The sequence below is a fragment of the Centrocercus urophasianus genome, unplaced genomic scaffold (genome assembly GCF_019232065.1).
Source record: "Centrocercus urophasianus isolate 14NV4802_14NV808 unplaced genomic scaffold, USGS_Curo_1.0 seq_10, whole genome shotgun sequence".
NCBI lineage: Eukaryota > Metazoa > Chordata > Aves > Galliformes > Phasianidae > Centrocercus > Centrocercus urophasianus.
Window position 1 is genome coordinate 58488044 of NW_024884142.1, and position 144179 is coordinate 58632222.

Here is a 144179-nt window from a genome sequence, read left to right on the forward strand (position 1 = left end):
GAGGTACTACTGGGTGCACAAGGTAAGTCAAATGACTGACTGTTTTTTCTGCACATTTCCTTCTTTCTGCTTTTCCTGGGGACAAATCTCATGTGACCCCTTCTCTTACTCTGTCTTTTGCCTGTGTTTTTCCTCTCACTTTTTTCTGTTAGCAGACAGCATAGCATTCCAAGCATTAGCAGTGTTATGCTACTGCTTGATGTCTCAGCCTAGCAACAGCTCCTGGTGCTGATACCACTGTTTCTGTCTTTCAGTGATGTTAGAAGAGAAAGAAAAAAAAAAAAACAAACTTACTTTGGCCAAGCCTGTTAACCTATGACTAATTGCTCTACTTTGAGCTGTCCGCAAGCAACTGGTTTGTATCAGATGCCCCGAGGAATAATCTGGGGAAGACTGCAGTTCCAGATAAATTCCATATATATATTTTGAGATACACATGCACAAGAATCACAGAATCAGGCTGGAGACTCTCCAGAGCTGAATTTTCCTCCATAGTCACTTGATGAACAGTGTGCAGCTCTAATTGCTTTTTGTGTTTGTGGTGTCCCAGGAGATCATCCCAAATCCTCCAGTCAGACCCCCAGTCCCACAGAGCTAAATGCAAATTCCACAATGGCAGGACCATCTGTCAGCTCTTCCCAGAATCATGGCTCATTTGCTCACATCTCCCAGCTTCTCCAACAAGGAAAGCATGATTTTACAGAGAAAGGTGGCCTTCTCCTGAAACTGGAGCAGTTAGAAGATGTCAGTGTGAAAGCTAGAAGGAAGTATTTCCCCTCCCCATGGGTCTTCTGTGGCTGGGAGAGGGAGCACTAAGAGAAGGAGAGGAGTGGTGAGGGCAAAGCCCATTCCCATGGCACCAGGCTATGCAGCCTGCAGCCTGTGTGCTGTAATGGAAGACAGGCTCAATGTCCCAAAGAATGACTGGATCCAGCCCTTCTCCTACCTTCCCAAAAAACACATCCAAATTGCTCTTAGAAACAGTTTAATTTTCATTATTTTCCCTCTTGCAGCATAAAAAAAAACAAAAAACAAAACAAAAAAAAAAAACAAAAAAACAACCAGAGAGCCCTTGGCCTTTGAGCAGCAGTGGAAGAAAACCTCATGATGGACTGACACTGTGTGTGTATATACGTGTACATTATACGCAGACTGGGCCAACAGTTGGATAATGTATTTTTAAGTGCTACTGCTTCCAAGCACATCTTGGCACACCTCAGATATTTATCTTTCATTTGCTAACTGAACGGAAAACTGGTTTGTCTTGAAAATCTGTTTTCTAGACACTGTAAATTGTGGCTCACAAAAACATGCTGTTCCCAAGGATGCAACTTTGTTTTCGTTTCACACTGTGTGGATGTTCTGTGGATGTGAATAGCCTACAAACAACCCCCCTCACCTTCCTTAAGAGCACTGCAGCAACTTGTTGGATGTGCCAGGAATAAGCATGTGCCAGAAACCAAACTTGAAAAGGACAAGGATCAGCACTGCAGACAGCAGAACTCAAGCACTCATAAGCAACCATAGCTCTTGTCATGTTGATTTTTAACCTTGTTTTCCAACTAGCCAATATAACGCATTAAGATTGTTGTACCCACTGGGAAAGCTACTCTTCCATTGTGATTTCTCCTTTGTTGTCCTGTCACCTAGAGGAAAACCCTGTCGTATTAATATCTCCTTTCAGATTCCAATCCTTCCTTAAAATATTCACTTGTAATAATGTGAAAAAGAGCTGCCACAGTTCCTGCTTTTCCCACCTTTCTTCCCAGTACATGTGCATAGCTCCCTTCTGAGACCTGTGGAGTAAGATCACCTCACTGATGTTTACTGTTTGCTGATGAGCCAGGGAACACCACATCAGTAACATCTGCTGGGGCTGCATCCATTGCAGTGTGCAGAAAAGAGAAGTTGTTGACAGTGAGCAACATGAGACTTAAAGCTATGGGGTATTGCCTGGGAAGCATTCTCGGTCCTTGGAGAAACTTTAAAATTTCAATGTGTGTTTTTATTCACTTTAACAAAATAAAAAGAAAAAATACTGAAAGGTTTTGTGTAGCAGGGCATTTCAAATTGTTTTGTTTAAAATAGCTGAAACATAAAGTTTATTTAATAGCATGACAGTTTATACCAAGTGATGAACATGGAATGTAAGACATTAAAACCTCTTGAAATAAAACACGATGATGTTTTTTAAAACCTTCTTGTTGATATTTTGGTGGAAATCAGTGTATTTACTAAAATACTTAAGTATACTTAAGGCATTTTACTAACTGAATACCACTGTCTTGTAAAAATTCTCCAATTTTATTTAACCTAGAGCCATATCTCATCCCGCTATTTAGCCATTCACCAGAAGGTGGGGCTTAATGTCTTGTATAAGATATGTCTTGTATAATATAATAGTTTTTACTAAATCCTTTGGATTTGAGGGCTTGAAATCTGTCTTCTCTCCGCCGGTTTTGCAGAGGAAATCCTTATGGATGATCATTTCACTGGACCATTAAACCTCAGACTCAGGAGTGTTAAATAGCTTGTCTAATCCCAGAACGATCTAATAAAGCAAAAATATTATCACCTAAGATATATTGAAGTCTAGAACATTTGTACCAACAGCACAAACAATTGTGTCACAGGAGATGCTACCAATTTTTTTCAAGTTTACTGGGAAATTAATGAATGGAAAGAGAGGAGTTTTGCCTCATGTTTGTGCCCCAGTGTTAGCAGGCTCTGGGCACACTGTGGATCTGTGGGTCACAAAGCAGCTGGCCTGATCCCCACATGGCCAACTGTGATGTTTGTGTGAATCTTGGTATCACACGAACTCTCCAGAAAGCCCTGTCTGATGCTCACTGCTGACTAGCAATGGGAAGAGCTCCTGTACCACGGTGTTAAATCATCAACTTCAATCACACTGCAGCAGTGGAAAGTCCATTGGATGGCATGGATCCAGATCCCACCGTGCCTCAGGAATAAGTGTCTCAGATATTGAATGTGAATCAGTTCTCTGTGGGGCTGTCAGGAGGATGGGTGAGTGTATCTACAGTGACCCGTGTTACTAGGATGCTGCACAGCAGCAGTCTGTGCAAGAAGGAGCTTTCTCAGTGCTTTCTCCTTAGATGCACAGTGCTGCTTGAATCTATTCAAGTTCATGTTAGATCATGCTTAGGTAGGTAACTGGAAGTTGGCAATCTTTAGCTAGTTGCTTTATATATGTGCTTTGGAATAAGTCTTCATCCTGATCAGTACTTGACTAAAGCCAGAGCATATCCCTCAGCTTCCTCAGTGGTAGTTTGGGTGGAAGGAAGGCTTTCCTCTTTGAATGATGCAGAGGTTGAGTCAAAATAGCGTTTGTTCATCACTCTCTTTACAAACCAGAAAGATGCAATTTGGATTCAGATATTTTTGGGGCAAGTTCATTTAGACAATCTTCCTGGAGGACATGGGTGAGATGAGGCACTGATTCTTTCCCTGTCTGCATATTAACAACAAAATACTTTCAACTGAAATTGGGTGACCAGAGTAACTACTCTGCTGGAACTTACATCACAGCCATAGAAAAGTCTGGTTTGAATCACACACTAATTTTACTAGGCTAGTGTCTGATTTTTGGCAATGGCCAAAGACAGAACCTAGACAACATGGTTTAGTAGGAGCTATTGGGAATAGGTGAACGGTTGGACTGGGTGATCTTTTAGGTCTTTTCCAACCTTGGTGATTCTATGATTCTATGATTCTAAGAGGACAGAAAATAAAGCCAGTATAGAGTGATTGTTTCCTACACTACTCATCTGAGCAGCAGTGATCTCCAGCTAAGGGATTCGCCAAACAAGATGTGACATCTTTATATCTGATTGACCTCTTAGAGATTTTTAGCACCTCAGGTGGCAGTTTTCTTGGTTCCTCTTTGTCCCATGTCTGAATTCCCACCACTTCAATTTAGAAACACTGTGAAAAATGTTTGGCTCTAATGAACACACTGGAAATCAACTTAGCATTAAATACAACAGATTCCTTTTGTTAACCTCTTAGGTACTGGCTAAATTGATTAGTAAAGATCTAGTTCTTCCAGTTTTCATCATTCATCAACCATTCACTTAAGCAGTAAAAAGCCAGAAATTCAATATATTGAATCAGAATCAATGCTTCAGTGTCCTCTTCTGAAAAAGAAGAGCAATCATTTTCTGTACTTCCAAACATTCCATCATTCCAAAAGCTCTTGTCTACAACAGCCTTATCTCCATTACAACTAGTGTGTAGTTGTTTAAATGTGAGATCCCATTGGATATTTAAAACACTGCAGTTTTTCAGCAATCGATAAACTCCTAGCAGTACTGGCATTGAGCTGAAGTTAACCACAACTGAGAGTGAGGTTAACACATCAAACTAACTTGCTCAGGAAGTTCTTGAGACAAATCTGAAATGCAGTGTTCCTGTCTGGCAGCAGAGGACAAATTAAGCATTTTTCTTTGCTTTTAAAATGCATTTAATTGCCAGCATTCTCATGGGGGAAATGGGTTTATGAGAAGAATTTCCATCAAAAGTATCTTTGTACCTATTTCCCTAGAAAAGAGTTGATTGTCCTTTATTTTCATAACTTCTGTGCCAAACATCCCAAGTATGAGGAAATATTGAGTTTTGCATCCCTATTGCAACAGCAGTTTCCCTTCAGGCAATCTCTTCTACCAGAAAATTCATGTCAATTGCCTTTGCAGTGCTGTTTAGATGGAGCATTGCCACCCAGTTCTGATGCTGCCAGTGCCATACTGAGAGTGAGGCTGTGTTCTTCTGGCTGTTGTACAGCAGGAGAAATGAGATGAACCCTGCCAAGAGGTGCCTACAGGAGAAAAGAGAAAGACATACAATAGCTGGGCACCAGAAACTGCTAAGAATCAACCATGATGTGGTCTTTTTATTTTTAAACTTGGATGCATGCAGAAGTAATTTAGATTACCTGGAAATATAAATGTTACGTGGATTACTTAAATCCTGTCTCCATCCATCTGCATAGGTGTTCTCCATCAAGGTGAGAATGACTCAGCTGTTGTTATCAAGACAGTTTCACTTCACTGACCATAGTACAACTCTTTCCCAAGCTGGTGCTGCAGGTGGGAAGTCATTCTGCTTAGACAGGGTGTGAAATCAGGGAGCTGAGTCCCTTCTTTAAGAGATGAGACAGGAAACAGCCCTTCATGGCAAATTTTCACATGCGGAAGTTTTATATGGTAGAAAGCAAGGAAATGCCAAAGGCTGAGGGATGACAGACGCTAAAAATGGTCATCTAGGAGAGAGTCTGAAAGGTGAAAAGAGGAGCTAGTAGGTGCTGGGAAGCAAAAGGGTAGAAATGAAGAGAAAATGATTTAGAGTAGCATTCTGAAGGGAGTATGCACAAGAGCAATCAAAACTGGGAAAGAGAAGGGCTGTGAAATGATGTGAGTTAAGGAAGATTTTAGAGAGACTGCAGAAGGTGAAGAAAATTGAGACATAGAAGCAGTTTCATCCAGCAGTAGAAGCACTCCTTTCATGTAAAGGAGTGAGGGGAATTAGTGGAATCATTTACTGACTTGCCAGACACAGGAGACAGTGCTAAAGTGGATGCCATCATCACAGCCAAGCAGACCAATAGCAAAGTAGTCCATGGCAAAAGCAAGATCTGTTTCAGGGAGTCTGAAACATGCAGATGCTGGGCAAATCAAAGGAAAAGGGCAAAGATGATAGGTAATCAAATGGACATCAGTGAGGAGGTGAGAGTTAGAGAGTTAGGAGGTAATGAGGTAAAGGAAAGTCAAAGCTTGAGAGAGAACATCAAAAGGTTATCAGGGGACAGCAGTGCCAGGATGGGGCCGGAAGAAGCATTGGATGAGTGGTGATTATGGGAAAAGAGTGAGGAAGAGCAGGTAAGCTCTGGAATCAGTTATAATGAGAAGAAAAGTCCAGCAGCTTCTGTCTCCCTGGGGCAGAGGACTGGACCTGGTTGCTGAGAAAGATGTAAGAGGGAAAAGGAAGAAGTAGAAGGAAGCAGTGATATAGTATAATGTGAGAAGGAGGGATGAAAACTGAAAAGTGAGAAAATTTGACTGGGCAAAGGGAGAATGAGATATGACAAAACCACAGTGCTGGAGAAGAAAAGGGCAGGGGTACAGCAGGAGAAGAGCTTCTGAAACTGCAGTGTCATCACTGACTTCTGTGGCCAGGCTGAACTTCAACTCCCTTCACAGTACCTGGATACCAATAGTTTGTAGTCCACACTCCCAGGCCAGGTATCTTAATAAAAGTACCTAATCCCTGAGGCAGAGAAAGAATTTAATCCGTACAAAGCTGGAAGATAAAGCACCCTGAATAAGATAAATGCTGCGGAAGAGTTTTGCCAGGGTGGCCTTGTGCCCTGTTTCCAAATCAGCCCTTAAATCATGTGGAGATATTGCTTGTTGGGAATATCTTTCTCCAAAGACAGTAACAGCAGGGCTATCTCCTCTGAGCTCAGGGAACTTCACGTGCCAGCCAAGCATCCCTCTTCTTTCTGTGCCATGGGCAGAGCTGAAGCCTGTAGCAGGGCTCTCCAGCCCCACCCTGCAGCTCCAGCTGTGCCTGTGGGGTGTGCTGCCCTCCCAGCTGTGGATCCGGCGGTGACACCACCTTTTGGCCAAGGAAAACTTAATCAGTGCTGAGCTCTAACAGCTGAATGCCAGCAGTGCTTGCTGCCTAGCACTTTAGCAGAAACATCCAGCTATTGCAGGGTGGTAGCCAGGGCTGGGGGTGGGGATCTGGCCTTCCTCATGGCCCTGGTGACAGAGAAACCATTCATGAAGAAATTGGGCACAACTTGTCAATGTTTGGGGGGTTGGCTTATGCAATAGCAGCATTGTTTCCAGTCTCTAGGCTGACACAGAGATTTAGGCAATGGAGCTCCTTATTGTTTGCCCAGGGGGACTCTTTCTGAAGAATAAAGGAAAGCACAAGCATCTTAGTGCTGCAGAAGATTTGCCTGAATTGTGTGAAGAACCAGGGGCACTGTGGCTGAGTCCCATGCACAAACTGCGTGGAAGTGAATAGCCCTGGTCAGGATCCCCCTTTAAAACTAGTGATACTCAGCCTGTGCTGTGCATAGGTTAATAGGTCTGAATCATACTTTTTCCTTATGGTTACCATGTAACATGATTTGAAGCTCCTCTGGAAATGTTGAATTGAAAATATATACAACATCAGGATTTTTTTTTTATCTTTTTTTTTTTTTTTAATGGAAGGGGAGGGAAGAGAATATTATAGTTTTGAGAAGGGCTCTTAACTTAGAAAAAAGTTTTCCTGTCTATGTAATTAATGAGAAGTTGTGTCCGGTATTGTTGTAAAAAATAGGGGTTTTGTACTCCAGAGTTTCCAGGAAAATGAGTTTTTTAGAGGGTGCCTATCAAGAGTGGGCTTGTCACTTGCTTCCTAGTGGGGTGGAGGGGGACAGTTAGGGAAAATGAGCATGGACAAATTGCTAAATTAACAGAATTTACATGGGTCATGTAGACATTTATGGGCATTGGGAGATAAGTCCTCTGAGACTTTCAGTTTCACAAAGCATCCCTAATCTTCACAAAATCCCTACAAATATGGAGCCTGAAGAGATGGAGAGAACAATCCCCATGAGATCCAAGCCTGGAGAAAGCCCATTCCTCACAAGAGTGGAGCTCCTTGTCTCTGGGCTGGCTCCCTCTGAGTTGCTGGCCCTGAAAAGAGTGGTGAATATGGGCAGCTCCTTCTGTGTCCTCAGTGCTTCCAATTTCTGGCAGAATGCATAGCTCCTTCTATAGGACTTAGGGGAAGCTCCCTTGGAGCTGTGATGGAAACCAATTTATTTTGGCAAAGTGGCTAAAGTTGGGGTTTTGTGTAGAGCCCTAAACTCTGTCCCTCCTTGAGACTGTTCTTCAGAGTGTTGTCTCAATGTCACCACCAGCTTCATTGTGGAGATACGAAAGACAGTCAAGAACCACAGCCTTGAAACTTGGTGGGCCTCTCCAGTTAAGTGATCTTCTGTTGCTGAGGGTTCAGTGCAGAAGTACAAGGCATCTTTCCCCATTTTAGCAGCAGCTACCATTGTGTTTAATTTGGAAGAACATAGAGTAAGAGTGGCCAAGGTGACACATTTTTTGTTAGACTGCTGCTTGCCAAGACAGTGCTTACTGGACTCAATGCTTTGTGCTGACTGTGAGTTTCAGCAGTTGAAATAACCTTAAACCCAGTTAGTCAAGTTTGACTCTCTCATGATGCCTGTCATTGGATTTCAAGTCAGTCAGTTTTTCTCCTGATAGTCCCCAAGGTGTGAACATTCCTCTCCAGGCATCACTCAGGCATAGGTCCTATACCTCTGATTACTGTATGCTCCAGGCAGGCAACAGCAACACTTGGGTATGATAAACTTTAGGGTTTGCTGCATTTACCCACCTAATTTTTGACTGAGCTGTCAATCCCAGAGCTAGACTTGGGTTTTGTGAAACCTTGCTAGAGCAAAGGAATCGTGTTCTTGAGGCTTTAAGCATAAATTTTGTGAACACTTTCAGAAACAGATCTTGTGTATTTTACTGCTGACTGTAGTGCTGAAAGGTGTCTGGTGAAGTAGTAAAGATTATAACTCTATATGGTTGAATTATATCAACACAATCTTGTAAAGAAAATCACCAACAGATGAGGAATGGGGAACCATGTCATCACATTATGCTCACTGTCATGACAAATCACATTTTAGAATAATACAGTGCTATCTCTATATCAATAAACATTCAAAGGTAATCATTCATTTATTCTAGGAGCAGAAGCTGTTTAATAAAGGGGAGCAGCATGCTCTCACTGTGTTGGATGAGTCTCTGTGCAGATGAAGCACTGGGAGGAGAAGGAGAAGAATTGGGATTTGGGGGCAGCTGCAGCAGTAACTGAGACACACCTCCTTAGGTGGATTGATAAAAAAGAGAAAAAGAACCAAATGAAAGAAGCTTAGAATAAACAAACTGATGTAATGAACTTCAGGAAATACACTGAAGGCAGAGTTGTTATTTTAGAACTGTGACTGGAGTTTGGGTTGGGCCTATGGCAGTAACTAATTTTTCAGTGTCTTTGTCAATACAGTGAATTGGAATGTGTTCAGATCAGCTACAGAGAATACTTTTTGGATCTTTCTTCCCTGGAAGAAAAAGCCAAAAAAGACTGAAAGGAGATGCTGCAGGAAAGTGCTTCAGGAAGGCAAGAGGAGAGTCAGGGTAGGGCTGTGAGCCATGGGAAGGAGGAACATCCAATGGAGCACAATGTCAGCAGTGCCAGGCATTTGGGTCCTGCATCAAAACGTCAGGGTTTCTGTGATCAGGACAGCATGGAGAAGACGTAGTTGCAGACGCGAACAACTCAAAAAGCAAGAAATGCCAGCTCCACTGCTGTCTGAAAAACCATGAGCACTGTGTGTCCACATGCAGACATTGTTTGACACAACCGCCTCTTCTTTCATCTCTGCTTAAATGAATCTATGAGATGGGAACAGGAACCTAGACTACATTGACATTCCACCAAACAACTCACTTTAACATTTTACTTTTCAGAGGCCTGTGCCTCTACCACCTGTGTGTACACTGATGCTGAAGGAGGACAATCTGCAAGGAAGGGGGTGCTTACCAGGTGCTCATAGGAGTGTTAAGTGGCTAGAAGGCAATACCTGGCTCTCTTTCATCCTGTTTCTCTCCTCTGCAGCTGCTAGCCTCCAACAGGACAGTGCTCTTCAACTCAAAAGCATTAAGTGATTGACATCAGTTTTCTTCTTGAAGTGAGATAGGTGCTAAGGCTTAATAAGTACAGGTAATTCTTGCACTTCTCTCAGGTTTCAAGCAATTTTCTTAATGCTGTGATGAAAACCATTAGAATAACTGCTCAGAAAGTCCTTTAATATAGCAGTCATATTTTCAGGTGTGTAAGTAAAGGAAACGTTACTGTAGTTCATGAAAGCTGCTGTGTTCTCACTTGCATCCAGAATGAGACTGCAGCTTGTGTGGAAGCCAGCTCTCAGACAATTGCCAGGTGCCCATCCTACAGCCCACACTGCCACATCCAAAACCACACCAATGCTGGGGCTGAAACCTGCTTGGTTCTGTCCAAGTCCATGCTCTGGATTGCACAGGATATAAACTGTCCAGAACCCTTGAGGTTTCCAGTAAATATCTGGGCAATTTTGCTCATTAAAGTTTTTCTTTAATGTGCCTCTATCTGTCTTCTGCTTCTAAACCTGCCTTTGTGATCCCGTGGGATTACCACTCTTACCCAAAGATGCTGCAGATATCTTTCTTTTGCACTGCTGACAAAAATTCTGGAAATCAGCAGTGAAGAAATTTGTCTGCCAAATGCACAAAGCTGTTTCATTACCTCATAATTAGCGGAGCGCAAAAGGGGATCAAAGGAGATGAGACAAGAAGCTCTGCTAGAAGCTAAGCTCTGCCAGCAAAGGATCTGCTCCAGTGAGTTTTTCAGAAATTCAAAAAGCAGGCTCCCAGTGCTGCATCTTCGCTGCTCTGGGGCTTTCATTGATAATTTGCCTGGCTGCGCATAGCTTGGAAGAAAAATGTTTGCATAAAGAAGAGAGGAAGAATCAGCAGTTCCAAATATCCCTTGTCTTGGTTTGGGCTATATGTTAATCCCAGAACTTACACAGATGTCAGTTGGGCTAATGGATAATTACAGCAAACACCTTTACTGCAGAAAAACAAATTCCACATTACCATAGGAACAAATCCCTACTCATCAAAACGTGTCACCCCGCTTGATTCGTAAGTTATTCACCATCTCAGTGCAATTCTGCCTTTTCAATGAAAGACCTCACTGATGTGCTGCACATGCAGGTGGGCTGGGAGGGCACTTCCATCGGGACAGATGGCCGCGCTGCTGCCCTCTACCTGTGCTGGATGCACTTGCATTGGGCAGGCGGTGAAGAAAGACGAAAGAGAAATGCGAAGCCTTTCAGTGGGTATGTGGGTGCTTGAGGAAGTGCTGAGTCTGTATGCCTGCCTTGCCAGCTACCGAGCATCACATTTGCTCTTGAGGGCAAGTATCTGCCCGTCCATCCCACCCATATCCCTAGATCTGTGGAGCCGTGGCATTCATAATGAGTCCTCTGCTAGGGGAAATAAGGAAAAAAGAAACCTGTCCAAAAGGAAAATGGAAGTGAGGGGTGTGGGTATCACAGTCCTTGTCTGCTAAGCACAAACCAAACAAAAGCAAACCAAACGTCCAGCTCTGTGCACCAATCCAACAGGTGCAACTCCCAGATGACTGCCTCGTCCAACACCTTCACAAACAAACATTTTTGCTGCAAGTCTCAAGCAGGATTTGGTCTTTTCCAATCCTGAGATCCCGGACACTGGGATCTGGATGGGAGGTGGTACTTGTGCCCTACCTCCAGCTGCCAGAACCCTGTCATCTGGAGGCTCCTTTCCTCCTTGGTAGGCAGCTTTGCTTCTAAAAGTCTCTTCTGTGATGTAGCAGTGAGGTTCTGGAGGAAATACTCCAGGAGTATTGAAAGGAGTTTTTCTGAAGACCCCCCACAGCCAAGGGCTGGGATCAGGTCCCTTGGCTGGTCAGTACTGCTGTGCCCATCTAACACACAGTCTGGGACTCCAGCTCACTTTTCAGCTACAGCTCCCACTTAACCGTGGCCACATCAGGGCACAGGAGTCACTTTGCTGGGAAGCAAACTGGTACAGTTCTTTGGGGGGATGCCCCCAAACTGAGCAAGGACGAGTGGGCACCACCCCCAGTATAGCAGTGCAGTGTCCCCAGGGCATACAGCTCGCAGCGTTCTGCCATAAAACCACAAGCTGTTCTCTGTACTTAATTTCTGGCACCTGAGGCTTGAGAGGAACCGAGCACTGCTGTCGGCAGCATAGATCGCGCCGCGGCGTTCCCGTGAGCAAAGGCTGCGAGCAGCTCGGCACCGAGCAGCAAGCAGAGCGGGGCCCTGGAGTAGTACCCCAAACAGCAGAGGTGCGGGTGCGGTTTGGCAGCGTGGCCCCCGCAGCTGCCTCCAAGCCCATCCTGCACACGCTGCAGTAGCACTCAGGGCGGGTGTCTGCACAGGGCAGGTGCGAAGCAGGGCGTTTGGTTTGCTTTGCTTTGCTTTCTGCTTAGCAGGCAAGGACTGTGATATCCGCACCCCTCTCAACCATTTTCGTTTTGGTTGTTTTTGTTTTTTTTTCTTTTCTTCCTTAGTTCCCCCTAGCAGATGAGCTATTAATGATTGCTACGGCACTACGGATCTCGTCTGGGTGCAGGCGGGAGGGATGAGCACCAACCTGCGGATGGGAGAAGGAGGTGTCGGACAGCCCGCACGCCCCGGGGCGGGACGGGACGGACCGAGAGCCAGGGCTAGGGCCGGCGGGGGGCGGAGGGCAGAAGCCCGCCTCCGCGGGGCCGCCCCGCTGCAGTGTCCCGGCAGCCCGGGAGGAGGAGACGGCGGGGCGCGCAGGAAGGAGCGGGGCAACCCCGCGGAGACGGACGCCGGGCGGGCGGCAGCTCCGCGCCCCGCCGCTCCCCGGCCCCATGGCGGCGCCCCCCGCAGCCCCGCCGCAGCCCCGGGCCGCGCTGCTGCCGATGCTGCTGCTGCTCGCCGCGCTGCTCCCCGCCGCCGCAGGTAGGCAGCACCCAGGCACGGGCGAGTCAACACCCCGCGTGCGGCCGCACCTGTCGCCGTCCCGCGTCTCTGTCGCTCCTCAGCCCGGGCGCTTTCTCGCAGTCCCGTAACTGCGCGAGGGGCTGCAGGTGGGCAGCCCCGCGCCGAACGTCCCTCCGGGAGGAGAGGCGAAAGGAACGCGATGCGTTCCCTCGGCCCCGCGGGTCGCACCCTGGCATCCTCGGGCAGTGAGCGTGGCTGGGAGCGCTGCCGCGACCCGGTGTGTGACTGATGGCGCTCCGGAGGTGCGCGCTGCGGATCCCCTCCAGTCTTCCCTCGGGGGTGCGCACAGCGCTGCGGCTCTGCCGGCACCGTCGGCCCCGCGGAGCCGCTTCAGCCCCTCATCCCGTTCCCGAGACTCCTGAACGTGAGGAGAAGGGAATGGGGCGGGGAGTTGGTGTGCTTGGGGCATGGGCAATGTCTGTGAGCAGTGTCACAGCCCGGGAGGGGAGACAGCCAGATGCCGAACGCTGCCTTCTGCTCGTCCGACTGCAACGTATGAAGTGGTTCTGGGGGAGGTTGAAGCCTGTGAGAGTAAATCCATCCCTGTTCCCCTTCCCTCGCTTTGGTGTTCCCCTGCTGGGAACCGGTCCCAAATTCACTCCGTGTTTGGGAGCCGTTGCCTTGAACTGTGCCCGGAGGGCGGGGAGGCTGCCCGAGCTCCGCGAGGGGGGACCGTGGCAAAGGGAGGGAAGGAGCCCTGCATTTTTGTCTGGAAAGAAAGAAAAGGCTTTCTCATCTGGCCTTGCACTGGCGCCGCAGACGAATTCGGGCAGCCCCTTGGGCCAAGGAGGCGACAGAGAGGGGCGTCGCGGCAGAGCCGGGCTGCGGGAGATGTGGCTGTGCGCTGCCCAGAGAGACCCTCGCTGCCCGCTGCCAAATCCCGCATGTGGAAAGGTGCCGAGCTCTTACTGACAGGAAGATGGAAAACTGTCCTCCTGTGGGAACAACCCCTTCTTGGTTGCTCTCATACAAAGAACGCTGAAGCACCTTTCGTGGTAGACGGCGAGAGAAAATTGGGAGGAACGTTACGAAGCTGAGTTCAGACGGAGAGCCTTATTGACAGCAGAAGCTGCTCTCGTGCTCCCTCCTTGTCCAGACTGTGTGACATACACACAGAGAGCTGTGAGGTCTCAAAGGGAACTTTCCACTTCATTTGACTGCATGCAGTGTATCCTCTCAGCTATTGAGGATGATGCTGTAATGGTCTTAACTGTGTAGCTCTGTACTAGCCTCTGGGTGTGCAGAAGTGTGAAAGCCCTGGTGCTGCTCAAGTGTGTAATTCCAGCGCTGCAGGCAGCACAAAGACCATGGCTGTCTTGATATGTGGTTAAGGAGATACTTGTAGAAGCTGGGCTACAGAGGAGTAGATCATGGCACAGAAAAAGGACATGATGTACACTGTGCCTGCAGGAGGAACGGGATCTTGTCTGTATGATCCGGTGTACTGAGTGTGCACTCATATAGACAACTCCCCCTCATGTACGTGCAGTGCCTGACATTGGCATTTCTCATTCAGGGCACTGAAGTGGTAAACGTGGCTTCTGAGCTCCTGCTGCCTGCAGGTGCTCTGCTGTCTTCAGAACACTGAAGCAGAGCAGTATTCTTACCAGGCTCCATTCCTGGTGTTTTGGGGCTGTGGCTTTTCTGGCTGACAGCTGGTCCCAGTGTCACCCAGCTCTCACTATCACTGGAGATAGGAGTGTGGCTGAGATGTCATGAGGATATGCTGCTACCAGGTGCAGTGTCCCTTAAGTTGGCACTGGTGCACTTCCCTCCCTGAAAGTCCCACTCATCTCTTCTGCTTTCGGTGCTATGAAGCAGCAACTGTTTTGCTGATGTTACACCACAAAGTGCTTTTACTCCCCTGAGGAGGAGTGTGGCTCACATCTTCAGAGCTGGAAAGGAGCAGTGGGGCTCCTGAAGCAACAGGAGGTGGCCTGGGAGGTTGTCTGCTGTACATGACCAGCGTGAAGCCGCTGATCTCAGGTTTACATTTTTGTCTATGTGTTTGCTATACTTTCTCCGTGCTGTTGGCTCAGAAAGCCTGCAGCTTGTGTTGAGTGTTCGCAGGCTGCAGTGCCAAGATAAGCATTGCCAAGATCAAGACAGTGGCTTAGAAAGCCCAGGATTTAAAATTGAGAAGGGCTGAGATGTTTTGTTTTTCTGTCTGTTCTCTGGGTCTCAGGGACACACGTTCCTAAGCTTTTCTCCACGCCCTTGAATATTTGGGATCTAGAGAGTTGGCAGCTTAGCCTGCATCTCCACAGCCTGCCTCTGCACTAAAGGGGCACTTACAGCAGCAAGGGATTTTGCACTGGCTTGGTGTCTGTCTGAATTCCATGAAGCTCTGATCCCTGCCCTGATTTATTTCCAACTGCAGCACTTGCTGGTCGCACCCTCTCATAGGATAGTAGCACTCAGGTGCTCTGGAGACTAACAGGCACCTGGGGAGTATCAGATTTCGTGGGTAAACTTCAGAGAAGCCTATAATAAATAGGACCGTGTGCCTGAGCACTCAGCTGTTATCAAGGACAACATCAAAGGTGTTTTCATGGTGACTCTTTCGTTTTGTGGTGTTGGCAGCCTGGGGAGTGGGAAGGTTGTGGTGACTGCCACCATATCCCCAGCGGGACCTTTGATATCATCTGAGTATCCTCTACCCCTCCATGCTGTGGGTCCTTTTCTCTCTGGTACTCACATCTCTGTGGACCTCTCCTCCCACATCCCTCTCTCCCATGGCGGGCAGCTGCTGGCTCTCTGATTCATGCAGCTCAGCCAGCTTCAATTCCTCTTCACCAGCTTCCAGGGTGTGCTCTCAGGGGTGTAACACAGGGCCCTCTCTCTGCTGCTCCTCCAAGCTTCTGCAAAATTTGCACATTTTATACAGCCCAGGATGGTGCTATGGCTTGTTACAGGGATAACAATTGTGTCAGTGGCAAGGGTTCTCCAGTGCTTGTGTAGTGGCAACAGGACATAAACAGCTACCACAAATGAAGGGAAATGATCTATAAAAGCCAGAGCCTTTAGGATACCTGTAGGCCCTGGATTTCCTGGTTCTCCAAGTCCTTGTGGTAAAGGAGCCTGTGCAATTGCATTGCCTCTGCAATCGGTTTGTGTATGTAGCTCTGCTTCAGTGCAGGGCTTGCGTTTGGCAGAGTTGGTTTATACTGGGAACAGGCAGCAGCCCTGAATAGTGGAGAAAGCTAAGAAAGATGAAGGAATGACCCTAGTCATGTAGAAATTATATACCTTAAGTAAAGAGCTTGTGCTAAACTAATGGATTATTATTGATTACCGCAGAGGAAATACTGAAATGGCGCTATAAGGAAGTTAATCCAAGCTTCTCCTTGCTGTGGAAGGAAACCTAACATGTGCATCCAAATTACATATGAACCTCTTAGAATGGGGTCTGGAGAAGTGAGCATTTTACATCACCCCAATTCAATGAGTAACTCGATCATCAAATCAGCTCTTCATTAAACAGAACAAATTACCCTTTGCGGACTATGGAGTGTGTTCCTACTACATCATTCCAGCATAGCTATTTCACTGTTACTCATCAAGTCTTTTTGGGCATCTCGCATCAGTCTCTGTTCCAGCAAATCTTTCCGACTGCTGTATTCTTTTGGCGTTATACTGATTATTTTTCCAGTGAAGAAGTCAGTCATTCTTAATATATATGTCTGCTGTAAAGTAAGAGGCAACTCTTCAAATGGATATTTGTCGTCATGTTTACTGTATAGTTGGCTGCAATATTTTTTGGCTGAAATTCTTGTTTGGAAGAAAGTATGGAATTGCTGGAGCTGGAATGTTGGTTTTCCCATTCGTTTGTCCCAAAAAAAAAAAAAAAAAAAAAAAAAAACCACCCAAAAAGGACAAAAAAACCACAACCAAATAAGACAAAAGTAAGAGAAACTGAATAGTCAACATAATTTACCTGGGTGTTCTGTAAGGGCATGCTCCATCCCTCTATTCAGGCAGATGGAGGGCCAGATTTGGATGCTGCTATTCCTGCTGGATAGTGTCTTGCTTTATGTGGCAGCTCTACTGAAATACATCACAGCACCAGTATCATGCCCTGCATGAACAACTTAGCTGCGTTTTCGCATAGTCTGAATGTCTTTCCCTTTCATCACCTTTTGAAGCCGCACTGAGTTTGGTGACATAATTGTGTGGGGATTTTAGTGCTGGATCCTTTGCAGATGGCCCCTCAGCTCAAGAACAGAAGGGCTGCAGCAGCTTGAAGCCAGCTTTGCAGAGGGCACTCAGCATTTGCAGAAGTAGGTGCTCTGGGTTATGTGTTTGCTGTGCTGTGATCAGTGTCAGACAAGCTCTGTATCAGCTTCTCTCAGAACTGTGCCATCAACTTACTGTTACTGGTCTCCCAAAGTGAATGTATTATAAACAATTAAAGAGCAAATGGAAGTGATAGAAAGGCTCCATCTGGCTCAGATGGACTGGGGCTTTAATGTGATTTTGGGTTGTATATGTTTTTTATAAATGCATTTGCTAAATGTCTGAGATCTTATCGCAGGGGCAGAAGGCTGGAGATCAGCAGACTTGGTTGTATTTATGTCAGAGTCATCCAAACTTTCAGGGTGATAGCTCATATTTCCTTAGCTCCACTTTATCTGTTCTAAAGACCCAGTGCCTGAGTGATGCCCAGCTTCACCCTCTGTTCTCTTCCACTTGGAACTCTCCCTGGAGGACAACAGTGCAGGGACTGAGGTTCCCCTCTGTGTGTTAGGAAGCAGATGGTGATTTTTGTCCCTAATGTAGACTCCCTCTGTTTGATGCTATGATTTACTCAGTGCTTGCACACCTGCTTATCTGCTGAAGTGGTGGTCCTAGGCACAGGTGAAAGACAAGAATCTGGTTGCAAGTTTGTATCCAGAGAGTGGTGGTCAACTGCTCAGTGTCTGGATGGAGATGAGTGATGAGTGGTGTCCCCCCGGGATCAGACCTAGGACCAGTGTTACTAAACATCTTTATAATGACATCAACATTGGGATTGAGTGCACCCTCATCACATTTGCAGATGACACCAAGCTATGTAGTGTGGTCAACACAGTGATGCTATCCAGAGGGATCTAGACAAGCTTGAGGTGTGAGGCCAGGTGAAACTCACAAAGTTCAACAAAGCCAAGTGCAAGGTCTTGCACCTGGGTCATGGCAACCCCCACTACCAATACAAGCTGGGGGATGAAAGGATTGAGCACAGGACTTGGTGAAAGGATGGGAAGCTGGACATGAGACAGCAATGTGCCCTTGCAGCCTGAAAAGCCAGCCATACCCTGGGCTGCATCAAAAGAAATGTGGCCGGCAGGTCAAGGGAGCTGATCCTGCTCCTCTGCTCTGTGTTGGTGAGGCCTCATTCCAGAGGTGTCCAGATGTGGAGTCCTCAGAACAGGAGACATGGACCTGTTGGTGCACATCCAGAGGAGGGCCACAGAAATTATCCAAGGTTTGGAACATCTCCCCTACGAGGACAGGCTGAGAGAGCTGGGGCTGTCCAGCCTGGAAAAGAGAAGGCTCTGGGAGGGCCCCTAATTTGTTTGGTTTGTGAGTGAGATGGTTTACTGTTGATCTAGGTACTGGTGGTATTGTAGGGTCTTAAAGATCTCTGTGACGCTAGAGCCCTCTCCTTAGTTACAGAGTGAATACAGTGCCCTCTCCTCAGTAGCAGTGTACCAGAGGAGAGAGGAAGAGCTGCCCTTGCTATGTGTGGTGTGAGGACCTGAATATCTTCACCTCTGTGGTGGGTCCACCAAGGAGGTCCTGAATGGCATCCCCCCTTCAAGAAATGGGTCAGTTCCCCCAGAAAAGAACAGAAAATAAAATGCAACAGAAAAAGTAGGCTCTTCTCTGGCTGCACAGCTACAGCAGTGAAAACCTAGAAAGTGTGAACAATCTTAGGAAGCCAAATATTCTCATTAGCTGTGCAAAGCAATGTAGTGTTTTGTTTGCAGTGCGGTGTTGCCCATGGCAGAGCTCTAGGCTCCTGCTGTTTGCTCCTCCTGGCTGCCATCACTTGAGGCAGCACTGGGATATGCCACGTCAGGAATGCAGTGGGCATGGCGTGCATCTCAGTGACAGCCTTTCCAGACCAGCATCTGAGTGGCTGTGCTGATGGTGTAAGGTAGATGGGAATGAATGTGAAACCTTGGAGGAGTGTAAATAAATTTTTAAATCGCCACTATAGCAAAGCTAAAGGAGAAATGGCTTTGTATTTCTCACATCCCTCCCTGGGATGACAAGGGGGCTGTCCCACACTGTGCTGGCACAGGAAGGCTGCCCTGGACATGGCAGTGTCTGCACAGCCATGCACTGAGAGAGCTTCTAGGAGAGTATGTACTCTATGCTCTCCATTGGACTGAAGGAAGCAACACCCATATTTGTGTCAGGGCAAGAGGGAGTGAAAGAGAAAAAAGTTTTTTTTCCAGGATCAGCAGTGGGATGGGAGCATACTGATAGTGGATAATACAAGGAGAAGGTTGCATGCAGAGAAACTGGATGAATGAGTCCTGCTAACTGGCTTGGTTGGCTGTGATGGGAAGAGGTTTTGGGGTAGCTTTGTTTAGGATTCTTGTTGGTCTATGATCAGAAAGGATAGGAGGGAAGCAGAAAAGCAGTTCCTAAATTAGGGTGTGTGATAGATACGGGTATTCTGAGCAAATGCATGTGGAGAGCAAAGAGTGTTGATGTCTCAGTACAGTAGGAGATTTTTGTGGATCTTAAGAGTGCACTTGTTTTGAGAGCTGGCATCATGGAGAAATGGCCTTATTGGGAGCACTGCAGGGCACTTGTCTGTTTGGGCTCAGCTGACTTGCCTAAAGGAGAGGGGAGATCTCTTGAGCATACATTTTAAGACAAAGAAGGAAAAAGGATGATTTTTGAACAAAAAAAAAGTTTGGCATTGGTACTAATATTTGCATTCTGATAGCTTTTGTAGTGCTGTCTCTTTTTTTTTCTCATCGGGACTCAGGATTGTCATTTCCCGGAGATGCTCTGTGATCAGGTGGGTTTAGACTCTTTTGGGGTGTTTGTCCCCCACTGCAAAGATATCCTGGGTGTGAGAATGGCTCTGAGCTGGGCTTCCATCAGGACTTTTTGGTAAGAAGGGTGAGAATCTTTTTATTTTTTGATTCAGGCAGGCAACACAACTGCATACAAGCATCTTCATAGACAGTCATACACAAACCATGGGCACATTTCTGAGCATCCAGAAGTAAGGATGTCAGAGCAGTGAAGAGTGCTGGAGTGAGAATTCAGACATTCAGTTCCTGTTGAAGGACCTCCTGATGCTGTCCTGGTGATGACAAGCATCAGAGTAGCTGCTAAGTAGCATCATGTTTCTGAAAGACAGGATGCCTGAAGATAGTGGTGGGTCATGTTAGCACATTGCCACCATTCAACCTGTTGCTGTCCTTGGAGAGAAAGAAGACTTCTTCCTAAGGCCAGTGTCTTGCAGAACATGCTGCTAATAATTGCAATAAGGGTGGCAGAAACAGACTGTAATCAAAATCTAAGAGCTCCCATGAAATTAGCCAAAGGGTTTACAAGATTTTTAGCACTGATAAAGGACCTGTTTGGTTCTTAGTGGGCCTCCAGAATTTATATCTTAAGCTGTTTGTTCTGTATTGATATTTTTAGGTTTTATTTTCTTACTTTTAAAATGTTTATTACTTCTACAAGCATTCCCTGTAAAAATGGAGGGGGCAAATATTAAAACTGAACGGTCTGCATGAGCCTTTAAGTATTTTGGGCTGTGAGAACTGTGTTTTCAAGGAGCTTTGCTTCTTTAACAAAACGTTTGTGCTTCTGAATGGTAGCAAATGGCAAACCCAGATGACAGTCGCAAATTGCTTAAGCTGTGTGTAGAGCAGTGCAAACTTTGTTGCCTTGCCAGTAGGATGCAGCCTTGGTTAGAGGGACCCAAGGTAGGGTTTGCTGTCCCAGCAGAGCTGCTTCCTCAGTGTTGAGCATACAGAACTTCACAATCCAGGCTGCCGGTAACTATGTTGAACAGCATCTTGTGTATCATGCAGGTATAGTCAAAGCCCTGTGATGGTGGATTTTCCTGACATAGAATTTTGGGGCTGGTTTTCAGCAGGAGCTCATTTTGTTTTCTAGCTTGACACTGGGGTAAGAGCAGCTATTAATTACCATTTTATTTTTTCTGAGTTTTCTGACCACAGTTGTTCCTTTCCCTCTTCCTTACTCCTTTTGTTCGTTTTTCTTTCCCAGAATCATGGCTTGGATTGTCCTGCCTTAGGGTGATTTTATTTAACCAGCAATTACTGAAGTACTCCTTGAAGACCACAGCATAAGTTCACAAACAGAAACAGGGAGCAAAGAGCAGATTCTACTACATTTACTCATGCATATTATTGTTACTCTGTTAGTAGATTTCCTGAAGCTAATACTGGTACATGCGACAGGACACAGTCTTACTATCACTGAGTAGATATAATCTGAAACCAGATATAAAAAAGACAATTAATGGTGCAGAGCTCTATGATTAATTATCTTCTGGAATATTTAAAACTCCCTGTGTCTTTGGAAAGTCTAAAACCCCCATGGGAAGGCTGCTGTAGTATCCTAAAAGCCAACTTCTGCCCTACTTCCCTTCCAAGCAGCGTGGCCAGTGACTGTTTTGCTGAGGACAATGGCAGGAAATTGTGCTGTAGGCAAGATCTTGCTGGACGTTGTTACAGAGCCACAGCATTTCTGTGCTTAGGATGCAGTGATGCTGTCACAGCTCCATGTCCTGGAAATAGAAAACAGCTGATGCTGGCTGGCAGACCTGTTGGTGGTGATTACTGCCATGAATGGAGAGGACTTTCTTCACTATAAAAGCAAATACAAAAGAAGATTTTTATGAAGGGTACTTATGTCAAGAAAAAAAAAAAAAGTATCTTCTGTCCTGTACCTCTACTTTCTTCTTTGTAGCATCAGTAACTCCTCTCCTTCCACTCCTTCTGCCAAATCTTCCACATTGGCTGCAATAGGGGTGCAATAATAACAGCAGGCCACTCTGCAGACTGATAAAGTAGCAGTCTACAAATGGCTTTGTAGGACTCTGTATATAGAGTTGTAGATATTTCTAGGCTAAGCCAGGGGAGTTGTCAATGGATTCTCTTTCTCAAACTTGCAGAGATGTGTGTCTTTTCACTACATTCAGCTGCTCTTCAAGGGTTTTAATTGGGTAAAATCCCTGCTGAGTCACCCCAGCTAATAGTTGGCAGACCACAGTATGTAAAGTGATGTGACTGCAGGGGGCTGTGGCCATTTGCCATGACAGTATGTGCTCGGATGTTATAGGACTGGATATAGAGAAATGTGGAGTACAACCCTGGGCTTTGCACGAAGACATTACTTTGGATCTCACTGATGGTGTTTTCTTTCTGAAAATGAAATGAAATAGGAAGGTTGTTTATCACTGAGGAAAGTCTGTGCTTATCTGTTTCTTCTCTGAGTCCAACCTAGTGTAGAGTTCAGAAAGACAATGGTAAAATTATTCTGCATTTTTTCCAGTATTTATGAGTTTCAAATTTTTGGAGACTTGGACTATGTGCAGTCAGTTTCCTGCTTCAGGGTACAAACCTGTGCATGTATTTTTTGAAAGGGCTTTTGCAATAAATAATGTGTAATAAAGTTATTTAGAAGAATCAGAGCTGGTATTAATTCAAGATGTGAATTGTGAGCAGTTGTATATTACAGGTCATTAAATAATGCTTTAATGCTTTTTGTTTGTATTTCTTTTGTGAATGGGAAGAAGCAAGTTTAATTGTGTTATTTTAGGATGTACTTTTTCCAATCTTTTTGAAGAAAATTAATCTCTAAAAGCTTCTAATGAAAGAGCAGAGATTAGTGCAGAGGCAGTGTTTTGTTCTTAGCAAGCCTGTGCTTTGGAAAACTCAAACTTTTCTGATTTATGAAAGGTTTGTAATGTGGAGAGTATGTGGAGAGTTTTAACTTATTTTCCTTCAGTGCATGATGAAGCTTGAATTCCTACTTTCTGACTTTGCGAGCTTGAGGAATTTTTGGCAATTTCTAGTGGAAAGTTAAACGTACATTTCAGCTAGAGATGGAATGGAAAAACTTTACATAAACATGTGAATCTCTGGTAGATTAAAAAATCTATGCTACTTTACAGGGTAAGGGAGCAGGTTTAGCATGTATTGTGGTGGGTTTAGGGAGAGGAGTAAATCAGCCCTTCTATATATGCAAGTTCTCCAGAGCTTATAGGGAGGGAAATTTTGGTGAAGTCTGTGATTTACATAAAGAAATGAGACAAAACCAGAGCCACACCATCCAAGTTGACAAGACTTTGGGTCCAAAACTAGTCTTTGCTTCAGAAGTGTCTCACTGATCGTTTTTTTTTTGGGGGGTGGGGTGGGATCAATATTATGGTGTAGGTACCTGAAGAACAGTTGAAGCTATGAGTTTTTGGCTAGTTACAGCTTAGTTAGCACTTAGTATTGTTTCCACAAGTGACTAGGGTAATTCATTTAGTGGGCATTAAGCTACCTAAGATGAACTCTTTCTTCAAAGGTTTTGGATAATGATATAAAGAGGTGAATGTGGAAGAGAGGTGTTGATTCCCACTTAACATGGAATCCCAAACCAGTGCAAGAGGAGCAACATTCGTCTCCTGCTTTGTGGATCTGCCATAAAACATCCCAGCAGCCAAGAGCTGAACAAAGTTTGGAAGGAAATTAAGTGTTTGAATGGGTGTATTTCATTGAATGAAACTAAGCGTAGAAAATGAGTAATGTGAACTAATGGTATAAAACCTTGAGCTTTATGAGTGTGAGTAACCACTACTTGGTGGGGATGGAGTGAAAGCTGGTGTAGGCTGGTGTACCACCTGCTGTGAGTTTCCATAAGCCTTGTCCATATTTCCCATCAAGATAATTATGTGCAATGTTTCCTTCAGCCTTTGAAGGAGCAGGAGCATGTTCTTTACTCCACTGCCTCTGTAATGTGCCAGTGATTTTAATGAAATGGCACTGATGTGAAAACAGAGCAATGGAATGGAGATTTAAGTTCATGAGAAATGATCCAGGTGTGCAGCACAAAGATGCTTCTATGGTTTAGCTGGCCTCTTAATGAGCAGTGCAATTTTCATGGGTGTGTTTTACTGCTTGGAGGTCGATGGCCATGGCTGCAGGCAGCAGGATGGGGGTTTGACTCATGAAAGTACATGCTCAAGCTCTGTCCCCTGCCAACCTACTTCAAAGCTAACTGTGGGGATGTGGCATGGAGAGGGAATGCATGACAGCCTAGAAACAATAACCTCTCTCTTTTGTTACCTGGCCTGCAGGTATTTTTGGAGGTCTACTCCAGAGAACGAGGCTGACTCACCTGCAGACAGGGATAAAGACTTGTGGACAGGCTGTGATGAAATGATGCCCAGATGAAGGTCCAGACTGGGCAGAACAGCATCGTGCAGGCATCAGTGCTGGAGAGAGCATCTATGTAGTTGTAGGATTGTTAGCTCTATGGCAGTATTTGCTTTCTTGGCAGAGTTTTTGAGGTTTCTGATGGGTGTAGCCACAGAGTGGATAACGGCTCTATGTCTCGGGCTGCATGGAGGAGAAAAGACTCTGGGAGGACCTTATAGCAGCCTTCCATTACCCGAAGGGGGCCTATGGGAAAGCTCAAGAGGGACTTTTTATACAAGCAAGTAGTGACAGAACAAGGAGAAATGGCCTTAAACAGCAAGAGGGTAGATTTGGACTAGATATGAGGAAGAAATTCTTTACTGTGAAGGCAGTGAGACACTGGAATAGGTTGCCCAGAGAGGTTTTGGATGCTCCCACCCTGGAGACCTTCAAGGCCAGGCTGGATGGGGCTTTGAGCAACCTGGTCTAGTGGGAGGTGTCCCTGCAATTGCAGGGGGATTGGAACTAGATCATCTTAAAAATCCCTTCCAACCCAAACCATTCTGTGATTCTATGGAGTACTCATTAAGAACAACCCTGCAAAGAAGAACTTAGAGGTCTTGATGGATGAAAAGCTGGACGTGAGCCAGTAGTGTGCTATTGCAGCCTGGAAGGAAGGCCATCAGTATCCTGGTTATTATCAACAGAGAGGTGGCTAGCAGGGAGAGGAAGGTGATTGTCCCTCTCTACTCTGCCTTTTTGAGGCCCCATCTGGAGCACTGTGTCCTTACCTGCAGCCCAAGTATAGGAGAGATGCGGAGCTGTTGGAGTGGGTCCAGAGGAGGTTCACAGAGATAATCAAAGGGCTGGAGTACCTCTCCTATGAAGAAAAGTTGAGGGCATTGGGCTTGTTTAACTTGGATAAGAGAAGGCTTCGGGGACACCTCATAGGCAGCCTTCCAGTAGTTCAAGGGAGCCTTCAAGCAGGAGGGGAGCCAATTTTCTTTACGCAGTCTGATAGTGATAGAACAAAGGAGAATGGCTTTAAGCTAATGAGGGAAGATTTAGGTTAGATGTTAGGAGAAAATTCTTTACTCAGAGGGTGGTGAGGTGCTGGAACAGGTTGCCCAGAGAAGATGTGGATGCCCCATCTCTGGAGGCATTAAGGGCCAGATTGCATGGGTCCCTGGGCAGCCTGATCCAGTGAGTGGCAGCCCCACCTATGGCAGGGGGTTGGAACTAGAAGATCTTTAAGGTCCTTTCCAAATTAAGCCTTTCTATGATACTTCATTTTAGACTATTTAGATATTGAAGTTAACGTACTCTCAGGTTTGAGTAACAGGGGAATATGATTATGAAAACCACCATGGATAAGATGTGTAAATAATGTGCAGACAAGAGTCATACCCACAGTGTCAAATGACACAAGCTTTGAAGGAGCTCTTTTTGTTCCAGACAATGTCCTACAATGGCATGAGGAGCTTGATGTGGATTTATGTTCTGATTTCCTCCAGGACATCTCCTGTCTGTCAATGAATTTCTGACTAGAGCTAGGAAACGGCTTGTGAGAAGAGAATCTAGAGGAAAACAAACTCTATTGTCTTTATTCTTTGCTTCTGACATGTTTCTGGTGCTGTCAGATTAAATTCAGACCTCACCACTTAGGGCACCTTTGGGCTCTAATTTATCGCAGAAACAGAGCTTGTAAGTTGATATTTGTGCTCTTTCTGTAGTTGGATGCACACTGTAGCCTAGAAGTGTGAATTTCTTGCCCATCTGGTTGGATTTGAGAGTCATCAGAGCCCCCAGCTGAAGCAGCCAGGAGTCTTGAGGAGCAGTACAGGGTCAGCACTGGGAAACCTCAGGTGCATGGCAGATGAGAAGCACCAAATTCCTTCCTTTGGAAGGATGGGCAACTGAAAGGATGTGCTTGGGAGAATAAGATGAAATTGAGGCTTTATCAGGTCCATTGCCAACTTTTCTTTTAATCAGTGAGTTCCACTTTTTGCAAACCTGATTTCCTGTGACAGGTGTGATAAAGGAGAGGTTTCCTCCCTGAGGTCAGGGAATATCAAGTCAGACTTGGAGTACCACAGAGTTCAGAAACTCTTTACCTGCTTCTCTTTTAAAGCCTAAAAAAGGTTAAGCAAAGTCAGTAAATAAAGATTAAAAGGATACTTGCATATACAATTGAAAGTTGCTTGGCTACTAGAGATTTGAAATTTAATTGCTATCAAAAACTTGTTGGTCGTAAGCCTAATTCTGTTGATGGTAACACCTAATAGATTTGTGCTCTTTGATGGTTCACCACACTCGCAAACAGTTGATGCTGAATTTGTGGCTTTGTCCTCTGTGGGGAGAAGGAATTCTTACCTTCTTAGTCATTCTGATAGTGCTTCTGGCTGATATGGTTGAACCATATCTAAGAGAATGATATACTAGAAATAAAGATTACTTTTGCCAAGTGAAGAACTTCAAATGTAAGCAAGCTAATAATATTACAACCATGAAGCATGCATTGAAGAGAATCCATACTCAAACTTAGAAAGGTTCTAGCATGGAAAACAGAATAACACTAATGTGCATTAAACAGCAGGTGGAGGAGATGTATCTGGACAAAGAAATGATTTGAGTGGTGGATTTAAAAGCCACTTTCCGGTACTGCTTTTGAAGTTGGTTTTGAAGCTGGTTTTAAAAACACTTCTGAAATGGTTTTGCCAAATGTTCAGCTTTTTCCATTTCTTGTCTGTTAGGGAGTTGAGAATAATTAAAGTTTTTATGACATACATTATTCTCTAAACATTGCTCCATTTTCTTTTTACCATTGAAGATTTTACTGTAGATGAGTTACAGTTCTACATATCATATCTAATTTTATAGTCTGTGCTGCACCCATCTCCATCTCATGATCAGCACCTGGAAGTTTTCAGTAGGCCTGGTATTGGAAATGGTTTCATGTTTTATAATCCCAGACATGGCTGCTGAGTCAAGCAGGTTGCCATAGTTCTCCAGGAACTGAAACAGTGGCTTGATGTAAACCATATGCTCTGGAGCCCAGGCAGCCCGCTTTGTGTGGGTTGCAGCAGGGAGCCCTGGGGCCTGAGCCGTGCAGCCAAGAGAGGCCAGGACTCTCCTGCTCAGCTTTGCTGGACTGTTGGAGTGAGTTTTTTTTTTTTATCTGCACCATGAATGGGAAGTAGCAATGCTTTGCTGCCTCCTCTTCTCCCTCCAGAGTGGGAGTAGCTTACAAAATAAACTGTGTGCTACCAAGGTCTCAGCTTGAAGAGGGCTGAAGAGCTTTGGATGAAGTCTTGAATGAAAGAATTCAAAGAGTGATACTTTTAAGTGCTTGTCAGACTGCCAGCTGCCATGTTTTTACTCCATTGCCTTGGTTGTTTCTGAGATGTTGTCAGTGCCTTTTGTAACTGTTATTCTTCAGGTAATCAGAGCTGAGCTTTAATCCATCCCTGCATTCCTTTGCTTGGTATAACATTGGTCTTGTCTTGGGATCTTTGTAGACAATCTCTTCCCAAAGGGTACACTCCAGATGGCAACTGAAGCTTCTCCATCTTCTGTGTTGACAGTTCAAGCCATCTGGTTAGAACTACGTATTTATCTGTGGATCTTGTTATCTGTAGATAATAGGGAATCAAACAATTGAGAAGGAAACATGTTTTCGCATCCGTTAAAAAAAAACAAAAACAAGAACAAAAAAACCCACAACCTCCCTGAATATATTGCATTGACTTAAAAAAATAAAATAAAATCTAATAGAGTGTTGTACTGAATAGGGAACTATTGATAATTCCTCAGAAAATACTGATGTTCAATAGGAAGTGCCCCTTGTGGAGGTTTTGCAAGTGTTCCTTATGGGAATTCCAACTGCAATTTGGCCCTTTATTTTCAGAGACAGCACTTAGTGCCTCAGTCCCCAGCCACTGTGATGTTTTTTGTTTCTTCTAGTTCTGAGGTCGTGTTTTAGATCTCTTAATGTCTTTATGTTTCTTTGGTGGACCTGTATCCTTCTTAAAACATAGTGACTGGCTGTAGAACACAGTTCTTACAGCAGCAAGGCTTCATTGCACTGCAGGTTAGAATAATCTTCAACCAATACAGCCAGTGTTACACTGATTTTTATTTATTTTATGGTTTTGTGTTGTTAATTTGGTCAGTATGGGAGCAGTGACAATGCTGCTGCTTTGCATGGCATTCTTCATTTCATGTTTACTTCTTTGTGATGTCTTTTTTAATCTTCCAGTGTATATTATAAATTTTGTCAGTGCATATAGATATATCTGCAATTTATATCCACGTATATATAACCACAGGGAAATGTTACACTTGCAAACACACACTTATTGAATGTCTTTATTATTATATGTGTACCTCATTTTTCATGAATGTTGGTGTTGAAAGCTTTGAATTCAGGAAACTCCAAGTTAAAGCTGCAGTCTTATCTGCACAGCGGTGCTGAAGTCTTTCCCAGAGGAGCTGAGAGTGTTGAGTCTTCATCCTATATCAGAACAGCTTAGCACTACTCTCACGGAGAACTTGTGGAAGTCTGCTTATGTGGTTAGTTCAGTAAAAAGTCAACTCAGAATAAATGTTAATAATACAATTTATGGACTTGGCTCTTTTTCACAGTGTGGAGCAGCATTTGGAATTGTTTTTGCTGGTGGATGCTACCATAGTAAAAGTATGTACATCTGTCATTTTGGATTCCTTGGAAAAAGCAGGAATGATTCTGTCATCTGTGTGGATGTCATGGTCACACAGAGTTGTGCCACTCACAAATCTTCTGCCTTTTCTTCCAAACTTACTCATTGATAGAAAGCCAAGAAGAGAATGTCTCTCTGTAGTGCATCTTTTTGATAAGAGAGATGTGAAGCTTGCAGAGCTGGACACGAATTGTGACTTTGAACACGATTGCTCACATAAGTGAATGGATCTAATGGTAAGGATGTGGAAAGGGGATCCAAAATGGAAAGTATTTTGAAATAAACTTGCAGCCCCTTTTCTTTCCTTCTTCAATGGTAGATGTGCTTCTCATTCTCTTAAACCCCTCTGCTCTGAATGCAATGTGGGGTGTGTATGCACATATTCCCCTTTCCTCCCAAACCTTCCCTCTGCTCTTCCAGCCCTCACTCCTGGGGCTGCTAAGGAAGTGGCCATGCGTGGTGGGCACCTGCAGACCATGGCAGGGCTGTGGTGTGATTTTGCAACCCCTACAAGGTTTTGGGGTTTTACCAGAGGAAGTTGGCCTTGGTGATTTGGTCACTGGAGATGCCTCAACTGAAGCCTTCAGTAACTTGCTCTCTGCTGTTCTTAAGTTGTAATTTGTCTGTTAAACACATAGAAGTATGTTGTTGCGTTTGCAAATTGCAAAGTCCTACTTTACTTGGCATTCAGAGGGCTCTTCTGAGAGTGCCCTGGAAACTTCTGTTAATGCTGTCAATTTAAGGAATGTCTCCTGGGTGCTAGGTAACTCTTCTATGGATGTATAATAAATAGCTCTGTGTAAATCAAACATTACCGTTGGATACTGGTCCTCTGTCCAAAACTCCTTGCTGGAGCCTGGTGAATTATGGCACACTTTCTATTGTGCTTTGCAGGAACTAAAGTGTTCCAGTTCCTGCTTTCCATGGCCAAGCCCAAGTGTGTGGATACGTGTTGAATGAATTTTCTTTGTGAAACAAAGGATTTGTGTGTCACTTGCCTCTGCTACTTTAACTGTTTGGCTTATTTCCAGGAGGAGATCTGATGCCGAGCATATGAATTAGCAGCATTAAATAAGCCAATCAGTCCATGCAGGGTCAAGGTTGATGATGCCTACTTCCCAGTAAGCCTGAGGCTGGATTTGGGCTCCCATTTCAATCCTATTTTCTCTAATTGGATAATTCCACTTGAGGTGAAGTACCTCAATGCTAGGAAGAGCCTTGTTAGAGTTAGTGCCACACTGTGTGATGTGGCTGAGCTAAAGTAAGTCAAGGACAAGGTCTTGTGCAGTTGGAGCAGGCAGTGCATCTCGATTCAGAGGGCCACATCAGCACTGCAAGAGTTGGCTCACCAACTGCAGGAAATATCTTTGAGGAGTGAACTCCGCTCAGGATGGCCCCAGTCCAGCCCTCGATGAAGCTAGTGGAATTGCTCCCATTTTCTCAATGAACCTTGGATCAAGCTAGCAGCTCAAGAAAAAAAAAAAAAAAAAAAAAAAAAAGAAGAAAAAAAGGAAAAATCCATTAGTATTCTGCCAAAGTGACACGGTGCATTAATTTTTGGGTAGAAAACAAATGTCTTCCTGTATTATTTTGTCTGTTCTTTTCTGCTGATGTGGCTTTGGGATAGCTGTGTGAAGATAAGTAACACTGAGAGCATGTGAAAGCAGGGAACAAAGCAGCCGCCCCTGCACGGATTGCTGGATGAGGAAGGTAGTAGTGCTTTCTATGCTGCCTCTCAGTGATGGTAAAATGTGTCTTTTCTTTTGCTGCTGGATAGAAAGCCTTGAGCTACACAAAGAATTGCAGAACTTTAGATGCTTGGCTCTGCTACTGAAGTTTTGCTCTCTCCTTTTTCAGATTCATACTCTATTTCAAATTGGATGGAAAAATTAAATGATGTATCCAAATTGTCCCAACCCTTAAAACCCATGCATTAAGTGGTTTACCTGCTGGAGGACTATGGAGAGCCATGAGGAAAACAACACCCATTGCGGGCATGAAATGATAGGAGATCATGTTGCAAAGCATTTTTCAAAACAATAAGCTCTTTTCCTGGCAGAGGTCTGGCTGTGATACAGGCCTTGGTGCATGAACACACTTTGGCTTTCCTGGTGCCTTCTGTGGCTGCATTTGCCACACATTACAGACTTAAGTGTCACCAAATGTACATTTCTCAGCAGTTGCATTTAAGGGAGATTGATATAATAAGCTATAGAGTGTTGATGTTTTATGAAGAGTCTTGCCTCACAAATGGAATTCATTTTAGAGCTGCCAACTAAAGAATCAAAATATAGTGCCTCTCTTTTCTGTTTGTTTTCTGTCAATTTTTTTTTTAATACAAGTACAACTGATACATTTATGTCTTCTCACAATGGCAGGACTTGAATACTTAAGAGCGCATGGTATCCAACAACATTATATCCTAAAGAATTATCTCAGAGATGTAGTAACCATAGCTGGTTTCTAGCATTGGTGATGGGTCTTGGGAGGGAAGCTGTAGGGCATTGATAAACTGAATTGCTGAGCTCTGAAACTGGATAGCTCTTTCAATTTGGCAGTGGTGCAGTGTTATTATCTCAGAGGACAATTGATTGTGCTCAGGGAGCAGTTAAGGACTTCTTAAGAAAAGGATCCACTCTTTCAGGAGGGTGAATGAACTGGGATGTTTGGCACATTTTATTTAGTCTTCCTTGTTTTATTTTTTATTTTTTGGTAAAGGAGCACTGGTCTCAAATCCGGAGTACAGAATCGATCAGCCTTATCTGAAAACCTAACATATTAAATATCTTTCTATCTATAAGAAATTCCACCAGCTTACTGTTACAGTGCAGACATGATGATTTTTAGCAGAGCTGTCCATGTCAGGATTTCCTTTCCACCTGGCATTTTTGGTCTTTGCTAATACGTGCGTTTGATCACTTTCTGATGAGCTTGTTATCTCCAAGCAATGTCTCTTTTCAATCTGTTAGTTTGCTAGTTTGTGTCACTGTGCTTAGTCTCACAAACTTCTGCCTGGAATGAAGAGATTGGTAGATGTTTATAGACTGTATGAATGTTGTCTACCATCTCTGCCAAATACGTGTTCTCTCTGCAGCAGAACACATTTTATAGGTCCAGTTTTCCAGGGCTGAAAGTAATGACATATGGGGAGAAAATGCAGAAAAGTTCTTGCTGACTGCGAAAGGCAAAAGCAAACATTTTGCACTTAGATTTGTGGTGGTAAATTAACAGCGCCCAATTTTTTTAATTTTTTTATTTTTTGATTTTTTTGGTGGATTCAGATTTCAGCTACTTTTTACATTTATATTCTAATTGGTTTGAATTGCTTGGGATATTTTTCCCCCACAGTTACAGATTGATTACTAGGGGTCAGTACTTTCCTTTTCATCTGGAGCTAATCTGTTTTTCCATTGCTCGATAATTGATGAGGCCTTCTGAAGAATCTGTGTGATTTGGCAAGTGCAAGCTGCCTCCTTGTGTGGTTGTTTAGAGGATGTTTTATCCTCAGCTTAGACCTCAAACTCTGGGCTTACATCATTTCTAAAACGTTCTCCCACAGTCCTGACACACACAGAAACTTTGGCAAAAGTAGCAAATGCTTCAACTATGATAAGTCAGTACCAGCACTTTAATCAGCCCTGCATTTTTGGGTCCAAGATACAATATACAAATTCCTGCAGCTGTAGCTAATATTTCTACGCTGAAGACAACACAGGGGACTCACTCGTTCTTATTTTCTTGAATGTAGAAAAGGACTTGATTTTGTTTTAATTGCAGATAGAACTTTAGATGAGGTCTTAAGATGGTTAGTAGTTTATCTTTGTAGTTTGCTCAGAATGGAGGTCCACAAAACTGTTAAGTCGGTTTTCAGGCAATAAACCTGGTCGTATTTGCAGGCACAAGTACTGGGGAGATGGACAAGTGTAAGTTTTCAGTTCAGTCAATTGCTTGGTAGTCGATCCCAAAAATTATTAGAAAATAATGGTCAGGAGTGAATGCATTTGCAGTGTTAGTCTTTTCATTGCTATGCTTTTGGAACCTCATCAAGAGTTTGCTGAAATCCAGTTGAATTCCTGGTGTGCCAGAGTAGGTATAAACTGGGGAACAATAACTGCAGGCTTGTGTGCTTTTATAAATGTCAGATCTACTGTGTCTCATAGGAGAAGTCACAGGCACTGTCATAGCTGTCATGTCTGTCATGTATGTCAACATAGTTGTTCAGTTTTCACATTGATCTGAAGTATGTATCTTGTATTTGGACCTTTTGGAGTTATCTTTCACTGAGAATTCAAGCAACTTGCCTACATTTAGACCACTGCAAAAGACAAGGAGAGATGCCTGGCTGGATCAGCCTATAGGCAATCCAAGGAAGTGGTAGAAATGCCCCCACTCTCAGAGATCCTAAAATTGACTGCTCTCACTGTCCATTTTAGGAACTCCATTTTAAAAAGCCCATTTATCTGGAAATGACTCACCAGGCCTGGATGGAGCTGTAGTATTAATGTTGGGAGTGAGCAACAGTGCAAAGCATCCATCCATCCATCCTATGGGGGTATGTTATGCCAGGTAGCGAGCAAGAAATGTGAGTTTCTGGGTGTCTGGATCTCCTGTTGGTAAATGTACTACTTTCTGTATCACTGGAAATGAAAACTCCCAGTTGTAATCCAATGCATCTTTCCTCCCATTTGCAGAAAGAAGTTTAATTTACTGATCTCTTTACCATTTGTTGTTGTACTTGCATAACTGTTGGATTTTTGTGCTTAAGTGAACCAATTCTTATTGTCACATTAACCTGTTCAGAAGAAACTAGAGAATTTGTACAAAGTCTGGTTGAAGGTAGATGAAGCCCAGCATCACCCCAATGGATCCATTTTATAGTCGTCCATCTCTAATTTCCATCCATGCTTCTCTCTTGTCCTATTCTCAATTTCAGCACTGTTTCTTCTCAGTTTATACCAAATTTCCATTTGTATTCATATTTCCATGTTGTCTTTAGTATTACTATAATATCTAATATTGTTGCTATCAAGCAGTTACTTCCCTGGGTCTTCATCATTTCAGCCTCTCCTCTTCAAACCCCATTTCTTGCACCTGTTCTTGTCTCTCTTAGTCTATGACTGAAAACAATGCCTTATTTTTTTTTCCCAAGAGATTTTGCTTTCTTTTGTTTTCCTTAGCTCAGCAAATAAACAAACTGCATGCTCTCATAAATCCAAGTCCTGACATGTCCACGTGCACATCCAGCACCTGAATCCTAGAGACAGAAGAAGGTCATGGGATTTGACCTTTGTAGTGCTTTGACCTTTCTTTTTTCATGAACTGTGAGCTGTTTAAGACTCTTGTTCCTGAGGAGTTCAGGCTCCCCACAGGAATCACTGCTTTGGGAACTGAATTACTTTGAATGATGCTCCAGATTTATTTCTTCCTCCTACCTGATGTTTAATTGCTTGTTTTTTAAGACAAATGAGCCTGGCCAGCAGGACCAGGCTATGCTCCGTAGGGCTAAGTTAGCTTTGCTTGTTCCTCAGCCACTGCAGTCTCTGCATTACTGTTCCCATGGAAATCCATGCTTCTTGCTGGGGCCAATGTGAGAGGAGAGACCAGAGCAGGAGAGTGCACAGATACAGGGGATGTGACAGCAGAAAGCAGTGACTTGCTGTCTATGGGGACTCACTGAGTGGGAAATGTCCTGACTGGTGGAGAGTGGAGAGTCCAGCTTTGCGGTGCCTTTGGGACAGCAAGTTTGCAGGTGCTCATATAAGATGAAGCAGTCTTTTTCTGTGTCCAAGGTCAGAGCCATCAGCCATATTCTGGATGAGGTTGATGGCTCCCGGGCCATGGGCTGCAGCAGCATGGACAAGTTTCATTCTGCTGCTCTTTGTTCTTAATGAGAAAGAACTTCCTTGCCTAGCTGGACACGTGCTTCACATAAAAATAGTGTTTTTGGTGGTTCCACGTTTACCATCAGAACTATCTAAACTGTTCTTTGATAGCTCTGTCCTGGATGCTTTCCTGTTGGTCAAACTATAATGAGAGAAGAATAATAGGAGTGAAGCTAACTAGAAAAATAGAAGCAATGGGCAATAAATGTTGTGCTACAATGAGGAAAATAACTGAACCCTTAGGAAGCACTGGTTTTAAAACCTCAGCTGATCTCCTTCACTCAGCATCAGTGCCGGTAAAATTCTCTTTGCTTAAAGCCACATTTGTTTTAAATTGAATTCTTGCCATATGGCTTTCTGGCTAGGCTAGTTTATTTTGAATCCTTTGTCACTTACAGTTCTCTGTTTTAATTCCAGTTGGAAGCCATGGCTTTTGACTGGTGAAGCAGAGCTGATGCACTGCAGTGTTGCTTCCTGCTCTCCACACCAGCAGGCTCTCAGTTCTCAGCAGTGTACAGGACTGCTGAGAAGAAGCCTGGGCTTTTATTACTGCCTTCTGGCCAGAGCTGGACAGCCACAATGGTTGTCCAATGGGGCCCAGCTCATGGAATCATAGAATGACTTAGGTTGGAAGGGACCTTAAAGATCATTATGCTCCAACTGCCTGCCATGGACAGGGCTGTGACCTACCAGATCAGGCTGTCCAGGGTCCCATCCAGCCTGGGCTTGAATACCTCCAAGGATGGGGCTCAGGAGGGATGCTGAGATGTGAAGAGGTTATGGCTGCCAGCTGCACGTGGGCTGCTAGTAGAAGCTGTGAGAGTGGGGCTTGCCTGGTCTGGCCAAGAGGAAGGTGGAGGATATCCCACAGCAGCCAGCCACTGCTTGAACCAGGACTACAAGAAAGCTGCTGTTTGGTGCTATTAGGCTGTGTGAGCAGCCACAAGTTGCAGTTCGAGTGGGACATTTGGGAAAACTTTCCCTCTAGGCAGCTGATGCAGCTCAGGAGTGGGCCCAAAGGGAGACTGTGAACTCTGTCCATGGGGTTTTGAAGACTGAGCTGGCCTTGCTCATTGTTGAAGGTGGTCTGGCTCCTGTCAGACAGGCCACCTCTAGGGCTTCCTTCCAACTTGGATTTTGCTGTCTTTTGTTTCTCCACGGTGATGCTGTGATTGAAGATCTCTGCCTGCATGATCCATGACTGGTGAGCTTACGAAATCTGTGCCCAACAACTGCTCAGGAGAGCAAGAAGAATAAACTCTGTGGGACCAGGTGTTTAACAGCATGTGTGGCTGAACATTCCTTGAAAAGTGACTGGGTAGCCTCATGAAAGCAGTTATCTTTATTGTACTGATTTAATTGGCTGATTAATCTGGGTTTATAGCTGCTTCATTTTGTTGGACTGGTGAGAAGCGGCTACCAGGGAGGCACAGTTAAGACTGTGTGTTTAAAATGATGATCTTGTCTTTCTGTAGGTGAAATAAAAGTTTCAGCAAAGTTTACTGTGCTGAGTTGCTGCCCAGTTTTTCAGTGCAATGGCATAGATCTCTGGGAGTGTGCTGTTCTCTGCATGTGTTGTATACCTGTTTAGCACTGAAATCTTGCATTTCTCAGAGATTTCAAAGACAGCTCTGCAAACAGCTTTGGGAGTAACTGTGGTCCTTTCCGAAGAATAAATTAATAGAATAAAAGTTTATTGGTAGATTGTGAGAAGTTGAAACGTTGTCAGCAGATCAGGACCCAGTGAAAAGCTTGGTTATAGATGTGTCACTGAGCAGGAACATCGCAAAGAATCTGCTTTTAGTGTATGTGGGGACATGGGGGCATTGATACACAATTCAGGTAACATAACTGGAAATAAGTAGGAGCTCCCAAGCTGGTGCAGGAAAGAGAATTTCATTGCTGCTCTGGCAGGGGGTACTTCAGTGCACTGATGTCTGCCCAGCTCTCTTCAACTGGCTGCTGGTACAGTCCCAGGCTCTCCTTCTGACATTTCTGTAGTTACAGTAGCTGGCTTAGCCTATGGGTGAGAGGGTTTTAGTACAAGCAAACTAGCTGTTTGAGGAATCCTTGCCTTATAGCTTCTTAAAAGAGCACTGCTAACTTGCCAAATGGTTTGCATGAAGTACCTGTTACAGTACAGAATGCTCAAGTGTCATGTAGTGGGAGTTTGTGAAGTCAAGTGGAGGCATTTGTAGAACAGACCTGTTAAATGCAAGGCTGTCAGTGAGCAGAACCATTAGGGAAGGATTTAGGAGAAGAGAACCTGCTTTTAATGTAGATTGCTTTCTAAAAGTTTAAAAATAGTGAAATTGCTCTGTGCTTCATTTTACACTGACCTTTAGCACTTGCCAGAAAAATAATGTTCTTGTGTGCCTGAACTATGGAAAGGGGATTTATAAAAAATGGGGAAAGATTAAACAGGAAAGCTGCAAGACAATCCTGGTTTCTGGCAGCAGTTCTTGTACTACAGTGTGTTTTCACTTTGGGTGTGCTGTACCACTCTGTCTGAAGTGCCTGAGAAAAGACATTGTGGAGTATTGTCTATCCTGCTAGGAAAGCTTCTTTCTGCGTTTGGGTTTTAGAGCAAAACTAAAAAACTATAAAATTATATTCTTTGTTCTGATGTTATTTAATATGTGTGGCTTCCAACAGATGTATATGGGCTGCTATATATGTCATATGCTTTATAATAACTGTGGTGATGTTTGTGTGTGTTTGCTTACTTTCTGAAGAGAAGGACATGCCAAGCAGACCCCTGAGAGCTCGTGCCCAGTCTCCAGATGGCAGGTTTTCTTTTCGGTGGAGGCCACCTTATGGAGCAGGCTTCAGGGGTCCACGCAGCAGATCGCAGATCCGTGGGTATGGAGAGAGCAGCCGAAGGATGAGCTACGCTCCGCTGCCACAAGAACGGCAAAACCAGGAAGCAAGAAAACTTGGTAAGCCAGATTTTTATGATACCATCTGGGGGAGAACTGCTGCCAGACTGCCCTTGGCAGTGACCCCATCAATTCGTTCTGTCTTTGGTTTCTCTTGCTGTATCCGACAAGGCTTTTCTCCTGGCAAAAAGCAATCTTTTGTAATTGCCTGTTGCTGCTACGTGGCTGTAGATGATGTTATTGTAGCCATCAGAATTATTTCCTCTTATAAATGAAAATGTTTGCTGTGTGTTTGGTGTTACATGAAAATGTGATTACCAAGCTGGAAAGCATAGTAAAACATATTAAAAAGAGGCCATGTGTAAGCTACCTGTGTGAATAGGAGAGGAAGGGCAGAGAAGAAGAGGCATAGCTCAGAGTCTCCTCACATGGTGGGGGGGCACCTCTCAAATCCACTGTTTCTTCTTCTCTTCTTAAAAATTGTCCCTGCATTATTTCAGACCAGTGGATAAAAAACACTCACATGTTACCATGTTACCCTCATATGCCCATGTTCTCAGTAATTTCTTAGGGAGGTTCTGGCCACTATCGTTGTATGTGTCAGATTGGCCTCGGCTGTGCTTCCTGTCCTGTCCTGCCATACTGTGATGATTTGCATTCCTTCATTAGATCTCATGCTCTTGACCTAAAGGACTTCCAGCTAGCTGTAACAATGGCGTTTGCAGCAATCTTGTTTCTCTATAGGCAGAGCATCTCTTTTTGGGTTGTGTCATTCTCCTCTTACCCGTCTTTGTCCTGTAAGCTCTCTACCTTGAGTGGGCTCAAGGTCTGCATTCATGGCTCTCACTTTAACCTTCTTCTTGGAAGTTTTAGCTGCTCTTTACTGCTTGGATGCATTTGCTTAAGGTTAAAATTCTTAGTCTTTCCTGTATATTGGAAGCCTGTCCCACAGACAGTTTGGTCTTGGATTACAAGACTGGTGATGGTTCAGAAATCACACATGACTGCCAGAATTCCTGGCGTTGTAATCTAAATATCTATTTCCTCTTTTATTTTGTTGGCTTAGTACAAAAAGAACATATTTATCTTGGTTTATCCAAGGAGAGAGAACTTCTAGGTCACCTTTATCAGTTATTCCAGGGTTTCACAGCCTTTCCTAGCTGAGATCTCTGAATTATTCTCATCCCTTCTCTTCGCTTTTCATCTTTCTGCCAAGACCAGCTCTGGAAAGAGACTCACTGTAGCTGGAAGTTCTTCCACATCTGTGCAAATGTTGTGTTGGCAATCCAGTTCTCTTCTGGTCTGAGTTTCTCTGTAGTGCTTGGCTGCTGTGTTTGCCGCTCCTGCTTCTGTTTCTTACGCTTTCATCCTTACTCTAAGTTTCTTCAGGCTGAGGTTGTCTCTAGGTGTTATGTATTGTGGGTTTATGTTTTATCTTTTTTTTTTGGTTGTGATTTTAGAGGGAATTTGGTATCATAGTGCATATTGATGAGAAATTCTATGTAACGTGGTTTTAATCATCTTCTTTTCATTCTTTTATATTACAGTTTTTTCAAGATGGAGAACAAATGTTTTTTAAATAATCAAATTCTCAGGAGAGGAACTCAAGGCTAGAGCATAGAAATCTTGTAATGTGTTTTTTTCATGTTAATAATTTGCTTTCCTGCTTCTAGTACCAACTTTATTGTTCTTACCATATGCATTCTGAAACTTATGAAATAAATTATATGAATCCAAATAAATTACGTATCCTTTCGTATCTTAAAAAAGAATAAAATGGATTTTTGCCTGTAAAGTGTTTGTTGTTTTTTTTTACAATTACAAGTTTACAGAAAAATCTGTTTTTCCCTCCCATGTACAGCCTCTGAATCAGTTCATGTGGTTTCTTTGCCATCACGGAGTACCCAAGGACGCAGTCAACCTGTCTATAGGTCATCTTTAACTAAAAGGAAAGTCATAGGTATGTTTCTTTCACATCAACTGTCAATTCCTGGAGACTTTTGAATTGTGACAGCTTTGTGTTTCTTGACTGCAAATGCTAGAGATAGGTTTCTCTATGTGGGTTAAAGTGCTTGGTGGTTGTCTTTGCTTCTGTGTCTCAAGCAGTATTAATAAAAAAACAGAATCTCATAATATGGTTGAGTTTTTGCTTTTTTTCTTCTTTATTTTTTAATCTCCTCTGCTGTAGCTATTGGCAAACATTATGAACTGCAATAACCCCATGAGAAGGCTTGATTAAATGGAAGCCAGCACCTCCACAACTAGATGCCTTCTTGTCACACCTCTGCCCTGTTTTCTGCAGGGTTGATTTCCAGTCAGCCCAGACAGCAAAGTCATAGGAAAGTGTTCACTTTCCTTTGGAGGGAAAGTGTTACATATACTGTAGATGGGATCAAAAAGGATGAGTGAATTTCTGAGTCATCTCCTTGCCTATGCCACCTTCTTGCTCCCTCGCATTATGATTAGAACTGTGTAGTGTGGATGGATTTGTTTCAAGTATTTTGATGGTGATAGAAAATGCCTTTGTCAGAACTGGGAGCTATGTCTTATTAAAATCCCATCTTCTCTATGGAGGTGTTGCCATCCACTACTCATGCTTACTTTCACTTTTCACATGCTCCCATTGCAAGCAACCACTTTCAGGACAAAGGCAGAGATTTCCACTTCTGTGGCTTGTTTATGAGACACTGCTATCATGAGAGGTAATGAAAAATGTGTGTTCTTTGTGGATAGGTCCTCTAATTCACTTTTCAGTAGTAGATAAGAACTCTTTACCAGTGTGCAGGAGAGTTTGTTTACAATGGAAAATCTTGTATTATCTACATTAATAGCCCATTTGAAAGAAGTGTGCTTTGCAGCTGCTTGCTTGAGCAAAATATTAAAGGACTACAGAATATATGAGTACTCAAGTCCTGTAAGCAAATGCATGTGCTTTTCCACTACTACTGTCTTTGCTATGCATCCATGCTGTCTGCCTATTATAGCATGAACTACTAGGGTTTTTGTTTTGTTTTGTTTTGTTTTTTAAATGGGATCTCCACTATTCTTATTATTGATGTGCCATTTTATTTTCTCATTTCAGAGGAGGAAGAGGTGGAGGTGGTGCAGGACATAACTGTTCGAGTGATGTCCTCTCAGTCTGTGCTCGTTGCTTGGACGGACCAACAGTATGAAAAGCAGAAGGTTGCAGCAAATAGGTAGTTAGCCCATGTGTCTTTGTCTGAATAGACACTGGAGGTGAAATGCTGACAGTGCAGTAATGATTAGTTCTGCATTTATTTAATAACAGTTGGTAACGTGAGCAGTTTCACTTAGGGCACAGGAATGTGCACGTCTCTGTGACAGTGGCTGGTAGGAGGTGCTTCACCATCTGGAGGTAAAAGTAAGCAGAGAAACCACAGTGGGATGGGGACTAGGCAGCAACATGGGGCTGGGACCTCGGGGGCTGTTGCTTTCACTCTGCTAATGTGCTTTGTGTTTGAACTTTTGTTTCCTTGTGTGTCTAATCCCAGACAGTACAATGTTCGTTATCGAGAAAAGGGAGAATCAGCAAGGTGGGATTACAAGCAGGTGTCCAACCGGCGGGCGCTGGTGGAGAACTTGGCACCAGACACCATGTATGAGTTTGCTGTCCAAATCTTGGAGGGAGAAAAGGAAGGCAAATGGAGTGTGTCTGTCTTCCAGCGAACCCCAGAGGCGGGTATGTATGGAGAAGAACTAGTGCTGCTGCAGTGAGAGAGGGTTGGGAGAGGTGATTTGGGTATATTAGAAGAACAGCACTGCAGCTTGGACTTGCCTCTTCCTTTGGATGCATCAGCCTGACAGAGATGTAATAGGGGCATGCATGGACCTGAGCTCTGTATGTACTTTGTGTTTGTCTTTGAAATGACCATATAGCCATTTCTGCCACGAGGAGAAGCAAAAAGCAAGTGCCACGTAGCTCATGCTTTCTTAATTGCCTTTTCTATTGTTTGTCTGTTTCACAGCTCCTACAAGTGCACCTGAAAATTTAGATGTTTGGCCCTTGAAGGGTAAACCAACTTCTGTAGCAGCATCCTGGGATGCTCTCCCAGAGAGTGAAGGAAAAGTCAAAGGTAAGTCATCATTCTCAGTCTGTAACTCTGAATTGGATCTGGTCTTCTCAAAAGCAGATTGCCACTACGCAGCAAGCTGAAACTGCTGACTCTGCTGGGACTTCTTTAGATGTTAGTGGCTCACACCCAAGCAAGATTTCCTTGTTTCCAGCCCAGATTTTCTACTGCACTGCTGGGAAGTCATCACCTTGTTCCGAGGATATCACAGAGCTTCCTGAGATGTCACACATGCATACTTACCTCTTCTTCATCATTAAGCAGGTTGAAATGGAGCTCAGGAAGGGTTTTTCCCAAAGGATTTGTAATTGGATTGTTAGGCAAAACAAACAAACAAAAAACCTAAGGAAGTGTTGAGTGGCTGCCAAGAATGTGAGTGAGTTTGTACTGTGTTTTATTTGTAGATTACTGTGGAAGGAAAGCCTCTGCTTATAAAGCAAGCACAAATAGAGATTTCAACAGATTTCACACATAAGGCTTGTGCAGTGTAGCAGTGTCATACGTGGGTGGAAAGCTCATTTGTCAGTGAGTGGCCATTAACTTGCATGGGATGTTTAAAAAAAAAAAAAAGCTTTCTTGGATTTTTTTTCCCCTTTTTCCCTCCAAAAAGAAATAGGCAGGATTTTTGGATTCTCTCATTCCCACTGATTGATGGGATTGTGTTCTCCAGTTACACAGGTTTCTGGAAGTGCCTTATCAGAGCTGTAGCATCTCAGGATTTAAAAAGTCCCAGTCCTGGAGGGAAGTGTGCTATGTCCCTGTAAAAGATTTGCTGTATGCGTTCTTCATTCTTCCAGGCAATGCTGGAATTCTTTCCTCTTTGAACTCAGGAGTTTTGCCAATTACTTCAATAGAACTGCAATTCTGACTAAGAATTATTATTTTAAAAATATGGTCATGCAGGGACATTATCTGAAATTTAAAATCTGCTTGTAATTTTGAGCAGTCTATAACCCTTCTTTCATATTTGGCTGCTGATCTTTAGACAGTTCATCTAGATGAACTGTTTTAAAGATACCTGTGGACTGAACACTTATATGCACTTAGTGTATCATTACATTTTGCTTGGCTATGAAGTGTTACATGAAGTGTTACACTATGAAGTGTTATTTAAACTAAATAAACAGCATACATAATATATACACTGGCTAAGTGAAATCACTGAATTAGCACTTCTTAGTCATGTTGATAGCATGTGATAATCCGGGATTTTTGTCTTTCTGTCCTTTTGTTTTGCAGTCTTTCCCTTTTATGTGTTTATACCACATATTAAAGAACTGCCCTCTGGTAGCCATTTGAAAGCTACCAGAGTAACACCAGTTTTTTGTAATTAAAACATCTCCTCTGCATTCTAAAACAAACAAAATCTAATTCAAAGTTCATAATACCTTCTAATACCATGTGGTGTTTGTTTTGTCTAAGCAGCAAATGCGTTTCCATATTCATGACTTTTTTTTTTGTTTTGATGACATGTACTTGGATTATTTCTTAATGCACTGAATACAATCTCATTTTTAGAAAAAAAAATGATTTCCATGTTCTTAGTAGTGTTAGAGTTTTAGAGTTTTTCACTCATTCATTTGGAATTTATTCTCAGAATCCTGTTTCGGCCTCTTATAGAGGCTTCAAAAAACAAGGAAATCTACATGTGGCTAAGCTCCTCTTCATGCCCACAGTTATCCCTTCCTACAGACAACTAGCAGGGTGCATGTGTACCACTGTAATCCTAATTTGAAAGACGAGAACAAGACAAATTTCTTAAATCGTCTCAGTCATTAGATCATTGAAATGATTTGTTTTTATCTTTCTATAAAGATGAACAAATATTTATTTAACTTACCGATCTGTAGATATATCATTTCTTTGTACTCCAGCTGTTGACTCGACGTGCATTGCTAGTGTATTAATTTTAGTAATGCACGTTCTAATTCATCCTACCCATACAGTCTGTCCGCTGGAAACAGGACTGTTTTCAGTTTCCTCCTTCCAACCGTCTGCCAAATCATTTCAGAATACATTCTTTCATACGCCCCTGCTCTCAAGCCTTTTGGAGCAAAGTCCATCACCTACTCTGGAGCTACAACATCAGCCATAATAGATGGTCTGCAGGCTGGGGAGCGCTATATTTTCAAAATTCGTGCAGCAAACAGGAGGGGACCCGGTCCTCAGTCTAAAGCCTTCAGTGTCGCCATCCCAGCAGGTAAGCAGCAAGCCAGTCACTAATTGCTTAGTCTGTCTATTCTTGCCTAGGTTCCAGTTACATTCATTCTCTGACTTTTCTGAGCTTCTCCTGTGCTTCCTCTATCTAACCTGGGGGATTTTACTTCTTCAACACTGTTTCTGCTAGCTCTTTTCATCATTATATTGTCCAACAGATGTTTCTAGGTAAGCAGATAAGCTTATAGTAGATAAGCATATAAATAAGCATTCATTGCTCTACCACATGTAATATTATGAACATTGTAATACTTTAAATAAAGGCACATCATACTTTATTTCCTGGTATGCTGCATGAATATATGTGCTTTTGTTACGCAAAGGCCAAATAAAACCATACTTGGTTCTTCGGTTGCACTATTCTTGACAACTCCTGCTCTTTAAAGTCAGCTAAATTGGCCTACTTTCATACAACTCTGTGTTTGCCTCCTTACCAAAGAGGTGCTGTTGTGGGATTTTGCTGAATCCTAAATTAAAAATGTGTCCTTTCTCAGACAGAACAGTGCAGCATGCTGTCATAAACGTGACTAAGTTCTGCTAAAGATCTGGTTCTGCTGACCGAATGTTGCAAGCCCCACTTTTCGATATTTGATTTTAATTGCTTGAAGTTTTACTCAAGTTACCAAAAAATCCACATAAGTGGATTAGCACAGAAATAAATACTGTCTCATGTTCTCCTAAGTAGTCTTGTTCTTGCTACCTGACTGGTTTCTCTTGTATTTTGTTCTGCTATTGTTATGAATAAACACTTTTTTTTTTCAGCTCCTAATGAGGATTCAGTTGCTCAGCAACAAAGAAAGATTCAAGACAATTCAGGGGTTAAAAAACCTGTGAATGCTGGTTCATCTTCTTCTCAAAGTTCCTCTGTTTCTTCACAAGTGCAGATGTCACTTTCCTCTAAGCAGTCATCTGTTCATTCACCTGGTGTTGGTGATAAAAACAGTCTTCTTTCTGAATATAAGAATAAAGTCTTGACTCGAGGAGGTGTTCCAAGTAAATCTCAGTTACCCTCCAGAAGGACAGGAGAGCTGGAACTTGATCTCCAGTCTACTGAAGTGACAGAGGATCATAATTCATCTGAAGAAGCTCCAGTGACACTGCCAAAAGCCCAGGATCACAGGAGGACTGTTAGACCCCTGTCTTCTAGTCGGACAATCCACCCTGTTCTTGCCTCAGGGAGGACCCCTGTTCGAACCCACACACCAGAGGCATCACGGCAGACTAGCGCAGAGAAACGTGAGCCATCAGCATTGTCACCATCCTCAGCACAACGCTCTTCTGCCTTATCTGTTCCTACGTACTCAGATAACGAAACAAAGCAACTGAGGCAAAGTAATACTAATGTGCCTTCTCCTAAAGCCTCTTCCCATTCTCTGCCAGCTAAAAATAACGATCTCTCTGGCAATGTGGAAGAAAAGCCAAATCCCTTGCTGGTGAAAGTGCCTTCTAAAACTTCAGAGCCTGGACTCAGGGGTTTGCCATCAAATCGGCAGTCTGTTGTAACTCATGAGGTGGACCCAAGCCATCCAAGTGTATCTTTGCCTAAAAAGACATTCTCTTCTCATCTTCCATTACAAAAGACCCAGAAGACCTCCCGTTCGGAACCTGTGCAGAAGGTACAAACCAGTCCTTCCTTACTGCATTCCAGGGGCAGGCGGCTACCATCTCCTGTCTCATCCCAGAGTAATGAGGAATTGCAGGAAGATAATGATGAGGATGTAACAGAAGACAGTGACAGAGCCAGCAGTCGCTCTGTGTTTCCTAAGGAAGTGTCCACTTCTAGGGGATTACCTACATCTTTCTCTCAGGGAAGCTCAAGTTTGTCTCTATCAAAGCAACAGCAGCCAGGTTCTCAGGTACCTTCCCACAAATCAAAACTTAATCAGCCAGACTCTAGTTCTGCCAGCGATAAAGCAAAAGACAACCAGTATAATTCAAAGTTATCATCCTCTTCTTCAAGACAAACTCGTCCCTCATTATCTAGTCAATCAAGGGCTGCTACAAGAATAGTGTCCCATACAGAGAAAAAATATGACCTGTTACCATCTAAACTGTCCCAAACTGAACTTCCTCGAAAAGTTCCTTCCTTTTCCTCTTCTAAATCTCGTCAGTCCGTTTCTGATGAAGAGGATGATTATAACAGTGAGTATGATCAGAATGAGATGGAAGAGAAACCTACATCTTTGGCGGCAAAGTGGTCCCCTTCTCTTTCTAGAGGTAATAAAAACACATATGACACTGCTAGCAATAAGAGGAAATCTATGGACACTCTTCTACCTCACAAACTAGGATCCGAAGAGGAAGAGAAGGAAGAAACTCCAACATTAAAAATATCTTCTCCTGAATCTCCAGGCAGCTCTGCTATGGCGTCACGAATTATTCATTCCTCTAACAAACATACCCCTTCTAAACCAAGCTTCATCTGGCCACGTTATTCTCAATCTACCACGACACACACTGTTCCTCCAACTGTTTCCTCTTCCACTTTGTCCCCTCGCCAGCGACTACTGAACTCCAGGCTACGGAGCCCTTCCCAGCGGCAGTTTGTTAGACCTCCTTATAGGCAAGGTATCTTGTCTTTGTTCTACTAATGTTACTGAATTGAGGTTTTCATAAGTTCAGCAATCCTTGAAAAGTTCTCTGTCAGAATGCAAACTCAGTTGTTTAGTACAACATTCTACTTTTTTATTTAGGATGTTCTCAGGGAGCCCAGTTTTTGAGGACACTGTCTAATCCATGTGTGCCCTAGGCCTTTGGTCCCAAAGTCTGGTCTGCTCAGGCTCCCATCATCCATAGTGATTTCTGGGTCTTCAGTTTTGTGTAAGGATAGATTAGGAAAGTTGTTCTGTTTAATAAGATTTCTTCTCTCAACACACACCCCAAATGTTTACAAAGTTCAAAAGTGTCTTGATGGCCATGTTTCCACCTCTGCTGCAATGCATGGCAGCCCAAATGGGCAGCTGAATAGAGTTTTGTATGGCTTCTCAGATCCAGCAATGATGTTACACATTGGTTCAGTTGCTTACTTTTTGAATATTGATTACAGATTTTGAGAGGTATCATGAGAAAGTCCTGAATATCTGCATCTGTTAAACAAAGCTGAGGGTTGCTAGTGGGAGTCATCTTAGAACCTTCACCAGTAAAACATTTACACAAGATTTGCATTTAACAGTATATTCTTAAGAGGTTTTGTATTCCTTTGCATTTTAAACTGCATTTTAAACTATGTTATAAACTACCATGCTTTGTAGTATGCACAATTTTCTTCCAAACCACTGTTATTTCCTTCTCTTATTTCAGGTTACAGTGGCCGACCTAACCTTACAACAAAGAATGGAAATGGAAAAATATTAACTGGTAATAATGGAAAACCAAGTGGACAGAGAGTAATCAATGGCCCACAAGGAACAAAGTGGGTAGGGTGACCTCTGCAAATTCGAGATGCTTTGGCCTTTTGTTTTACTTACTTTTTCTTTGAGAATAGAGGAGAAACAGTGCCCCTAGTCAAAGAAGCTGTAAAATTAGGTGGTTTAATGATGTAATTCCACTTTTTTGTTTAAATCTAAATACTCCATTTCATTATTCAAACATTTCAAACATTTGATTTAAAACTTTGAATGCTTAACTGCATCAGTACTCCCATTAACTTAGCAAAACTTTTTTGTCATGGTCAGTGGAACTTATGCTCCCCAGTGACTCAGGAAGCTGCTGCACAGTGTGAATGGAAATTGTCCAGAGCAGTTCCCATGAAAGATGAGCTCTGTGATGATGCTACTTCCAGATGCATCTCCAGAGAGAGGCTCTTGAACAAGACTGTCAACATGAGAAGTTGCTCCATAAATGGCATGTTGCTCTAAAACCAAATATGTCACAGTAGGTTTTATGGGGTGACAGGCCTCAAAATGATACTTTTGAGTGTTTTGTGTTTCAGTCTAATTTCTAGTGATCTCACACACTATTAATAGCAAGTCCTACTAGGTGCCTAAATACTTGACTTTTAAAATCCTTTCCAGTCAGTTTATGACCAACCACTGTAGTGAAGAAAATAATGTTTCATGCATGCTTGTTCAAACACTGGGTAGGGTAAAGCTCTGACCAGCTTCAGTGATGTCAGTAGAGCTGCTCATAGAATAGAACACCACATGATACAAGTAAAAGAAGGGGCATAAAACCAATTATTCTATGGCCATTTCAGTCTTCTTTATTGCAATAGAGGAGCACAGAAAAGTGCATCAGGTAACTCACGTTCAAGGAAGGCGTTTTGAAAAGCCAGTCCAAGATTCTTCAGATAGACTTCAGAAAGCGGGCTAGAAAGGTCCTAGGGAAGCTGTGGGGCATCTGTCCCTGCTGCAGGAGAGGGAGACATTGCTGCAAGTAGAACGTTCTAAACATCTTGTAAAGCAAGAGGACCTGTGTCGTCATCTGTCATCATCTGGGGCCTCAAGGCCTCCAGAGTCTGCCTGACCTCTGCAAATCTCATGATTTACTGTTCCTCCTGCTACAGTCTTTTCTGCAACACCAAATTCAAGCTTTTCTTGCCAACTTGAAAGTGCTGCTCTTGTCCTCTTCCCAGTTCTCGTCAGCTAGCAGCTTTTGTACTTTTGTGCTCTATGCCACAGCATGTAATAACCCAGGTTAAAACAGCACACAATTCAGCTGTTTTGGGTTGAAATAGCAATGAAGACTGGATTTTAATTGAAGTAACCTCTTAAATTCAGTCCAGGCTCTCAGACAGATTTGTTTTATGAGACAGAGGCTTTTCTTCAGTCTCCTACCTCAATTAAAATCTTAGTAACTTTGTTTTTACTGCTACTTCAATCTAAATTAACTAGTTTAATATTTTTCTTTTTTTGATTAGCAGATGTACTTTTAAATACTGTCTTTAAAAGGACTTGGTGTCATACTCAAATAAGCGTTACATGAATCCACCTTAGGAGTAGTGCAGCCCAAAAAACTCAGTGCAGCAAGTCAAGGGAGTAGCTCCTGTACATGCCCACATTATAGAGGCCAATATGAATATGGTTTTTATGCAACATTGAAGCCTTGCTCCTGGGGATTTGCCTTCTTCAGCAGTAATTTATCAGTGATTCCTATACTCACTTTTAAAAGTCTGTCTGGAGGTGTTGTACCTATTTTTCATCACACTTACCATCAGAATTTCCCCAGGATTTCTTTTTACATTCTCTCACACTAGCTAAATTTGAGTCCATCTATTGCTTTTAGATTGTAGATCTTGACCGAGGACTAGTGTTAAATGTTGAAGGAAAGTACCTCCAAGATTCCCAAGGCAATCCACTTCGAGTGAAATTAGGAGGGGACGGACGTACAATTGTTGGTAAGTTGCTTCCATTTTACAGAAAAAAATCTGAAGTTTTTTTGCACATGGTACAAATCTTTGAGCTGTTTGGTGCTCCAAGCATTCTTAGGTCCTGCACAAGCCATTTAGGATTACTATACTTCAGGTCACCATCAGACAGTCACAGAATCACAGAATGGCCAGGGTTGGAAGGGACCTCAAGGATCATGAATCTCCTACCCCCCTGCCACATGCAGGGCCACCAACCTCCCCATTTAATAATAGACCAGGCTACCCAGGGTCCCATCCAATCTGGCCTTGAACACCTCCAGTGACGGCGCATCCACAGCCTCTCTGGGCAGCCTGTTCTGGCACCTCACCACTCTCTCTGTAAAAAACTTCCCCCTGACATCCAACATAAATTTCCCCTCCCTCAACTTAAAACCATTTCCCCTTGTCCTGCAGTTATCAACCCTTTCAAAGAGTTGACTCCCCTCCTGTCTGTAGGCTCCCTTTAGGTACTGAAAGGCTGCAATGAGGTCACCCTGCAGCCTTCTTTTCTCCAGGCTGAACAAGCCCAGCTCCCTCAGCTGTCTTCGTAGGGAAGGTGCTCCAGTCCCCTGATCATCTTTGTGGCTCTCCTCTGGACCCTCTCCAGCAGCTCTCCCCTGGGGGACACCACTCATCACCAGCCTCCACCTGGACATAGAGCCATTGATGATCACCCTGTCTGCAGCCTTTCAACCAATTTCTTGTGCATCCATCAAATCCACCCATCAAATCCACATCCCTCCAATTTGGATGTGGTGGGGGACCATGTCAAAGGCCTTGCTCAAGTCCAGGTAAATGACATTGGTCACCTTTCCCTTGTCCACTGATGCCATCACTCCATCATAGAGGGCCACCAAATTGGTTAAGCGTGACCTTCCTCTGGTGAAGCCGTGCTGGCTGTCATGGATCACATGCCCATTCCTCATGTGATCATGCATGTCATCCAGTACGATCTGTTCCATGATCTTCCCAGGAACAAAGGGGAGACTCACTGGCTTGTACTTCCTGGGGTCCTCCTTGCTCCCTTTCTTGTAAATGGGAGTGATGTGACCATTTCTCCAGTCATCCGGGACCTCACCTGACAGCCACAACTTTTCAAATATGATGGAGAGTGACTCAGCAACCACCTCAGCCAGCTCCTTCAGAACCCTGGGATGCATGCCATCCAGCCCCATAGACTTGTACACATTCAGTCTCATGAGGCAGTCTCAGACCTGCTCTGTCCTCACAGTGGGGGAGGATTTACCACCCCAGTCCCCACCTGGAGGTTTAGGGATGCAGGGCTCATGGACGTGAGAAGTACTGGAATCCTGGCTGCCAGTGAAGACTGAGGCAAAGAACTCACTCAGTACCTCAGCCTTCTCTTCATCCATTGAAGCCAGTTCTCCTTTTACATTTACCAAAGGTGATAACATCGCAAAGGAGGTAACATCACAGGATCTGGGGATGCCTAAGGGCACACTGCAAAGGTTCCTGAGTATGGGGCAGAAAGAATAACCCAAGTCTGTCTCACTTGTATCAGTATTAGAAGGGACTGCAGAAGTGAGCCAGAATAGCGATCGATACTTGTTTATTTCTGTACATAAAAATAATTATTCTTCTACTTGCACAGTGCCAGTCATAGATATGTGATGGTTTTTGTTTGTTTTCTGAAACTGACTACAGATAGCAAAAAACCCTGTGTATGATTTGTGAAAATACTGCTGGCTGAACATCACTCCATCTGAATAGATCTCTTGAATGCAGATTTAGTGCCCGCAGTTGTACTGATGATCGTGAATACTTGCAGTATCTGGGACTTGGCACAAAAGTGGCAGTGACAGCACCTCACTAGCTCATTACAGTCTTTCCTTGTGCATATTTGATAGGGAACAGAATATGGATTCATCCTACTTTTCATCAGTTAAAAGACTGATTTAGATTAAATGTGGGCAAAGTCTGCATATTGTGATTCTGAAAGGAAATCTCCTTCTACTCTTCCCAATAAACCCAATAAACATTCATCAGACAGCTGGTATCACTGAACAGTATTGTGATCTACCTGAGATTCTTATAAACTTTGTAGTGATTTTCTTAGCCATGTGTCTTTTCTAGATAACAACATCCTTTTTGGCCACATTAATTACAGCAGGTTGTAATTGCTTTCAGCGTTCATGTGGTTTTTACTGTTGCTAAGTACCATACTATAAGTCTGCAACAGATAACGCATGAGATATTTTGATTTTGTTCTCTCCTAGATGAAAAGGGTGCCCCAATGGTGAGTCCTGATGGAATACCTTTGTTTGGACACGGCAGATTTAGTAAGCCTGTAGCAAGTGCACAAGATAAACCTATAATAAGCCTTGGAGGGAAACCTCTGATTGGTCTTGAAATGATTAAGAAAACAACCACTCCCTCCACTACAACTACAACAACACTCCCACCAACCACCACAACAACTACTACAACCACCACAACAACTACTACAACTACCACTCCTGAACCGACTACAACTGAACCTCCCACTGAGAAACCACCCCCAACCTGTCCTCCAGGCACCTATGCACAGTATGATGATGAAGGCAACTTACTGTTAGGGTTCGATGGCCTGCCAGAGTGCAATGCAGAAGGTAAATTCTTTTTTTGCTGTTTGGACTTGTTTGGTCATGCTTTTTGTACACCACACTTGCATAAATGTAAAGCAGAAAAGAATCTGCCTCTGAAGATTTTGGTCCTAATGATAAAGTAAGGAGCTGAGATTGGAGAAGCTAGAGAAGGGTTTGCGTATTAAATGGTTTTCCACTAAAATGCTAGCTTGCCTCAAAGCTGAAGTTTATCATGGAAATATGTTGATTTCAGAAAAACACTCATCTTCTTTTGAATCCAGTCTTTTCACGTATGTTCGTGCACATATGCACAAACATAGGCAGTGTTTCTGTTGCTAAAGCAATCACCTAGAATCCAGTCCTCACTCCAAGCCAGGGAAGGACCCAAAAAAGTCTTTCTAGCTTATTTGTTTTGCATTCATTTCTCACAGTAAGTTCTGAAAAGTCTCTTTTGAGCTATAGTGGGATGAATATTCAAAAATTGGGATTTTTGTTACCTCGCCACACCTTAGAGGTAGAGATTTTCAAGCAGAAATGCAGCACAGTATGGATGAACTTGGGGAAAGACAACCTTGGCTCTGCACAGATAATGCAAAGATTTGTACATTAATTTCTTTTACATCTAAAGATAAAAAATGGTGTTGGTAGATGCCATTGTTTCTCTCATGCAGTTAAACAAGCTTAGGATGTTGTGCAAATCAAAAATCCAAGGAAAACAAACATAAATTCAACTGCAGTTGTGGAGTGTTGAGCCTGTTCTTATCAGGTTTTATCCTTTTGTCACCTGAATGTTGCACTGAAAATCAGTTAGCTACTTACTTTATGAAACTAGATCAAGGAGCACCATGGCAGTCCTTGTTCTTTCCACTTATAGGTAGTCCCCAGCTTAGTCTACCCAGGGGCAGCAGAAGCATGGCTGTAACCTAAAGAAAGAGTTTGCAGTCAGACATCTGCCATCTGGAGTAGCTAGTTTCAATGAGTAACTAAGCCCATTTACCTTCTCTTATACACCTATGTCTCTGAAGCCAAAGTAGATTTACTAGTAGGTCATGTAACCATGGCCTGAAGTCTGAACTATCACACTGAAGAGTAAAGAAGATATGGAAAGATATGGCTTCAGCAAATAGTAGTGAGTGTAAAGACAGCAGCTTTGGAAAGGATCTGAGAAGACAGAAAATTTCCTTACTAGTTTCACTGGGTAAGTAATAAGTTAGAGACGTTATTGCCTTGTACAGATGGAATTACAATAACTTATGGTACTAATGTATATCTAATATTTAGCCCCATGGTTGTCTGTGTCATTAAATATTTCTTTGAAGATTTTTGGTTTTCCTTTTGGTACTTTCACTGCTCTCTTATGTATTTATGGAAGTGTTACAAATATTGCTGTACATGGTCAGCCTGGTATTTTGTAAGTTGTCTGAATGGGACTATAATTTTTGGTTGTGTTAGTGTCCCTCCCATTCCTACCACTTGTGCTATTTGATACATGAGGGACCTCTTCTGAGAATATATATTATTTATATATATATATAAGTAAATAATTATATTATATTAAGAACAATAACATTTTGTGAAGCATAGCTAAATCTGAGCAGCTAAATCTGAGAAAAGGCTCCAGAAGCTGAACAACACAAATCATTTTTAGGAGAGGTGTGTGTTGTGGAGCTTTCTTGTGAATTTATGAATGTGTAAAAACATTCTGTTTGGTGTTTCTGTGATTCTGTGTGTTTTGGGGCTTTTATTTTGCCTTCCATCAGGTAGCTTGATGATGCTTTGAACTTTGTTAGAGCCATGAATGAGAAAAAGTATTTTTGTACAGATTGTGTGTTCAGTGAGAATGACTCTCAAAGTCACTCCCAAACTGTCTGGCATTTCAACAGTAAGTCTGCAAATGGATTGAGGTGTACAAGTACAAGATGATATTGGATTTTCATTCCTTATATAACTTGAGCAACCTAACAAGTATGAAAGTTTGTCTGAAGAGTGATTAGGATTTTCTAGCATCTTTTTTCTTTTTTTCCCTTCATCCTGGTGGCCAGCAATTTATGAATGCAGCAAGACAACCTGCCTGTTCACAGAGGAGCTTCCAAGGGAAGAAAGCATGATGATAGTATTTACTTAATTATTGCTGTTTGTTTGTTTAACAAGTGCTGTATCTGTTTCAAGAGAGATAAACAACTACTACTTGAACTATCAAAACATTTCATGCTGTTCTCCATTGAGGGTTTCCAAATCATATTTCTGCTTTGTCTTTCCTTTTAATCTGCATCTGGAACGCGCTCCAGTTCATTTAATGAAATGCTTATTCTTCCAAAGCTTGTTATTTTGTTTCTAAGAGCTTTACTCCTAAACAGCCAGAGTCTGCAAGTGCCAAAAAACGCCGCCACATGTTCTGCTTAAGCTTTGGCAAATTCTCTTACTCTCTGGCAGAATTCTTGCTTAACCCAGCAGAATTTATTATCAACTTTTCACTAGAATCAAAAGTCTTGAACTTTCAGGAAGGGGATTGACCACACTGGAGTGATTTTCCAGTGAAATTAGTTAGTTTTTTTTAGTGATCTCACATGGAATAAAAGTGGAACCTCAACCATTTGCTTTGTGTGATAAAATCAAGTGGTGGTTGAGCAGTCTGCTGTCTTCACAGATGGCAAAAGACCATGGCAAACACAAGATGTAGCCTTACTTGGCACAGGTAGGGTTAAATGAAAAATGCAGCACGGGTGCTTGGAGCAAGCAGGAGAAATGCAGCTGATATATGGGGAGGAAATAATAGTGGCACGTCTTTTGGGTACTACCCCATCCTCTTCATTCCATAGCTAATGCAACAAAACACAGAAAGTGAAGTAGAATAGGCTGCACAGGCACAAAAATAGAAAATAGAATTCAGCATAAATAAATACATTGTATATGAATGAAAGCTCCTTAGCTAATGTGTGTGAATGAGTTGAAATCTACCATACAAAATACTTCAAATTTCTAGCTTATCTGAGTCTCCTGATTACTCTGATGAGGTCAAAGAAGATCTGCAGAATTCCACAGAAAATCTTGCCTGTCAAGGTGGCTTTCAAGTGGCTGATCTTCTGAAGAGTGCAGCCTAAACATACCATTAGAAAATGTCAGAATTGCTATGAAAGTCTGGTGAGATTTAACCAATTTCCTGTGTTTTTGTAGCTTATGTTGGAATTAAAATTACTGCTGTATTATTCATTTTTAAAAGAAACTTCATGTAGCAGAAAAAAATCCATCATTTCTTACAATAATTACTGGTTTTAAATTTTAAAACAGCAATATAAAATGTATCATTTGAATTTGTAATTTATTTAGTGTTTGCAGTTGAAAAATTCCAGTATTCATAGTACTAGCCTAGTGAAAATCACATTTCTTTCTCTCACACCAAGTTCTGTATGAACTTAATAATTTAGCAGTTATCTTGAGGTCATTGCTGCCTGTCTGTTCTGTTTGCGTACTGCCCTCCCCTCAAACCCGATGTTTCATTGAAGACTTCTGATTTTACCTGCTGTGAATTTCGGCATCACACTTCTGATTTCTTTGCATTGCTTTTCATGGCTAGTCTGAGCCTTGTGTACTCAGAATATTGTGGAGAAATTTCTCCAAGCATGCTGGGAAGCCTTCCAAATTCACAAGTTGAGCTACCTGGCAGTTGGTGTATTAGGTGATGGATGCCTCATGTGCAGAGAGATTAAGATGATTTACATGTGATTTACATGAGCGGGAATTTAGGAAGCATTTGCATTGGCCTTTGGTTTGAATTGGGGGGTTTCGATGTACACCTCCCAATCATCCCTACTTGCCATGCTTTTATATGCATTATTATTGTTCTGTGTGAACAATTTCAATTCCTTTTGGATGAAACCAAGGCAGAAACAGTACTTCAGAATTACATGTATATCCCCTAACATGTAATGGCTGTTCAGCATACTGGATCAGACTAGAGCAAGTGCAGAGGAGATCTGGGTGCCGGATACTGGGAGACCCAGCACAACTTGCATCACTGCAAAAATTCATGCCTTTTGGACTGCACTGGTGGATTGCTTGATTTTTTTTCATACCTTGTGAAAGATATTTGAATTGAAGTTTTCAGTTGTTTGAATTGCTTTGAATTTTTCTTTTTTTATATATATATGAATTTCTTATATTTGCAACTCTTGAGACTACAGAATATTTTTAAATCCTGACATGAGTGCTATGTGGTCATAGATAGTCTGCCTTTGCTCCAAGAGCTGTAGAGCCCAGGGCAGAGCCCCTGGAAGGTGTATTGCTCTCAGTTTTCAGAAGAAGCTCTCAAACCATTTTCCTCCAGCAGAACTCCTGGCTGTTAATATTAGTTAGCTACTCATCAGTTATTCTAAATATGCGGAATGGACTGTCGCTGTGTTATCTGGCAAACTTGGTGATTGTCTTATTTCTTTATAAATCAACCGGATAAATATTTTTATTTTAAACTTTATTTTAAACTTTATTTTAATATTTTAGTAGGAGGGTGAGGATGAGACCATTGAATTTTACAACATTTGTTTTTTTTCTTTTTCCTGCAGTAGATACATTCTCAGGACTGGATTCAGAAGTGACAGCAACTCCAGAGGCATATGTGATATACGATGATGGTACAGATTAACTATAAGTATCTATTGCAAATGACACATTTTGGGTTGCTGGTTTTTTCCCCTCTTCTTTCTTTGAAATTGAGTTTGCATGGCAGATTGATAGACATGCACGGCAGTTTAAGTAAGCAGTGGTGAACTGGAAAAACTTTCCGTAGTTCTGCATCATACATGAAGGACAGTGGTACAAATGCAACTGTTAATGGACATGAGGGTCCCCTTCTTACAGTCCTGCCATCTAACAGGAGCCTATTCTGGAAATAAATTGCATTCAGAGCTGGTTCATACACTCGCTACTAGACATTCTCTGGTACAACATCTAGTCCAAAATCACTGAACTGTTTTAAAATAGAAAATCAAAATACTGTCTGAGCCCTGGAAACACGTGTTTTTAACACTAGAGTGCCAACGAATTATGAATCCAGTGTTATGAATATTTTCTTGTCTTTTTTGATGTGTAGTCTGCATTTAGACTATAAAATGTTTTCACACTGAGTGAGATCACCTAGGCATAAAATAATTAGTCTGCTGAATCCTTGCAGAATTTAAATTAAAAAGATTTGCATACAGATAAAAGGAGAAGAGGGAAACATTTTTGCAGTTATGTTCATGCCATCTTGGTGCTATAAGTCAGGACACACAAAGCTTAAGAGGAAGCTTCAAGTCTTAGCATTTAATTATTGATTTCCAGAAGGAAGGGAAATAATAAATTACCGGGACTAATATTCATTGTACACCACAGCTGGTTTCTGATGTTCTGCTCCTTTTATTTCTCATATTCTAGCTCCTACACCCACATATTAAAGCAGATAAGTACAGGCCTCTGCTGACCTCAGAGCTTTTAGTATCAGTAGTGTAATTTGCGGCTCTAGAATAAAAAAGTTTTTCTTTTGATGGATGTGGTCCTGGGAATTTAAGTCAAACCAACAGTCAAAAAAAGCTCTGAAAAGGGAGTGCAGCCCCTGAGAGAAAAATGCCTGAGAGTTTTGTACTTTTATTCCAGAAGCTTCATACTGAGGCTGACATTTAGGATGAGGAGAAAATGAATTGAAACCTGCACGAGTTGTACAGCCTAAGTTCCTTACATCCCCACATCCTCAGCATGCAGGTCTTCTGCTGGGGCTCCCTAAAGGGGCAGGTCACCTACAGGAGACTGCAGCAATTTTAGGAAAAAGAAATCCAAGTAATCAGATGAGTTTTCATAGCCCATATGAGGACATGGCAGGGATGTCAAATGCTTCTTTCCCTTCAATTTCTGTGTCAGTCTTGTAGTGTGGTAGCTTTTCAGAGAGCACTGGATTTAATGGTACTGAATATCAAGTACAGCTGAGTATCAGGAGGTTCATATGTGCCAATTTGCTTGCCCTTAATGGGACTGCAAATGGCAAATACAAGACACCATGTCTGTAAGTTACTGGAGGGTTTAAAAGCAGTAGGAAACAGCTCTAAGATTTTAGATTAGTAACAAGGAGGTTGCTTAAAAAGCTGTGGCTGTGGGTTCAATTACTGTGCTGTCTTCTTTTAGGGGTGGTAAGGAGGGGTGGCAGATAACGCACATTCAGAATATAGATTATATAAATATATAGAATATACATTTGTTTATTGTCACCCTTTTTACCTGTGTGAATGACCTTTTTACCTGGTGATTGCTGTCCATCAGTTTAGTGGAAACACTTGTGACACTGAAGTATGATTAACTGTGACTTAGAGGCCCATAAGAAACGTGCAGTAGCTGTAGTAGGATACACAGCACTTCTTTGGGATTGTGGCTGGTCACGTAAATGTTTTCATTCTCATAATTAAGCCAAATCAGTGTGAACTGTTGTGAATGTGAAAACAGGCTAACATTTGCATTTTGTGTTTCCTTTGAAGATTATGAGTTTTTCGAGAGCACTTTGCTACCGACCACCACTACCGTTACTACCACTACAACAGCAGAATCAGAAATTGTCTATCCAGAGACAAGTGTTGTTGGTACTGGCCCTGTATCAGAATATGACATTGCTGGAAAGAAACGGTTCACTGGTAAGGATATACTTTGTATTATGTAGCTTGCTGCTAGTGTTGCAAGTAATTCTTGTTCTAGGAAGATCAACCATTAAGCCAAGGCTATTTCATGAATGAGCAACAGACTAGTGTAGGGTCCTTGTAATGACTGGCATCAGGGAAACCTAAACAACAGTACTTTGCTCATTGCTTTGATGCTTGCACATTTGCATGTGGACTCGCACCAATACTGTTGAAGCAGTGCAAACCTTTCTTTACTCTTGTAATGTAAGTACTCTGCTTTATATTCTGCATCATGTTCAGTTTACTTGCAGTCAGTGAGAAAGTAAGAGTATCTGCTTTGGTGCTCCAATAAGCTCAGCTGCATCACTTTAAATTCACACCGGAGTGCATGCAGTACAAGTCTCCACATAGATGTGAATCATCCTCTGGAAGACCTAGTTCTTTTCACTGCCCCATGTAACGCCTATAATTTCGCCATGTACATCAAAGGTGTGTTTCATTTAGGACATATGGGGAAAGTCAATAAGTGAATGACATTTGAATCTGAACTTTCCAAAAAGTAAAGCCTGCAGATGTAAATTTGACTTTGCTATTTCTTTGCTCTGCAGAAAGAGCATAGGGAATGAACACACAGTATGCTGGCAGGAGGAATGAGCGGTGCTCCAGCATATGTGAGCCATTCAAGTGTGTAAATAGGCATTGCTGCTCTCATCTCAGAGCTGCTCTGGTCCTGTGTCAGAGAAGCAGCTTGAGATCAGACTGGAGGGATTTTGAGGTGCTAGGGCATTGTATTCCAGCCTCCAGCCAAGTCTGCTTGACCTCTATCATTCTTTTGCAAATGTGTGGACTTTTAACTGAGGTCTGGTCATGTGCTAGCTTGCCTGGTGTTTCAGATGTGAGTTCAGGAGATGGAGCGTCATTTTTGAATCATGTCTTGCTTTCCATTCCAACATCTGCAGGCTTCGTGGCTTATAGTGGAGCTCTGCTGCTGGAGTGAAATATTTGTTTTTATATTTGCCAAGACTTTTTCCAGTGAATCCTCAGTTTTACTGTCCAAACAATTTCATGATGTTTCTGTTCAGCTCTCTCACTGACAATGCTTCTTGATTCATTTAGCTAGAAGGGCTAAAATTAGCTTCATTGCAAGATCTGGAAAAAATTCCTAAGGGCACGAAATCCAATAAGGTAAACCAAGAAACATTAGCGCATTTAAAGGCACTAGGGAAAAAATAATACCTTTTTGTTTTAATTGCAATTGAATAAACATTTCCAAAAGCAAGTGTTATAGTCCTTATTTTGAATGTTGTGGTGACATTTAAATAAGTAACAAGATGGTCTAATCTATTTACTGAGCCAAAGTGAAATTCCAGTCAAAATAAGTATTCTAAAATTAGAGATTACAGGTCATGTTCCTGGAAGGTGGAAACTCATGACTCCCAATCCTTTAATACCCAGGGGGCCACTCTAAATTGCTTTAAGTGTTCAGACTTCACTTTGGAATTATTCTTCTTGTTCATCCTGTTGCTTCAACCTAGTTTCAGAATGTTTGTACAGGACATGGTGAAGTCTTAGATACTGATCAAAGGCCCTGGTAGGGTCTGTTCCCATGTGTAAAATGCCAAGAATCTGTGTGATGTTTCCACCTGACATCCCAGAACAGCTGTAGGTAGCGTGCAGAGGTTCTTGCAGCCAGACTGCTCTCCTCTGTCTCTTGCAGTAAAAACGGACCTCCTCTCTTTAGGTAATTAGGTACAGTTGTGAGTGTGGGCTCGCCCTGAGTGTTGGCATTCCATTTTCCCCTGCTTATGAATCAAATTGAGCAGGAGCCATGCTTTGTTGCTGCAGTGGTTTCTGATTACAAAGACCAGTAAATGGTTTCTTGCATATCTCCCTAGTGCAGATGACTTCTGTATGGAGAGAGATAACATGCATGAGAAGATTCCCGGCTGCCAGGCAAGGGCAAGGCTATAATCTAAAGCTGTTGGGATTTGTACACTGCTTGCTTACCTGGAGACCACCAAAATATTAGCTTTCCTTTCTAAATTCCTTTGGTAAAGTGCAAGAGTCTGGTCTGAGGGGCGTAAGCTAAGGAAAGGCTAAAGAGAGCTCAAGCAGCACTAATCATTTCTCTACCATGATATATACTTATGTTGTTCCTTTAGGTCAGGTTTACTGCCATAGCACAAGGAAGTCTACAGAACTGGGCAGAAACTGTCACCTTAAAGTACAAAGAAATGTGTAGAGGTTGGACAGCCAGAGTTGCCGAAGTCAGATTGGCTAGGTAGGGTAAGCAGAAATGCGGGAAGCCACTAGGGCCATGAAAGTGATGATGAAAGGTTTAGAGCATCTGATATGTGAGGAGAAGCTAGGAGAGCTGGGACTCTTCGATATGAAGAAGAGAAATCTGTGTGGAACCTTGCCAATGTGCATAAGTAGCTGATGGGGACTGTAAAGATGAGAGAGCCAGGCTTTACTCACTTGGTGCCCACTGATAAGAGAAAGCAATGGACACGAACTGAGACATAAGAAATCCTGGTGTGATCCCAAACTGGCCGAGGCCGCAGTGGTCCCTGTCTATTAGTCAGAGCTGTAGGAATCACACAGGGTATTGGCAGCCTGCGTGTTACTCTCTGAAATCTATGAAGTGCTAACTAAGTGCCACCCTTCCCTGTCTCTTCCAGCACCTTACGTGACCTATCTAAATAAAGATCCAGCAGCCCCCTGCTCCTTGACAGAGGCCCTGGAGCACTTCCAAGTGGAAAGCCTTGATGAGATCATCCCTAATGACCTTAAAGAGAAAGACACACATCCTCTCAAAGCCCCTCATAACATCACTGTTGTGGCAGTAGAAGGCTGTCACTCCTTTGTCATCGTGGACTGGGCCAAGCCTGCTCGGGGAGACATGGTAACAGGTACTGCAGAGCTGGTGTCTCCAGCACATGGGTAGGATGGGCTGTTCTCCTGAGGGGGGAAGGTTTTGCTGAACGACCATTTTTATCAAATTGAGCCAACTGCTCATGAAATTCTCTCTGTGTTAACAGTTCTCTGAGGGAGGTGAGCTGCTTTCTTAGTGGTGAGAAAGGTCCTTTTGTCATCCTTCAGTGCCAGGGTTATCTGTTCATGCTGGGCCAGATATTTCAGATTTTGGCTCTGCTTCTGTGGCAGCAGTTCTGAAGGCATTGCTTCTCACCAGTGCAGTGTCTGTGATAGTACTTAGTTTGACTGACTACTTCTGCTCCTGAGTGGCACTCTCAGCACCACTGCAAGCACTTCCCATATTTTTCTTTGGAGCATCTTTCACATTTGCATTCAGTCTCCTCTGAGCTAAGGCAACCTCAGACCTTTTAAGAGCCACATAAAAGCACAAACTGACTTCAAAAATGAATCTCAAAACTTGTTAGAAAACACTGAAATAAATTACTGAAATATTTTTAGAAGAAAATCAAAGTCTATTTGCCATTGGACCCAGAATATCTGAAGTAAGACATGGAAAAGGCCTTTGCTTTGGTGCTGCCACCTCTGTGGATGGCAGCAGTGGCAAGGAGATGGGAACTAGCAGAGCCAAATAATGTAATAAAGGTTTGTAAGGAATTGGGCTGCACCTGAACGGGCCACGTGGTGTCTGTCCTACAGCACTTAATTCTTCAAAGCTGTAGATCCAGTACCTCACAGAGCACAGTTTATCTAAAAATAAAAGAAATTAGACACCACAGTGTTGAAGTGGAGAATATAATTTATATATCATAGAATCACTATTGGAAAAGACCTCCAAGATCATCCAGTCCAACCATCCACCACCACCACCATTTCCTCACTAAATCTCATCCCTTAGCACAACATCTACACGGTTCTCATGTTTCTGCATAGTGAGTGTCTAACTTAAAGCAGTGGATAGGTTGAGTTTGTCATCTTTTTGTCTTCAGTGTCTTTTAAATCAGTAATTGCATATTGGTACTGTTCTGTAATACAATGCACTGTTGTTATTGGCTAATGATAGGAAATTCTTGTAGCCTGAGAGGTTCCAGGAGAGCTAGGCATTAACTCACAAATTCAGAGATGCTTACATTCCTTCTAACTGATGAAATTTAACATGGCACCTAAGCTTGGGATACCACTTAAGTTTAAAATCCTCCCAGCTTTTTGTCTTTCCTTTTTGCAGGCTATCTGGTTTACAGTGCATCCTACGATGACTTTTTAAAAAACAAGTGGTCAACTAGGACTGCAGGTACTACTCATCTGCCAATTGAGAACCTGAAGCCAAACACACGGTAAGAATTTGATCCATTCTTTTCAGTTCTGGAAGGGAAGTAAAACAAATTTGATTATTTACAAACTTTTTTTTTCTTGGCCTTAGTATAAATATCTATGTCTCATACAGATTGTAGTCATTTTGTTTGGCAGAAAATTGTTCTGTAAATCTCACAGCAGTTTATGTGACGTATTTACCATGTTAATCCTAGAATAGATGACTGTGTGTACAAGTATATATGTTTGTGTATATAAAGACACTTATCAGTAAGAAAAAATATCATTTAAAAACTTTGTGTTCTAGTCATATGCATCATTGAATCAAATTTTGTGGGAAGAGTGTATTAAAATATACTCTTGTTGTAATGTGATGTGGCCATTCCAACACACCAGCATACTCAAAATTTAGTAGCTATGGGGTGGTGGGAAAAGCTGCCAGCTCTCTGTGGCCTGTTTTTGCTGTCTGCTTACATCAGTTGTATCAGTAGAGGAGCCTTCACAGTATAAAGAGGCCATGACACTTGTTCAGAAGTCAGTTTGGCAGGAGCTGTAGCTCTTTATCTTATCATATTTTATCAAAAAATCTCACAGAAGATGCAAAACAAGAATGCTTGCTATGCATGATGTTGGAATAGTTTATGGTGATTGGGTGGGAAGTGAATGGGCACAGAGGGAATATGTTAAAATCACTGATTTTGACAGATACGCAGTGTCTCAATCCTGTTCTGAGTCTGAAAGACTTCTGTTGTTGCTGTTTGCTAGATGATGATTCTTCACTTTATGATGACTGCAGTCTCTTAAGCACTGGTGTTATGTGCTGCTCGTGTATTTGATATCATGGGAGGTGCACTGGGGTTGAACCTGGGAACTAGCATGCCTTATGTGATGAGAAGGTATAAATCAGACCAGTCATTCCTAGAACAGCCACAGCAGCACAGAAGAGAGAAACAGTGTTCGTTAAAGGATATTTTTGTTCCAAAATGATTTATGTATGAGTGTTAAAAGCAATTGAGAGTAAGGTTTTACATCCCACTTGTTTTAACTGCTGCATAACTTCTCATATTATTCAAGGTTCTGGTTAATTGCTAAAACCATAAACCTCAACTTGGAAAACATAGAAGAATTATCTGAACATTCATCTGAACACTTAATTAACATATTTAGGAAAAGTCAATGCAGTGTAGTATTTGGGTCTCAAAAATGAGTTGGCATATTTTTTCTGACCAGGGCACAGTGCTTTTCAGAGTGATTTTCCCCAGCAATTGTTGATTCTCTTATTGTAGCTCCCAGGGACAATATTAAGGTACAAGATTCCTTGTCAGCAGTAGTCTTGTCACAGGAACCAGCTGTGAAATGTGCTGTGAAGAGTTTGCAGTATCCTTATTGACTGTTGCAGGAATGTGTTCAAGAAATAAGGGTCTATCTAAATAGCTTAAATATGTTACGCCTATTTAAGGATTATTTATCTAGAAATCTTAATCAAGTCCTTATGAGATGTGCATGGTGCATTAAAGCAAGATTATTTGTACAGCAGAGAACTACAGCTGGATGTTCTGCATCTACTAGTGCCCTTATTATAAAACGTCATTATTATAAAAATATTGAGGAAAGTGTGGGACACAGTTTACCTCTGGATTTCACCTGGTAGAACAAGACAGATGACATCTGAGATGACCTAAACTCTGTTCCTAGATAGTGAGAGAAGCAGATGCATACCTTCCTGCCTTTGTGTGTACATCTTCATTCCATGAGAACATCACTTCTCTCTTAAACTTCTCTTAAACTTCTCTCTTCTTGCCTCTAGTATCTGCCTCCACACCCCAGACTCCTTTACGTCCCCAGCCTTTTTCCTTTTCACCAGTTTTCCATAGTTTCTCTCCCACACCCCAACTCTCACTATGCCTTTTGCAGGCCAGGAAGGCACTGCCCTTGTGCCCCAGCTTCCCCTATCTTCCATCATTTGTTTCTCTGGCCTTTCCACTTGCTAGCCCCAGCTCCTCGTGCTCTTAATGTCTTTCATTCAAGCCTCCTTCTCCTTCTCCTGCTGTCCTAAGGACAGTATCAAATGTCTACTATAGGTCTTTCTTGTGCCCAAAACCTCAAAAGTTTTCCGTCACCTAAATGAGCAATTGCAGTGAAAATCCCATGGAGCCCCAGCCATGCTCTGAGCAGAGGAATCAGTGGGAATGGAGCTGCCAACCAGCGATACGTCTGCTGAGATGTATGTGAACTCCATGCTTCAGAAGATCAAAGTAGTAAAATGATTTTTTTTACACAAACAGCAAGGTTTTTGCATTTCCACAAATCTACTGACTCCTTTGTTGAATATGAAGGCTTTTTCAAAGCAGAGAGATTCAAACAAAATCCATTTGTTATTTCTGAAGAGCAGGGTAATCCATTGGCCTCTGTTTTATACTCTATGAAAGAAAGAAAGGCATTGTGTGGGGTCTGTGGTGGAGAAGTAGGATTCTTTATAAGAGAAAATTTGTGCATATCAGCCAATCTCATTCACATTCTCCCCATCCACAGGCTGAATTGACTGCATATTTTTAGTCTTAAAAATAACTCCCTAACCATTGGGAAAGAACCCCATCTTAATTAAGAAAACATGGCATGGTATCTGAAGTTGGTCTAAAAATGTTGTGTTTGCCTTAGGAATGCATAGTGTGAGATATCTCTGATTAAGTCAGATTGCTATATGCAGATGCTATGGAGTGGTGGGTGTTCCTTGCGGGGTTGTTGGTGGTACAATCTGTGGAGCACTGAGAATACCAGAAAGGGGTTAGTATTGTGTCAGAAGCCAGCTCTGGAGAAGACTTGAAGCTGCCAACATGTCCTGGAAAATGTCTGCCTGGTGTTCAGGTTTTACAAACAAAACCGAAGTCTAAATTTAGCCCACGCAATAAGCTTTCTTTGGAGGCCTGGCCTGGCCTTCAGTTGAGAAGTAGAAGTTTTTCCCATTTGCAAAACACTGGTCAGCTTTGGTGGGCACAGGAGTGCTTCCTCATGACATAGGAATATAGGTGCTAAAATAATTTTAAACCCTAAATCTTTAAAGTGGCAATCTTGACAATGTCCTTTTCCTAAGCTTAATTCTCTGCCATCACAGAAGAAGGGCAATGAAAAGGGCTGGAGAGCATCCACTCACCACTAAATCCAATGTCTTTCAATCGCATTCATAAACATTTCAAACTCCTTCTTTAATATGGCTAGGCTTTCCTCTGTGTTTCTGCAGGAAAGCTGTGGCAATGCCTTACAGAAGGAATTAGGTAGCCTTCTGATGTTGAACAACCTCTTTTGCTGCTTTATCTTCAAACCTTTCATTTCTATATGGTTTCTATTCCTTCAGGGCTTTTTTAACCCCAGAATGTCTGCTACCAATTCTAGTGGTGTTGCAGAGCATTTTGCAGGAGGCTGCTCAAACAGAGCAATTGCGAGATCTTCTGGCTCTGAGGGCCAAATGGGCTGAAAATTTCTGTTTCCTTTCTCTATCTCCATTAAACAAAGCATCAGCCACAACCAGCTGCTCTGTGTCACCAGAGCAGCATAAAAGAGGTAAGGTGTGGATGAAGCCCTCTTCTCAAGCAAGTAGTAGACCTGTTGATGCATGCCTACCTGACCACAACCATGCAGAAAACCCCCCTTCTAGCCCCACTCTAGTGAATTATTATGTATTTAATATACATATTCGTGATATATGTGATGCTGAGCCATTTTCTGACGGAAGCAGCACCCCATGTGGATTTCCTCCTTGCAGCCAGGTCAGGTGCACATGCCGGTTCCTCCCTAACAGAAGTAGGCCCTGTTCTCTGCATTGCCTCTGCACAACCATCATCACCCTCCTCCAGCACTGAGGGGGTATCAGCAGCCACAGTCCTTTTATCCATTGATGACATGCAGCTATGGTGTTGGGGTGCTCCCAGGTTGGCCTACATGTCTCATCATCTCAGGCTGCTGCTGGTGGGACCTGGGAACTGATTTGTGAATGATTAATCTTTCTAACAACAACTGCTTCCCTAACTGTTCCGCTGAGTGATCATCTCCCTTTGTAGCTACAAGTTCCAGCAATTAATTTTCAGCAAGAGGGAGACACTTGGAATTAAGTCATAAAATCATTTTGCTCCAAGTGACATGTATGGATAAGAATAGTCAAATGAACATAAATATCACACATTCATTGCTCTGTTGCAGTTTATTAAATGCCTTCTTTACATGTCAGTAGATGTGGTATATGAAATCTCAAAGGTTTATTTTTAGCAAAAAAAGGCTTTGTGTATGTGTTAAAAACTCACAGTATTGCATCTCTTTCAGTGGAGGCTCTTATATGCCTATTGATAACAATTTATTACAAGTCTGGCTGAGCAAAGTGTAATAAAAGCACAATCAACTTCCACACTACAGTTTTTCGTCATGTATTTATGTGATGAAGAACAGTTGAGTTATATCGATTTGAGACTTCCTGGCAAATCCATCAACTGTAATGCAAATAAGATCCTGACTAATGAAAATGTCAGACGCCTGGCCTAGAAAGGCTTTGGCAATTTCTTCTTTATTTGTCATGTCTGAGAAATAAATATATACTGACTTCATTATTTTATTGATGCACTTAATACAGCAAGCATAGCATGGTCTATGCTTAAATCACAGGTCAGCAAGTCATGAGTCCTGGCTTTCTTTCTGGCACTGTGAAAGACTTCCTGTATATTTAAAGGCTTAGGAACTAATTTTCCAATTTAGTAAAGAGAAATGTACTCATAACTTCATCACATGTTTTTCCAGACAGTGAATCAGGCTACCCCAATGATCCTGTATCTCAGATGGGCTTTTTGTGTGCATAGTAGGACACCTGGTCATAGAGGTGTGAGTGACAAAGGAGGTGTGAATGGAGTGTGGCCACTGGTGCAAGTGTCCCTTGGAAACATAGATAACTTGGGAATTAAAGCAGTCCTCTGCTTCATGCTCTGATCTGGGGTACAGCAGCATGCAGGAGAACTTTGCCTCCCTGTCCTTCCCCAGCCACACTGAACACTCGCAAGCTGCTGTTGGGAAAACAAGGCCAACAGTTGAAACCACAGGACAAGACTTTTATCAGATTATGCTGGGAATTATTAAAAAACGCAGCCTTGCTAAATTTCACTATTTAATGTGGTTTCATTTTGCCACGGTGTGTATGTCTTTTAAAAGAAAACTGCAAGCCCTTTGTGTACATTCAGGAATATTCCTGAATACTCCCACTCCTGCTGCCCACTTACTCCTTGCAAGAAAAAGCAAGGTTCCTGCAGCTGGATGCTGTTGAATTTGCTTGCTTCCTGCTAGCTTGCTAAGCATGAGCATCTTATTCATCACTAAGCCACATGTTACGCACTTACATTGCAGGGACTACTGTGATTTTATGTGCACAGAAGTGAAGGAAGGGGAGCAAAGCTTTTGATGTAGATGGCTTCTGTACTTTGTACATAGACTGTACAGAAGCCTCCAGGGGATGGCAGACCATAGCTGCTATGAAGCTTTCTGTCTTAGCCCAGTGCACCCCATTGCTGGGCCATGCAAGCACAGCAGTGCCCAAGGGTTTGTCTGCAGGATGGGGTGGCCACCATGATGCTTTTCATGGGGCTTTCTTTCAGACCTGCCACTTGGATGGAACATTGCCCATCAATGCTTGGTGGCACCTATTCCTGTGAGTAAGTGCTTGCCCAATATTGCAGGTCACACAGTGTGGTTTTGAAAATGTCTGCTTTTGGATGAAAAGCTAGCTCTAGGCTGTGTGGATATTACAGAGATTTTTTTTTATTTTTACTAATTTATTTACAAGGGTGTAATTGAGCAAGCACGCAAGAAAGGGAAGCCTGAACACAGGCACTTAAAAAATGTTGTGCTGGAACTTTTTACAGTAATCTTCCATTCTTGTTTGTTTCTGCTGGACTGGATAAAAACATAAAAATAAATGTCAGGGTAGGCAGCAAATAAAAATCATGATATTTGGAAATGAAGTAATAAATATGCTTACGCATTCTTCTCCCTGAGTCAGAATAATAATTTTGTTTCTGTCAGGCGAAGAATGGAGTTCTAGTGGCTAGTCATGGGCTTTAATTTAAGCATGTGATTTAAATAATCTCGATGCTGCTAGAGTTTGTGAAGAAAGGTCAAAAGCTTAGCTTCTGATCTTGTATAAACCTGATACAGTTTTAGTTTTGCAGCTTATACCGCTACTTTCTTAGGAACTAATCCAGATAAAGGTTCCCGAGGTCAAAATTTATTTCCTTGCAACCTTTTTCTTGTAGTCTACTGCTATTAGTTGTTACTTATAAAGTGAATGTAATTATGAAGATGATAAAAATAAATAAAAATTACAAAAAGATGAAATTTGTATGTAACAGCCAGCTCATAGCCTGTCTGAGTATCTAAGTCCAAATCTTTTTTATAAATGGAGATTACAAACAAGAGGGAAATAGACTTTTTACAGAGGTAGATAGCAAGGTTATGGATGCCCCATCGCTGGAGGCATTCAAGACCACGTTGGATGGGGACCTGGGCAGCCTGAGTGGTGGCAGCCCTGCCCTTGGCAGAAGGTTGGAACTGAATGGTCTTTAATGCTCCTTCCAACCCAAGCCATTCTACAACTCTGTAGTATAGTAAAAAGGGCACTCAAACTCTCTGGAATTGTGTTGGTTTGATTGTCTCCCTATGTTAATATTATTTCTAATTTAGTCATTGCAGTGAAATCAATGGTTCAATCTTATTTTTCTTCTCATTGTGTTTCAGATATTATTTTAAAGTCCAAGCAAAGAACCCCTTTGGTTATGGACCTGTTAGCTCTTCAGTCTCATTTATCACAGAGTCTGGTACGTTCTGCTTTTTACTTTCATCACAGAACTGAATTCATAATAGAAGATGTGGGAGGGCATTTACTGAAACAAACATGGTAGTAATGGTGATTATCCTGAAATTACTACTTTGAGAGCTTTTAAGGTAAATTATTTGTTTTCAGTAAAGCTAGGAACATAATACACAGTCATAATGCCGCTATGAAAATATAAGTGATGTGAAAGTTTCAGGGGAACAGGAAGTTAAATTTAAAATACCAAAGATTACTAGTGTTCCAAAATACAGAAGCAGTGGGAAGTTTAATGTAATTGATAGATTGACCAAACATTTGGTAAATTGGTTTCCTAATTGTGAACAGCTGAGCAGTTGGAAGTGGCTGTCTCTGGAAAAAATATAGAAAACAATTGTTTCATCAAATGGGCAAAGTTCTCTGTTCCTTTTTTGACAAAGCATGCTTCTCTTTCACAGGGCTAATAGTGTGCCCAAGAGCAACACCCCCTTCTAAAAATAGCGTGTTCAGTGAGCTATTTTTACACATTTCTTCTTCCATTGAGCCAAAGGCCAATGATTCCACTGAAAGTACAAATTCTTTAATCTTTACTTGAGCAATAGGTCAGTCTTTTGAATTTTGCCCTTTTGACAGTATGGGGTTTATGTTGTTTCTGGTTTTGCTCTTTAGCTTCAACCCGTAGTGCTCACTTCAGTGGATCCATTAAGAACCATGGAAAGTAAGCCTACACAAAAAAGAGACAAAGATGCAAGAAAAGTAAATAGTCCTGCATGACATGTTCAGAGTTTGTTTTTTCTTAAAACGAGTAGCAGAAGCTCAAATATAAATCCTAAGAGGTCTGACATTGGGCAAATACAGCATGCTGTGCCTTGTGGGGAGTTCTGCTGATTAGCTAACTGCCAGTATGCAGTTCTGAATGCCTAGTTTTTTGAACCACAATCAGCCACCTTATGAACTTTATGTAAGAAGTTAAATCCATTGAAGTTAAAGTTTTATTTGCAGCAGTGTTCTGCACTTGTCACGTGGCCAAAGATGGCTTTCCAGCTGGCACAAATACAAAAGCAATTGCTAAAACTAAAGCCAAATGGTATAGTTACAGTGATTGAATAGATCAAAAGAGAGTGAGAAACTGCTGGTTCTAAGCACTGTTTGAGTACAATTGGAAGGTTTGAGCTGCTGAGAGTATCCCATGAAGAATGCTACCACGGGATCAAGTAGCTTACTGAAAATATCGCATCTTACCTTCAGTAATGTACAGAAGAGATAAGAAAACCATTGTTTTCTTTAATCAAACTGTAAAATCCCTAGAGTTTATTTTCCCCATCAGTATATAAGCACCATACTTTTTCTTCAGGTACTTTGTGTATAATAAAAGCCAGTTAAGAGACAGCGGATATGGCATTGTAATGAACAAGAAGTTCACTTATTAGGTACTGTTGAGGTGTTATCATTATTCCACGCCTATTCCATCCTCCTTATGTTAAGAAAAAATTCCAAACAAGCAGAAGCTCCTGATGTGTTGGACAGAGCTCGGCACTGTCCAGTTGGCTCTTGAAAATCTTCTACCATTCTGACTTGAGAAGTTAAAATGATAAATTTCACATGTTAATGAATACCACTCAACAACGAGCTAAACATGATAAATGTCTGAGACTAAGGTTTGCATGCAAAAGGTAGCTTACCTTTCCCTTTGGAAGTTAGGCCGCTATGTGTCAGTCACACAGTTAGCTCTGCAAATCAGCGACACATTCACAACATAACTAATGGCAGTTGCTCTTAATCTTTGTTTTCTTGAGAGATACTATACGTTTCATATGATAAAAAAAGATTTGGAATAAAATACTGAGATTCCTTTTGTATTTGTTTCCTTCTTCTAGATAATCCCCTCCTTATTGTCAGACCTCCTGGTAAGTCTTTTTCCATTTCTTTTTTCATTAAGGGCATGATATTTATGAAAAACAGAATATACATATTAGAGACGTGTCCCAACAGACAGTTGAATTTGCAGTTTTAAGCAGGAGAGGGAAATAGCTCACTGTGCTAGTTTTAAGACCCCGTACTCTATGAAAAGAAACATCTTCTAAGTTTTGTTAGATTATGACCTTTATTTGGGCCGACCTTCTGCCTGGTAAATCAGCCTTCATTGCTTTGTAAAAAGCATTAAACTGTATTGCTTCTTTGTGTCCTTTAGCTGCCTGAGCATAGCTTGGACAGCATAACCAGTTTTTCCAATCTCTAGCTGTTATGATCATCTGCACTGTTTGTCATACTCTTATAAATAATAACAAATTCCAGGATTTGTAACTGAACTGTATGACAGGGACATGTCATGAAGTTGCTGAGGTTGCTTTCTGTTTTCAAGCCTATCACTCTGTATCTTTTGTGGCTTATTGCACATTCAGCCTGTAATCAGAAGAGCTTGTATTTTGGTGCTAGGAACAGCCTTGCTGATATGTAACCCCAGGCAGTGCATGCTCTTGCAAAGGAAGCATGAAAAAGGCCTTCACAGCTATTACACTCTGTCAGCTTTCCTAAGCAGTTTAAATGGTTAGTCCAGGGGCTTTTCAACTACATTGTTCATACAAACAATGTCCAGCACGTCCCTCCCTCCTATTTTGGTTATGCTTACTAGCCTGTTTTTTACATGTCCACCCATATGTCTCTGATGATGTACAGATATGCTGTGTCTCTGGCAGCCAGTATGGGAGGCCTCTAATAGTGGACTTCCCATACTCCTGGTCACCTCCAGGTTTTTTTGCTGTCACTTAGTTTGTGGGTCTGTTAATGGAAAGGAGATTTTTGGAAAGTAATAGAAGGGAAACGTCTGTTTACGAGGATTGATAGTGATAGGAAAAGGGGGAATGGTCTTAAACTGAGACAGAGAGGTTTAGGTTAGATACTAGGAGGGTGGTGATGCACTGGAGCAGATTGCCCAAGGAGGTTGTTGATGCCCCATCCCTGGAAACATTCAAGGCCAGGCTGGATGTGGCTCTGGGCAGCCTGGTCTGGTGGTTGGTGACCCTGCACATAGCAGGGAGTTTGAAATTAGATGATCATTGTGGTCTTTCAACCCAGTTCTTTCTATAATTCTAAGATTCATGTTGTTGCAGTGTAGAGATAGGTAGAACCAAGACCAAGAAGAGGTCTACCAGAGCAGAAGTTTGGGAACTGCGGGCATGAAGAGCTGAGAATTAAGCTCTTAGAGGCCAATTTAATATTCATCTCTTACAGGAATTTGGAAGTGAGCAAAAGTGATGGGTGAAAGTAGACTATTCACAGCAGTAGCATTGCATTCAAGAAATAGATAATACTTTGTTCTAAAGAAAAATCTATGGCCAAAATCCTGCAATCATTTTGCCATGTGACTAAATGCATAAAGTCAGGCCAGTTACATTTGTCTTCATACTGGTGGAGTTTTGAGGGTTACTGATCAGTGATTGCTTCTCACCTGCACGTGTCTGCAGGATTTAAATCATGTGCCTAGAGAAAAGGAGGAAGAATGACTAACAGAAATACCTTCGACCTCAAAACAGAACAGTAAAAACAGGGCTCTGCTCTGTAGGTAGAGAGAAGAATACCGATTACCACATTGGAGCTTCTTTATCTCATTCTGTACCCATTAATGCAAGAAACATTTCAATAAGTTAGTATAAAGCAAACATTTAAGCAAGCCAGTAGAATATTTAATCTTTTGTGATATAATTAAACTGTTGCTGCAGTGCTTTGGGCAGAGTTCCCCACGAAAGGACTCGCTTGTCTTTTATTGGAACCTCCACTGTTTTGATGTAATGTGAGAAAACAAAACAGAAAAGTAGGTTTCCAATTTCATCTTTTTAAGACATTAGCAAGAAAAAAAAGACCTTCTTTCACATCACAGGATGTTAGCCACCACAGAATTTTTAATGTTAAATTTTAGTGTTTAAATTTTAATTTTTAATCTGTGAATATCTGTTTAGCAAAGGAGTTAAGCTTTGTACATTCTGTTAAAATGCAAATGACTATTTAGACAGCTTCACTGTCGGAACTACCGTCAGGCTTTGTTTAGAAAGGGAACTAACAATCTGTAGGTAGAGAAGTCTCTTAATAAAATCAGTGGGAATGTTTACTTAAGACTGATGATGTCTGTCCTTAACGTTGATTTTTTTTTCTTCAAGGTGGTGAGCCTATCTGGATCCCATTCACTTTCAAATATGACCCCACCTATTCAGATTGTAGTGGCAAGCAGTATGTGAAGCGAACTTGGTATCGCAAGTTTGTAGGAGTGGTTCTTTGTAACTCCTTAAGGTACAAGATTTACCTCAGTGATGACCTGAAAGGTAGGCACTGAGATTATTTTCTTGCTGTATGATTACTTGATATTGTCTCTGTCTTCTCACTTTCTTTACTTCTCACTGAGTCTTGTGTGGTGGTTATCTGAGAGTCCTCTCGAGAAGGTCCAGTATGGCAGCCAAGCTGCCTTGCCTCTGTATTTTGTTCCTACAATAGCATTTGCTTTTAAGCAGAGCTCTTGAGACAGAGGACAGAGAACAGGAGAAAGTTTCACTTGAAAAGTGTACGCACAGTTGTATTGTAAAGACATTGTACTTTATCCTTTAAAGCAATGTTCTGCTCCCCACACATCTTCCTGGGAAGATTCATGCCTGCCCGATAGGCAGATGGTCACTGGATGCACATGGCCAAACAGAGCAATATGCCCTTGAGATATTCAGGGCAGATTCAGATAGGAATGGAGGAGAAGAAGGCTGGTATCACAGTGGCTGAGTAAGTGGTACTCCCAAGGGTTAACAGTATGGATCTGTTTGCTGAGAGATAATGAACCAAACTTGCCCGGTTGTTGATCTGGGGTACTGGGACCATCTCAGTGGCTGCTGTTGTGTTACATGTATTGCAGTGAAATTCTCTGTATCCATCATCATTGGTGCAGTGCATCTATAAACATGTAAAATGGAAAATGGTCCTTACTGAGTTGTGAAACATTTTTGTTTTCCATAGTTTCTATTTCTGTAATGTGAAAGTAGCATTTTCTCTCTTTTCAGCCTCTGTTTGTTCACAGGTGATGTTGCTACATTTCTTTTTTAACTACATTTCTTTTACATCTGTTTCCACAGTGATAGAAGAGCATCCCAAACAAAAATAGCGCTGAATCAAATAATGTGTCTCTATTACTCTTCAGATACCTTCTATAGCATTGGGGATAGCTGGGGAAGGGGTGAAGACCACTGCCAGTTTGTGGATTCACACCTAGATGGAAGAACAGGACCTCAGTCGTACATTGAAGCCCTGCCCACCATCCGAGGTATGGCAGTGTGAGAGTGGGATGCTGGCCAAGTGCCTGTCACTCTATCTATAGGGTTCAGGGGTAGGGAGCATTGCACAGGAAGAAAGAGAAAGAAGGGCATATAATGCAAATAATTTACAGGAACAGAGTACAAAAGTAGAAAGAAAGAAATTGTGTAGTCTTATGAAATCTTTTTTTCCCAATTTTAAGACATCTTTATTAAATCAAAGGGCAGAAACTCTTCCACTTAACACAATGGATAGCTACAGCTCAACAGACTGCTCTGCAAATGGTTTCTGACCTATTCATTCAGTACAAAACACATAGGAGTGTGTCTAGGTCAGTCTGCAGCACTTTTATTCTGCCCTCGTAGAAACTTCTTTCCAAGTGAAAATTCTCGCTTTGAGGGAGCTCCTCTGAGACACTGCTCAACTAACGTAGCCAACAGACTGATGTCTTACTCCACAAAAGAAAACCAATCATGAAATTCAGCCAGTCCTTTCAAAAAAATCAGTTGATATAAGCTATTCAGCTGGCTTTAATAGTTTCCATGCTATTTGTTTATATTCATGGTGGTGTTACCAGGAAGAAACTGAAGTACTCACTGATATTTATATATTCCTGAGAAGTATTGCATTTCTGTGTTCAGAAGGGGAATGAAGAATTGTGTATTAGTAGGTCTAGGAGACTGAGATAAAGAGCACACAGGAATTATGTTATTGGCACAACATACCAGTGTTTCAGATGTTCCAGTGCACAAGCTATGCAGAGAAGAATGCTGAGCTTCCCCTAACGCATTAAGCAGTTGCATTCTTTCTACAGATGAAGAAGTCTATCAGATGGGTCAGAAAGGGCTTAAATTCATATTTACTGCATGAAATGATACCTTTTTATTTTGTGAAAAGCTGATGTTTATTGATAGTCTCTTGAGCCTGATGAGATAATACGATTTGATGGTATTTTTTGCCCTAGAGTACTTAATATATTTAAACTGATCTGCAAACTTCATAAAAGTTGCTGAAATATAGCCACGTTTGGAGTGAAATGCAGAAGCTCTTTGGCAGACCACAGCATTACACAATAGTTGAAAAGATTTTGAACAGTAAAACTGATCAAAACTGCAGGAAATATAAAAGACCGGAGTTAAATCATTCAACAAAGACCTAGGCCAAGTACCAGGCCTAACCAATAGCCTTTTGATAAAGCTCACTAGCAGACAGCTTGTGTGCTTTCCTTTGGACTGTAGGATTGACTCCCACTGTGTCTGTCACTTTTGTTAGATTCCTGTGTCTTTTCCCAACAGGGTATTACCGCCAGTACCGCCAGGAGCCTGTATCATTTGGACGCATTGGATACACAACTCCCTACTACTATGTGGGCTGGTATGAGTGCGGTGTGCCCATCCCAGGGAAATGGTAGCAGTCTGCTTCTCCATCTTAGGCAGGACAGGCTGACCACGCTTTTCAAATGATTTCTACCAGAGGACTGTGAGCAGCTGAGTCAGAAAAGGAAAAGAAAGGAAAAGAATCATCACAAATTAAGCAAACCAGTGAAGACCGTCTGCTCAAGAAACCTCTGCGAAGCCAGACATGGTCCTACCTTCATGAGCCTAAATCTTTGGTACTGTTTGACTTCCACTTGGAAGCATGGACAGGATCTAGGTTTGGTGTCCTACCTTCCTCCTCTTGGTCATTAAAGCAGAGAGAGGTGGTTGCAACATGTGCGACCTGTGAAAACTAGAACTGTGTTAGCCATGAAAATATGGAATTTTCTTATATCTTGCAGGAATGACCTAAGCATGCTGTGCTTGCTGAATGGAATGCTAAACTGTCCCTCGTTGCCAGCAGCGGGTGCTGCCAGAGCTCTCCTATGCAGTCATGCCTTGTAGCTGGCCTCCCACCCAAGCAGTATATTTTCCTGAAGACTTATCTGTGGGTTCTTATGGGTTCACTCGTTGCTGGACTAATCACCAGGTCACAGTGTAAATTCACTTTGATATATATATCTATGTATATCTATATAAATACAGTACTGTACATCTGCAGAAGTACGCTTAGAGATGCTGAGATTTTCTTGTTCACTAGATAAATATATTTGGAATTTTTATGTAAAAGGTGCTGTTAATTCTTTGAGATAATGCTATGAACAATATATTAACCAAGGAAAGATCTATATTCTTCTTGTGAGTACTCTTGATCTGATATATGAATTATTGATCAAACACCCGTGTCCCATTTCCTTGGCAACCTACGGACTGGATGTTCAAGAGGAATCTACTCCTCTGTCCATATTAGAGTGGCAGTGTATATTCCAGCAGAAACACTTATCCAGCAGTTTATCAGCATCAGTTAAACTTTCTCTGCTTTACAGTTGTGGTCGTTTAACACCAATAACTAGCTAAGCTTCACCACACCACTCTCTCATTCTCTCTCCTCAATGATACAGGAGTGAAAATACAATGAAAAAATAAGCTTGTAAGTTGAGATAAGGACAGGTTTAGTGCAACCTTTCTTCAGTCAGTTTTCATCAAATGAGTATGTTATTTATTTCTTTGCTCCTTCCTTATCTTTCACTTCACTTTGTGGAGGCATGAGACAAGTAACTTGCAAATGGGAAACTGCTCTTATTTGTCTTCCAAAAGGAAGCCAAAGCCATCAAGCCATTACAGGACTCCAATACTAGGAAACTCCTCTGACTTTGATCCATCCTAAGACAAATCGGGATACACTTCTTTTAAAATGCTACTAAAATCTCTTCCATCCAGATCAGAAAGCAAAAGCTGACATGGCTGAAAGCTATAATGATTTTTAGCAGGCATTTGTAGGCTTGTAATAAATGCAAGATTTGAGTAGCCTTGGGCAATCTAGCACTAATGGTTTACCAAATAACTTTTGTAGTCTTACCATTTCTTTGTAACACCTCAATACCTTTGCTCATCTTAGTAAGTCTCCACTGTTCTAGCAGCCCAGATCTCTTTCCAGCTTACATTTAGTATAGCACTAGTACCTTTTGAGTTCTTTCCAGTAGTTATTATAAATTGTATGGGGAGAAGAGGAACTGAAGTGATTAGAGTACATTTTATTTTTCATGATGACTTGAGTTTTAACATTTTAATTGTTCTCAGATACTTTTGCTTCCATACCATGCCAAATATATGGTCTTGAAATATACCTTCTTTCCCTAATAAACCTATGATAAATCGTTCCATTTCTATTCCATCCTTTTTGGTCATCTGTGTCAAGCAACCTGACAATGTAACAAAGTATTTACTTCATTGAAGTCTTCCTTGGGAGAAGAGGTATTGATTTTTTCCAATGGACTAAACTCAAAGGGTTGTGATCAGAAAGTCCCAACGACAGCTGATTATAGGCACAACCCCTTGGAGGCCAGGACTGGGAGCAGTACAGTCTAATGACCTGGATGATGGGAAGGAATGCACCATCAAAAACCTTGCAGCTGATACTAAACTGGGGCTGGGAAGCGGATGACACATTGGAGAGCTGAATTGCTGTTCAGAGAGACCTTAGCAGACTGGAGAAATGAGCTGACAGAAGTCTCAGTTCAGCAAAGGGAAATGAAGTCTGGTGTGTGGGATGGAATATCTCCTGCAGCAGCACGGCCTGGAGCTTACTTTTTAGGCAGCAGCTCTGCTAAAGAGGACTTGAGGTTCGTGTGAACAGCAGATTGAATATGAGTACTGCACAGATCCATTCCAATATAAATTATTCAGTGACTTTTCATGATTCTAGAGCAGACATTCCATAATAAAACATAGTTTTTCTGTTATTAAATCAAAATCATGCCTTGGCCTAGAGCCCAGTGTTCAGTATGAGTGAATGGAATGTGCCACTGACTTGGCAGAGCAGGACCTGGTTTCACCAGTCATGGTCTGGTTTACTGTTTTAAGATCAATGTTCTCTTCTACAGTCAATGCATTCTGCATTTTCACCCTCAGAGACCACAGGGTAGGTTTTGATTTCCTCACCTGCAGAGATCTGTTTCCTTAATTCTGTGCTGAAAATACTCCTGAGATGGGGCAGTCCCATTCAGGGATGTTCCACTCAGAGTGAAGAGCTCAAGGCATAATTTTTTTTTCCCACAGCCTCAGCTGAGGAAGAATTGGGAAGTGCTGGGGATAAGGGGTGAAGGGTGTTGCCCATTGTTACTCTCCAATGCAAATCTTTGACAAGGCTAACCCAGCCAGGACAGTCAGCAGCAGAATACAAGAGAAAAACACATTAGATGCCACAGTATCACAGAATCACCAAGGTTGGAAAAGAGCTCTAATACCATCCAGTCCAACCGTCCTCCTATCACCAATATTTCCCACTAAACCATGTCCCTCAGTACAACACCTAGACACTTCTTGAACACCTCCAGGGACAGTGACTCCACAACCTCCCCAGGCAGCCCATTCCAGTGCCTGACCACTCTTTTGGAAAAGTATTATTTCCTAATGTCCAACATGAATCTCCCCTGGCACAAATAGAGGCCATTCTCTGTAGTCTTATTGTTAGTTACATGGAAGAAGAGACTGACCCCCCACCTCGCCACAACCTTCCTTCAGGCAGCTGTACTAGCAATATGTTCCCTTCACCTTAGGGTCAAGATGAATTGTCTGTGCTGTGTGAGTCGATCTGATCAATGTATTTGCATGCTTTGCGCCATGAACAAGGTAACACATTACTATGATAATGGGTAGTTCTCTGAAGAGACAACACTATTTCTGGATGATAGTATTTCTGCACACTGCTCATTGTTTATGTACAAGGTGGTGGGATCAGAAGGAGGAAACTGGAGACACATGAATCAGGAAAGCCATTTCTCACCCAGGTCCTCTTTCTCAGGCTCTGGCAGTGCCCTCACCCTTTTACCGCATCCTTTCCCCATTGTCCCTGTGACACACTGGTCCTGAGGCTTCACAGAACAAACAGTAGGACAAATGGTGCGCCCATGTGCCAGGTAAAAACTTACACTTTTAAAATATCTATGCAGCTTTGTGACTGCACTATCTGCAAAGGGATGTTGTACTGCTCTGGATGTTGCTAAAGGAAGAGGGATGGGTTTTTCCCTCCATCTCTTCTCCCATGCCCCTCCCACTGGCAAATCCTCATCTTCATCTAGTCTCCAAGTCCTTGGTGTCAGACTGGTGAATACCATTCACAGGCTCTGAGTGGTGTTGCACCAACCTTGTCTTCTCCTCTGAGTAATCCTTGAGGGAATGGAATGGAAAAGAGGGAGGATCCCTGCAGAGAGAATATACACACAGATTTTTCAGACACTGTCTCTTGTCCAAGTCTCTCCAGGGTGGAGGATGCCAGGGCCCTGCCTGGTGGGGAATTCTATAGAGCTAGCAAATAAAGGGAGAAAAACACAGCAGGGAAGGGGTGGGGAGGAAGAGACAGGCAGAGAAGTTGCTTGAAGCATTGTCTGACCCTGGTCAGTTCCAGATGCTAATCTGTGCTCGCTGCACCGTATTTTTTTGTGAGAATTGGGATTTTTGCCTTCAAGGCAACAGGAACAATTGTCAGCATGTGAGAAATGCCAAGAGTTCTCGGGGGCAGCCAAAGCCCAGCATGCAGACCCAGGATGCAAACAGAAGAGCTCTTTGGTGATGAAGGAAGCATTGGGCGTCACTTGGAAAGATAATTGAAGGCCTTGGCAGGAGGTAACCCAGCCCAATGAACAATGTAGAATGCTCCTTGTGGTTTCTCCCTACAAGAAGCTTCATGCTTTTCTATCCCCTAAGCCCATGTCCTTTTTTGCAGCCTGGCAGATATCTTCTTGTGAAGAACTGCGTTCCTCCCCCAGAAGAGAATGAGGTAAACACAAAAGGGAATGAGGTCAATGCTGTGGCAGCATAGCTCTGCTTCCCCCCAAGGTGAAGCTGACATTAGCAATTGTCTAAAAAATCCCACCCCTGGAGAGCAGCCAGCCTGTCTGAGGGGTCATAGCTGGCAACATTTGAAAATAGAGCCATGCCTTGTATTTCAGCTTCCTTTCTCATTGTGCTTCTGTGTCTCATAAAGTCAGGAGCACTCCCACAGGATTTGTGCCACATTGCCATGCCCATTGAAGCACAACTGTTAGTGAAAAGGATGGCAATGGTGGGAAGGAGAACTTGGAGCAGAATATGCACAGGATATACAGGAGATGCTGAGTGCTTCAGTTACTTGATCTTGGGGTGGGAAAGCTTGGCAGGGAGGTGGATCTAACTGATATCTCTAACATCATAATGAGGTTGTATAGTAGATGGAGCCACACTTTTGTCAGAGGCACACTGTGAAAGGAGAGAGGACAACAGAAACAAACTGCAACATGGGAAAGTTCAGTGAAGTTTTAGGAAACTGTTTTTAGTGTGAGTGTGAGCAGGAATAGGAGCAGCAGTCCAGAGAGGTGAAGGAACTCCAAACATGAAGGTTCTTGTAACCTGCTTAATGTAGCTTTGTCATTCCATAGAGGTGTGCTAGGAAATGTTTCCTTGCTATGAAAAACCAGTGCCATTAAATTTGTCTACAAGACCACAATGTAATATTTATTTTCTTTTAGGAAATCAACACTTTATATAAAGAAAAAAAACATAAAACTTTTTGTTGATCTTTTTTTGTAAATGTAAGTTGCAAAGTGGCTCACAGATAAAAGCTTAAGTGCTTGTAAGGAAGGCTGTGACAGAATAGAAAAGTCTTGTAGACTCCTGTGAAGAATTTCTGAGCTTGGCTTGCTCACTATGAGTAGTTCCTGCACATGCTTCTCCAAATATGATCGGTGCAAGCTCACAACTGCCTCTGGGAAGCAGGTGACATGTGTTAGTGATACCCTCACACTTGTGCAAGAAGCCTCTAGATGGCAGGAGATGCTATTTGGCCAGGTCTTGCAGCAGTTCCCTACAGGAGAGACGAGCGAAAGCATTGCAGATGGCATATACATTCAGCATTGCACATGCATAGCAAGAAAACAGTATTAACAGGACCCTGGTTTTGATTCAGGTGTAATAAAGTCCTTTCCCAGCCCTTAGAAACAACATCTTAAAAAAGCTTGCCCATCCCTCACAAAATTTATGATCTGTTACGTCTACAAGGTTATAAGCAGAACCAAAGTGCAAATAGACAGTGTGCTCTTGCCATGTTTTCTCAGGAGATGTTGCTCTTAAAACTGCCATCGCTGTGATTTTTCCCTGGAGTACTGTGGGCAGCAAGAACCAGTTTATCTTGAAGTAGAAGCAAAAACATCTCTGGCCATTTCTCGGAGGGAAAATGTGCTTTCAAACTCTTCTGGAATATGATTGTAGTGGTGTTTCTGCTTAGTGAATTGCTTTCAACAGTTCATCGTTTTGGAGTCATTGTTCCCTGAGCTGCAGGTCCTCTTCATCCATTAAAAGCATAGACTGTGTTTATTTAAACTGTTAATAAAACCCCCCTAAGCTTTTTCTGATCCTACATTATAAACCTCGTAACTTCCCTCCCCCTCTCCCTGACCTCTTCCTTCTGCAGCTGGATATTCTTGGAGATAAGTGAAGTACTGTGTCCTAAAATTATGTTGTGAAGTATGTCCAAAAATGCTTCACAGTGCTTTCCCTCCTTGCAGCCATGGATATTGTCCCATTTGATATCTTCTAGCAGACGCTTAACCTGCCTTGCCCACATGTTATTTCATCCATAAACAGTGGAGATGCTAATGCTACAACTCTGCACGTCCCCCAGACCTGCCAGTAGCAGCATTCCCACCTTTGCTATGGCATGTGGCATCAAGAGGGAATTAAATGGAGGTGATAAAAGACTGGACATGACTTGGATCAAAGCTTCTCCATTCCTCCATCTCACCTGGCTTTTCTGCCTTCATGCTGGCCCCTGTTGGGCCTGGTCCACACTGCAAAACTTGCCTTGGATAAACAATTCCTACGCTATCCATGGGTCTCCTTACAGTGTAGGACATCCCGTGCATGCTTCAAGCCCTTGCACTACAATCATGCACCATCAGATCAGCTCCTTCCTCCATGCCAAGTGTGCCATCAGACTTGGAAGGCTGGCATTCCCGAATAGGCTGTGGTGAGGAAGGAAGGGGCTATTCCAAATGGTTTCTCAGAAGTTCCTGGTTCCCCTGCTTTCTGGCTGGAACAGCCTTCAGAAAGGGAGAGGCTATCTGCAGAGCTGAACCCCTTGTACCTCCAGGCCTCCATAGGCATACGCTGACAGTCCTGTCCCTTATGGTAGGGCAGAGTCAGAACCCAGCCCCATATGATATGGTCACCCTTACAGGAAGAGCTGCCTTAAGGCACCAGCACATGGATAAGAGGTCCACAGGCTGCAAAGGGTAAACGTCTGTGTGTTTGTGTTCTCTGTCCCAACAGCAGAGTATGTAAGTACAAGTCTGCAGTGGTCCTATTCAGTTTATTCTGCTAATCAGCAGTGAACAAACAAGAAAAAATGATTCCAAGCTGTGAATATTACCATTTCCCCCCTCTGAATGTGAGAAAAGTGGAACCTATACAATGAATAAAATCATCAGTACTGCTTTTAGGCAGCATCACCTGTTAATACAACTATTTGGAATGGGGATATGTCTGTGCATTATAAGTTATAAAGTTAATGGGTTATTGTTATTTCTGCAATTAATTTTCTTAGTACTTTCTGGCTGTTTTCTTTTCAATACTGCACACTAGTAAATTTTTCTGCTGTCCTGCAACAGAGCAGGCTCCTGCACAGAGCATCCATGCAGCCTACCAGGTCCCCTGCCAGATACTCTACTACTCTTCAGCCTGCAAAGGCTCAGAACTGGTCTTTCTGACAAGCATGACATGACTTCCAAGGTGATGGGAAATCTTCCTCTGGCAGGAAACAGTGAAATTTCTGATACCCAGTTTTCCCATTTGCTTTTGGCACTGAGATGATCCAGGTTAGGTCAGAGCTTATTTGAGTTATCCATAGCTCAACTGGCCAACCATCTTCCAGTTGTGTTTACTGCAAGATCCACCACTATGTATTTCTGCAGACTTTGCAAGGTTAATGGACCTGCCTTAGAATCACAGCAGCAAGAAGAAAACTATCCTCCTTAGACAATGGAAAGATAAGCTAACTGCCAACAGAGGGAGGATGACTTAGTGCACATGCAACCTGTGCTCAAGTTGAAAGACCTTGGAAAATTCTGAAAACATCTGGGAATCTTTCAGTGGTCCACCTGGTATGGCATTCTCAAGAGGTTGCACAATGCCCCTTGCAACTATCAGTGACTCCAAACAGCTAAGTCATCAACATTTGATGCTCTTCTTGTGATCCCTTAGACTTCTGAGATTCCTAGGCCTTTGGCTTTCTGTGCAAAAAGGAAGGGTTGAACCACAGGCTGACAATGCAAACATTGATTCAGAGATCTTTGCTCTGTCATAGCAGAAGCAAGCTGCTGGAGACAAGTGTTTAGATTCTCCAAGCTGAAGGGCATACCTATCACCCTGGTGCGTAACTGCAGTTTTCCATTCTTGTCATCCACATTTTCATTTACATAAACGTTCTGTTTATCTGAGGTATCACCGTACCAAGTAAGAGCTTCAAGCTCATGAAAATCATTTTCTTGAAATAACCAAGCTGTGTATCAGTTGAGAGATAAAAGTACTGTAATGTAGATTGATGTCTACAGATTAATGTCTATATGAAATATTGGGATTTTTATAACTTTTATAGCTTAAAAGGAGTAGCTTCTCTCTATTCAAGGCTTTATTTGTTGGCTCCATTTTTGTTAGAAGGCATATACTTCTATAAGGGGAATGTTCATTTTTCTATGACTATCAGCTGCTATAAGCCAAATTAAACATGACATTCATTTGCTTTCCAAACAGAGAAAAAGACAGGAGCCAGCCGACCTCCTTTTTTTTGTTGACTTTGTCATCACTCCTTCATTTGTCCCTTTATGATGGCAATATATGTCTTTAATACGCAGCCAGATCCGAGGTCTTCCTACATCCAACTTTGACATTTCATTCAATAGCAACACCCAAAGCATAGGCTACTTTGGTCCTCTTGGATCTCACACTACTAAGGAATAACAGCAAAGGAGATTGCAATCATGTCAATGACTGGGTAGTTTCCTATATCATAGAATCACCCAGCAAATATTATATCTGTCTTAATGTTGCTTTATGCAATTAGAGAAGTATAAAAGGGATCACCTAGAATCTCCATCGTTTTAAGATGTTTCACAGGGCTGGACTTAGTGATTCTGGGAATCCTTCGGAGTGGATCAAAATCTGTCTGTGGGTTTCTTGAAGTCTCACCTCTCCTGGGAGACTGGTGCATTTTTTGTGAAGTCCAGTTACAAGCAAAACTACTTAGCACTGGATCTTGTTTTCAATCTTCTTGTGTCTTTTCCACAATCTTTTGTTTTTGTAATTGCCACTGAGCCTGAAATGTTTCCGAGAAGCCACTCTGGTACAGGATCTGCATGTTTCACACCCATCTGTATTCCTTCAGCAGGAATTCAACTAACAGCCAGAATCACAGGCTCCTAGAGACATAGGGTGTAGATCAGCCATCTGCTAACAGCCACAAAGAAAGAGGCTGGAGCTGAAAGCTCCAGAAGAGCTGCATAATCTCCACCTCCTTCCCTAGATGATAGCAAAAGATGTTTTCACTTCTTGAAAATGCAAAATATGCCTTCTGAAATCTGATGTTTCCTGTAGAAATAGGGCATTAATTAGGAGAACTTGCTTGCCTTAGAACAGGGTTGGAATTATGGTTTCACATCAGCTGTCATCCTCGGGAGGAGAACATTTAGTGGTCTTGAGTTTGAATTGGTGTATAAAATTGGACAACAAACTGTTTACAGATGCAATAAACTAAATGATGGTGCTTGGATTTACATTGCTGTTTCTGCTCCCATGTGCTGCCAGTAAGGCAGAGCAGCCATGTCAATATGCCAATGTGGTGTATCAGTAGAGATGCCTCTACTGATGCCTCTGGGACTCATAATTTTTAGGGTTAGAAGTGACCACAAGAAAATCTGTCTTTTAGAAAGAATGAATGCTACCATGTAAGGGCATGTAAAGGCTCCCCACATAAGCTCTTTCCTCCAGTTCTGACTAATTTCAGGAGTCCATTCTACTCACACAGCAAATGTTCTTGTGCCTTCTTTTCAAGCACATTATCTGTGTCTTATCCTATTTTATGAGAAATGTTCATTTGGCTACTGCTATGTTGTTTTGTGTCTTGTGATGCTGAACTGTGATCACAGAATCACAGAATCCCAGAATCCCAGAATCCCAGAATCACAAGATTGGAAACGACCTGCAAGATCATCTAGTCCAACCACCCTCCCATTCCTATCAGTGCTACAAGCTACTAAACCATCTCTCGTAGCTCCTCATCCAGGTGCCTCTTGAACACTACCAGGGACGGCGACTCCACCACCTCCCTGGGCAGCCATTCCAGTGCCTGACCACCCTTTGAGAGAAAAAGTTTCTCCTAAGAGAAAGTTTCTCTCTCCTGATGTGATTCTCCCCCAAGATATGAATAGATCTAGCAGGAAATAAACATGGCTTAATGCACAGATATGGTTGGATAGAGACAGTCAAATCCCAGATGAATCACAATTCTTCTACTTAGGTAGGAAATGGGGATCTTAATATCTGGAACAGCCACAGAGAAGCTGACTAGCGGTGCCAGGTTCATATTTGGCTCCCTTGCTGTGTTGATATTCCATGTGCTGGCTGTGTCAACATGGGATGCTTAACCCAGTCTTGAACTTCAGGCAGTATCTCAAGGAGTGGTGCATCCACATCTAACGTATCTTGATTTCTGAGATTTGTCTCCCAAAGTTTTTAGATTTTTATACTGAGTGAGAATAGGCCACATTCAGACATGTCCATTTACTCATCCCTGTGAAACCAGCAGTAGCTAGCCAGCTGTAGAGGGGCTGAAAGCCAGCTACAGAAGAGACTTTGCTGTTTCTGAAAACAATTAGTCAGTGTCAAATGTTTTTTGGGGGGATGTTATGTGATAATACTTCACCTTACCGCGCCAGAGGGGGAAATTCATCTTGTAAGTGCTGCAGTTACCAACATTTTATATTTTGCTCTTGCACATGGTCTTTAAAACAAACTGCACTGTACTTTTTCTGAACAAACTCAGCCACTAAGTAACTATAATTAGTATTGTAGGAAAGTGAAATGAAGAGTAGAAGTCATTCCTCATCCTCCAGAACATAAAAGGGACAAAAAAAAAAAAAAATTGAAAAGGCTAATGTGTGTGTTCAAAGGAGGTGTGTTGCAGGTCTGCCATCAAGAGCAAAGGAGGGACGGAAGCTAGAAAAGGGTTGGGGCTGGATCACAGAGAAATGTGAGAATTAGCTGAGGCCATGGAGTTTTACTATAACCTTTTTGTGTTCCTGGAGCTAGGCAAAAGCACTGCCAAATGAATGCCTAGACCTTCACCTGAATATTGATTTCAGGAACCAGAGTGTTCACTTCTTTCTAAATCAGCAGCATAGGTGATAGTCAGAGAGAATAAGCATGTAGGTTGGGTAAGATATGTTCTTATCTGAGAAGTCCTTGAAAGGATGTAGATTTGAGTATCCTATGGCCAAGAAAATCAAGACAAGTCAATATCAGACTGCAGATGTCCCAGGAGAGACCCAAAGATGAGAAGGACACAGAATAATCAAAGGAGAGGATGGTTAAAAATCTCTTCCCCTTCTCCTGAGGTTGGTGTGAAAAACGAGTAGCAGGAAACTTGGCATTAAGTGTGTGGGAAGCTGACTTCTATGTAAGTGAGGGGAAGAAGAGTTAATTGCTGAGTGGGAGGGAGGCAGAATATTACACTGGGAGATTTTACTTAGTTTATGGAGCTTGCTCTGGGCTGTAGAGCTTTTATGGGTCTCTGAGGAAACATCTGAGCTGCCTAAAAGTTCTGCTGAGCTGGAAAGAGGACAAAAGTACAGTGGGTTGAAAATAAGAAAAAACATTTAAAACAATTTGTATTACCCTTTTTGTAATCCACAAATTATTCATATGCCAATATTCACTCCTTTTTCCTCACTACCAATAAAGCTTTAAAAACTGAAGTGTCTGAATGACTTTTCTTTTCCCCCCCAAAGAGCGCTGCAAAAGTGTTTGGAAATTTTAAACTGAAAATAAATTTTAAAAGTTATGTTCCTAAGCCCCGCCATTTCCAAAGCCCTTGGGAAATGAAAAGTCATCAGTTTGGTTCAGAGTTTCAGTGGTTTCATTATTCAGCTTGTGCTAAAAAGGCATTCCAAAATATACAGCACCTGGTACTGCCAGTTCTGGAGCATTGCTCCCTCATTCACACTTTGTTTTCTCAAACCTACGAAGTATAAGAAAGGGTTGAGAGAGAAAAGCTGAAGATCTAACAAAACTAGAAAGTTTAAGGCAGATTCCTACATTTGTCATCCAGACCATGGCCAGCTGTGCAGAACAAACCAGTACTGGGCAGCTCTAATCCTGTGCTTTTCAAGGCTCATCACTTCTCTTTGCAATTAAGACATTCTACTCAAATCTCTGTTAGCTCCTGGAAGCATGGGTAGATTTCCTGAAGTATAAAGGTTCTACTACTGTAGTACATTTTCCACTTCATGGATATAACACAAAAGCTAGAATGCCATTGAAATGTAGACCCACATTAAACACCCTGAAGAGCCCAAGCATTCCCACTCCCTCTAAGTCTCATTTAGGAATCCACTAGATACAAAAGACCTGATATGAAGTTAGCATTCTCTGATAGCAAAACGCTGAGCTATCTGAACATATTCTTTTGGAATGCAATGTTTCCTTCAGGATAGGGGAGAGGAATGTTTCTTTTGCTGAGAACCAAATAACTCCCTGGAAGGCCAGATGTCTCAAAGGTGCCTGCAGTGTCCTTTTGACCTTCTGATTTTTAACTGAATATGGTTTAAGACAAATTAATACAGTGAACATGATCTTCAGATCAGACAGGAACATGGAAAACATGAACTAATTCTGAATTCTTCAATGCTCAGTGTAGTGGAAATGCTACATCGTGGTCTGAAACAGTGATGGAGCACCTAGTGGGAAGGCAGAATCAACCCAGAGGAGCTCAGGTGCATGCAATATACCTGAGTGACCAGAAGGGGTATAGCCAGGATCCACGCCTTCCCAGAACTCATTTAAGGGTTGGCAGTGGTAGTAAGGGCATCTGTTGCTAGAGATCTCTGCTTATCTGAGACCTTCTAAAGGTAAGCAGCTTTTTTCCTTCATTTCTGTATTTATGGCTGCTGTGTTTGGGCTTATTCTCATTTGCTGTAGCTAAAGGCATTGTTACTCTGCTATTATCATCCCATTATATCATTACACTCAGCAACCTTTCCAGTCTGATTTCAAATCACATCTGTAACAGAAGAGTAACAATCCATTTTCAGTCATCAAATAGTAGATCATAAATGTGTTCCAAATCCCCCATGAAAGAGTGTTATATTTGATACAGACTCTAGCGAGAGCTACAGAGATAATTCAGTTTTCTTATTAATGCTATGAGATTTGGAAAAAAAATTAAAAATTAAAATCAATAAAACAAAATCACCCACCTTCTGTTTACAATACTGTCAAGCTGTCAGTAGTGCACCAACCACCAGTTTTGACTAAGCCCATGAAAAGTACTCTGCAGACCAAGATGTCATTTCATCTGGGTGATAGAGCAAGTTACCAGCTGCAGAGCCAAGTTCATTCTCTAAGGGTGAATTAATACAGGGTTGACTGCATCAAAATAGTTTGTCAAAACCCATGTAAATCACCTCAAAGCTGTTCCTGATGCTTCTAGAGGTTCAGAATAGAAGACAACTTGCTTCGTACCTAGGATATCTATAAGACTGCAGAAGACAGAAACAAACAAACAAAAAAAAACTAGTGGTGGGCACATTTCAGCCCTTCTGTTGACTTGTTAGTACAAATATGATCATATTTATTTAACTAGTTCTCTCTGTTGCCTGACAGCTTTGGCAGTGTTATCAGATAACATTTTTGTGCAAGAATGTCCAAGCTTTGTGTTTCATAAATTCGAGGATCCTGGAAATATCTCTATGCAACCAACAGAGAAGGTCATCTTGTATAAACTGGAAGAAAACAAAAATTAACATAATTAAAATAATTAAAGTGTCCCAAGAAGAGCTGCAGCTGGCTCTCCTAAAATATCTGAAAAAGTCAAGTAAGGCCTGTCTCATACTGGCTTCCTCTCAGACTGCTTCCTTGTCACTTCTATAGATCCTTACGTTATGTAGATGATTCCGTTCTGGACTCTCAGACTTCTGTACCATACTTCTCTCTATCTTTGTACACACTTCTATCTCTAAAGAAGACCTTCAGCAATTCTAAAGGAGTTACTTTCAGTTGTGCTTACAATAAGCAGAACAAAATTAAATCAGATATTAAAAACTAACAGCTCTTATTTTTCTCTTTTGCTTCAGTGCCAGGAAATACAATTCAATAAAACTAAGAGTAATAAAAAAGGAACCCTATGGTAGAGTTAGGAAATCAATCAAAGAGATTATTATGCATCAATGTGTCTGGGCCAAATATTTTTAATTTTGTATTTAATTACCAAGTAGTGGGCAATCTAATATACCTTTTAACATCTACTGTGTCTATGAATCTCTATGACTATTTCCAAAAATGTCCCAATGAAGGGATGCTGGAGGATTATATTTCTTTTAAGTCATTCTTACTGATGGTGGTTGTAGAACAGTTGATGTTATTAAGTAATAATTAGTAATTATCCAACTCAATTCACAATGACCCCCCCAGAGTAGTCATAAAAGTTTTGCTGCTATACCTGAAATAGATATTGCTTTAATGTACAAGCATTGCATAGACATGAAGAGAAGGGCTTCTCCAACTGTCTCCAAGTCTTAGCAATAGACAGGCTGACAGACAGACATATCAGTCAGTCCATTGACAGAATGATGAAATATGTTCTCTTCCTTCTTCGGAAATAATGGGCAATAAGCAGCCCACAGAAGGTTCAGAGGTCAGGTCTCCTTGGGGAATTACTTGAAATACCAGGCTTCCCTTGTCATGGGATCACAGGGAAATTCTGACTGGCGTAACTCCGGGAGGTCTCTAACCCAGCCGTGTGCTCAAGGCAGGAGTAGTGTTGAGGTCAGAGCAGGCTGCCCAGTCACTTCTTGAAAAATCCCAAGGACAGAAACTGCACAGCCTCTCTGGGAAACTTCTTTTCCTGCCTGACTCCCTGAAGGGTGAAAAGGCTTCTCCTTAAATCCAACCTGAATCACTTTTATTTCAACTTATGCCTGATGTTTCTCATTCTCCCATCATGCACCTGGCTCCATCTTCTTTCTCCCCAAAACTGTTCTGCAGAAAGCCCCTCAACTTCATAAGGCAAGTATTTCAGCTCTGGTCATGACCTTCCACTGAAATTTCTTCAGGTTACTAATCTCTTTATTTTACTGGAGTATCCAAAACTGGACACAGTATTTTGGATGCGGGCTATTGAGTAGGAGTGGTTGCTTCACTCATTCTGTTGGCTGTGCTTCTGCCTCTGGCCTTCTCTACTGTGTTTGGGCAGAAATGGCAGAGAGAATGGTCCATACTCTGCTCACACTTAAATTAGTCACTAATTTTATTCTGGTAGACTTGAGAGCGTAAGAGAGCATCAGACTAAAAAGCCTTCAGCTTCAGTACTTGGGTTTTGTTCCCTCTCGTGGGCTGAGGAGGAGGGCAACAGAGGGATGTAGAAGCCTGTTTTAAAAATATGTAAAATATGTCAAACCACAAAAACCAATACATTTTTAAAAATAAATTAAAAATAAATTAAAAATAAAAACTAACCACTAAACTTCAAAGGATGAAAGTAGGCGAAACAGCAATTTATCTGATCCATACAGCTAAATCCATGAAGAGGCTGCTGGGCAGGCACCTTCTCCCTGTGAGCACCAAAGTCCATAGTGCTTTCAGTTTTCATACATCCATATGGCCAATGCACCTGATAAGATACATGAAATTTCTGGCACTTAAAGGAACCGCATCACTCTCCTTGATGACCGTGCTGCTCTGAAGGGCCCATATGTTCCCTTGCAAGGGGTCCCATTTCCAGATGCACTGCAGAGTTCTTTGTCATGATGGAGCTGTATCCACAATTGCACTGGGAAAGTGATAAGGAAATACAGGCTTATAGTGAAATAGTGGCTTTATGAAGTCATTAAGAATAAAAGGAAAATACTTCATTATTCCTTCATTAAGCTGAACTGCCTGTTTAGATATATGATTTCTTCCTTATATGCTTTGTACCTATGGTCATGGTTCTGACTGTGAAACGTGCACCAGCTGCAGGTCAGCTGCCACAGTGTCCTGGAAGCATGGTAGGATAGATGCCATCAGCTCGTATGATGCTGGCAGCAGCATGACTGCGCTCAGGATCTGGAGCAGTGACACATTCAAATTCATAAGATAAGAGCATTCAAGTTACAAACATGCCGAAGCATTGGCTGGGATGGACCTGGAAAGACTAATCATTTCTGGTAATATATCATATTCTTTCCATCTGCAACAAGCTTTTATTGCCATTTCAGCAAAGTTTGGTTTATTTCATTTCCAGTGTTTTTTCTTCTCCATGATACTTTCTGCTCTTCAGGGGTCTGACTAATGGTAGAAGTGCTACAACACTTTCCGCTGTCTTAGGCTGTGTATTTGCAGCCAAGTGATGTCAATCCAAAAGGTTTACATAAGTATAATAAGCATCCAAAATTCTGCACTGGACCTCTGTCCATTATTTGTTGATTATTACTATGAAGATCGTTTTTTGGGGACCCAGTTCTGCAAACAGTTATGAGCATGAGCAGCTTTCTCCAATTTATTGACTCATGGTCATTTGCAGGATAAGAATATGGAATATTTGTTTTCTATTCAATAAATTTCCCTCTTAAGCCCAGGAGTTATATCTTCATGGCTCTAGTAAAAGACTTTGGTCATTCAAGATGACTGTCTTGAACTCTTCTCATTGTTGAGAATCCACTCTTGAACAAGGAGACAATAAGCACAATGGAGAGAAGTCAGAGCAAGAGTTTAGCTAGTCTTTAACCTGTCTAATTGTTGCAGTTTACACCAAATTATGAAATGATCATGCCTTTCCCCAGGTACAACCCATTGAGATTTGTGCTGCAGACAGGTGTCAAGGAACTGGGCTGGGCTTCAGTTAGGCAAGCCCATGAGGAGAGGTGCTGCCCACCAGCACTTTTGGTGCGTGTGGTCTTCGTGAGCACCCAGCCAGATGGAGCTGGACTAAAGGGAGCTCTGAGCAGCTGTGTGCTTGAGGCTTGGTCCTCAGCACCAACTCGCTTCAGAGATCTGCTCCAACTGCACCACACTGCTTGTGGGTGCAGGCAAAGATGTGGCCTTCCCCAAAACCCACCTTGGTGATGAAGCCCAGAATTTTGAAAATACCTGAATATTCTTCAGGATAACTGCAAAAAGCAAAAGGGGAACAAGGAAACAGTAACTAAAAAATAATTCTGCACGTGGAGAAAAGTAGTTAGGAGATCTGGCTTGGATAAAGGCAGCACAGCCCTCAACTTTTACCCACTTTCAAGCTGAACTTTCACACAGTTTAGAGAAAAGTCTTTGCCTCATCTTCCTCTAATCTCCTCCAAATCTTGAGTATTCTGTTCAGTTTTGGGCCCCTCGCTACAGGAAAGACATTGAGGCCATGGAGCATGTGCAGAGAAGGGCGACAAAACTGGTGAGGGGTCTGGAGCACAAGTCTTATGAGGAGCAGCTGAGGGAACTGGGATTGTTTAGTCTGAAGAAGAGGAGGCTCAGGAGAGACCTCATTGCACTGTACAACTTCCTGAAGGGAGGGTGGGGTGAAGAGGGGTTTGACCTCTTCTCCCAGGCAACGAACAGAATCCGGGGAAATGGCTGCAAGTTGTATCAGAAGAGGTTTAGGATAGACATGAGGAAAAACTTTTTCTCTCAGAGAGTGGTCAGGCACTGGAATGACCTGCCCAGAGAAGTCATGGAGTTGCCATCCCTGGTAGTGTTCAAGAGCCGTCTGGATGGAGGAGCTATGAGATGTGATTTAGTAGCTTGTGGTAGCAGTGATAACGAGAAGATGGTTGGACTAGATGATCTTATAGGTCATTTCCAACCTTGTGATTCTATGAAAACCGTCTCCATTTCTGGCAGCCTCCTCTGGCTCCTCACTGTGCTGCTATTTGCAGAACCTCTTGCGGCATCCCTGGGCAAGTGCACAGCATTTGAGAGGGTATTTCTGATCCACCTTGAGACCTTAGAGCTGCTCAGTGTTCCTGAGGTGATCCACCTTTGCTAGGGGCCCTCTACTTGATAAGAAGACAATAGAAATACTTGGACCACAGAAATGAAGGGTGAAGCCTTACTATACTGAAGTTAGTAGGAGGTTTTCCTTCACCTTTGGCTGGACAAGATTTTTCTTGAGTGCTACTTGCCTTTAGCATCAACATGAGGGAGCAGTGTGCAGCCACAAAACTTTCAATTGGTTGCAAAACTGAACTCAGAAAGAAGAGTTCAGGGCCTGGTCCTTATCCAGGCCTAGAGCAATGCCAACCATGTGGTGAATGTGGTCCAGCTGGGGCACCTTGCCCTCAGACCCTTTCCCAACTTGGAGAGAGCTCAGGCTGCAGGTTGGGAACTGTGAGCTTACATGGGCACAGCCCCTCAGCAGCTGCTGTGAGATCGCTGCAAAGCCAAAGCTGGTTTCTCTTCAGTCCATTTTTTTGTTGCTTGGATATCAGAGCTTGATGATCCAAAATGAATGACTAGGGGTGTGAGGGGGTGGCCAAGCACAAAGAGCCCTGTGTTTGTTTTGAGATCACACATTTTGAGCAAAGCTAACAGCTTGTGATGTGCCATCTGATGTGCCAGTGTTGGGCACAAGGGATCCCTGCTTCTGGGAATGTCAGGCATTTGATGCATCTCTGAAAGCCCCTCACATAGGGAATAGATTTAGTACGTCTTGTATGATAAAGAAAATCAAAAGAGTCCTGAAATTGTGCATGGTAGCATCCCAAGTGCATGAGGAGCACAGCTGGGAATTTGGAAACCTGCACTACAGAGAACAGCATTTGACATGGCTTTGTTGCATTTAGGATAATTGAGCCTGTACTTACCAACAGCCCTGTGTGTGATACTCAGGGATATCACAGTGTTCTCAACCTACTCCCTTCACTGGGCTATGGAGAGGGCACCATCAACACCTCAGAAATCCCCTCTTGTCAGAAGATAACTTCTGAGGTGGAGATGTTTTAAAAATAACACCAAGGACATCAAATGCACGAAGGCTAAAGGACAAATGGGAGGACAACTGCGGATTTCACATTTCTATTTTTTACTTTAGAATACAAATGCTGTAAGATTTGTTTTCAGTTTCAGACTTCAATTACTGTTGTTTTTTGGTTTTTTTTTCCTTGACTGAGGAGGAATGATGAAAAACAAGAATTTAGTAATGTTCTACATCTGTTTGGCAAACAGTTTCTCGTTCTTGCTTTTAGTGTGTTCAACAGCTCTATGTCTCTGCTGATCTGAGAATATTTAGTGAGCAGCAAGGGTGAAATATATTGACTTCTCAATGGCTACATTAAAATTGCAATGAGAAAAACAGAAAAGAGGGAAACTTCAAAGTTTTAATTCTTGTATGGCTTGGCACGTTCCTCTTTGTTTATTATCTGTACTGGTATAGTGCCTGCATCAGGGAGCAGTAGCCTGCTGTGCTTTGGAAAATGTGTAACAAAAGTATCCTGCCCGTGGACCTGCCAAGCAAAGTCAGAGAGACTGCAGGGAGCATAAAATTCATAGAATTCAAGTGACACACAACCAGGAGAAAGATAAGCTTTAGGTCAAGTCTGCAGAGGAGAGAGTGGGATCTTTGTTTCTAGATGACAAAGCTGTAGGAGATGGCATGCAGTGGAAGCTGTTTTCAACACTGATTTCCTTTATCACATTAAACAATAACTTTTGTTCTCAACATCTTTTTCTACTCTGGTGGTGGTTTCCTTTTGGAAGCAAATTGCTCAGCTGGTATACAATCCAAGGGCCCATTTCTCATATGAACATTGCACACACAGAAGGGCCGGGTGGGAGAGGTTCCTCCAGCCCCACAGGAACTGTCAGAATCTGACATTCTTTTCTGACCAGAAAAGAAGAAATGTTGAAGCCCTAGAAAAAAAAAGAAATTATGCACAGCAAATCCAAAGGAAATGAACATTTCAGACTGTGTGACCAGATTCTTTATTTTCCAAACGTTTATTTTGATTTTGACCTTTTAAAAATGTTTCCAAATTCTTTTTTTTTTCCTCAAATAACTTCCCAAACCTTTCAAACAGAAATGCCATTATAAATGTTAGCAAGTAAATCCTTGGCATGCTGGAGTGGCCAAATATTCCAGCTATACCCAGACTTCCTTTTTTTTGCACTGTGATGCTACAAGGGTGTGGGAATTTTCTGCACCAACATCAGTGGCACATGGGAGTGGACAAAGTGGTGGGGATTCTACCCATGGCATGGTGCTGGGGCCAGGCTGCTGCTAGCTGCTGCTGCTAGCTGCTCCTGCAGGGGCCCTGAGTACCTGCACTCACTACTGAACTGTCTCCCACTCCATATAGAAGGTACGTGCAAGTGAGGTTTTGACTTAAAGCCATATGTACTTGTCTGTACGTGTCAGCTGAGACAGCTGGAATACTTATGGTTCTCAGTAGTCTCATTTCATGCCTGACCTATCCCAGTTTGCTTCTGGCCAGATCAATCCTTCTTAAAAGACTGGTATTGCCTCCTGTCCCTTTCAGCCATGTCCCAGATACCTCACTTGGTGAGGAGATGGGTGCTCTCTGCAAGCTCTGCTCATGTTGACTGGCTACTTCATAACGTGAGAAAAAACTGGCAAGAGAGCATGGACCTCTCCATGCGTGGAAAGGACCTTAGTTCTTGGGGAAAAGGAGATATCTAATGGATTTTAGACATATGAAAGATTTTTGGAGCTCATCACAAGATAGAGCTACTTGGCTTTAGGACTGTATCTTAAACTGACATGTAAAACTAACAAATTTCAATTTTATTGACTTGCCTATCAGAAACAATGATTCTCTAGCTCTTCCTCTCTGGAGCACAACTCGTGACAGCCGGAAGACTCTTGTGTGAATTACACCACATTATAAGCACCTTCCAGGCATCTCACCTCCGGGTTCCCAAAATGTTTCTCCTCTAAATCCTACCAAGCCAGACTCCCTTGCTCAGTGGTTTTGGCTGCTATGGGGAATTTATGGCTTTAATTTTGATGGAGCCTGAGCTGTGCCATCAATCAAATGGTTTTTCCTGCCCCCCACCCACACACACACACACACACACAAAAGGAAAAAAAATAATTTAGTTTGATGGGATAGCATGTTAAATTGGGAAAGTTTTGTGACTGGTAAAGCAAGGATAGCCCACCCAATCTTTATCACAATATTCTGCCCTTCTGAAAAGATGAGGACAGTAATGGCAGAATGTATCCCATGAAGAGCTACTGGCTCAGAGGTGTTTATAGTAATAATAATCTTGATTACAGACATGTCAATGCCAGAGGGACTAAGCCTATCTATTCTAGTTAATGGGAAAAATTCAGATCAGCTGAAGGAAGATGAGACCTAACAGTAATCAGCAATTTTGTAGCTCGTTATCCTTTTTTTTTTAAATCATAAGACTGTATTCCTCATAACTATTTCTGCATTCAGGAAATTATCGTCCCCGTTCTTCTGCCAGTAGAAAATGCAGATCTTTCTGTTCTTCCTACTCCTGTGCTACAAGAAACAGGACACTGATGAATGTGAAACCTTCAAGTGAAGCTTTTGCCTGTTCAGAGAGTGGTTAACTTCCTCTGAATTGCTCCAAGCAACTGGAGAGTGAGCAGGAGCCTTGGAGAAATGACAAGCCAGGACATGAAGGCTTAAAAAGTTCTGTAGCTAGTCAATCTGAGCACTACTTCCTGCTTTTCCTGCTCCCCAGTAGAGATAAGTCCTTGTGCACCATTACTACCTCTACTGTAAAAGCCTGAGTTTGGACACACTGGTGAGTAGCTGGTGACTGGGATGGTCTCTGGGTGACAATTCCATGCCCTCAGGGTGCCTTCATTGGTCATGTCAGGCATCTTTGATGACCTCAAGCTCTGGGTCTGCTTGGAAAAGGAGAAGATAAATACTGTCCTTGCAGCACACAGGGAATCAGATGGGCATTTCTAGCCCAGTTTCACAGCTGGGACATCATTTTTTCTACCCTCTACCTTGCTCCCAGCCTTTACAGGGCAGAAAGAGAAACACAAAGAAAGAGGCAGATATTCCTCAGACTTTGAAATGTTCAGGACAGTAGGGATCAGTAGCTGTCCTAAGGCCTTCCTCAATACCTTCTTCAGGCATTCCCTAAGGCTTGTCCTGACTCATCCTTTTAATTTGTGCAGGATATTCTTGCAATGTGTGTGACAGAGTACAACATACTTTCATGCTGGCTATACATAAGTTGTCGCTAGCATATATATATATATATATATATATATATATATATATATTTAATTATTTAACTTATCCTCCTTTAATTCTCTATTACTCACGTCCTGTCTGTCCAGCACCAAAAACACGTAGTCTTCCAACATCAAGGGGTTTCTGATTTGTAAAGATATTTACTGTATCTAGCTTACCTTCAAGCGAAGGCCCAGAAGTTTTTCAGATGGCTAGACAGACAGGAGATGCAGTCCTCATGCTTATAACTTATTCCATCTGCCTAATCTCTATGGGTATATATATATATGTATATATTATTTATTTACTGAGTATGTGTTGTTGAGGAAGGTTTATCTAGAAGATAAGTAATGAAAATTATCAGAGAACCCCAGTGAGGTAGAAAGACCCCTGAAAAGAACTATTAGTTCTAAGAAGGGACCCAAATGGTAGCAGAGGCCATGAAATTAAGAAAATTCTTATCTTGTTCTAATGCAGAACCAACATTTGATTCCCCAGCCTCTTCCATGGTGTCTGAACTTATACATGCAGATGTCCAGCTGTTTGTTTGCTTCATGCCTTTCAAGAATCATATTTAAAGATCAAAAATACTTACTATTTTCATGTATCAAATGTTGTTTGGAAAACTGACAAAAAGTAATGGAGGGTTCTGAGTCCACAGAGAAGGAAGGTATCAGTAAGGAAGTGAAAGCCAAATTAATTTCTCCTTCAGAATGTGATTATATATAGCAGGGAGGGGTCCTGCTCGATTCTGGGCTGTTTTTGACCACACGTAATCATGACAACCTTCTTCACTACTTTTGAACTGCTCTTGTAACATCTTTAGGCATTTTTCTGTTCTTCTGGTTTACATCTAATGGTCAACAATTTGAGGTCACATCTATATATACAATTCCAGAAAACAATAAACCACTCAAGGATTCAGAGATCTGGTCCCACTGCATTTTCTTCTAGTTGTTGTTTTGTCCAAACATCAATGGAATAGGCTGGTTGTGACAGTGTGCCTTATTGCTATGTATGAGGAGCTGCTCTGCTTGCTGTGTGTTCCTGGCCCTGAAGTGTCTAAAGACAGGAGGAACAGAACAGCTCTCAGTTACAAGAGGACAGAGTCCCAGAAAGGGGGCATAAAACTCTAAAATGTCTATGTGAAGTTTTCCCAAGAACTGTATTTCTTTTTCTTTTCTTGAGATTTCATCTACAATATTTAGGTACTTCTGGTGTACTTCAAGGTGAAAACACATCCCAAAGTACCAAAATTGCCAGCAGACCAGAAAACTTGCATGTCAGACAGCATAGGTCTGAATATGTAGCTACTTGCTCTCCTGCAAGAGGGTGAACCAATAAGAGGACTTCTTGGTAAGAGGCAGTGCAAAAGGTATTGCAGGAGATGATGGCAGTTAAGCTACTGCCCAGTCCTCAGCATGCAGCAAGTCAGAATCATTCACAGCTACTTAATGAGAAGCTGATTCTTGGCATGAGCTGCCAAGTAAAAGAACTGGCTTGATTAATGGAAATCTTCCTTCCTTGCCATTAAATGCAGGAGTTCATTGCTGGCTTTGGGAGACAGCCTTTCAAGGACCAGCAAGAGTTTGCCTGTATTTGGAAGAGATGATACAGTAAATGTGTTACCTGTTGGCATGATAATGTGAACAGGAAGAATTTTGCAGTGGACATAGCAGAAGGAAGCAGCGTGGTGATAATTGATGTAGTAATTGGATTTCTGCAAATGTAGTCCGAAGTATGGAAGGTAAGCTGTTAGAATTACCCTGGAAAGCTGTTTAAGCTGTTATTCATTCAGAGAAGTGCATCATTGTACTAGGTCAGTTCATGCTCTTTTTTACACTGCAAAACTTTCATGCCAGGATTTAGTTCTTACGGGATCTTAATACCTTGAAAGAGCACTCTGAGTTTGCATAGTGAGGCTGTCTGAGCCTTACAACGATCTTGTTGCAACTTGTTGACTCAAACAACTAGGCAGAATGGAACTTGCCTTAACGACTGTCAGTTAGCCTTAATAAGTATCTTCGAATGAAAGAATGGAGCCTTAACACAAGTTGGAAGCTGTAAGATCTATGGAACATTACCTCGCAAGGGCAGAGTGATTGACTGTTTATGTTCCTCTCATGGCTACTCACAGCAGATAAACATCAGAAAAGGGAAGAGGGGGTGCATAATCACCAAAGATCCTCATCAGATACTCTCAAATCTAGACACAAGCGGAGCGCCAACTCAAAGGGATGTCTTGGACCAACTAGACTATATAAGAATGAACTCTCATACAAAGGCATGTTTGTCTTTGTTGACCCACCATCCACAGATCCCAGACTTGAGACAATGCTGGCTTCAGGCAGTGTCTCTACCTCTAAATCTCTCTGCCTCTGTTTCTCTCTCTTCTCTTTTCTCTAGGTTTTGTTCCACTTACTCTTCTTCAAGTAAGCATTGTCTAAATTTCCTTTAAAGTGGTTGCTAATTGCTGGAAAATTGACTGATTTTTGCCTCAAAGTAGTTGATTAGTTGTTAGAAGTCTCAATAAACTGCCTTGTATTGATCCTCTGGGTCACTGGGTCCTCTTGTATTGATCCTCTGGGTCCTGCTGCTTTGGTGATCCCTGGAGAGTAGGGACTGCCCTATTCAGAGGGATTCCTAAGATACACCTTACTGACAACCCACTGAGTGGGATGAAACAGAGGCCATGAATGCTCGGTCAGGCCTTAAAGTGTCAGTTGAATTTAATTTAGGTCTCAGACTAAAGCCAGGTAGGACATGCTGAACTCATTGTGTCTTTGATGTCTGAAAAACAATTATTTGCCATTTTTGCTGCTTATGATTTCCATGTGTAGTTCTGCACAAGACAATTAGAGCAATGTCCTCCAAGGTCCACCATTTTGTTTATTTAAGGTACTTGCTGTAGCTTCTGTATATATTGCTTATCTATGATAAATGTAAACAAGGTGGAAACCAGGTGTCCTTGAAAAACCTGTGCCCATATACAGATAAAATGAGCATGGGGACACCTCCCCAAATGATCACTGAAGGAAGCAGAGACAAGCACAGAAGTTTCAAATATGTTTGTGTAACCTTGTAACCACAGTAATCTCATGAATATGAGATAGGTGTGCCCTGTGTATTAGATAGGCGTGTATTGAGAACTTCTGGGTTTTAAGTAGCAGATAGTGTGATGAGTTGGATGCACTCAACTTGTGGAAATTACCCACCCTATGCTCTGCACAGAAATAAAGCAACATCTCCTCTCTAAACACTTTTTCAGTGTGTTCTAGGAGATTTTGAATCTGACAACATCTTGTGACTTAGGTAAGGTAAAACCCTTTATCTCGGAGTATTCTTAGCTGCCAGGTATGGAGGGAGAAGCTCTGCAGTGACAAGACCTGTGTGGATTTGTGGGATAGTGGGGGAAACTGGCAGTTGGACTGGCTAGACCCTATACAGGGTATTAGAGACTGGGATGCATGTGTGAATTCCCACTGTAACTTGAGGATGTTGGAGGTATGGGTGAGAACCAGAGTTGAGGGGCCAGAGGGCCAGCGTGTACACATGTGCCATTCACTCACTGTTGTAACATTTGCGTCCATTACAGTATGTTTTCTAGGATTCTTGTTCCCTAGGAGCAACACGCTAGTCCCCACACTGAAGGGACAGACTACAGAGGATCGTTTTTACAAGAACCAGAGAGGGAAATCTCCTTGTGAACTATCTGGTGCACAAGCACTGCGCAGAGGACATACTGTATTGCAGTCTATGCAGGCTATGGTAAACAGAAATACCCAGATCTTGGTAAAATACACTGCTTCTTACAAACAGATGGAATAACGGAGAAGTTTTATCCTTGGTAATTGATCAAGATGTTTAACGAGATTTTATATGTGAAAACATCAGAAATTGGCAGCTGTAATGTCAGTGAAAAACATTTACAAAAGGACTGATGAATATGATTTTAATCCCATATAAAATTGTGGTGAGAAAAAGGAAATTTCTGTTGGAGTCTCTCCACAGCAAACCTTTCATTTTGGTTGATAAAAATCTTCCCTGATTAGCTTCTGGTTTCATTACGTTTTACAACTATGTGGAAAGGCATAGCAGGACAACCAAGCACTGTGCTTGGTCCAGGTAGTCTTTCACATGAAAGGAGAACAGGAAATTAACACTGAGGAAAAAAATACATATCTTGATATTAATTGGATTTTCCTGATCCTTATAAACGTTCCACCATCATGGAGGAGGAGGGGGTGACAGGTGAGCTATTCCTCCACTGGCAGACTGCTACATTTCACAAGCAAGACCTAGCCCCTCTAATGGAACAGAAATTGTGAGGGATAGCTTCTGTCTTGATTTTATTTCTTTCCTTTGGGGGGATAGTAGTGTGTGACTGAAGTTTCGATTGAGTTTTTGCAAAGCTAATGCAGAACTACATATAGCTAGGAGAAGGTTTCAGAAATTTAGCATTCAGTTTTGTCCTCTTTAATTGGGAAATTGGATTTCCAGGGTAACATCTACACCACATACTGCAGAATAGCACAGATAAATCTGTCTTGAACTAGGTGATCTAAGTACAAGAAATAGTAAAGCCATTGCAGCACGAAGTTCCCCACAGACTGCTTTGCAGATGCCTGGCTTGGGTGGAGTGAAGCCAGCAGCAACATCTCTCAGTGTCTCCATGGGCTTTGGGATAAACACACTCCATATCAGTTCCTTCAGCTTCTTCCCCATTGTCCACCTTCTGCTTTTTGGAAGAGATTGATTTTTTTGTGACTGATATAAAATATGTTTATATATTCACTAGTATGTGAATATAATAGTACTCCTTTCTGTGCAAAGCTCACTGTGGACCTTACACTGGAGTCTGAGGTCCCAGAAAGTGTCATAATTACAAGATACAAGGACACAGCAGTCAAGTTCCTTACTGCTGGGGCTACTCCTACAACCATGTGGACAAACTTTTCACCTTATGTTTTTTTTAATATAAGAAAACTTTGAGGAGATCAGACTGGAAATGGCAGTGATCTTTTGAATTATTAATTAAATTTTGTTCCAAGGGCACCAGAAAAAGAGTATCAGCAGTTGTACATGCTGACATGTACAACAATTTGGAATTATGCACATTTTTATATAGATACTCACTTTGATCACAGCATGCTATCAAGGAATTTCACACTGGGATCTGACCTCTTCTACATGAGAGCTGTGTTCCTAATACTGAAACTACTTGTTAGTGGTGTTGGCTGACCTTGTGGGTGGAGCTGATGATTCTGCACATTGGTGGGTGGCAGTGCTGTCAAAAACCACCAAGTCCTGTGTAAAGTTCTTTGATTCCAGGCACCTGTTTCCCTTGGATTTATTTCTTCATCTGTTTGTGCATAGTTTCAGCTTTTCTTTATTCCTCATGTGCAGCAACTTTCCTGTGGGAAAACAGAGCAGAAAAAAAGGTCTCTTTTATAATGCCTCAGCTAACTGTGTTTTTTCTGTCCCTCTACAGCTCAGTGGTGGCCATTTTAAAGCCCTACAACAAGCTGAAGTTTATCAGGTGGAAGTACATATGGTTTCTCTTGTTACTTAAAAGCTTGTAATGGAAGTAATAGAGAGAGATGTGTAAAGCTGCATCTCAGATTTGGCCTTCTTCGTAGTACACATCTGCAGGGAGTTTTTGTTTTCTGCTATCTTCTGTTCCCACACAGCACACGCAGCATTACGATTAGTACTAGAAAGAGTACACTGTGACATGATTCACTGATAATTTATTACCCTTTGTTTTCTGCATTTGTGTGATATCTGTTAAAACATGCATCTGGCCAGGCACTGTTGAGCAATGGGCACTGCAAACTCCAGGCCTTCAGACACAAAAAACAGATGCTACAAAAATGAGCATGTGCCTCAGAAAAGCAGAACAGAAGATCAAAGGTACCATCCATGTCCTCAATCTGTGCAACAGCGGAGAAATGATGAAGTAGACCTGGGCACTTCTCCTGTTTCTAAAGTTGTAAGTAAGCAGTTTATGAAACAACTGAAGTTGCCTTTCTTCTGCCTTCAAGTCTGAAAACTGGAAGATGGAGTTGTGTGGGGCCTCTCTGAGTGCCAGGAGTGAGGCATGAGCTGCCTAGCCACTGTGTGCAACAGAACACCCATTGGTAACTCCTTGCTGGCTACTGCGGGTGAAGTCATACAACTGTCTGCAGCAAGGAGGATCTCCAGATACCAGTCCAGTTCTAGTCTGTGAACACATTTGTCTGAGGGCTGTTGTCACCAGCATGATTAAATAGGGAAAAATGGAGAGAGACAAAATGTTTGTGGAATACTAACTTGATGAAAAAGGAAAAAAGGAAAAACAAAGATCTTGATTAATGGACTTGTGTTTAGGCCAAGGGATACATACACTGAAAACAGTTATAATTCATTTCTGATCATTTCCTGTTTTACAGGTTCAGGTGGAGGGGAATGTGCATGGGGATGAGAGTACAAACAGACCTTGGGGTTGTCTCCATTTCCAACATAAAAGTTTATAATTCCTTGTGTCCCTAAAGTGACTGTGGCCCAGAATGTGCAGACAACTCTGACACAGCAAAAGGTACAATGGAAGCCACTTTGCAGTCACTGGCAACACATTCAGTCATATGTGCCAGCCGCACTTTTCTTTCCCAGGCTTATCATTAGCATGAAAAAAGGCATCTTCTCCACATCATCCCAGAAGTGATAAAAATGTGGAGCTCTGTGCATCTCTTGGGAGAACTTTCAGCTCATATATTTGTAAGAAATGATGAGCCCTTTTTCAGAGAACCTTTGCAAAAGACTTTCTTCTCTGTCTGGGCCCTACTGCCTACCTGGATATTAGCTGTGATGGATAAGGTAAGTGTGAGAGTCACTGATTGCTGAAAGCAATACTATACTTCCATAGCCAAAACTTGGCTGGATAGCAAAGAAGTGACAATCTTTGTCACAAAACTTTGGCTTGATTCACAGACATCTGCTAAATACTCTTCTTGTTGGCCAAAAAGCATAGGAGTCTGGTGTTGCAAGCTGAAAAAAATGCCATTAAAGTTTTAATCAGAGATTTTGCATACACTTTTTCTTTTTTAAATGTTTGATCTGTTTTCCACGTAAAGAGACCGTGTTGTAACTTGGACATAAAGAGCAGATGGGCTCAGCCATATTCAAAACTGGTTTTTGAACTTTCCATTTGTTGGGAGGACTCACTTCTCCACTCCCATGTCAGTGCCTGGGAGTCCTCTGCTGCTCAGATTAGCATAGGAGATAGTTGTATTAGCTTTATAGTGAATAGATGAGTCCTCAAAATCCTCTTCTTGCAATAGTATGTCAACAATATATTGAGAGCCTATTTTCACTAATTGATTCCAACTTTGGAAGACATACAGTCAATTTATGAAAAGAATATCTCATGGCTTTTGCTTTTAAAGAATCTGCAAGAGGCCTGGATGCCCAGAAGAACAGATGCTGAGGCTCATCAGTTGCTTGAAAGCGAGGATCCACAGCTGGCAAGCGGAGCTGTGAAAAGTTAACATACTGGAAAAAACAACACATTTTCCATGTAAAGCTGCTGTCTTAAATAGAACACGGCTGCACAAATTTTTTAAGCATTAAATATTCTTCAAACTCTATTTCATGTCCCAGACAAGAGGAAGTATACAAGTTTAACACTTGAAAGAAGGAGGAGATGGAATTGATGGCCTGTGGTCTCGCTGTAAGGAGTCCTCCATGCCGTGTTGATCACAAGTGTTGTACTGAGCATGCACTCTTCAGCATTTCACCTGGCAGGTGCAAGCCTGCCATCTGGCTGATGTGAGACCAGCTGAACCATGGCATGCTCATTTCAATGTGTTAAGCCATCTATCTCAGTTATTTTTGGTGCAGAATGTGTGTCCTAACATCCCCTCCGCACCCCCAAATTACATAAAGCTGTTCTTGTACTCTTTAGATGCCTGTCATTGCCCAGCCAATGACACTGTCAAGCTGGAGGAAATCAGAGCATCTGGAGGATGGTTTCCATGAGGAAGATTGCCGTGTGAGGTCCTTGATCCTTGAGGTCCCTTCCAACCTGAGTAATTCTATGATTCTATGTATACAAATGGAGGCTGTCTGACGTGGCTTTGCCAGATATTGCTAGGTTATATGGGAGCCCCATCCCCAAGAGGGCCCAGGAGCAGCAGCAGTTCCTGCCCATGCAGCTGTTCCCAAACCTGCCTACTTGGTGGCTCTTGAAGCTTGAGCTGTTGCCTACTTTGGGCACAAATCCACCTGGCTTTGCCGTTCCAGCACGCACACCGTCCCATTGCCAGAGGAAAGCCTCGCTCCTTTGCTGGGGCTGCCTTTAGTGTGGCTCACAGCAGCCTGCAGCCTTTCACTCTCTCCATAGATGAAAGGCCTGACAGCTCTTCAGTCTGACAGCTCATTTTCCCATGGTTTTAATGAAGCAAATAATTGTTTTGGACTACAGCAGTTAATTTTGGACTATAAAAGCAGTCAGTAATTGGACAGGAAAATAAAGGTTCTTTATATTGCTTGCCAAACTGACCCCCTTTCTTGGGCACCCTCTTTTCTCCTACAGAATCTTCATTGCAACTTTCTTGTCAGCCTGCTCCCCTCTCTGGCTCCAGACTTCTCCTCACCCTCCTGCACAGGTTCACACAGCTCTCCCTTCCTTTGCCTCCCCCTGCAGCTCCCCCTCACCTCTCCCAGCTTCTGCTAGCTGCCATACCAGCCTGGGGCATACAGCAGCAGCAGGGTACTGCTCCCGCCATGGATTTGAAGCATCCACTGCTGCAGCAGGCAGATGCAGGTCTTTGGCATAGCTCTGCTACCTTTGACACTGCCAATGCAGCCTGATCTCTCCTTAGCATAGCTAGTGCACACAGAGCACTGTCCTACCTCTGTCATGGCCTTTCATCAGCTTCACTGTGGATAGCATAACCAGATTTGATCCATGCCTGCTTCATGGTCATTTTCCAAATGTCCTTGTGTACAGTAATGTGACTTCTTCCACTTCTCCACACAAGAATGTTATGTTGTCCACATTTGATTATGGGCCAGTAATTATCCCAGCAAGAATCCCATGGATTAGAGACACGGGCCTGAATTCCTTGCTAACAAAGGCTGCTTGTTTTACAGAGGTGCTTCAACATGAAGACAATATCCAGCTCTTAACGCTGAGAAGTAACTTATTTCTGGATAAGCCTTACTTTTTCCTGTGTACTGTATGCTCATAGCTCCCAAGCAGACAGGAAAGTTTGGACTCAAGGAGTGGAATTTTTTGCTCCGAGAAATGAATTTCTAAAGGCACATGACACTGGATCACACAAGCAAAGAGTAAAGCATGAATTTCTATTTTAAAAAAGTGCTATAAGAAATTGCTCTCCTAGCAACAGAGCACCTTTGTTTGCCAAATGCTGAACCTTAACAACACCAGATTTGTGCTAATTCCATCTGTTTCAGTTCAAGATGAGAGTAACTAAATGAATTAACAGCAAGCAATAGGCCAGCTTCAGGGACTTAATAAAGAGTGTAATATCATTGCCATGTAATCTGTCATCCATATAAAAAAAGTAATTACAGCAGTTGTCTCAAAGCTTCTGGATCATATGGAAGAAGCATGCAGAGGGGGAACACTGGCACAAAGTGTTAATTACATTATGTTGCTCACGTTGGACTTGATACATTTACAAACCTCAGTTCTTAGGTATTCCTCCAAAGTCTTGGCCAATGTAAACAGAAGCAGGATGGCTAGATGCACAGAAGAAAAGCTTTTCTCCTCTTTGTATAATGCTTCTTAAAGTAACTTTGGATCTCTGCTGATTGCACATGCTACATCCCAGAAAATACTGGGATAGGCTTTCTAAAGCCTGCAGAAGAGTGTGGTGCTGGAAACAGCTTCAGCCATGGGTGCTGAGACATTGCTTACCTCAGAGGGAGCTCCGTGCAGCAGAGGGAAATCTAACGAGATGCAATTCACATTTCCTCTGGAAACTCCTTCAATCTTCACCCTCTTTCAATTGTTAATTCCAAGTAACAGCAAGCAGCTTCCTTCTCATGCTCTGTGGCGGCTCATGCCCCTTCTTAAACTGTTAAACATATTGCTCTGAAAAGAAATGAGGACAGAATGGGAAGTCACTTAGTAGTGAAAATTTTAATACTGGCCCAGCACCCTCTAATCTAAAGCCTTGCTGCATATTCTGGTTTCTCTCTTCAAATTTCCTGCCTGCTAGATGGCTTCTGACTCACAAAGGCCTAATGAGGCACATGCTGCAAAGAGTTGAGGAGAAAGGTGCTAAGTCCAGAGATAGTTATGCTGAGGACAGCAAGGGTCTCTTCCTAGAGCTGCTCTTTCCATCTGCAGATTTTTCTCCTCGTAGTAAACCCACAGAGCGTAGGCACCCTTGCTAAGAAACCTCTTGGAAACCTAGGTTGGGGCACAACACAAAGCACTTTTCCCCCAGGGTCTTCTGGCAGTGAGCCACATGGGGGCTGACAGCACTGCAACACACTCCTGGGCAGCTGTGTCAGCACTGTGCAACCAGACAGGAGGGGCCGGCAGACTCTGAGCACTTGCAGAGCTAGGGAAGGAAGTGCATGCCTGTGGCATCTCCAGAGGAGCAGATTTCACTGATGTTATAAATTATAACCTTATGTTTGTTATTGTTGTTTATTTCCTTTTAATAGAAAGACTACAGAGTGATACTAAGCTGTAGCAGGAAATTATTATGAGCATAATAAGCCTAATTTTGCAAGTGTCAACTTGGCAGAAGGAGGTTCAAATACTTCTTCCCTCTGCCCTGTCATCCCCAGTCAAGAAGAGCTAGGAATTATTTGTAAGAAAATGTCATAGGTCAGGATATGATTTTCAAATGTTCACACATTAAATAAAGTGAAGATCTTTAATAATGCCATTGTTAAGAGGTATCTTTTTCCATAGGAAGGCTTGATTTATTTATTTGATTTATTTATTTACATTTCGAATTTACATTTAGTCATATACACAGCTGCAAATGTCAAGTCGTGTGCCTGCATGACCAAACATTGGTTGTGACAAAAGAATTGTTAAATACTTCTTACCCAGCATAAATAGACTGGCATAGTAAAATAACCCTTTTTAATTTTATCCCAGACAAAACTCAGCTTATCCATATTGCTGCCCATCATATGTACAGTAATAATTCTTAAAGTCTATTTCCAGAGAAACAAAGCAAGCAGCTGGGTATAAGGAAAATGATTCATATGTTCTCCATACAGTTAAACGTGCTCTCTTCGCAGACCAGACAAACTCTTCCCTTTCCCCCCAGCAGGACAGGAGTGATTCACCTACCTGGTGCTCACAGCCCCCAGCAGTGTGATGTGGAGCCCTGTCACCCGGGGCAAAGCAAAATCACCACTCCTGCTATGGATAGCAGGTGGTCCCTTCTCCTGCATGGTGTGAATGCCGACAAGGGCCATAGATATCAGCAAGTATTTCTGAAGGAAGAAGGGATAGGAATAATTTTGGAGGAAATACCAATGAACTGTTAGTAAGTTGTGATGCTGAATACTTGGGTCCCTCTCTGTGCATGTTCTAAAATAAAATGGTAAAGTTCAGTGGCAGAGGGTCTATACTAAGTGGTCTTGATGATAAAAGCACCAATATGTGCCTTTTGTGGCCAAAGGCCAAACTGTTATTTGAAGATAGGTGGACAACCAAGTGTTTTTATGCAATGCTGTACTGAATTTCTGAGCTTGCTCAGCAAGACCTGGTCAGCCCTACTCTGTACAGTGTTCACCTAGTATGATTGCTCTGAATTCAACAAAGAATAGCACTATTTTGGTCCTGCTCTGACACCCAAAGCTCTTCTACAGCTAGTTATACTTTCTTGCACTACTGACCTACAACCGTCCCATCTCTCTAGCATTTCTTAGAGTTTAGGCACCTGAGATGACGAGATGACTTGCGTGGGTCTTTTCCAAATGTATTTCCTGCTTTTTTTTTTTTCCTCAGAGTTTTCCTATGTATTTTTGAAAGCTGTTTCTAAGAAGTAATTCTTTCCTGTATTTTTTCCTGCTCTGCATCATCACATACTGATTAATACCAGCCTCCACAAGCTCCCAGCTTCTGAGTCACTTTATAGTCCACATGCAAAACTCCATACCAACTCCATTAATAGAGTGTACATTACTGCCTTGTGAGGCGATTCCCAGCAGATTATGGGCAAATCTTTGCACTTCAGAGTATGAAGGCTTCATATGCATCCTTTTAATTACACATTGTGGTACACAGCAGAGATCGTTCAAGACTGCTCATTTTCAGCCACGTGGCATTGCTAGCATAAATTTTTCATTTAACTCCCATCTGTTTTCAAAATTGTTTTTTCTGGAAAAGTGATAGGGGTTTTAATGAAGCCTGCAAAAGGTCAAAAAACAACCTTTCTAATTGAATGCACTCTTGGGAATTCATTTGGAAATAATAATGCTCATTTTCTGTCTCTCTGGCTGGCTGCCAGTGTAGAACCACAGAATTAGACAGCCCAGCTAAAATAAGCCAGCTTCTGTGTCAGGTCCAGCCACAGTCGTCTCTAAACATTTCCATTTGCTGATACCAGAAAGATAACAAAGGGAAAGGGTGCAGCTGGGGTGGAATATAAATATATACTGGAGGTGGTTTAGGTGGGTATTAGAAATACCTTCCTTTTGGTGATAATCCCATGTTGTCCTTCTGCAAAGAACCACAGAGAGAAAGGAGAGGGCAAAAGGCAATTGTTTCAGAAGAAAGCTGTACAATTTACTCCCCTGTCCAGGACTCACAGGGTTTGGCTTTTCTTCTAAGTGTCCTTTATGGTGCCATCTTGCAAAAAATCACAATCTGGTGGAGACGAGCATGTCAGGCTCCCAGAATTAAGATAGGTGGATGGCAAACAGTACCGAAGAACCACCGTCTCCATTGCTGGTGGGCCTTAGCTGGGCAGGGGCAGAGGCACTGCTGCAGTCTGAAAAGGTAGGGGATGCCTATGGCACCACAACCAATCCATGCTGGCCAAGTCTGCCAAGATGCTATATTAGTATCTCCCACAATAGCTTTGTTAACAGTTACTGGAAGATTGACACATCCCATGCAGTCTCTTGAAAACCATTCCTTCAGCATTTTTGGTGTGGCTCCAACCAGCAACAGCTATGGAAGCCTGTCCTTAGCACTGAGCTGAGAACTAGGCATAATGATCGCTTGTCGCCTTCTGACAAGTCCCATGACACATCCAGTCAGCCTCAGACACACCCCTGGAGGGATAGGCCTTTTGAAGTGTTGTGCAGGCAGACCAGGAAAGAAATGCCATCAAATTAGATCATTTTAGGTTGCTGCTAAACTTTTTGCTTATTTGAAAAACTTATGCATGAATGAATGAGCAAGCATCCTCATGTACCAAAATGGATTGTATAGGAGTATTTGAGACTTTACATTTTCTAGGGAAAACTTATTTTTAACAAGTGAGATTGACCTGATATGCTTTCTTTCAGTTAGTTTGTTCTCATTTTTAAAAGGCCTCTTGAGAATTTTGCTACTGGAGAAAAACAGAGGGCTGTCTTAGTTTCAGCTGGTATGGAGTTGTTTTTCTTCACAGATCCACAAGATTCTAAGGCATAAATGAGTTTTTTGTTAATTGTAGGAATACAGAGATTTAGAATGCTTCTAAAGGCTGTTTTCTTGCACTGTGAACATAAATACTTACTTGTACGTGCCCAGGAAACACCATTCTCCCAGAGCGTAGTGCAGCATTTGAAAGCCCTTAATTTAGCCAGGCACCATGTTACATGCAGGAAATCATGCTATTTGTAGCATTTGTTTTGGGGCTAATTAGTTCCCAGCTTCTGCAGCTGGTGTTGACTGAGTTGTCCTAGCAGGGCTCTCACAAGGGCTGTGACAGTGCTGTGGGGCTCTGTTCAAGCAAATGTGACAGGAGGATTGTGTGAAGAAGAATTCAAAAGTGCACACGTAACATGCCTATGATTGGGGGGAGACTGGAAATGTATTTTACAACAAAACCTAGCTATACTCTTTTTTTTAATTTTATAGCTCTTCTAGTATATAGTATCTTCAAGAGACACTTCAAGAGTCTCATAAAGTTAACTATAGGAACACAGGGCTGGAAGAGTTCTCAGTCTTGTCTGGTTCAGAACTTTGAGACCAGATCTGAAAGATGCTTGTCACATGGCTTTTCAAAGCTTCTTGTAGAGGGGAGTCCATCGCCTCTCCTTCCCTGAAAGCAATATTTCCCCATCCCAGAAGTCAGTCTTCCCTGATATTGATCTGAAACTTCCTTTGCTGCAAATTTCTTCTTGTCCTCCACTTTCCACTATGAAGGAAACTGGTAAAAGAGGAATGAGAAGTTCTGCAAGCACAGACATAAAAAGGAAAATAACAGCCAGACAGGAACGTTATAGAGAAAGGTCAAACAGCTATGTGCAAACAAAATAAAACAAAACTTAAAGAGAGAGAAAATAGTACACTTTTGGTACCATCTCTCTGATTTATTAAAATAATTCCATTTGATGTCTGTTCTCTCCTTTCCATCTTGCTAATAAGTTTCACAGAAGTTTTCTCTATACTCAGATTCAAACTGCACGTAAGAGAAAGATATGGAGCAGACCTCTAGATTTTGCAGGACATTTCTGCTGAGGTGGACAGCATGACACAGATAACTGTTGCTTGCACATGGTTTAGATATCCACCTGTGAGTGGTTCCACTTGGACAGTTTTGATTGGGTTAGCATAAGAATATTGGACTAGAGAATGACAAGAACTCAAGCTTCTCCGTTATTCTACAGGAGAATTATCCCTTCAGTGGAAGAAGATAGATTAGTCTGAGGCAGTTGGGTCTTGATAACATCATGCTGATGGTTTTTATCATTTCACTGTTTAAAGCTATTTTAATTGTTTTGTTAACAGCCTAGGCACCATGGACATCATGCTGATCCCTAATTTATTTAAAGAGCACAGGAGTATCTGTTGTCTTTTGATTAAGGGGTCTGAGTGCTCTGTGGCTAAAACCACAGATGCTGGTGAAGCACCTGTCAAAAGGGCAGGAGGGGACAGAGTGATGCATGCACCACAAAACTAATAAAAAACAGATCCTGGCTGCCTCATCACTTCAAGAGAAGAAGATCAGAGAGTATCATGACACATTCTTGTGTGATATCCCAAGCTTACTGCAAGTGTCCTTCCAAACCAGGCACTTCTCTCCAGAAGGATGCTGGTTTGGACGACATTTCTCAGTAAACACAATTTTCAGTGCCACAGATGACATGTGCTCTGAGTCACTCCAGCACAGCATATTTACCCAGCTCACCACAAAAGCCATTTCACTGTACATCTTGCTCAATGGGGAGGCTTGGCTTGCTCGTGGTCCCTAAGATGGTGGAGCACAGGGCTGAGGAACAGCAGAGCTGCTAGGGGATAGGCTGCTGCCCCTCGCCAACTCAGCCCAGTACCCTTTACATCCCCCCAAACTCATGGGGACTGTTCTCTCTCTCCAGACCTGAAAATATGTAAACAACCTGTAATGGTTTTTATGCCATGTGACATAAAGTATCTTGGTCTTTGTAATTTCCCTGTTTTTGTGCCCTCCTTAAACTCACTGGGCTCCCTGCCAGAATCAGTTTGGACTGCTGTGGGCTTCTAGGTGGAAAATACTCCCTGACACTTGCAGTTTGCTGAGCTTAGACAGCAGTGAATTTAAATGGTCTTTGATTTGGCTGTGACTTTGCTAGGGTTTCCAGGCTGCCAACACACCTTGGCAAAACTTTCAGAAGATGAAGAACAGAAACTTCTAATAATTTATGTCCAGACTTCTCAAAATGACTCAGCCCACTACCATCATGGGTGTGGAGGGAATGGAAGGGAAACTTAGACAAAATAAAATAAAATAAAAACAAAGCAAAATAAAAAAAATATGTCTCTAGGCAAAGCGACAAGATCTGCTATTGGAGACTACTAAATGTGTCTCAGCAGAGTTTCGCCAGGATTTGCTCCAAATTTGTAAATGTAAACTGACCCAGGCTCTTTCTCACAGAATTGCTGAAATGAAAACTTCCAAAATAAAATTGCTAATAATTCAAACAGAAATTTTACTAATGGTCACTCCTAATTACTTAGTTTTAAAGAAGCTAGAGTCCCAATTTATACTCAAATATTGGCATATAAATTTTCTGGAATAACTGTAATGGGAGATTCCTGCCTCTCTATGATTCTGCTGACAATGTCTTTAAATAAGCTACCTTCTTCCTGAAACAACTTGTCGATTAGGCAGGTTCTGGGCCAAGTCCTTCACTTACTCATTATTAACTGTCCCATTAACTTTAGTGGGTTGGAATGGGCACAGTTCTGTCCCTAAAAACAAATTTAAACTCTTGCTTTCAGAACACAGACTTGCAAGGACAGAGAAATCCAAGCCTGCGGTACTGGTAATTCTAGGAACTTGAGGTAAAGAAAGCCAAGAAAACCATCCAAAAGTCCTATCTGAATATTTGCACGACTTAGTAGCACCATATATAAGTAAAAAATAGAGTTAGTGTTTAAAGAAGACTAGGTAACCAGGACAGCAGATTTCAACATGAAACTTACATAGTTCTCAAAGGCAGTATTTAACAATGCTCAACAGTTTGTTTTGTAGGTTATGAGGTCCTGAAGTTTCTGTCACTGCCAAAAAGCTGTTCCATGGAGGTTGTGGTGAGGTGGGGAGTTAGCCTCTTTTCACAGGTAACTAGCAATAGGACAAGATGGAATGGGCTCAAGTAGCACCAGGAGAGATGCAGGTTGGATATTAGGAAAAATTTCTCCTCCAAAAGAGTCATCAGGCACTAAAATTTGCTGCCCAGGGAGGTGGTTGAATCCCTGGAGGTGTTCTAAAAATGTATGGATGTGGTACTAAGGAACATGATTTAGTGGGCAGTATTGGTGGTAGGTGGATGGTTGGTCTAGAAGGATAGTTGGTCTAGAAGATCTTAGAGGTCTTTTACAGCCTTAATGATTGTGAGTAAACTGGAACAATATAAAATAACACTGTGAAAACCTGGGTGAGGTTTTCAAAAATATTTGGACCGAATCCATCTCAGTTCGTTCCTGAATTGCATTGCATCGCAACATGAGAACAGTCACAAACAAGGCTTTTGAAAAATCCTTTATCTTTTCTCCAGTATTTGTTTTCAGTTCTCCCACTTAGGGAAATAACATGCTTTCTTGCCTTCAGGCTGAAAAATCATGTATTTCAAACAAAATTATTGAAAGCAAGTCTAGTTATACTGACAACAAAGGCTGATCTTGTACTACAAAAGTAGATGAGATCTGCTTGAGAAAAAAAACAGCCAGAAATGATGATAATTACGTAACACTTCACTGAGATGTTTAGCACAATTTCTGAAACATAGCTGGGGCTCATTCATACTGCAAGGTCGTAATGGCTTTATAACCAAGTTCCTTCAGCTTTTGCTTGTGGCACTTGAAAGGGCCAGAACAACAAGTGTATGCTTCATAAAAGCTTTCAGTACAAGATCCATTACTCAAAGCCTTTAAATGACAGGTAGCACATGTTGTTAACAAAAGTACGGCAAATTAAGCAGAAACCAGAACCTAGTGAAGAGTTTTGAAAATATTTTAGTTAATCCTTAAATGTATTATGATTTATTTATGTTTGCATAAATCCAGTGACTAATCTGAAGTGGAAGGGGACAGATCCTCTATTTTTGATGGCATTTGCTGCAAGACAGTGGTGAATGATCATATAAATGTGGAATTTTCAATAAGCATTGTGCTGAAGCTGCTTCTGTAAACATTCAGATGTGGCTGAAAAGACAAACAACACAGTATGGCTTATACTAACTAATCATGTAGCTCAAATACGTGAACAAATAGTTGTGGTGAACAGCTTGTGAGCCAGTCACAGACAGATGTTTACTGGTGGAAAACATGCAGCTAATAGTAAGTATTTCAGGAGAAGTCATGATCTTTTTACAGGCAATTTCTGGCATTAAGGGACTATATTCATAACTAAAATGTTTAGACTGAATTGATTTCCAACTCTAACTGAATCTGAATGAAGAACTAGCTTCTTTTAAAAAGCTCTAACACGTACGCCTTTCCTTGATATGCTACTAACTATGCTTGAATTTACCCAGCATTGTCTTTACTTAAGAGTGTGGAAAGCATGCTCTTTTTCTTGTCCCTTCCTGCTATTTGATAGCTTATTGGTGAAGTCTCTTAAGACTTAAGAAAGAAGGAAATCATAAGAGCATGAAATTGCAGCATATCCAAATAATGCTAATAATATCATACAGATCTGTCACATCAAGATTAAGGAGTATCCTCACCTTGCGGATGGAAGATTTGCCCTAATGAGACCTTCCTTGGGTCAAAGCAGGCTGCACCGCTTGCTCTGCACAGGTTAGTTCACTCAGCCAGGGTAAACATCAGGGTGTTGAATGAGTGCAAAATCACTGTAAACCAAAAAATATTACTGACAAGAGCCTTGGTGTAGGAGGGCAGAAGGACTCTCCGGTTTATTTGCACTGCCACAATTCATGGCAGTCTTTGAAATGAAAGCATTTTGAAAGGTCTGCCCCTGAAGAGAAATGTCATTCTAGGTATGGGTTAAGACTCAGATTCAGGTCAGAGATGAGAACACCCATCTCAATTGCAGTTCTGGATATGCTTTGAAGAAAGTGCACAATGAAACTCTGCTGTCCTTTCATAGGAGTATGAACAGCACACGCACTACCTGACTCCTTGCAACACAGGGCTCAAGCAAATCTCAGCCTACCACGTGGTGTTCTTCATCAGGAAAATCCAAAAGGACTTCTATCTGGGGCTGCCCATAGGCAACTGTCAGGCCAGAACAAAATGAGTGAGTGCTCGTTCCTTCTTGTCTGTGTTTTCATGCAAGACAAGCTCAGGTTAGATGGGAGAAGAAGTCTGCGCTCTCAAGACAGTTAAGGCCACTGCCTATAAAATGGAGCTACTGAAGGTTCAGATCAGCTGGTTCTGGCAGCCAAATGAGTAGTGTTGATGAACTAACTATTGTGGCTGATCACCCTTGTGATTTTTCCAGGCACTTGAGAACAGCTGGATCTGTCTATAAGGGAAACGCGACACGCTGTCTCTTGATTTTATTGTTGTTTTTGGCAGCATGGAAATATCTTCAGAATGCTCCATTACCCAATACCAGAAGACATGCAGCCTTCTAATACAGATTATAGTTTCAGCTTGTATCTTATACTGTAATGAGCAAGACAGATTTTAAAAATATGGCATTTAATGGCAGTTTAACTGCATATACAGTCTTTGGAAAGCATCAACAGTTAAAGAGAAAACCAATATTGGTACTCAAATATCTCTAAAACCACAGAGTCTGTGACTGGAGCCAAGAAACAAAGCCAGCATTCCTGCTCTAAGAGGATTAAAGCAGAAGTCATTCAGGGAATCAGTGGTGTTGACCAGGCTTTACAAACTGTTGGAATGATAGGGTGTGTTGAAATAGTCATGGACAAGCTAATGTCTCATAAAGTAAGAATTAGCTGGTGCTTTTTGGATGAGTTTGTTACTGAAATGCTGGAAATGTCTTTGTCTTGTGTTTTTATGGGCAAGCCAGATGCAGTAAATTAGGTAGGTTAGCTGGGGTGCTGATCTCAGAAAAAAGATTTTCCTTTGTGCCAACTTTGTTCAGGTTTTCTACTGTGCTAATGATGACAAATATTAGAGGTCTCAGGTGACTAGAAGAACGCAGCTAGACTTCCACAAGTGTTTCTCTCAACTCCACAGTGGAAAATGAATGTAGGAAGCAGAAAGAGCAGTCACAGTTTTGGTGCAGTATCCAATGACATTTCTTCAATATGCAGTCCCATGGCAGCGAGGAATGCTGGCCTTGATCTCCTTTAGAAAATGATCCAAAAAAAATGCAGACCAGTAAAACAGCCTTGAAGGCTTAAAAACGTGGAGGCAAGGAAAAGAAAAACCATCACACATAGTATTTTTGAAAAAGAATTACAAAATAAGTCAGATAAATGAACCTAACTGACTATTTCTGAGTCCAAGGCTTGGCTGCATAGCAGGCTCAGATAAGCCATGTGTCAGTGGGAGAAACTGGTGACTGAAAGGGTGCAAATTCCTTCACAGAAGTGCAGTGGTTCTGGTTCTGTGGGTAACACACTGAGTGGGTAACGCTGAATCCTCTGCCTTTCGAGTACTTCTGGGTGAAGACAAAAGCCTAAGCTTCCCAGGCAGAAACAGCGAACTAAGGAAAGTCAGAGCAGAAATTCCTGTGGGAAGGCTGTCATCCATAACGATGTTGATTACGATCTCAGGTACAAACACCCTTCAGTCAAATCCTGTTAAAATGCTGCTGACCTGCATCCCTAAAGAGGCCCTGCATCTCTCTGTGCTGAGAGCTGGCTCCATCAGTCTCCAGTCAAACATCTCCATGCCTACTGGTGCTGTGGCAAATTCAAGGCCTGGTTAATTCAAGAGCAGGCTGTCGGCAGCTTGGAGAGTATGAGTGGAACACCAGCACTTGGAAAACTGATCAATGTTTTCCAGCTTGTCCATGGCTCCCTGAGAGAAATGCTCCCCAAGCAAAACTGTAAGGCTGGATGTATTGTAAATGATATAAAATAATTGTGAGATTGAAGAGCCAGGACAAAAATATAACTGCTCAAAGCTTTTGCCCAGACAGCTGGAAGTGTGCATGCATGTTAAAGAACTTCATCCTTTTTACAGCTCCAGCACCTGCTTCCTTCCCATCTGGGCAGGGAGAGCAGAATAAGGGCTGAACAGAACTCAGGTACAGTCTGTCCCCAGAAGGTATTTTTGGAGACTATGCATCCTCAGGGAGTGCTGCAGATCCTGAACTCTGAGTGCGCCTTCCCGCTTGGCACCAGACTTCCCCATTAGGTTGAGTGACAGGGGCCGTGCTGCCAAAAGGAGATAGTTTAATTACTGCTTCCCGTCCTCCTCCCTTATGAAGTGGCTGTAAAACTGCTCACTGCTGAGACTGAGCTGCCCAAGGAATTGAGTGAGAAAAATATTTAAGAGGGCTATTTACTTAGGCACCAAATCCATACTCTTCCTTTGTAATTGTCTGCACAGCCATCAAGTGTTTCCACAGCAAATAGTATGATTTATTAGGACTGTCTTGGGTCCGTATGCACTCTCAACCACCTCCATGGACCAAGTCACGGAATAGGATACCAGAGGAGCTGGTTCAGATCAAGGGACAGCAAATTGAAGCCTCCCCAGGCTGGAAAGAGCTTGCACCAGGCTTTCTGAACTCCACCATTCTTGAACAAAACAGCTTGCATGGAATCTTCAAGAGTGGGACAAGATGAAGTTAATTTATAGGGAAGCAAGGAAGTTTGCTTATATGTACTTGCTCAGAGTGCAAGCTTGATCATAGCATCTCTGGAAACTTTTGTTTCAGTAAAAAGCCAGTTCCGTTTTTGCAGGATGGAAATTCCCTTGCACTGTCTGTCAGCATATGGTTTATGAAACTGCTGGTAGCAATAGTCTGGTGAACCCCACAGCAAGGATGTCGCTGTGATGAATAGACAAAAGAAGAGGCAGATGGGAACATGTGATGCTCAGAACACCAAGAAGGCTGATTTTCAAGATTAAGAAAAAAAAAAAAAAAAATAGAAACCATGAATACAATGTAAGCAATACTTGATTCCAGTTGCAAAGCTGATATTTGAGAAGGATGATCAGTTTAAAGAAAATGAAAGGAAAGCTCTTTTGGAAAGGTTTTTTCAATACAGTCAGCAAGACAGGGAAATAAATGAGACATTGATACTTGCAGAAACACTTGAAACACCTTAGAAGAACAAATAGGAGCACAGGAGTATTGGGATTTGAAACAGAATTCAGTATCAGAATATGTTAAAATAGTGACTTTTTTTTTTAACCCTAAAAAAAGAAATGAAAATGGATCACAAGTTCAGAAATCATCATTATAGTCTGGCTGCCATCTCTATATGTATTTTAGTATATTCGGGGGTATTAAGTCTTCCATCTTCAGAAGCTGGGTCATATATGGGAGTGCAACTACAGCATCCAGGGTGAGAATAAATCTAGCCTATATGAGTCTTCCAGATGGCAAGGAGAATCCCAACAATGATTATATTGCACGTAAGGCCACAGACCCGATCTGGAGAAATCCATGAGGCAAGACAGAGATACACCAAGCTTACAGAACCTGAGGGAGACAGTCTGTGTTCCTGGAGACTGAGAAAAAATAGTGACCTTCCCTTAGAGAACAAGATTGAAGGAATGACAAACTGAACAGCACAATTTTAGTTATCCAGAGAAAGATCTGAAAATCATCAAATAGTTTATGTTCAGATTCATAGAAGATGAAAAGAGCTGAAGAAAAATTAACTCAGATAACTCAATGGCAAATCATTTCATCCCTTCATCTCATCGAAGACTAAGAATCAGGGAAAAGCAGGGATGTAATCCATCTTTACTTTGTAAAGTTTTGTCGCAGTATTTTGCAAATTATTCTTATAAGACAATTTGGGAAGGAGGAACAAAGTGGATACAAAACCAGCTGGAAAACTGAATAAAAGGATAGCAGTTACAGAGGCAGCAATGTATTGAAAGTTGGGTACCGAGTTGGACAATCGGCGACAGCACTATTCACTGTTTCAGTGACTGTAAAGATGGAATAAAGAGTCTGCTTATTTAATTGGATTTGCTGCCAAATTTCCAAAATGCTGAAAGAGAGACAAGCTGAAGCAGAGGTCTGAAATGATGTGGGAAAAACTCAGCAAACAAAGTGCAAAGTGCCATGTTTGGATAGGAAAAAAATGTCTGATTCAATACAAGATGTAATAATTTGGCAAGACTGTAGGTCTTTAGAAGAAGACCAGGGGATTATACATGGTGATAGACTGAATCAACAGTTTCAGACAGTTGCAGAAAAAGATAGATGTTTTATTGGGATGAATAGCCAGAATTGTTGTAAGGCATGAAGAATTGAGGAAGGTTAAAAGAAAGGTAGGAGTCCTGTCAGAGGAAAAAACTGAGAGGAAAAATAGTAACTGTATCCAGACATCTAAAACTGCATAGAGGAAGAGAATTTGCACTTTCGTCTGCTTCCTCCAAGTAGGATTGTGGGTACTGAAGGAAACTGAAGGACAAGAGGTTTGAGGTTAGTTAGACATTAGGAAATGTTTTCTCAACAAAGGCCAGCAGACACTGAAATGGGTTATCTAGGAGGGCTGTGAAATCTCCAGAATGATGAGAGGCTGGAAGTAGATGGAGTTGATCCTGCCCTTAGCAGAGGAGATGGATACATGGTTTTACAGAAATGCATTTTCAGCTTCATTTTACATTCCTCTGGAACCAGTAAAACAATGATGCAAAACAGTGGCAAAAGCAACTATCCAAGCTGTAGTGCTGCAGATAAGGTGGGAGATAGCTGCGGGCTCCAAACTGTGAAGCGTAAAACCAAAGCCAGCAGTAGTAATGTGAAGATGAAAAGCGTACAGTCCTGGCAAGGTTCTCTAAAGGGCAATCTTGGTAGGACTTCAGGGCCTGCAGGCAGTGGTGCAGCTCACAGCGCTGACCCAGGCAGCACACACAGCCCACCTCCTGCCTCAGTGCCTAAGGAGTATCTGAAAGTTCCCCGTCCTCAGTCTGCCCCAGCCTCCCTGCAGCCCACGCAACAATCCTGTCACTAAGGGATGTTTCTGGCCACTATCTTGTCACCTTTGCAGTTTCCCTCTGAATACAGACCTAGCTGAAATTGTATCTCCTACCCCCTAGATATACAAGTTAAAGGTAACATCTCATGAAGCACCTGGGGACAGAGCATGTCTCATTGCTGTTCACTGCATTTTGGAACATGCACACCATGGGTTGTGGACAAGTCCAATATACAGTGTCATCTGCTGGCAAATTTGGATAGGGTATTGAGTAGGGGCATAAATGGCATAATGCACCCAGCATATGTTCTCCAGTCATTGGTACTGTAATGCTGTTTGCTCTCCTAGCTCCTGATGTGCCATGGCTGTAGATGGAACCAGCCTTGTGCTATCTTCGTGCTGACATGAGATCAGAGGCCTGGATCTGCAGGAAGATGCCAAGGAGAATGCTGAGCCAGCATAGGAGAAAGCAGCTCTGGGCAAGGCCGTGCCTCCATTCAGAGTAGAATCCTCATTTCAGGAGAGGTGTAATATTACTGCTTATCCAGTAAGAAATAAAACTTCTGTTACAGTATGTAGTGGAAATGCCAAGTAGTGGAAATGCCTGAAACAGTGATTGAACACCTGGTGCGAAGGCAGAGCCAACCTGGGGGAGCTCAGGTGCATGCAATGGCTGGCTCCAACCCTTCCCAGGGCTCATTTAAGGGTTGGCATTGGAGGCAAGGGTATTTTTTTGAGATCTCTGCTTACCTGAGGCCTTCTGATGCTAAGCAGCTTTTTGCCTTTATTCCTGTGCCCGTGGTTGTTGCATTTAAGCAAGTCCTCCCTTGCTGCAGCCTGGGACCTCACTGCTCTGCTATCTTTGCTGTGCTTTCTATTGCATTACACAGTATTTATAGATCTGTGAGACTGTTGTCTAATTCTGGGAGTTTTTATCTTCTTACCATGGTGGTAGGAGGAAGTTGTACAGCACTCTGTAGTGTGGGATCCTTGCAGCCTGTAGTGTATGCACAACGGTCAGATCTTGTAACATGGCTTGTGAGCTTTTTTGCAGTATTTACTGTGTTACCTGTATAAGGAAATAGAGACCCAAAACAGTAGCAATTTTAGAGTGTATGTTTGGGTGTGTATGTGGTTTCTACTTGCCTTATGTTAAAAAACAAACAAAAAAACAAAAAAACAAAAACGAAGGCACAATCTAAGTAAATCTGTTTTATCTATCTTTGTTGGTGAGAACTCTGAAAGATATGAAAATAAATACTGGTCAGTGAGTATACATTTTTTTTTGTGCAGTTACAGAGGTAGCAAAACCCAATCCTTTACTGGGCAAAAGTATTTGTGTGTGGATACTTCCAATCAAAGTGTCATTTAAATGAGAATTCTGTAGGAATCTTTGCCTACTAAAAGTGAAAACTCAGCAGGACTTAGTTGAGGTTGCTTTTTTCCACTGGTGAGATGATGTGAAGTCCTGTAGAAAACAAGATAGTCATGTGTTATCTATGAGATAGCTGTACTCTTTGAGGAAAGACAAAAGCCTAGCTACAATATGCCTTATCAGCTAAGAGAGATGAAGTATGGTGTCCATTAAGAGGACAATAAGCTGCAAAGCATTATTTCTATCATAACATGCATATATTACCCTTTTAATTTGGCAAAATAATTGTTTCCTTCCTGACATTTTTCCAGGGACACAGCTGTAATTGGTCTGCCTGAGGATCCTTAAAATTCCCCACAGAATAAAAACACGTGCAATGCATATGAAAAGTGCTGTTAGTGGTTTTCAAACCAGCCTAAGTTAGGCATAGCTTCCTTTTCCGGAGAAAGTAATCACTAGAGAATCCACCAGTGCCATAGAACTGATATTGAAATAGACTTTTCCCACTTGAAGGTTGAAATCAGATGTAACTTTTAAGACCGAACTTGAAGAAACTTGTCAACCTCAGAGACAATTTTTCTTGCAAGAGCCCTCGGGTGTGAACAAGCAAGCTCTAAGGAATGAAAACCATGTGCAGTATTTCTGCTGTTTTGACATGAAGTCTTACTGGGATGGTTTTTCTGAACTTTCCATGCCAGAATTAGTACAGCAAACACTTGCTGAGTTAAGATCTCCAATGGACCTGTGAAACCATAAACTTACAAAATGGGAAAAATATATGTATTTTCTCAACAAAGTTCTCCCAATGCCAGTTCGGTCATCTGCTATGTTAATATGTAATGGGCAAGATCTATAGCGTTGCCACAAACATACCTGGATATGTGGCTTTTGAAATACATTACAAAGCCAATAAAAACTTAAAAAAGGAAAGTCAAGAAAAATTATTTAAACCTGCTTCCTAGGATATAAAGTAAGGAAGAGAAAAAAAAAAATCACATTCCAAAGAATTATCACAATAAGAGGAACTCAGTGCAGGCAAGCTGGAGGATATTTTATTTGTGTTCTCGGAGATATAAGAGCTAATCATGTCTGAAATCTGTAAGACTCTATCAGTAAACTAGACAGTAGGAAGGGAAGGCAAGTGAGGTCCTCAGAGATACCCTGAGGGTTTGTTCTAATAAAATAGTACCCAGAAAAATTCTGTGGAAATTTTTGGCTATGAAGAGAGAGAAATGATGAACAGCAACACTTTGGAGTGCTGTTGAATTGGCTTATTAATGAACTAGAAGAACTTAAGCACATTGAAAAATCTAGGGAAATAATCTCAGATTATGTCTATTTCTGTATCTGTAATTGTTTTGAGATATAGAATTAAGAATTCAGCCAACTATTTTCCATACTGAACATATAAAATTGTCTGGTTTTGCCAGGCTAGTGGAATGGGTATGTCTGGCATGGCTGCTTGGAAGCTTTTGTTATTTGGTGAGTGTACAGTGTGATCTCAGGTAAGAACAAAGGAAGAACAAGATTAGCATTGCTCCTATAGCAGCAGACTTAAATAAACCATTGTGAACAAATAAGGCCCTGGAGGTGCCTGTCTTTGGAGTGGGAATTTCAAATTATGGTCTACAGACGCCATTAATCTGCAAAGATAAGATTAAAGGCAGGAATCATCAGGTGCCAGCTGCTGGGAAGAGAGCTCCTCTGGCAGAGGGAAGGACCACCTGGCTATAAGATGATGCTGAGACTTCTTATAGCTCTGATGCAGGCTGTCCCATGGTAGCAGGATCATGCTGAAGTCTGGACACTCATGATAGTTTTAGACCTGGAGAGCTAGACTCAGCCATCTGCCTTCTCACAGAACACAGGGTTTCAAGCCACTTTCAATTTGTCTTTACTTTCTTGGTGAATACAAAATACTAAAACAAGCCTTGATGTTGTTCTCCATCAATACTTTTATGTATACTGCTCTGACCCTTTAACTATGCTCTTGCTATACCAGACTGGCTAATTAACTTCATTATTAGCAGCCTGTCTGGGAATGAAGTTGGACACTGTTATACTGTGCAATATGTCAGGTGCTCAGATACATAGCATTCTTGGTTCACTTGATCTAAATTACTTTAGCTTTGGGAATGGAGCTTAAAATGGCCAAACCACAGAGTTCAGTAGTGGTGAGAAGGTACAAAAGGACTGAGGAGACACTGGGCCACACTTGGCAATAATGACTTCAGTGCCATTTGGCCTTGGCTTGAGTATCCCTGTCTGGAGTACTGGGTCCAGGTCTGGGCCTCCAGTAAAGGAAGGATGCAAAGCTGTTAGAGCGGGTCCATTGGAAGCCATGAAGATGATCAGAGGGCTGGCGCAGCTCTCCTATGAAGCAGGGTTGAGGGAGTTGGGCCTGTTTAGCTTGGAGGAGAGAAGGCTCTGAGGAGACCTCGCTACAGCCTTCCACTACTTGAAGGGAGCTTACCAGTAAGAGAGGGACTGACTCTTTACATGGTCTAATAGTGATAATCCCCTTGTATAAGGGGGAATGACTTTAAACTAAAAGAGAGGAGAATTGGTCTCTTAGGGAGAAATTCTTTGCTTAGAGGGTGGTGAGACAGTGAAAAAGGTTGCCCAGACAGGTTGTGGATCTCTGGAACACATCTCTGGAAGTGTTCAAGGCCAGGTTGGATGGGTCCCTAGGAGCCTGATCTGGTGGGTGGCAGCCCTGCCCATGGCAAAGGGTTGGAACCCAAACCATTCTGTGATCCACAACTCTGTGGTGAGAGGAGCTGGATGCAGAATGTGCGTTTTAAACTCCAGCACAGTCCTTAGCTTTGCTCAGGAGATCAGGCAAGATCAGTAAGAGGGGTGGCCAGCAGGGACAGGGAGGTGATTTTCCCCCTCTACTTTGGTCTTGTGAAGTTCCATCTGAGTACTGTGTCCAGGTCTGGAGCCCCCAGTACAAGAAAGACAGAGAGCTGTTGGAGAGGGTTCAGAGGAGAGCTACAAAGATGATCAGGGGACTGGAGCACCTTCCCTATGAAGACAGGCTCCCTCATAGGCTCCCCCTATGAGGGAGCTGGGCTTGTTCAGCCTGGAGAAAAGAAGGCTGCGGGGTGACCTCATTGCAGCCTTTCAATACCTAAAGGGAGCCTACAAACAGGAGGGGAATCAACTCTTTGAAAGGGTAGATAACAAGGAGTCATGGGGAAATGGTTTTAAGTTGAGGGAAGGAAGATCTAGGTTGGATGTCAGGGGGAAGTTCTTTACTATGAGAGTGGTGAGGTGCCAGAATAGGGTGCCCAGAGAGGTTGTGGATGCCCCATCCCCAGAGGTGTTCAAGGCCAGGTTGGATGGGGCCCTGGGCAGCCTGGTCTAGTATTAAATGGGGAGGTTGGTGGCCCTGCATGTGTCAGGGTGTTGGAGATTCATGATCCTTGAGGTCTCTTCTAACCCTGGCCATTCTGTGATTCTGTGAAGGCCTGTTAGCAAAATGTAACTTTCACAAAGGTTGCATCTGTGGGTGTGCATTTTGCATGTGATATCACAACAGTCTGAGAGGGAAGCCTGTCAGTGCCCAGTGTCTGTCCTTGCACTCCGAGCTCTGCAGTTATGGAGACAAGATGGATTAAGTCAGCAGCTTGCCGGCTGCTAATGCAATAGCCTCTTTTGACCCAATTTATTTATACTTGGAAAAATGAGAACATAAGCATCTTCCACAAATATTTACTGTAGACTTTTAACCAGATGTGTTTTTTAAAAATAATTAATCTCCAAGTGCACTTCATGGTTACTACAGTAGTACTTATGTTCAGGTAATAATGCACATGTAGCAAAGGTAGGTGGATTGTAAAGGGGACTTCTTTTTTTGAGATTACTTTGTAGGCTAGCAGCTCAAACTGAGGAAATCACAGATGTTTTTAAGTGAGAGAGAAGAAGGAAAGGCAATCCTAGATATGTAGCTTCTATTAAACATCTGGCAATGGTTTTCTTAGAGATCACACATAAACAGATTTCTTTTTTATGAACAGTCACCTTCAATTCAGAAAAATATGCATCTACTTGTAGACAATAGTAAGGTCTGCAAGAGGTTTCTGCTCTTGCTTTTCTGATCTTGCGTACTTGAAATGACACCCATTTTCCTGTTCCTCTATACTTAGAGTTTGAAATAATAGCCTATGAAATCTTAAGTGGTTGAGAATAAGAAAGGGCAAAGGTGGTGTATGTTGGATTATGGTGTTGCAACTAATTTCCTCCACTTGGAATCTGTGCTGGCTGAAAGTGAAGTGACTGGATTCAGTGTAATATGGATCAGTGTGTGTAAATTGCAACTTTTCAGGAAAAGAGGTCTGAAAAGCTGGACTTCTGGAGCTAGTTTCATTCTGCTCCGCCTTGCATTTGCACAGAGCAAATCTAATTTGGAAGCTAAATGAAGTCCTTTTCTCAAGGTGTAAAGGTAGCCTCACCTGCTTGCTCAGCAGCTATGTGAAATAGATCCTATCGTCACTCTGTTAATGCACATGAAGTCCCCATACTCAGAAGTAGGAAGCCCCATGCTTGCTTGGGATTGTTGCCTTCAGTTAGCTCCTGCAAGGGAAGCAGGCAGTGCAGTCTGTTCTGCATTATGCAAGGAGAGAAGGGCTGCTGTCCTGCTTTTGATGCAGCCTTTGCTGGGAATGCCATGCAGTGGCAGTGGAGGATCTGGAGTCCATCCAGACTCTCCAACTCTAGTTTTGTTTTCTTTTGACAGGGTCTGGGCTATCCCGTGCATTGCTGGTGAGCTGTGTCTGCATCACATCCTCTACTGGTGTGTCTGCCCTGGCTCTATGAGCTCTGACTGCATGGAGCCACCTGGGATTAGTTCTGCATTTTGGCAGTTGACATCCTGAAAGACAGGGAGGGCTCTAGAGACAGAGGTGCAGATGTGCTCATAGGGCTGGGTGGTACAGACCTCAGTGTTACTGCTGGCATTATTTTCAGCTCTGTGCCAGCTATGCTGGCTGAGTTGGGCTTCCCAGTGCTTCTGGCCAAAGGAGGTGCAGACATCCCACATGAGGTCAGGCTTGGTAGGGCTGGTAGCACAACCAGCACTGATACAAAGCCACAGAGAGCAACACTGCTGCCATCCATGGAGTGTGCCACTAAATGCCATGCTGTTTATTATGGCTGCTGTCCCCTGCTTCAGCTGAGCCCTGGGAACCCCACTGATACATCCCACCTGGGAAAGTCAGGTATGGGAAGGCAGTCAGCCCACACACACAGAGAACCCTGCTTTCCACCAGCATCACACTGGAGAAGGCCCTTCACAGATGAAATCCTCCTGCTGTTCTCTGTTTTGAAAAGGCTTCTTTGACACATCTCTCACTGAAGGAGTGAGAAAATGTTTCCAGACGTATGACCTACATTTCTTCCTCCCTCTCCTCCTTTGCATATAGATACTCCTTACGCTGCCCCATCTCTACCCCTCACTCTAATCTTCCTACTTGGGAAGGACCAAAAATGGAAAATTAACATGATTTGTTTAATTTTGTAATGACAATTTAACAAATATTGTTGCTTGGCTAGCTGGGTCTTCTGGGGGGATTTGGAATGTTGGAAATAAGATTGTTTTTGTTTTGGGGTAATATTTTTGGACTCCAACAGTTTTCCCCATGACTCTTGGCAAGAAGACTTAAACAAGATGAGAGAGAGCTCCAGATGAGTGAGCCTGTAAAGTTAAAAGAATTGTTGTTTTTTGTTCAATGAAGGCTAATTAATTAGTATGTTGGAATGATCATGGTGGATCAACTTCTCAGTTCCAGACATCAATTCTGGATATTGCAGAAGAGTGTTGTACACAGGTCCTTGTTTTGAAGACTCTTGGATGATATGGAAACAGAATCCTGAACATATTGGGATCACTTTCAATGTACTTGTGTTTTTCACAGCAGATGTCTGAATGTTTATAACATGCATATATTTATGATGCACTTAAACATCCTCAGCTTACAAAAGAGAAGCTCTCTCAGATAAATAGAGCATCAGCTTGTGCTACTCTGGCAGTTCTCTTAGGGAACTTGATGCATCACCTTCTGTGTCAGAGGGCATGCTCTCTTGCATTGAATGAACTACCTTTAAATGATCCTCCTGAGTATAATGCCAGCTTGAAGAAATTCATCCAACAAAAAATGTGGATTCTAGATCCTAACCAATAAAACTAGACTTTAGAATCTTCACAAGGATGAAAAGGAAAGGAAGATAAAAAAAAAAAAGTGAGAAGGTAAATTCCAAGAATATTTGGTAAATAAAGAGAAACAAAGCCCACATCTGGGTTTGAACTAAAATTTAAGGAGTTCTGGCAAGCAAACCTTCAACACCTTCAGTATTGACTCTTGTAGGTAATAAGAGGAAAATGTTTACCCTTTTAACTGAGCTTTTTGGGTGGTGATGGTTCATATAACTAGAACTAGCAGCTCAGTTGTCCTTTAGATATGAAAGAATCAGATCTGTAGGTCTTCCTTCATGCTACTGTGGGCTAGCACTGTGATGGATCATGTCAGTGCTGGGAGGCAGATTAGAAACTAGGACAGGAAATTCACCCCTCACAGAGTCCCAGTTGATCCACCTCTCTACATGATGGAAGAGGAAGATGGAACTGCTGAGAGTGCAGTCTGGGAATAACTGTGCTCAGGGCTGGACCTCAAGGAGATACTGGCTGCCTCCTATCTCTGCTGGCTTCAGCCCTCAGACTCTTCGGCATGGAGAAGTATTGCAGACAGAGGAATGTGGTGCAGGAGATACCTCTCATACCCACTGAAAATATTAGCACAGAGCTTAGGTGAAGGAGTTGAAATCTCCTCACACTAGAAAGTGCAAAGCTTGAAACACCAGTGTGGAGTCATGCAGTGTGAAAATTGCAGTGCACAGCTGGTAAATGTGCATTGTATGTAAGCATTAAAATATGGAGTTATTTATTAAACTGGACAGGAAAGACAGGGATCATGCAAGATAAAATTCATGTCTCCTTTAAATTAGAATGAATGGGGTGCATCTGTGCATTGAATGGCTGGAAGTGATCTTATTAAGCAGCCTAGTCAGGCTAACATTACTACTTGAAGCCTTTTTTGCTACACATCTTTCCGTTTGCTGTTGTTTTTAACTGTGCAACTCTTATCTTAATTTCCTAGTTAATCTTAAAAATCAAAGAAGCCAAAAGGAAAGATGGGGCTTTACATTCTCATTACTGCATCATATCCAACAATGAGGAGAAAGTGGTGGGCACCTGTAATAGAATCTAGTTTGTAGTGAAAATCTCTCCATATGCACTATGCTTTTAAGGTCCCATTTTAGCTCGTGGACCTGAAATGGCAATCAGCACCTTGATAACGTTTCAGCTAACCAGCAGGTTTCAGTTGCCAAAACACAAATATCTTCTGATGCCATCAGAGATGCTACAAAGCATGTGAGAAAACTGCACAGGACTCATAGATACAATGCAGAGCTACAGGAGATCCACACTGTGATAGAGTGGCACAGGGGGTGCAGATGAGATGCAGAAGGAAACATAAAGTGACAAGTTTAGGCAATCCTAAATGTCCATTTACTAGCTTATATCTGTACCTACACAAGAAAATCTCCACATATGATGCATCTCCATTAAATTAGGCAGTTTTCAGACATTCATGAGCCCAAATATTTCTAGCAGGCTGTGTTCAGAGCATGCAACCTCTGAATTGATGTTGCGTATAGATATTTGAAAGCAAAGTTGGAATGAAAAATTTTCTGTCTTGGACTGGAAGTTACTGGATATAATTCCTCCAAAAAAAAAAAAAAAATTAGACTGAGGTTCTTTGGTGGTATAAAATCCCCAAATAAGAAATTACTAATGCCTGAAAGTACTCTATAGTCTTCTTCTACTTCTGTGTCCTTTCCAGCCACCTACTGTTGGAGAGAGGCATGCATTAGTCCATCTGAGTAGGTGGATTCTAGGTCTCATCCAGTATGTTTACTCATATTTTTCTTTCAGAATTTAATTAGGGAATTTTCATATTAACTTCAGACATTTCAAAGTTCAGTGGTTTGAAACTGATGAAGGCACCCAACACTCCTTCTATAGCCAGTGGGCATCCAGATTTTCTAAGGCAAGTAGAACTGCATGTGAAGGAAGTTTTTCTCCCCAGTAGACTTGAGGTGACTGACTTAGGTTTAGATTAGCTTCACGTATATAAGGGAGGGGATGAGACTCCCACTCATCATATTGCATGGCCTAGAGAGTGGTCTGGATGACTCTGAGGAGAGGGTTTCAAGTGCTTACAGCTTCCACACGCATCACTCAGAGCTCTTGGCACCCAATAAAAAGAATAAAGAGTACGTTTGATTCAAAGCCTTTCCTTCCCACCCCCATTCACTTGCCTTTTGATTTTGACTTTTCCTGCCAGGATCTGAATAATCTACAACATACTGACTGGCATGGTTCCCTCCAGCTGAAAGACAAATGGGAGGGAGAGGAGAGATCAGCTTTTGCTCTAGCCAGCAGGCTTGTTTTAAACAAAATCACCACATTGGTCTCTTGTTTCAGCAACACTCCTGCAAACTGCTGAGTGTGCAGGCAGGGTGACACAACCAGTGCGTGATGCTGAAGCCAGCCAAGTTATGATATTAACTAGTAACGGTATCAGTGATGCACTGTTTCCCCTCTTATCTCATTGCTTGGAAAGCAGTATGCTGCAAGCTGAACTACAGTGAGTCCAACAGGGCTATGTGGGTTTCCATGTAGTTAGCACCTCCATGTATGCTAACTGCAAGTCAGTGGGATTGTTCATGTGCTTTAAAATGTGTTTAAGACCTGATAGTCCCTCCTTGCCCATATGAGGCCCTGGATGCTGCTCAGGGCTGCACAACTTCTAAAGACCTACCTCATGGCTGTGCAGGTTGATGGCGCTCAGCTATACTGTCCAGGCCCTTTCCCTGGAGAAAACATGCCAGCTCTGCAGTGTTAGTGTGTCTCCAGAGCCCTTGTGCAGATTGTTCAGTCCACTGCTCCCAGTGTTTAACTCAAGCAGTCCATGAATTAATTTTCCTACAGCCTGTTCAGGCAGCCTTCTAGGAGGAACCTCTCTGCCCACACCCAGCAATGTGATGTGGTGTGGACTCAGGGACAAACACACCTAGTCAAGTTGGTATAATGCTGAAGAACCTCAGGTTCTCAAGGTTTAACCCGTTGTAAGGCAGGCCTTCAAGTACAAGCACAAAGTGTTTACTGGATTTCTTTGACATCCCTTACTGCTGTGAAATGTTGTAGCTCCAACAAAAGCTACAGAGGTTTGTCAACGGGAAGTTCAACTGTCTAAACCAGACTTTGTGAAGAAGATAACAGCTTAATCATTGCAAATCATGATAGTTCTATGATTCTACTGGCACTTTAAAATAGCTAAAATAGGGTTTGCTTCATCAGGAAAAATCAAAAGCTGGTTTCTTGCCCCTAAGTTAAAGGCATTACTTTTGTCAGTGTATAAATAATAAAAAAGGAATGTCTGCCTTTCTAGTTGATCAACATTTCTTAGATGTGATATAAGAAAAAACGCTTGGTTCCAGAAAGCAGCTTAAATAGCACATGAAGCAAGATAAAATCTGAAGTGTGGGGCCATATGAAATTTGCACGCAAAGATTCTTTCAGGCAGCAGCCTTCTTAGATTGTACATCATTTTGATTGAAAGGTTCAACAAAGGAAATAGAAAATAAGCTACCCATAAATATTTTTAAAGCTATTTTTTATGTCTTATATTTAAGATAATAGCAATTCACAAAACCTTACTTTTCTAGGTATCACTGTTAATATTCAATCATCAGGTTTACCTACAAAGGTCACCTAACGTACACATTTTTATTTCAGAAAAAATGTTCAAATATAACTGCCCTACATACATTTGCCTTCTTTTCTGCATGTGACTGGGTGTGCCAGTTGATTTTTTGACCGAGAAGTAAAAGCAGGCAAGCAGCATCCAAAGGGATAATCTGCCTAGTCTGCTCAACCCATCTGGATCACATCAGCTTTTTTTTTTTTCCTTCACATGAGGATATAGGACAGAGGCAAAGGGAAAACCTGATGAATTGCTCCCTCAGACTAGCTGGCCACTTACATAAACTTTGGGCTCACTTAATAAAATATGGCCCTAACACCCTTCTAACTTCTCCATGATGCAGGTTTTTTGACTCAGTGCACTCAAAAGCCTATTTAGCATTTAGGGTGCCTAATTAAGCATGTGAGCAAAGTATCCCTGAGGATTTCATCACACGAAGTGCAACTAGCAACCTTCAATGAATACTTACTGACTTAGCTCAGCTACTTAAAAGTTATGTTTAACAGTCATTTAAATAATCCTCTTGATTATTCAGGACCTTTTCTGCAATGAGATCATTGATGAGAACAACACATGAAATCGCTGTCCTATTTGTTTCTGGCTGAACATTTGTCCTCTTGCAGACAGAGAACAGAATGACCATCCACTCTATTGCCCTACCCTTGAGTAGGAAGAACTGCGTAATTCCTGACTGCTTTTTGTGTAACTTCTTCCTACATTGATGGAAAATATATGGACTCACCAGGAAATCTGTTCTATCTGCTTCACTGTCCATAATGCTGCAAAGTTCTTCCTAATGTCTTTTTCTAGTTAAGTACTGACCAGTTCAGTCAAGAAATAGACTCAATTTTTCTTGAACCATTTCAAGAATCCCTAGAGTAAACTTTCTGGTGATTTCTTCTATGAAAAAGCTACAGTTTTTAGTTTTCATACCAGAACTAGAATTAACAAAATGGTGGGAGAATGGTCGTGTTACATATTTGTTGGAACAAGATAACAATGATCTGCTTTGACAAGTCTGCTTCCGTAAGATGTTGTGCCACAAAGCCAAAGGAGAATGAAGCACAGCAGAAAGGAAGGAATCACACTTGTAGCTGCTAATCTGGAAAGATCTCCACACCTCTGAGATTTGCAATGGTCCCTGTAGAGATACAAAAGAACGAATAGATATTTGATTGAACAAATGACAATCTAAAGCTTTAAAACATTGTTTCCTAGCCTCTGGTCTCATGAGAGCATGAGAGATGGTCCTTCTTGTCACAGGATTCCTGAGGAATGGAGATGCTGTCTAAATTAAAGATGTTTTGTCCAAGATGTTTCCAAGCAGAAAGAATGAAAAATAGCCTGTGTTGCGTATTTTCACAACAGTTAATAAAGCTGTGTAATTCTGGCCTGTTTTTCCCTTGTTAAACAGTACTAAGCCCTAACCAGCACAAAATCAAAGCTCACCATTCAGGAGATGAGAAACTTGAATATGCTTGCTGACCTGCCAGCTCAAGCTCTTCTGAGGGAAGGCAGTGCCCTTTACAGGCCGCTTGCTCCTCTACTGCTTCTTCCAGATTTTTATTGCCTGTCTGCCCATACTCTGTGGAGTAACAACAGGACTCTCACTCCACAAGTTCCTTAAATCACTCCCTTTCCATGGTCACCTCTATCTCTGCTCATCATCTTCCAGAGGGCCCAGAGTTAGGTTCCCTCTTGCACTTTCTTCTCTGCCCGTGTCTCCTCAGGGGATTGCAGTTGCGATTATGGATTCCCACACACTGATCAGTACCTGCCTCCAGAACTGCAGCGTATGGGACAACCTGTGCCTCTCTTTTCTCCATCACGTAGCGCCGTGTGAGATGCATAGTTACTCATATAATTGAGGAGTAAGATGAGTCTCAAGGATGGATCAAAGCTTTGGGACAATCTGCTGTTTTGTGGATGGCAATTATTGGCATATACGTCTTTGCACATAGTGCCCCAAATTTGAGTCTTCTGTATCAACAGAAGACAACATACAAAGAGACAGATATTTTCACAAAGCTGGTTTTTTTTTGGTTTTTTTTTTCAGTCCTGAATAGTCTGGAGAGAAATTACTACTCACAATACTTTCTTTTCAATCCATACACAGGTAAATACAGGATTTTGAAACATATTTTGAAGCTAAGATGACCTGCATATAAGCCATACCATAGGATTTATTTTAGGAAATGTGTAAATGAGTCACAAATGTAGCACCTAACAGTGAAAGACCTTTTGAAATCAGTTTGTAAGATTTACTCTTGTCCTTTCCAAATGTAGATTGGAATCTATGGATATCCCTCTGCATAAAGATGTGGAAGAAAGATGGCAGATGTGTCAGCAGAGGTTTACCAGTTCTCCCTGTTACTGCTGTGAGCAATTTTCTGGGCAGCTCTGGGCTTGAAAGAAAAAGGTTCCACAAAAGGTGATGAGGTTTCTCATCACCTCTGAATAAATCTCTCCTTTGCCATATCAGCCTTAAGCCTAGCCAGATAGGGGCTGATCCATGAGTGTTTCTGACAAGAAAAGCTGGTTTGCTTCAATATGTGCTTTGAACAGCAGTATTTGAATTGCTGGGCTGCTTGTTACAGTTAATTCCACATGTCTATCCATAAGGTAGAGCAGCCTGTGGTGCAGCTCCCTTCCCACGAGCATCTAACACTCCCAGCAGAACACTTTCCACTGTATTTTAAAGTATAAAGACACAAGTGACAGCCCCTCATATGGATGAAACTTACTGCTGCATAATATTTTTAGAGAAAGAGAAAGGTATAATCTGTAGCGATTTAAAGATCATAGAATCATAGAATCATCAAGGTTGGAAAAGACCTCCAAGTCCCTCCAGTCCAACCATCCACCTACCACAGATATTTCTCACTAAACCATGTCCTTCCGTACAACATCTAAATGTTTCTTCAACACCTCCAGAGACGGTGACTTCATCACCTCCCTAGGCAGCCCATTCCAGCTCCTGACCCCTCTTTTGGAGAAGAAATTTTTCCTGACATCCAACTTGAATCTCCCCTGTGGCTTGAGGCTATTCCCTCTTGTCCTTCTCTAGTTACATGGGAGAGGAGACTAATGTCCATCTCACCACAACACAGTTTCAGGTAATTATAGAAAGCTATAAGGTCTGCCCTGAGCTTCCTCTTCTCCAGACTGAACAATCCCAGTTCCCTCAACTGCTCCTAATAAGACTTATGCCACACCATTATCTTTACCCCTACAGCCACATAGACTGTACAAGCTCAAGTCTCACATTGCAGCTACTCTCTCTCTTTCATTTTACGAATTTCAGCTGGTTGTGTATCAATTGGAGACTTCCTAAGTCTCTCTTAGACAGGTTACCTAATCTTTCTATTTTTTCTCCCTTAGTCTATCATTGGGCAGAAACTGTATATGTTGCGACAGAGCCAAAATAATCCATTTTCAATGCCTTCTTTTAGGGAGTGGAGACCAAGCCACCCTCCAGCAGAAAAACATGGAGCCAGGCAAGCACCAAAGCTCTGCATGAAGCAGAGCTCCTACCCCTTGGGAGGAGATGCTCTGGCCGTGGTTCTCTCATAGTGCACTGATAACTTTTGCCAACACTGGTGTGGAAACTTTTCTCCTTCTTTCCTCTCAATGAATCTGCTACTGTGCCAAAACTGAAGTTAAGAACATGCTTCTGCCAATGTACTCTGTAAAGCTATTTCAAAAATAGTCATCTTGGTCAAAAGACATTTCAGTACTTTGGTTCAAATGCAGATGATCTCATAGGGAGAATTACAGCAAAATACAAGCATTTATTAAAGACAGAAGACCTGGAAATCAGTTAAAAACATAAACTCTGGAAAACGTATTTATATACATTCATTCAATGTACATATTTTGTAATTGTTCCCAAATCCCCATTCCCTTGCTCAGACATAATTCAAAATCTGATGTTATCCCACTTCTATTTAATATAGCAGGGGTCAAATAACAGAAAACTATATTCTTCCAGAGATTACATAAAAACAGGTTTCAGTTTATGGTAACAAGATGATTAAAAAATGGTGATAACAAACAGCTCAACCTCTGATACTTCATATTAGTCTTGGCAAGTTTTGTAAGTTGCATTTTACTATCAATTAACAGTAATGGATTTTTAGACAATAACTTACTGCACTAGAACTTCTTGGGATATGGGATGTGCAGATTTAATATCAGGATTGCTCGGTGTTCACTTTAAAAGAAGTCTAGATCTAGTCACATAAGAAAACTTTGGCTTTAAAGAGATTTCTTGTTAAAAGAAGTACAAAATTTGCCCCACTAAAAACAATGGAAGTTTATTGCTTCTAAAGGCTTGGGGTTTTTTTGTTGTTTTGTTTTTGTTTTTGTTTTTTTTTGTTTGGTTTGGTTTTTTTTTCTTTGTTTTGATTACTCACCCACTTGAGTATGCAAAAATAGGAGATGAAGTAGCCTAAAATTTTTGAAAAATCAAATATGGGTGCAATGTTCACTCTAATCAGAACTATTTTGCTCCCACTCTTAAAAGAACTATTGGTAAAAGGAATATAAGTTGCTGTGCTCTCTTCTTGTTTCCACATCTTTGAATGCTTTTGCTATTGGTTTGTCTATGAGGGGAAAAAAAAAGAAAAAGAAAAAATTACTGTCTCTCTGAGGTAAAAATAGCAAATACCATTTTATTGTCATTATCTCTGGCTTTATTCTGACAAAGAAAGTCCCTTTTTTTCTCATTGGTTTTATAAATAAAACCTGTTTTATTAAGCTCAGTGCTCAGTTCGGAAGGAAATAGCTATAGATGTTGCATGTAATAATGTGGGGTTATACAAAAATTCTTCAGGAGTGAAACATTAGGAAGCTGCAACCTCATGGAAAGATGCCTTAAGTTTGTCACGTTTAGTGGCTTCAGAGATGCTCATGAATTCCAAGTTGAGAGTCTTGCTCAGAGAGAGCAAGAGAGCAGAGAGAGCAGGTGTGTTGGCAAAAGTGTGTGCAAAAGGATACATTCCATTTCCCACTTCTGCCTGCTGCTTGAACAGTCAGAAGTTTTGATAGCAGCTTTTGGACTTTTCTCTGTGACAATGATGCACTAACACATATAGGTGCATGATAGACTTTTCCAACGTTTCTGGGGTGTTGCTGTTCAAAAATAAATGTGCTGCAAGTACTGACCCAACAAGGGTGGCCATTTCTCATTGTAAATGAAAATGCTTTCTCTTTGACATAAATACCATCCCAAAGTCTTTTGAAATCTCAGATTCTTCTCAGACCACTTGTAAGAATGAAAGATCATTCATGCCTTTGCACTACTCATTAAGATTTTGCACAGACAATAAAATTTTATGCCTTAGCTTAGGAATTGCTGTAGCCATGCAGATTTCCATGCATCAAACTACAGCTTGCACACTAGTTCACCAATCCTTTTGAAGGAGAAAAAACACAGTTCCACTTTTTATTTCTAATCAGTCAGCTGCCCACAATATGTTTGCACTGAGAACAATCATACTGGAATCCTTGATCTAATGGGATCCAGTGTGCTCAACAGACCTGATGCCGATAACTGTCCAAGTCCAAAATCCCTTTGATAGATTGATAAATCTCTTGTTCCCATTATACTCATGTAACAGGAAGGATGCAAAGGTTTCTGTGAACATATGAAAAAAAACATCCAGAATGCTTACCAGGATTCTGGTAATTATGTTTACTGGTTAAAGAGAGTATGTGGCAGAGCTATCATCACTTTTTCATAACTGGAATGCATCACAAGCAGTGATAGCAACAAAGCTGTGAAACAGTGTCACTGAAGCCTGGGGTGAGGGTAGATTTTTAGTTTCATCATCTATACCTCCAGAACTCAGGTACACAACAAGCTATATAATTGCAAAGGACCATAACTCTGGATTGAGAAAGATTAGGAAACCTAATCACAGGCTGAGGAAATGAATACCTGGGAATCACTTTGAAAAGATTTTTTCTCCCTGAGGGTGAGGGCGTGCTGCCTGCAGAAGAGGAAAGATTTCTCCCCCTTAACACCTGGGTTCCATTCAAATGATCACTGTAATAAATATTGTGGAAAATGATAAATTATACCTACTTGAACTGTGTGTCTTAAGCAGCTGACACTTGCAATGCACAATGAAATCCCCTATATGAAAGTTGTACATTCATACTTCTGTATGAAAAGAATTATACAATTTCCTAGTTTCATTCCAGAGAAAGGATACTCAGAGTTGCAGTGTATGTGCTGCAAAATGTGGATCATTTACTTTTTCTTTCCTGGTGAACAGAATTTTAAATAATAATGTTTGTGAAAAGAGCACTCTGCTCTCTCTGAATCTTTGAAGCAGATCTAGGGAGACATATTCCTCTCTAGTAGAGAAAGCACAAATTCTAAAAAGCATATATATATACCTACAGACTGTTCTCAGGATTTCTAAACAATTAGATCAGTGAAAATGTAGATTGAGATATCTAATATTGTATGAGAGAGAAAAAATACCATCAGACTTAATGTTTTTATGATAGCATTGTTACTACATGAGGGATAGATGAGTTAGTTTATTTTTGTTCCCAACAAGGTTAAAACTCTTACTACCAGCAGGAGAGAGGACAAAAACAATACAATATTGCCCAGATTGGATGGGGCCCTGGGCAGCCTGGTCTAGTATTAGATCTGGAGGCTGGTGGCCCTGCATGCAGCAGAGAGGTTGGAGCTTTATGATCCTTGAGGTCCCTTCCAACCCAAGGCATTCTATGATTCTATTATATAAATAGAATAATAAATATTACATATTATATTATATTATATTAATAACATGCTGGTTAATGTAAGTTAGCTGCTGTCACTATTCTGAAGTTCACTGGTCCTAAAACAGAGTGAAATAAATGATCTTACAAGTAGGCTATAGAGCTAGGAAATGCTCATGTTGTTTCTGTGATAAAGGTTTGAGATTCCCCAAACTGGGAAACCTAAAGGGTACAGCATCATCTGATGTGAATAAAGACACCATGGCCCTGATGTGGATGTCTGCATTCCCTGCAGCCTCACATGAGGGAGGGAGCACTCTTCCTCTCCCAAAAGCCCATTTTCTCAACCTGAATGTGAGAGCTCTGCAGTGGCACAGGAGTGCAGTGGCAACTGACACACAGCCCCTTCACCTTCCTTTCCTCCTTGGATGAGGCAAGAGTGGTTGTGGGACCTTGAATTTCTACCACCTGTCTTCCTGGCTTTCCAGAGGGGATGATCAGAGAAACTCCCTCAGAAAAGTGGCACATGTGCAGCAATGACACTATTGAGGATTTTCTGGGGTTGCTAAAAGAAATGCATGATGAGCTCTTACAAAGGGATTGGCTTGCTATGTAGTCACAGCACTTAGTTGTTGTAAATTGGTTCCTGGCAGAGGAGAAAGGCTTATCTCGATACATGCATCATGCCAAGTGTGGGCTCAGCTCCACCTTTCCATGTAATCCTGCTAAAGCCTATTTCACACGCTCTCAGCAGAGGCTCCAGACCCCAAGTGGCCAATCCCTTTGCTTTGCAGGCAGGGAGAAGGGGAAGGGGATCACAGACAGGGGAATGGAGTGGACCTTTGTTCCTTTGTTTACAGCTGTTTCGAATCACTATTGCTTTGCAGACCTCCTCCAAATGGACTCTCATAACACAGAGTGAGGCACAGGGGTTAAACCCAGCAGAGGGGGTCCTGGCTGTCAATCCTGTTTCAGCACCAGACATCAGCCAGCTGAGTGCAGAGTGCAGCCATCATTTCTGCATCTGCATCTCTCTGTGATCCAAGACACGGCCTTCTGTGAGTGCTTACCTCCAGGTGCTGACTGCTCACCTCCAGAGTCTACAAAGTGTAATGGCAGCAACCTGAGCCGTTTTCTTGCTGTTGGTGTTAGCTGAAATTCCCTAAGCCAGGGAATCCCACAGCCTTCCAAGTGCTGAAAGCCACAGGAAAACTATGAGGCACCTGTATATCATCAGAGAAAATGCCTATGGCACCCAAAAAGATAGAGTCAGGTCTGGCATAAAATGAATTGGACCTAACATTGAAGATGAAGGCTTCCAGAAAGTTTACATGGGCTCTGACACTCTTTTTTGTAGTCTGTTCCAAAGATTTCTCAAGGATCTGCTAAGAACAGAACACCTGGCTTGTGCTGTTATCAGATTCAGCAATAAATAATACTGCTACATGGCAAATGTACACAGGAGTGTAAAGCTGTTTTTTACCCAGACTGGGAAGAAGAACAAATGCTCTCACAAAGCAGAACACAATCGTAACTTCCATCTCCTTATCATACTTCTTTCTCTCAGTGCCTAAGGAGTTATCCCATCAAAAATACTTTTGCAAAATGTTTTCAACATCAAGCCAGTATCTGGATATAAAATAAAAAAAACCGTCATTAAAAGTTTCAAACCAGGTCTCATCTATAGGTTTACCTGACTACAAGAACAGGGTCTGCCTTCTGCTTCATAAGTTTTAAGCACATTTTTTTCAGATATTTAATGGAAAAAAGTAGAGCATTTAAACACTAGCAAATCAATTGGCACCATGGACATTTGGGTCCAGTGCAAAAGCACCTGAACAAAGGAAATGCTTTTCAGAAAAGAAAAACCTTTTTTGGTCAAAAATGCTGTTTTGTTAAAAACCAAACTGCTTTGCAGATGCACGTGGGCACTGACCAACCTTGTATTGAGTGTAGAACAGAATTTTTGCTGGAGAGAAATTGTAACCCCAGAATAGCTGATAATTGCCACATACTATCATGCCTAGACAGACCAGACAGGAGCTTGGAGCAGACCAGATCCCATTTCTTGGGGTCCTGGTAAGGAAAACAATCGTGAGAAAATTTTCTCTGCTCTTTGGTAGTTTTTTTTTATTAAAAGTTTCAAGTTTCAAGCAGATTTGTGTTTTCAATTTTAGCTATAGAAAGTAATTAAAGCCTCTTAGGTTTTCCCAAAGCAAAGTTATTCTCAGTGTACTTCATGAGATTTTGTTTGTAGGGCAGGCCCCAGTTTCTCACTACCATCAGGAACTGTGACAGCAAGGTCCTAGCATGTTCACGCTTGCTTACAGCAGCCATTTGAAGCAGCAAGCTGCACCTCCAGACATTGAGTAAGACCCTTGTAATTCCCCTTGCAAACATACACACTGCTGCCACTGCTGGAGGCACGTTTCCAGTCCCAGCATGACCGTCATCTTCATTTATCTCATATGCCTTGATCAAGTTACTCTTTGATAGCCCACAGGGGAAATGGGGCCTTAGCTACTGTCAGGCTGTTGACAGCAAAACACAATATATTTCCTTTGGGTTTGTGGTATTTTGGTTGGGTTCTTCTTCACTTTCACGTATCAAAGAGCCAGCCTTGACCATGACATTCCATCAATTCAGTATAATAAACACCTGCTGTGGGAGATGGCCTCACACTGAGGATAAGATTGCCCCATCAGGTCTGGGGAGGACACTGTCTCATTCATCTCCTGTCAAAACAAGAAAGCAAGAACATTTAGAGATGGAAGAGGAGGGGAAGTAGTCAAATTTTTAAAAGCTTGTCTGTTGTTTCATTTTGAAATCACAAAATTATTTTGAAAATAAAACACATGCTCACCTATCAGTCGTGTGTCATTCAAGGTGTCATCCCCCAGACTTCTGAGGGGTTCTGGCATTGAGGTGTGCAAATAATGACACCACATTCTGATCTGAAGCTGTGGAGTAGGATTGCAGACTTTGGCCTGACGCACATGGTGACATTGCTGTAGGGCAAGAGGTCTGTCTGAACAGTGATGCTGGCCCTATACTTATCTACAGGAATTGCAGCGTAGTTGCATTTCTCTTAGACATTTCTCTTTTTCCTTCCCGAACTGTACTAGAAGGTACTACTTTGTCTACCATGCTCTAAGAGTACCTGTATGGACAATTACTATGACATTCACATACCACAGTCCTTTGCATGCCTTCTCCTCACTAGCCTGGCTGCTGATAAAAAATTTGCGTCACTCATTTTTCCAAGCAACTGTATTCACTGCACAGTGAAATAAATGATGAATAACCTGGTTAATCCTTTGCTGCTGCAGTAGTTATAATCACTGTTTTTATTACCATTATTGTGATTATTTTTTGTTTAACAAAGTTTTGCCAAGCAGTAAGAAAGTTTCCTTGTTTCAGACATTGATATATGTCTCATAGAAGCACTGCCTAAACAGATGATGTAGAAGACGAAAACTAAAGAAATGAGTTTAACACAGAGACAGATTTGATGGCGTGATGGCAGCTGGTGTCATATCAAGTGTGCAGTGTGATGGCTGTCAGGGTTCTGGAAGGAAGGAGGGATACACCAAAGGGGTTGGAAGGGAGGGGAGGTGATAGGAGAGGGAAGTCATTTACGTTTGCACTGGTGGGCTCTTACTCATACAGTCCCTCTTTCCAAGGTGATGAATGCCAATTTTATTGTGAGAAAAAGTAGAAGACTCTCCAAGCAAAATCAATAAAAATAAAATTATTCAAACGATAGTGTCAGCATAGATAAACCTAGAGACTTTGTAAGAGAAAATAAGCATTGCTAAAAATAATCTCAGATCATTTCTTATCCTTATATGTCACCTATTCCTCAATTGGCAGCATAGCTACAGTGGGCTGACTACTGTGATGCTGTGTTACAGAAATTACTGGGAGCATCTGGAAATACCATCTGCTTGCATTTACTGGCTGATTTTTTTGTCTGGGTTCATTATCACAGATGCTTCATACAGAAGTGGTGTTCCAAAAATACTTTTGTGTAGTAAGCCTCACCATTTCCTCATGGCTTATCTTCATAGCATTTGGCTGTACACATTCACTCCCTGCTCCTGCTGGGATAGGCGGTGACAGTCACTGGAAATCTGGGCCATCAGTTAGCAGGCAAATGTATTTTTTTTCCTAAATGACAGGAATCTGATCTTTTGGCACTGGATTCTTCATTACCAAAATAGTGCACCGGGGTCCAATGGATCAGGTAAAAACCTCGCCAAACGCGTGTCAGCAACATCTCAAGACATTTT

At 42.1% G+C, this 144179-nt stretch overlaps 1 protein-coding gene and 1 long non-coding RNA gene across 2 annotated transcripts; one reads left to right on the plus strand and one right to left on the minus strand.

Annotated features, from left to right (window-relative positions):
• The first annotated feature begins 12599 nt into the window (after positions 1-12599).
• FNDC1 (fibronectin type III domain containing 1) lies at positions 12600-77991 on the plus strand. The gene is made up of 20 exons (XM_042823782.1): positions 12600-12640; positions 37408-37611; positions 39413-39511; positions 40634-40748; positions 41064-41251; positions 41538-41645; positions 43654-43842; positions 44622-46427; positions 47160-47275; positions 49083-49194; positions 51444-51815; positions 56351-56419; positions 58289-58441; positions 61108-61338; positions 62586-62694; positions 69437-69516; positions 71387-71416; positions 73664-73825; positions 74683-74805; positions 76091-77991. Exons 1-20 carry the CDS (start codon positions 12601-12603, stop codon positions 76204-76206), a joined length of 4422 nt encoding a protein of 1473 aa, XP_042679716.1. The 5' UTR covers position 12600; the 3' UTR covers positions 76207-77991.
• Positions 77992-89330: 11339 nt separating this feature from the next.
• LOC122162088 lies at positions 89331-91994 on the minus strand. Its single transcript, XR_006169421.1, has 3 exons — positions 91589-91994; positions 90573-91498; positions 89331-89856 (listed from the first exon to the last, which is right to left on the minus strand). It is a non-coding gene; the product is annotated as an uncharacterized LOC122162088 (long non-coding RNA).
• Between the last annotated feature and the right edge of the window lie 52185 nt (positions 91995-144179).

Coding starts and splice junctions, on each gene's coding strand:
- FNDC1 (XM_042823782.1), top strand. CDS start 12,601: ATGCTGCTGCTGCTCGCCGCGCTGCTCCCCGCCGCCGCAG. Junction 47,276..49,082: donor GCCCACAAGGAACAAAGTGG/GTAGGGTGACCT, acceptor TATTGCTTTTAG/ATTGTAGATCTTGACCGAGG. Junction 49,195..51,443: donor GGACGGACGTACAATTGTTG/GTAAGTTGCTTC, acceptor GTTCTCTCCTAG/ATGAAAAGGGTGCCCCAATG.